Genomic DNA, 122,200 nt, shown 5'->3' with positions numbered 1-122,200 from the left:
CCTAGGAAAACGGTTGAAGGTGAAAAGGGAATTTTTGTATTAAAGATGACATTTATACGACACCAAAGGGATTTCCAGAAGGCAGAAATATTAGGGCATAGGAAAAGAATGTGCATTAAATCGGCAGTAGAGCATGAGCAAGACCAACATGAGGAGGAAAGATCCGGGGAAAAGGATGCTAATCTTGCAGGGGAGTATAATAGGTGGTGATAAATGAAATAAAGGGTTTGAGTGGTGTTAGCTGCTCTGGAGGTCTTATGAATTTTTATCCATAACTTGTCCCATAAGGATACCAACCAGGAGGAGGCCAAATCCCGTTCCCAAGGCGACTCAGTCTTTGTCTTGAGCCGTTCTGGAGGAGATAAAAGACATTTATAGATACTAGAAGCAGAAGGAGAAGTGTGTAGAAGAGGAAAAATTGTGGAGCATGAAATAGGAAGAACAGGAGAAGAAGGAAGTGATTGTAGGTAATCCTGAAGGGCTGAAGCAGAAGATCATATTGTTTCTTAAAGAATTAGGAAGATGGATAAGAGACTGAAGAGCAGAAAAAGATATAGGTACATTTGCTTGAAGAAGCTGCGAAATCCATATTAAACCTTTGGATCTCCAGGATTTCCAATAAAAGGTACGATTTTTAATGCAAAGTGGTTTGTTGTGCCAAATAGGTTGTTGAGGTAGTGAGTTCAGGGAAGGATAAGAGGAGGGCAGAAGGGGAGTTAAAAGTTGAAGAGTATGAGCAATAACTGAAGAGTGTAAAAAGGAAGAATTGGCTGTAAATGCAAGTGTTTCAAGTAAATTGAAAGGTGAGGTAAAGGATTTTTGAATGGACAGCCATACAGGAGGATGAGAGGGGAGTTCAGTAGACAACCATCTGGAAGCTTGTTTAAGAGAGAAAGCATAGTGGTAAGATTTAATGTCAGGGAACTGAAGACCTCCATAGATTTGATCTTTTTTAAGACTTGATAAGGCTATCCAAGGGGGTTTATTTTTCCAAAGAAATTTCAAAAAGATTGAGTCTATTCTCTTGAAATAATAACCTGGGATATGAACAGGAATCATAGAAAGAGAAAATTATTGGGGCTAACATCATTTTAATAGAGTCTAATCTGCCCCACCACGAAAGAAAAAGAGGATGCCATTTGGTAATTGAGTTGGTTAATTTATTGGTAATATATTCAAAATTGAATTTTAAAGTGTCGGAAATAGTAGAGGAAACCCATAATCCTAAATATTTCAATTTAACCGGCTGCCAGGAAAAACCCGTTTGGTCAAGTAGTGGCGAAGACAAAATGTTAAGGGGAAGAACCTCGCATTTGTCTCGGTTAAGGCGATAACCCGAGATTTGTGAGAAAGTATCAACTTGCTGAAGAAAAGAAGGGAGAGAAGTATCTGGGTTAGAACAGTATAAGATATCGTCAGCATAAACTGACAATTTAACGTGATCAGAGCCAAGTTGAAAACCAGCAATTTGTGTGTCTTGCCATATTTTCGTTAGAAAAGGTTCCATTGCCACTATAAACAACAAGGGGGACAAGGGACAACCTTGGCGAACACCTCTAGAAAGAGAGAAGTAGTCTGAGATTCTACCGTTGGCAAAGATAGAAGCTTTAGGGCCAGAATACAGCAGAGAAATTAATTAGATTATTTTTGAGGAAAAACCTATCCATTTGAGAGCATGAAAGATAAAATCCCAACCAATCCTATCAAAAGCTTTCTCAGCATCTAGGGTTATGGCAGCCAGTGGATAATTTATGGAGGAAGCTTTGCTGAGAACATTAAAGAAAACTCTTTATCTGAGGATAAGCGCCCTTTAACAAAACCAGATTGCTCTGGTCCAATAGGTTCGGGTAAAATCGGGTCAATACGAAGCGCGAGTATTTTTGCAAAGATCTTATAATCCGTATTTACAAGAGAAATAGGACGGTAATTTTTGCAAAAGGAGGGGGTTTTATTGTTTTTGGGGATTACAAATCATAGCTTCTTGAAATGTTCCTTGATAAGAACCGTTCGTAATGAAGAAATTAAAGAGTGAAAGAAGATGAGGAAGAAGAAGCTTTGAAAATTGAGCATAAAATTCTATAGTAAACCCATCTGGGCCAGGTGCTTTACCGCGTCGTAAGATTGAAACAGCATGGTAAATTTCTTTCAAGGTTATATCCACTTCAAGCGTGTCAAAATTAATATGAGAAGAAGAAGGAGAAGTAAGATTTTGAAAGTAAGAGGATATGTCATATTGAAGAGGCTGTGATTCAGGAGTGTAAAGATGTTGATAGAAGGTGACAAATTCATGTAGGATATCTTCATCTTTTAAAAGAGAGTCACCATTAGAATTTGTTATAGACGTTATTCTGGTTCTGTCCAGGCGGGTTTTTAAGTAGGTAGCCAAGAGCTTTCCCATTTTGTTCTGACCTCCATAGTATTGTGCTTTACTTTTCAAGAGATAAGAAGCTGCGGTGTCAGTGGATAATTCATTAAAAGTGACTTTGGCAGAGATGAGGTCTTTTAAGGAAGATTCAGTAAATGAACGGTAATAAGCGGATTCTAATTGCTTAATTTTTGTAAGAAGTTGGGCAGATTGTTTTTCAAAACTCTTTTTTTTCTGAGAAACATAGTTGAGTATGAACCCCCTTGCAGTCGCTTTAAAAGAATCCCAGATTATAGTAGGGGAAGAGTCGGAGACTGTATTTGTGTCAAAAAAGTCCACAGCAAAAGAACTGAATTGGCTGGAGAATTTAGGATCTACAAGAAGGGAAATATTAAAAGGCCACCTGCCAGTGGGCGGTGTAAAGGGGAGTATATCAAAGTCAACATACACCGGGGCATGGTCAGAGATTAAAATGTAACCAATGTCTGAATGAAGGACGTGTTGAATAAGGGACCTACTAAAAAAGAGATAGTCAATACGGGATTGTGTTTTCTTGAAGATCAGGATGACAAAGTCTCCAAACATCAATTAGGGATTTGCGACGAATGGCAGAGGTAAATTGGGAATGCATTTTAGAGTGTACATATTTAACTGAGGAGCGTCTATCTAGGATGGGATCAAGAATTTGATTACAATCACCGCCAAAGATAATATAATCATCATCAAATGTAAGTAATTTGCCTGAAACTAGTATCCAAAAATTGTTATCAACAGAAACTGGAGCATAAACATTAAATACAACTAATGAAACATTATCTATTAATAATTTGACAATGACCCAACGACCATTTGAATCAATCTCTTGATGAACAATAGAAACATTAAACTTTTTGTGACACAGAATACAACTCCATTCTTTTTACCTAAAGCTGGAGAAGAAAAAACATTGCCTACCCAAGATCTTTTCAGTTTAGAAGCTTCAGAATCAGACAAATGGGTTTCCTGTAACATGGCAATGTCTGTTTTTAATCTAGCTAAATGAGATAACACTCGTTGTCTTTTAATAGGGTTATTTAAACCTTTAACATTCCATGTAGTTACCCTGAATGTTTCTGCATTGAAATAATGCTAATAAGCAATAAGCATGCAGTGCATAAACAATTCGAAGAGATAAAGTATACATCTTATAAAGGAAAATACAATGAAGATTAGAAATACAATAGAGAAAGTTTAGGTGAAGAGAAATAGTGGGTGAAAGGAGGAAAGGGAAGAGAAAAGATGAAAGGGAGAGAAATTGTATAATAATGTATAAAAAGAAGATAGAAAGGAAGGAACTAGAAGGAGAGAAAGAAGGAGAAGAAAAGGTAAGAGAAGGAAAGTAAATGGGAAAGGTGAAGAAAATACGATAGAACATGAAGGAAAAAGAAAGAAATAATAAGGAAAACGTACATAAATTAAAGATCATACGAAGGGTGGAGGGGTGGGAGGCCACACGGGGAAATGACGTTACCCAAACTCACGAACGAAAACGGGGAGGAGACAGCATCAACGAACCGCTGGGAAACATGAGGAGAGGGAGGAGGACTGGACAAACAACCTGTTGGGAAGAAGAAAAAAGGTTAATTACGTAGGGTAAGAACAATCATCTGAAAAATAAAACATGTTCATATGAGGGTATGAACGAGACTAAAAAAGAAAAATTGAAAAGCATAAAACCAAGATATAAAGAACCATAACCATATTAATACCAGCCTATGGGAATCATAACAAAGAATGTGGTATCTACATCATGCCTTTTTTCCAGGCGCAAACAGACGATTATAGCGAATCGCACCGTTTGCGCTTAATAAAATGGATGATGCATGTGCCTGAATGTGACTTGCCCAAAATCACACAGTTCCCCAGATTCGAGGTAGATGACTCTAGCCATTAGGCCAACTCCTCTCCCATTTGACTTGACATTGATTTATTGATATTGTTGTGCGCTCTTTGAGTTATGAATCGTGTTCATTAATCTGTATCTACACTTCCCCGATTGAGAGTGCCTTTGACTGCTCGTCCACAGCTACCACTGAGAGTCAAGTGCAGAAAGGGGTACTTTGCCTAGTTGCTCAGGATCCAAAGTTAGTCGGGTCCTGGGACATAGATGTAAAAGCTCTCAACCAGTGGTGGCTCCTCGAGGGTGTGCTGTGGTGCGGTGGGGTGGTGCGGGGGAGGGACAGGGTGGGGGTAGTAAACTCCGGCATAAGGCCCAACGCAGTTAAGTAAATAAATAAATAAATACAATTTAAATTGCCTGCGCTGCAATGCCAAATCGGCGATGCAGCGCGCACAATGTAAATTGTTTTATTTATTTATTTACTTAACTCCCTTCGGCCGCATGCCGGAGTTTACTACCCTCCACCCTGCCCCTCCCCCACCCGCCCCGCCCCGCCCACATCCCCGCAGCACTCCCTCCAGGAGCCACCACTGCTCTCAATCACCACAGTTGGGCCCAGTAACCCCTGCGTGCCCCGTGGCCCTCTGAAAGGGATTCTGATGGGCATACAGTACAAAGATCTGTGTTTATTCAGCAGGTCACATCATTCAGTATTAGTGAAACTTCCCAGTTCCTTAGTGTGTCTGATGCAGTGCATTGTGCACAATATTTCAGTCACAAGCTTGAAGTTTAGGAGCCTGCTCAGTGTGTTTATGTGTTCACTGTAGTGATCTTTCTGTAGCCTGCAAGTTTCAGGTTTTATTCTTGGTAAATCGAATGTGTGGGTTATGCACACACTGCAAGGACCTGCATGTAATATGCAGGGCACGAGTATGAATACTTACAGGGTTAACTTAAGCTTTCATCCTTCTCTGGGTAAAATACCTCAAAGCTATACTGAGCATAGCTAAAGTGAATTAATTTCTTAAATTAATTTCCTCCCGATGCTCACATACTTCACAACTCACTCGTACCATTAACATTCTCTTCCACACATCTCTCACTTGAGCTTTGCCTCATACTTCTCCCCTAAAATTTCTACCATTAGAAATACCCTTACGTCACTAGTAACAAATAAGGTCCCTTCTTCTACTTCCATCCTCTAACCCATTTTAATATCACTAAACTCAACAGCCCACATTCCTTACAGATCTGCCCCTCATACTCAAATTTGCCAATTCCTTTAGTGAAGTGTCTGAACCTCTCAATGCAAAAAGCTGAATGCAGCAACTTCTCTGGGAACTTGTTAATGGCTTGACCAAGGAAAGGGAGATGCCTTCTAGTAGCCACTCTACCCTCACATGATATTTTTTTCATGTGTAAAAAGCAGTGGGCATATTTACAAGCCCCATCGCCACCACAGCGTTACACAACTAAACTCCACTCCACATAAATGCACTCTATCCACCATTCTACTCTGCACTACTCTAACACACTCTACATAAATTGACTTTACGCCACCACACTCTGCACCATTCTATTCTATTCCCTCTACTCTAAGCCAATTCACTCTATGGCAATGTACTCTATTCTACACCAATGCACTCTACTCTATGCCAATAAACTCTACTCTATGCCTATGAGCCTCTCCCCTCTGTGCCCCTCTCGCTCTGCACCACTCCACTCTGCACCATGCCACTCCGCACCATGCCACTCTGCACCAGGACACGCCAATGCACTCTACACCAATGCGCTCCGCTCTATGCCAATGCACTCTACACCAATGCACTCCTCTATGCCATGCTACTCTGTGCCATGACACTCTGCTCCACTCCACTCCGCGCCACACCACTCTACTCTGTCCCACTCCACACCAGTGCACTCTATGCCAACCCACTCTACATCACTCTAATCTACTCATCTTCACTTCTCTCTAGTTGAAACAATCTAATCTGCGCAACTCCATGCCACTCTGCAACCACTTTACACCACGCCACTCTGCGCCTGCCAAGTCACTCCACACCAAGCCATTGCACTTTACTTTAAACACTCCACACCACTACACTCCATGCAAAAGTACTCTGCCCCATGCCAGTCTACTCTGCAACACTACTCCAATGCACTTTATGCCACTCTATTCTACTCTGCACAGCTTTATTTCATACCACTGAATATGTGCACCACTCTACCCCGCCCCAGTCTTCATCACTGCACAACACTCTTCTCTGCAACAATTCACTCTGCGCCACTGTACTCTGCGCTACTCTATTCTATGCCATTGCACTCTATTCAACTATGCACCACTGTGCTCTACACCACTCCAGTCAGGCCACTCCACGTTACTGCACCATATTCTGCAACAATGTACTCTATGCCACTGCACTCTACTCTGTACCACCTCATTCCAGTGCTCTCTAAGCCACTACTCTATGCCACTGCACTCTACCCTGCACCACTCCACTCTGTCCTGCACCACTCCACGCCACTTCACCTCACTCTGAAACAGCCTACTCCATGGCATTGCACTCTATACCACTGCACTTTATGCCACTCCACTCTACTTTGCACCTTTCAACTATACACCACCGCGCTCTACACTGCTCTACTCTAAAACACTGCACTGTCTGCCACTGCACTCTACATCAACTACACTGCAGTCTACAACACTCTACTCTGCATGACAGCAATCTCTGCCACTGAACTCTTTGCCACTCTATTCTGCACCACTCTAGTCTACTCCACTGCACAGCACACTACGTCACTATAATCTCCTCTGCACCACTGCACTCCACTCTGTGCTACTCTACACTCGCCCTTGCACCACCCTCCGCAACAATTTACTGTGCGCCACAGCATTCTGCCATGGCCTGCACCAATCCACGTCATGACTGCACTATAGGTCACAGCACACTACACCAATCTACGCCACTTCACTCTATGACACTCTACTCCATTAAACTCTACTCCACCCTGACACTCTACTCCACTCTGGCATCCTAGGACAGTACTCCACGATGCTGTCTGCAACTTCCCCTATTCCATTCCATGCCACTTTACTCCCACTCTGTTGTACAACACTCTACGCCACTCTATTTCACTCTATGCCTTTCCACTCTACTACACTACTACACCCTATGTCGCTCCACAACAATCTACTCTGCTCTACGCCACTCTATTCTACAACACTATACTCTACCCAGCACCCTCTACGCCACTCTACTCTGCACTACACCACTCCATTTTACTCCACTCTACTTCCTCCATGACACTCCACAACACCCTACACTAATCCAGTCTATAGCACACCACTCTCCTTTACAACACTAACTTTTATCTATGTTGAACAGCAGCAGTGCTGGTGTACAATATGGCTAAAACAGATTTTCAAAGACAATAGCTCCCACATAGGCTAGACCTATTGGCTTTGCCCATGTTTGTTTAAAGGTTGTTGCTGTCCCTTTGTGAACCGTTTCTTTTGACCAGAGTGCAGCTCTCAGATGTTTCTGTCATGCATGTTTAGCATGCGCAGCAACTTATGCAGAAAAACCTTCCTTGTTCCACCAGTTATGAGAGTGCAGCCATTTTCTTTAAGACAATACATTTGTGCGAATTCAGAAAAAATGTATCTTGTGAATGAATTGCTGTTGGGCTTTATAACTTCATCCCAACAGTGGGTGTGACTATTACTTTGAGGCAATAAGCAGGAGTGAGAGGGCAATACTTGACAAGCTAAACCAGCGGATCTCATGCTCTGATTTAGTGTAGTAGCATTGTTAGTAAAAATCAGGGGAGACATTTCTGCAGAAGGACAAAGGTTGTGAGCTAACCAAGAGACAGGTGTGAAAGAAACAGGAACAGCTGTGAACATGGATATGTGGGAGTCTTCAAAGGTGGGTGGGGGAAGAATTAATAACTTACCTCAATAATCTTTGTATTCATGTATTTCCATTCATGGCCATAAGGCTCATCTGCAACATTATAAACTCTTTAAAAATATGCTGGTACAGCCGTAAACACAGGACGTTAATTCGCCAGTGTGCAAGGCGTGGTGGAAGTGACCACATACATTTTACTGATGACGTCACAGATTTGACTCCTTGCCCCACTGTTGACTCTCAACTGCCTCCTGTATGCTGATGAGGGTTAAGGACGTGTGTAAACTACAAAAAAATCAAGCACAGCTTCCAATACAGACGTAGCCAGGAAACGAAGCAGATAGGTGCAGTGTGTCCCTGTGGTAAGAAAACACCATGGGCAAACAACTGTGAAACTGTCCAAACATAAAAATCCTCCAACTATGTGAATATGCCCTGAAAATATACGACAGCTGTGTGCGTTAACATACATATCTGAGTGATTTTTATGTTTGTTAAGTTCCACACTCATGGTAGACACCCTGAGCAGGGTTGTTTTAGAGATTTAATCTTCTTGGTTTCTTGATGGAGTTTCAAACAGAAGGTTATCAGTGCTCCAAAGGCCAATGCCCAAGAAGGATAGTTTATGGACAAAATAACTAGTCAGGGTGCACAAAGAGTGCGTTATGTAGCGTTCTAGTGGTCTGAGGGTCTCGGCTGAGCCCCGGAACCACTTGCACACAATGTAGCACCTTCAGGCCAGGCGTGGCCTGAAGGCAATAAATAAACGGTAGGAAGTCGCTCGGGACTTCCTGTCCAACCGATCCACGATCTGTGCCAGTGTCCCTTTCATTCTTCCCCTCAGCGAGAGCAGGCCCCTACATTTTGGCGTATGAGGGTGGGATCGTACATATCCCTACCTGCAGGCGACGTCTGTGGCGAGTCCAGAACCGGAGCGACGCGTGGCCCACGAAGTTTTCCTTGAGGGCGTCGAAGCTGTCCCCACCTGAGGCTGTCTGGCGCTCCTCAGCCCACAAAGGAAGAAGGCACAGGAGAAGGACATCCCGGTAAGCAGCGTGAGCGGGAGCTGCGTCAGGCACAGGGTGGAGGAAGAAGGCGAGATCGAGGCCCAGAAACGCCTAAGAGCATGCGCATGCGCAGAAGCAGGGTCCGACGCCCGACTAGGCCTCACACACGCAGAAACTGACAGGAACGCGAGCGCAGAGCAGCGCTCTCACCGGGAAGCGGAAAAAAACATCGGCAAAGCCGATTTCAAGTGTGAAGAAGGCCCAGCTGCCCCAGGCACATAACAGGAAGAGAGGAAGAAAAAAAAAAAAAAAAACGAACACTCAATTAATAAAGCATTGGCAAAAGCAATAGCGAGAAACAGAACAGACAGTTAGATTTGGCAGCCACATCTTGACAGGAAAACATAACAGAGAGACATCACAGGGACCCATTAATGCCAACAAGCACTGCCAAAACCAACAAACAGGCCAACAAGCATTGGCAAAGCATCACCAAAGCTAAAAAGGACCGTCAGCACCCACAATGTCTGACCAACCAGGGGAAAATGCAGGAAGAGGCCATCCAAGTAATGCAAATGATGCTGCGCTTCCACCAAATGCAGCAGTGCAGCCTCCACCCCACCAACATGTGCCAGCGCAGATACCAACCCAACACTCATCACACGCGCATGCGCAAGCATTACCACCATTCAGTGGACTGGCAGACCCGTCGACGGCGGCACCTAGGTGGGCTATATGGCTAGGGAGACTAAATAACTATTTTATAGCCACCAGGGAAAAAGACAATGAAGTGAAGCGTTCACTACTACTTCACTTTGGTGGCGAAGAAATATACAAAGTATTTGCACACCTCCTGAACACAGGAGAATCGAACAACTACGATGCCGCAGTGCAAGCACTTAATGCACACTTTGATCCTCAACTTAACCCACATTATGAGAGATTCAAATTTCGGCAGTCCAGGCAAAGGGAAGGTGAAAGCATGGATGCATTCCACGCCCGCCTGCGTGAACTCGTCAGCACGTGCACAGAGGATGACTCGAATAAAGAAGTCACAGGCCAGCTCATACAAGGGTGCAGGAACAAACCCCTAAGGACGCTGATCCTCCGCCAACCAAACATCACCTTAGAGGAAATCCTCCTACTAGCAAGATCGTATGAGTTGTCAGATGTACGCTCATCAGCAATGGAAGCAGCCTTGAACACCAATGCAAACACCGGAGCGACAATCAAGGAAGAGAGAGTTGATGCGATCAGCAAGTCCAGCCGAGGTGGAAGAGGCAGATGGCCAACCAGACCACAGAGACAACCACAATGTGGCTACTGTGGACGGGAAGCACATGAGGCAGGGAGTTGCCCAGCACGCGGGAAGACCTGCTCAAACTGCGGGATCCCGAATCATTTCTCCAGCGTATGCCGAGGAAGAGGCCGAGGAAGGGGATCGTTCAGGAAGAAATCATTATCTGGAGCGATCCGCCAGCTAGAAATTGAAGAAGAACAATCACCACGAAGCGTGAAATCAACATATCAAAGACATGACAGGCCCAACGACTCCTCGGACGATGAAGATGGTGAGTGCTATTTCGTCTCGTTCACAAGTGAGCTGATAGTTGATACAAAGATGGTGGCCGCAACCCAAGTGCAACATACTCATAGATGGGTCCCCGGCAACCGGGGTGATTGACACAGGCGCCACAGTGAATGTCATGGGTATCCAGCACTATAAGGCTTTACAGGCACATGCATCAATCTCGGCATTTGCGATTCCTTAATTGCGATTTTTAAGGAATCGCAATTAAGGAATCGCAAATGCCTATGCATCAAGAAATCGCTAAATAAATTGCGATTCCTTAGAATTCCTTATTTGCGATTAGCATTTTGCGAATCGCAATTAAGGAATCCCTTCCCATTCATTCCTATGGGCCTAGAGGCCCATAGGAATGAATGGGAAGACAATCTCAATTTGCGATTCGCAATTAGCTAATCGCAAATTCAGATTGCGATTTCAAGGGTGCAGGGGTGTCCAAAGGACACCCTGTTGCACCCCTGAAATCAAACAATGCACATATGTTGTGTACACACATGCCCTAAGGGCATGTGTGTGCACAACATGAAAGTTAAAAATATGAACAAAATTGCATATTTCTAACTTTTCGCAAAATTACCATGAGGTCCAACCTCATGGTAATTTTTTCTCTCTAATTGCGAAATCGCAATTTTTTTAAGTTTCATGCATTGCTTTTAAGGAATCGCAAAATTGCGATTCCTTAAAAGCAATCGCACTTGAAAAAATCGCTAAAATAGCGATTTTTTCTCTTTTAGGTTGATGCATCCCAAATAGTGATTTGGGAATCGCAAACGGCCGAATTTTGCGATTCGCACCGTTTGCGAGTCCCAAATCGCTTGATGCATGTGCCTGTTAGATCCTAAACCGAAACTAGTTCCATCCAAGGTCCGAATATTCACATACGGCGGGAAAGAGCCACTCCTGTTGCGAGGCAAGATGGTGGTACAGGTAAAAGCGGAAGAACACGAAGTCACTGCAACGTTCCACGTGGTGGACAAAGAAGCCGACCTCCTTGTTGGAAGCCACACAGCCAAAGACCTGCACCTAATTGCATTCGCCAATGCCGTCAAAAGCATCCAAGTTGATGAGTTACTAAAGCAATTTCCATCGCTGTTCAAAGGATTAGGCATGATCAAAAGACCGCCAATAAAGTTACATATCGACAAAACGATACAACCCATCGCTCTCAGGCACAGACGGATACCCTTCCATCTCAGAACGGCAGTAGAAAAAGAGCTAGAAAACCTGGAAAAACAAGAAGTAATAGAAAAAGTCACTGGCCCAACCCCTTGGGTTTCACCAATGGTAATCGCCGAAAAACCCCGTCAGCCTGGGAAAATACGCATCTGCATAGACATGCGCATGCCAAACAAGGCAATCAAACGAGAGAGGCATATCACACCGACGGTCGATGACATTCTAGCTGACCTCAACAGAGCACAATGGTTTTCTAAGCTCGATCTCAATGCCGGATATCATCAACTCCGGTTAGCGGAGGAAAGCCGCTATTAGGCATGGGCGGAAAATCCGTTTCGCTCGCGGATTTTGCGGATTTTCGGTAAATTCGCAATCCGCGAGATTCGCGAATCTCCCGCAAAATCCGCAAATCCGCGAGCAGCGGATTTTATGGCTTGCTCGCACTGTTCGCGTGAGTTCGCGGCTTCCCAGTACAACTTCGCGCCCCGCGAATAAGCGCAAAATTGCAGAAATACGATCTTAGCAAAACTGAAACTACTTACCAGGTTCAAAAGTTCAGGCTCATCATTAGTAGCCATTTCCTGTAGTGCTTCCTGAGGGGCCCCTCCAGAGTTCAGTTGCCAGTTGCAACTATTATGTGACCCTGCTCTGAACCTCAGAATAGTTACACATATGCCACAAAGGTCCTGAATTACAGCTAAGGGAGACAAGCAGGAGCCAGGCTGGAAGTTCAAATCCATTAATCAGCCCCTAATTCATTATTGTCAGTTGGGGCAGGGCAGGTGATGTAACTAATTTTGCAACAATGAAAGCACTTAGCAAGTGCAAAAGATCACTAATCAGGAAGCCCTAAGGAAGCAGGTGCCAGCTAAAAAAATATTCTGTGACACATTAATCAGCCCCAAATTAATTCAGGTCACTTGAGGCAGGGAAGGTGTGCTTGCTTTGCCACAATAATTTACACTGACTGGACAACCAGAGGGTGCTGTGATGAAACAGAGGGTGGCATGGGTGGGCCAGAGGGTGGCATGAGTAGTCAGAGAGTGGCAGTGGTGACAGAGAGTGGCAGTGATGAAGAAGAGTGTCCCAAACAGGCTGGACACGTAGAAACAACAAGTTCGCGAAACTTGCGACCCGACAGGTAAGTTCGCGTTTGCGAAATTGTACAAAACCCTCGCGAACTGGCAGAAACCCGCGCGAACACACAAAAAAAAAGAACCTGCAAATTCGCGAGAATTCGCGGATTTTGCGAATTGCGAGTTCGCAAATCCGCAAAATTCGCGAACGCAAGATTCGCAAAATTCGCCCATGCTTAGCCGCTATATCACAACATTTTCCACGCACCTGGGCCTGCGGCGCTACAAACGCCTGAATTTTGGCATCTCGTCAGCTGCTGAGATCTTCCAAAACACTGTAAAAGAGATCTTATCAGGATTGCAAGGCGTACTGAACGTTAGCGATGATATCCTCATCCACTCAAAAACAAGTGAGGAACACCATCAGCGATTACGTGCAACACTCAAACGACTGTCGGAGCATGGAGTCACACTTCATCAGGAAAAGTGCAAATTCTTCCAGAAATCAGTGGAGTTCTTTGGATACATATTCGACAACAACGGAGTAAAGGTGGATCCCCGCAAGTCACACGCCATAAAACATGCGCCAGCCCCATCCACAGCATCAGAGGTGAGGAGTTTTCTAGGTATGGCACAGTATTGTGCGCGATTCATCCCCAGCCTGGCCACCATAGCAGAACCGCTTCGCAACTTGACGAAGAAGGATGCACCGTGGAAGTGGGGTTCAGAAGAAGAGAAAGCATTCACAAAAATCAAGACAGCTCTGCTAGACACCACAACGCTTGCGTATTTTGACACCACCAGAAAAACGGAGATCCTAGTCGACGCTAGCCCGGTGGGGCTCGGAGCATTACTGACTCAGGAAGCAGAGCCAGGTGTATGGACCCCACTGGCGTTTGCCAGCAAAGCACTAACAGCCACAGAGTCCCGGTACTCACAAATTGAAAGAGAAGCACTGGCAGTAAAATGGGCCTGCAACCACTTTCATTTATACGTAGCGGGATGCCCATTTCGATTGGTCACCGACCACCAGCCACTGATAACACTGTTCAGAGGATCCGCTCCACATCCACCCCCTAGGATAGAGAGGTGGGCAATTCAAATACAACAGTATCAAATGGACCTAATTTACAGACCTGGTGAAAAGAACCCAGCCGATTTTCTGCCCCGCCATCTGGCCGCAGATGGAATGGTACCTGAAGAACAAGAGATCCTGTTTGAAGAAGAAATCAATCTCCTGGCTCAGAGCGCATGCCCTCAGGCCATGTCCATTCCAGTAATAATCGAACATTACCTTCAAGACAAAGTGTTACAAAAGGTGGCAAACACCATCCGAACAGGAACATGGAGTGGATTCTTAAGGGACAACAATGACTGGTCAGAGAATGAGCGCTCCAGGTTAGGCCAAATATGGAAGTTCTCAACGAACTAAGCATGGCAAAAAACGGACTGATCCTCAGGGGACGCCGCATAGTATTACCCCTCAGCTTGCAAGAACATGCCACCAAGTTGGCGCATGCAGGACACCAAGGAACGCGGCGGATGAAGAGCCGAATGAGAGAGAAGGTGTGGTTCCCAGAGATGGAGAACAGCATCGACACCCTGATAAAGAATTGCAGACTGTGCCAACTCACCAGCACTCCTGAAACCCCAGCGCCTGTCATCACAGAGGAACATGCCCCTACACCCTGGTCATGGGTAAGCATGGACTTTGGGAGTTTCCCAGATGGGAGAACAACGGTTGTACTAATAGACTCATTCTCCAAATATCCCATCGTGGAGTTAGCTGAATCCACCAGCTTCAGAAATGTTCAGCCCATATTGAGCAAAATATTCGCCATGTTTGGTCGCCCTCAGATCCTCAAGACGGACAATGGTCCTCCTTTCCAGGGGAGTGAATTTCGCGACTTTATGAGTATGAGAGAGCGCAATTTGAATAAAACGTATATGCGAGCCATATTTACAAGCACATTGTATAACGTAGGAATGAAATGTATATCGTAATGGGAAGTTGACACTTATAGCATAAAGCTAACCGAGATAATCAAAAGTAATATAGGAAATGTAACTGTATTCACTTTAGAACATGTATTAGATTTAGAAGGCCCGTATACGTAGTGGGCTGATGTAGAAATGTGTAGAAATGCTTACGAAATGTAGAACGAGCAAAGTAGAATTCATGTACGTGAGTAACTTGAAATGGAGAAACGGCGTGAAATGTAACGTGAAGAAATGTGCAGAGAGCATACACGGCGATGTAACAAATGAGAATATGAAAGTTATACTCTACGTAGTTTATATTCTATGTACAATATATTCACTTATACGTAAAGGATTTGCTAAATGCGATTGTATATAAATGTATGTTAAAGGTTATACTGTGTAGAAGGCTTCTTGTAAGAATGTTAGAAGGGTTTAGGTCATTTGTGATTTTAACCTGACTGACCAAGGGTTCGCAGGAGGGTAGTCCGCTGTTTGTAATTTAGTGGGCTCACAGGAGTCGTGAATAGCCTTGCTGTGAACGTGAGAGCCAAGGAGTCTAGTTCTTGTTAGATTTAAGGTGACAATGCCGGACAAAGTTTATGGCCTAAACGTGAGAGGAGACGCTTGGAATTTGAGTCTTGTTTTGAAATGACCATTCACAGGACCAAGAAAGGTTATATACATAGCCATAAAGATTAAAGTTCTACTAAGGTTATAAACTTTTGATCTGAAATGTCAAATGAAGTCACCAACGAGAAGACGAAGATGGCGTCTAAAGAAGAAAGGTCAACTTAACGGACGACGCGAAAGAGACGAAGCAAGGAAAAAGCTAGAAGATGACCTCACGGGGAAAGTCCGTGGTGGGCGTCGAAGGGGCGTTCCACCCACACTGTGATTGTGTATTTTAGGGACAGCACCCCGGGGATAAGATAGCGAATTGCTCAGAGCGAGAACAGAGCAAAGAGAGAAGGGTAGATGACTTGAGCAGATGCGCTGAGAGAGATCAGAGCGCAAGAGAGCAGTAGGCCGAGGACCCTTAGAGAGCGGATGGGTAGGCAGAAAGGGTACTGCTTCTTAAACTTAAGTTACCTTTAGAGGCTAAGAGAGTTTGAACTTCTTTGGGAGTCAAACTGCTGACACCTTTTTAGGTTAGGAACTTGCGAAGTAGGGATGTCACTTAGTATAGAGTAGGGACAGATTTAACTTGATTATTTTTTCTCTTTCTGTAGATGACGCAAAGGAACCACTTCATACCGATGACTGATTCTTGAACTGACTTTAATTGTAATCTTTTGTATACTTATTGAATCTTATCCTGAGAGGATTGTATATGCATTTTAACTTTGATTTTATATAAAACTTTTAAACTTTATCAGTTGTAAGTGGTTCTTTAGGGCGGCGTCAGTTTATGGGGTTTATCTAACCTATGCGGGGTTTGTCTTTTACTCAATGACAGATAAAAATCGATCCAAAAATTACGAATGAGATAAGTTATTAAATTGATCATAAATTTATATTAAAATCTCATTCCCCGCAGTTGGTAGCAGAGAAAGATGGTTTTCTTCTTGAGGAAGACAACCTAGGTCAGGTTTAGTTTACCCCAAGGTCCCTAGTCATCGACAACCAGAAGAAGAATCCCTGCCGAAGACGGTGCTGACGGTGTGTCGAAAGAAAAGCAGCAGAGTCGGTCGAGAGTGAGTATAAGGGTCATGCGTTGTAAGATTGCGGTGTTTTATGTTGTTCCTGTGTTGTAATGTCAAGCGGAGTTGAATGCCTGTAGTGTGATTGAGGGAAGGTTGTGAGCGCGCGCAACCGGATGAAATCTTAAGCTCCAGGGAAGGACTTAAGTGGTTCGGGTGTATCGAACACCCAGAGTAATTTGTCTACCATTGAAAGGGGGTCATGAGGTACCATTGATCGCCCGACAGACCGATGATAGGGGGAGCGTAAGAGTGAGTGAATGAGTAACGGACGCTTGTCGTACGTTACTGTGTGTAAGTAACCTATCAGTTGAGGCGATTGTCTGACCGTAAGAGGGAAGACGTTTTGCCAGTTGAGGTGACAATTACAGTTAGACTGTGGCCGTACAGTCAGAGAAAAGTGATCGCTTGGACGGAAGTAGTCATTTTTCGGTGTATGAATGAAAACGCATGCGAGATCGTGAGACGAGTTGAGAACGGAGGAGAACTGCTGCAGAGGGAACGAGTGACGTCAGCATAGAACCGCGCTGAGATTGGTTAGTTTGTCATACGTCAGCGAAGAGCCGCGCTGGGATTGGTCGGTCAGCGTAGAGTCGCACTGGGATAGGCCGATTTAGCGAGAGCCGCGTAGGGATTGGTTGGTTTATCATTGGGACATAAACAAGGAAGAGAAAGAGGAAAATAGTAGAGTAGCGAAAATGAAGTGTTTTAAGAGTTTAAGAGCAATCTTTAGGAGGAATAGAAGAAACTTATATGCCGGAGAAGAAGCTCCACCAGAAGGCACGCCAGCTTATCATATGGCAGTAAATGTAGGCTTACACTCAATACTATGGATCTCCGAGTGGAATAAGCTAACTGAAGGGAATAAGGAACTGACGTTTCCGAGATTCGGAACGTTTAAGCTAGACGTGTTGAACGAACTGAAAGCGGTAATGCTTGCAACGAGACCTCTACCGAGGCCAACACAGTTTGAAGCCCTTAGTGCATGGTTTAGAGCAGCACACGAAAAGAGCGTAAAGAGGCGCCAAGAAAGAGTGAGACGATCAGTAAAGGCAGTGCAGGATGCTAAATGGGATGAGGAAGCCAAAAAGTGGAGGGTACAAAAGATAGAAGCAGACAAACTGTACCCGATGCTAGAAGTTACGGGAGAAAAGAAACCTCTAGAGGAAGATGAGGAAAGCGAGACGGAGGAGGATCTGATAGAGAGGCTATTAACGGATAGACCACCTCCGTACAGCGGAGGGGCCGCAAGTCCCATATTACAACAGGAAGACGGAGCTAGATGGGGGGAATATAAATCGATCCCAGTAACAGAGTGGGATACCAAGAAAGATGAGGAAGTACCTCAATCTAGTTCCGAACAGAGAGTAGTGGGAAGACTAGTGGTCCAGAAGGTGCCAGAAACGCAACATGCAAGGTCCTACCAAATGCCAGATGCTCTACAAGTACCTGTTACCATAGGCCCTATAGTGTCAATCTACAACCCAGAAGGGGTCCAGCAGGAGGAACAGGCACGATGGGACAGGGAAAGGGCAGAGATGGAGAATAGGAATACCATGATAAATCCTCAGAGGCAGATACTAGCACCGATGAGTCGGAGTACCCCATTAGATGCCGCAACAGGTCCCTGGGTAGAACAGGGGGGTCAAAGAGGGCCAATGGACTTAAGGGGACCAAAACCGAAATCCCATAAGGAATTAAGGGAATACCTGAAAGAATGGGATACTGCCGAAGAGATCCGGAATAAGAGTTTAGAAACAGGAGCAGAGTGGAGAGACCAGGATAACAGGATCCTCTCTCATTGTGGAGCTGGCGAAAGCAGCCCGGAGTGGGAGAGAGGGAGCCAGGAAAGCAGAGGAAATAATTGTCCTACTATCAGCGGCAATAGGCAAATGTGCGATGACAGGAGTGCAGGGTGTGGCGAAGTGCCTCGCGTCACCTTTAGTGAGGGGGAACGAAGGACGCAGGAGTACCGAAATACTTTCAGATGCACTCACCATACCCCGGGTGAAACAGTGCAACATTGGAATCACGGGAACATGGAGAGTCGTGAAGGGTCTCGCCATGTATCCGGTGATCGCGAGCGAAGTCATGAGAATATAGGGAGTCGCGAAACGTCTCGCCATACTTCTGGTGATCAGGATCGAGATCGCGGGAGCATGGAGGGCCATGAAGGACCTTATCGTTTATTGAGCGACACCAGACAGCAAGCGAGTTACAGTGGTTTTGAACAGAACGGTGGATCCTATCTCGTATCTGGAGAAACCGAGCCGAAAAGGCGCAATGTAGGGATGGGGGATGGAGTAATGTTCCACCACACCCCACGGGAAGATGGAAAGGCTTGCGATCTAGAGAGGTGGGAACAAAGAGATGGAAGGAAAACTCCTCATAACTCACCCGTGTTTAGGCGTAGGGCGCATAGTGGAGGTGAGAGGGGTATGAGCGAACCACCTAGGACTGACATACTGAGAGCTGAAATAAAAGCAAGACGGATTGATGTAATGAGCTTAAAATCAGACTTGGATGAAATAATTGACGGCACAGTGGCAATAGAGAGGTTGGAACTGTACGCACCAGATGAAATATTGTTCTTATCCAAAGATGTTACTCGGAAAGCAAGGGCAGCTCATGAAAAACTATCTGAATTAGCGGAGAAGTATATGATAGACATGTCACGAACTAAAGCTTTACAGCCCAATCATAGGCTAAATTGCACAGATCAAGATCTAGATGAACGTAGAACAATTGGACTAAGAGTACACATAAGGGAACTAGTCATGTGTATTAGAATATGGAGAGATCTGGATAGATGGGAGGAAAAGTGGTCTAAGAGGGGATCTGTCAGAAGAAGTACAATTGTGAAGTCCCAGGATACAGACCTAATGCGAATGGAAGCTTTCCCTTTGCGAGAAATCGCGAACGGAAACTACGTTCATGTACCTTGGAGTAGGGGGGATTTAGCTGCATTCACTAACTCTTTCCCCAAGTTAAGAGAAAACCCTGTAGAGTGGTACAAGCAGGTAGAGAGGTTCGTGAAGATCTCTAAGGTGCTGTGGATCGATTTGAACACATTGTTCGATATCGTAGTACCCGGAGATTTGTGGACGGCATGCAAACTTAGTATTGAATGGCCCACTTGTGAGCCTCCGAGAGATACCCAGACGAATGGTCCATCAGTTAGAGTCATGGAAAAATACGAAAGAGTAATAACATGGCTAAAAGAGAAAGTGCCAGTACAAGACATAGACTGGGTTAAGATAGATCGAACAACTCAGGAGCCTAAAGAAACGGTTCACGAGTTCTATGAGAGGTTACTGAAAGCATTTAAACAATACAGTGGGTTGGATGTAATGGATCCCAAGGACATAGGACAGTTTGTGTCGAAGTTCGTTCTAGGATTAAGACCAGACATAAGCCTGATGATACAACAGCATTTGATCTGTTGGCAGAACAAACCTTTAGATGAGATTCTGAGGTATGCAAGGTACTGTAGCGATGAAATAGATTCAAAGGCAAAGAAACTCAAGGAAATGCTAATGCTGGTACAAATGCAAGCAGCTGGAAAGGGTGGACAGCGGCAACAGGGAACAGGAACGCAAGCAAAGAAACAGAATAATCAGAGCAGAGATGAGGAGGAAAGACCGAGACCGAGAATGGATATTGCGACACTGAAAAAGACAACGAGGTGCCATCAGTGTAATGAGGTGGGACATTGGAGGCGCGAGTGTCCTTACAATGTTGAAACAGGGGAATTAGAACAAGAGGAGGAAGAGGTACAGAACAACGTGGTTAAGGGAGCCGCAGTCCCGAAGGGAAAGTTTATCAAAGGGGGGACTCAGACTCCTCGAGCCCCGTTTCCTCAACCCCCTCGCATCACAAACGGAGGGAAAACCTATAGACAAATGCCATTGTTTGTAGGAGGAGAAGAATGCTACTACGTTGATCCTCTTACAGGGCAACGAGTGAATAGGGAGGAAGACTGTACTCTAGGAGCAGCCCTGGAAGTAGATCAGAGAGGACCATACGTAGAGGCTGAAGTAGCTGGATGTCCTACAACCTTTTTGGTGGATACGGGGGCCACTCGATCCACGCTGAGATCAGCGGTAGTCCCAGGTCTGCCAATATCGGGAGAGACGATTCAGGTGGTAGGAGTCGCAAACAAGAGGATGACAAATCCTCTGACCGAACCAGTGTCAGTGAAGATAGGGAATTACAGTGACGAACATCAGTTTGTGATCTGTGATTCTAGCCCTGTGTGTTTGCTAGGAAGAGATCTGTTGTGTAAACTGAATTGCACAATACATTGCACACCTGAAGGAGTAGAAGTGCAGACCAATGATGAGGATGCCGATTTTGAGGTTGTAAACTCGCAGGAGTGCGTGGAACTATATCCTACCTTAACAGTGGAGGAGCTTCCACAGGATTTGAGGGAGAAAGTGTCAGCTGAGGTGTGGGATTTTACTGGAGAGGAAATAGGATTGATCAAAGGAGTAGAACCAGTAAAGATCTTGGTAAGACTCAATGCCGAATATCCAAGAACACCACAATACAAGTTGACACCAGAGACGATTGCAGGAATAAAGCCTGTGATCGAATCCATGATTAAACAGGGAATACTGAAAGAGATCGTGGGTAGTCCATGTAACTCCCCGATTATGGGTTTGCAGAAGCCTAGTGGAAAATACAGAATAGTGCAGGATCTTCGAAAGATTAATAATATTGTTGTCTCATGTTGTCCAGTGGTACCGAATCCATCAGTGATATTATTTCAGATACCGTTCCAAGCTGAATGGTTTACCGTGATAGATTTGTGCCAGGCTTTCTTTTCGATTCCTTTAGATGAAGAGAGTCAGTATCTTTTCGCTTTTAAGCTGGAAGATCGCGTTTTAACATGGTGTCGTATCCCTCAGGGGTATACAGAAAGCCCATCGATCTTTAACCAGCTATTAAAAAGAAATCTTGAAAGTCTAGTACTGCCCAAGAATTCGGTTCTAGTCCAGTACATAGACGACCTCCTAGTTGCGTCAGAAACTGAGGAAGCTTGCAGAGTAGACACCATAACCTTACTGAATCACTTGGCCGAGAACGGACACAAGGTGTCTCCAAGTAAATTGCAGTATTGTAAGACTGAAGTGCAATACTTGGGCCATAGGATTGAAAAGGGAAAGTGGAAGGTGTCTCCAGACAGAATAGAGGCGATCATGAAAATGAACGCGCCTACAACACAAAGAGAAGTCAGGATGTTTCTAGGCATGGTCGGTTATTGTCGGCAGTGGATAGCTAACTTCTCACTGAAGGCAAAACCTTTATTACAACTGACGCACAAAGGAGTAAGTGATCCGGTACCATGGGACAAAGATTGTTTGATGGCGTTTTTGCAGCTGAGGGAGGACTTATGTCGCGCCCCGGCTTTAGGAATGCCTGATTACACAAAACCATTTTTGCTTTACTGCTGCGAAAGAGAGGGATGCGCGTTAGCAGTTTTGGCCCAGATACATGGAGATGCGCGTAGGCCAGTTGCGTATTTTTCGGCTACATTAGATCCAGTAGCCGCAGCGTTGCCCGGATGTCTCAAATCCGTAGCTGCAACGGGTGTCAGCATTGAACGTTCTGAAAGCGTGGTAATGGGACATCAGTTAGTGGTGTACGTACCACATTCTGTAGAATTGTTAATGACCAGGACTAAGACTCAGCATCTGACAAATAGCAGGCTCACACGCTACGAGCAAGTCATACTGGCTGCCGAGAATGTGTCCCTAAAAAGATGCTCCGTCTTGAATCCTGCAACTTTGATGCCACTTCCAAATGAGATCGACGATGAAATTTGTACAGATCATGATTGCCTTGATGTGACTGAACTATGCACCAAACCGAGACCCGATATCGTAGATGAGCCATTGACTGACCCCGATGAAATTTTCTTTGTTGATGGTTCATGTGTAAGAGACGATATCGGTCAACTGAGAGCAGCTTATGCAGTTTGCACAATTACGAGAGTAATAGAAGCCGCTTGCCTGGAAGGAGTACACTCCGCTCAGGTAGCTGAAATTGTTGCTTTGACGCGTGCTTGTCTAGCAGGCGACAAACTTCGAGTCACCATATACACCGATAGCCAGTATGGTTTCGGGGTAGTTCATGATTACGGGCAGTTATGGTCTCAAAGAGGTTACATGACCTCCTCGGGTTCTCCCATTAGGAATGGAGAATTCGTGAGACTATTGTTAGAGGCATTGCAAGGTCCGACAGCCATCGCAGTTGTCAAATGTGCTGCACATACGAAAAATTTAGATTTTGTGTCACAAGGTAACCGCTATGCGGATGAAGTAGCGCGTTACTGCGCAGAACAGGGATATTCTCACACTGATGTAAAAGTGGGGGGAATCCAAGAAAGAACTGAATTGACAATGTTGTTGGATACTGTAGATACGTGGGATGAGCTAAAGAGTGTTCAGGAAAATGCACCAGATGATGAGAAAAAGAGTTGGGAAACAGCGGGTTGTACTAGAAGTGAGATGAACTTTTGGATCTCTGCCGATGGGAGGGCAGTTTTACCAAATGAACTTGTTAGTCCAATGGCAAGGAAATTGCATGGATCAGCACACATAGGTAGAGATGCTATGGTGAGAGTATTCAGACAAACATGGTTCAATCCAAAGTTTAGAGTAGCGGCAGAAGCAGTGTGTCAGCGATGTGCGATCTGTCAGCAACTAAACGTGGGAAAGAGAACACCAGTCACATTGAGTCACATTGGGAGGTCTGGGGGGCCTTTCAATAGAATGCAGCTTGACTTCATAGAAATGCCTAAATGCAATAGACTCAGATACGTTTTAGTGATTGTCTGCATATTTTCTAGATGGGTTGAAGCTTACCCTACACGTAGGTGCGATACACTTACAGTAGCGAAATTGTTACTTAGAGAGTTAATACCGAGGTTTGGGGTGCCATCCTCTTTGGAATCGGACAGAGGAACTCATTTTAACAGCGAAATAGTGAAGATGCTATGTTCAGCTTTGGGTATCGATCAGAAATTACATTGCAGCTATCGACCGGAAGCTTCAGGGATTGTAGAGCAAATCAACAGTACAATCAAGTCCAGACTTGCCAAAGTTTGTTCATCAACGTCCCTGAGTTGGCCAGACGCACTTCCAGTGGTTCTTATGAGCATACGTAGCACACCAGATAGGAAAACAGGTCTCTCTCCTCATGAAGTGCTAATGGGGAGAGCCATGAGATTGCCATCGGTTCCGACTGCAGCCCTAGTGAACATCACAGACGATTTGATCTTGGACTACTGTAAGGGACTATCTGATGCCGTTAATTCTGTGTCCCTCCAGGTCTAGGCTGCGGAGGTTCCATCAGCGCAAGATTTGTGCCATGACCTGAGTCCGGGGGACCGGGTTTTGGTGAAAAAACACGTCAGGAAGAACTGCTTAGACGTGCGCTGGAGAGGACCGTTTCAAGTCATACTTGTGACGAATACTGCAGTAAAGTGTGGAGGCCTGCCAAACTGGATACATGCCTCACACACCCGAAGAGTGCCAACACCTCTAGAAGAAACAGCTCCTCTCTCGGATGAGAATCCAGCGGAAAGCGGAGAGGCCATAGAGGGGGAAAGCCAAGCTGTGGAGGTGATCGAAGAGGCTGAGATTGAGACGGAACAGGTCGACGAAGGTCAGGACACCAGTGGGACCGAAGTCGCCTCAGGAGAAGAGAGTAATTGGGAGATCGAATCAGATACTGAACAAGCAGAGAGTGACCAAGAGACAAGTCCAAGAACAAGGAGCGGGAGGACAAGGAGTGATGAAGCTAATTGGCCGGAGAGAAGGAGAAGGCCAAGCTTAAAAGCAGATCAAGAAAGAGCTCTTGTCCCGATCGCTGAAGAATCGGATCAGGAAGAGGAAACTACAGACTCGGGAACTGAGAGTCCAAGAAGATCAAGAAGGGTACGTGTGCCCTGCAGAAGGTACGCCACCCCAGAGTGGACTTATCTAGCAGATGTCTTGGGGACAGAAATCTGGGAGAGTGAAGAAAGTGAAAGTAATCGATCACGATCCATTTGTGGCAGTGGAGATATGGATGTTGACGCCTGGACTCGAGACTGAGGGGTTACTGACTTTCACACTTCCCATACCCCCATATTTGAGTCAAATTCAAGATCTAGTGTTAAATAGATTACAGTTTCCGACTTTTGGTCATCAAATTCCAGAGGAAGAAGAAAAAGTCATTCGTTTTGAATTATTGGAAATTGTTGTGAAAGCTGCAGGTACGAGAATAATTGTTGATGCATAAAAGACTTTTGTATATAAGCTATAAAGAAGAAGATAACCTAGCGCCGAGTGGAAAGAAGAATAAAATTAGGGATTACATTTAGAGGACGGAGAAGGGTTAGGGTTGTCTGTTGCTAAAGAGAAAAAGACATTGGTTGCGAAAAAGAGACTTTTGTTGATAAAGAGCACTTTACAGGCTGAGAAAGCAAATAAAGCGAACAAAGACTGGAAAAGAAAAACTTTTTCGCAAAAGAAGGAGCTACGTTGTTTGATAACATGGAGAACGGCAACCCAAACCGAAAAGCTAGATGCATAGTAGGTACACTAATAGCAGTAGTAATTTTTCTCATAATTACAGTAGTGACAATATCCTACATAGTAGGACATGAAACTGATAAAGAAACAATAGATGTAAAGCCTGTAACGACTTTGAGACCTGCTCTTGTGGGGAAGAAGGAGGAGAGCAATGTCATCCGTGAAAAGACGTTACTGGCAGATGAAGCTCGTAGGTTACACATAGACGAGTCACAGGGAAACTTTAGGTCAAACGCATATGCTAAACTATTGTACGAGTATATCGATGCCATGGAGGCCAAAGATTGCTATGTTTGTATGCAATTGCCGGCTTCTGTAGATGAAGGCATTAGATATCATCATCTCCCACTGACTTATGGGATAACATGTAGTTTACTGCTTAGTATATTTTATGGTAGGGAAGGATTTGAGTACTACTTTTCAAATTATGATTCGGTACTGCCTGAAGTTCCGAATTATAAGCAAATTAATAAGTGGGACTATTACAAAAAGGAGGATAGAGTAGCCAAATTCTTTCTTCCTTGGGATACATTAGATACATCATACGCACGCAGAAATAATCTAACTTGCAAAGTGTCAGAGGTTGAGAAAAAGTTCATAGGACAAGTAGATGACCGATACAGAAGGCAGAAGATTCTAAAAATGTCAGGACAATGGAAAACAGATTGGACCGAAGAAGAGAAGGCACATAAAAAGAAAGGTAGCAAAGGTCCAATAGCTTTGGATAGAACGCAAAAAGGGAAGTTATGTTTAACTCGAAGCAAGACATATTATGAGAGTGTATTTGTAGGTGAAGTAAATTGCGAACATGCTTTTAGATTAGAGTACTATACGAAAGATTTCATGAAAGGGATGCAAGCTATTCCGAATGTGTATTTTGTATGTGGAAGAAATGCCTATGTAAAACTACCTGACAATTGGTATGGTTCGTGTTACTTGGCAATTGTCTTCCCCAAAATATATCATGCAAAGGATTTAGCGATAATAGAAGGAAAGGCTTCGACGAGAGCGAAAAGGGAAGTAGGAGATGCAGAAGTTGTTGGAGACATATTTGGAGCGATGTTTCCTATGTTAGGTTTGATACTTAACGATGTTAAAATCAGGAGACTAGCTACAGTAGTAGATAGATTATCTGCAAGTACTGCAAGGTCATTAATGCTAGTAGAAGGCGAGATGCAGTCGATTAGAGCAATGGTTCTTCAGAACCGACTTGCTTTAGATGTACTGTTAGCAAAAGAAGGCGGAGTTTGCAAGGCTTTGAAGGTTCAGGAATGTTGTACTTATATTCCTGATAATTCAAAACCACTTGAGAAAGTCATAAGCAACATTACACAGATTCATCAAGAGATCGAAGATTTATCAAAAATAAATGTTTGGGAAAAAGTAGGTCATGGAGTAGGAAAGGTTGGGAGTTGGTTTGCCAACCTTGCTAAAAGCATAGTATGGTATATATTAAAACCTGTATTAATAGTATTAATTTGTATAATAACATTATTAGGATTAGTAAAATTGTATAAATGGTATAGGTCGAACCGGTTACAAAGATCAATGAGAGAACAAGAAAGGAGATTGGCTGCGTTACAAGATCAACAGTACAAAAGCTTAAGAGCTCTCGAAACGATGAAAAGAGGGAATGTTGTAACTAGTTCTGTGTAAGGGACTTATTCAAATTGCATTTAGTGATGACTCCCAGAAGTCATCAAAGGGGGGAACTGAGAGAGCGCAATTTGAATAAAACGTATATGCGAGCCATATTTACAAGCACATTGTATAACGTAGGAATGAAATGTATATCGTAATGGGAAGTTGACACTTATAGCATAAAGCTAACCGAGATAATCAAAAGTAATATAGGAAATGTAACTGTATTCACTTTAGAACATGTATTAGATTTAGAAGGCCCGTATACGTAGTGGGCTGATGTAGAAATGTGTAGAAATGCTTACGAAATGTAGAACGAGCAAAGTAGTATTCATGTACGTGAGTAACTTGAAATGGAGAAACGGTGTGAAATGTAACGTGAAGAAATGTGCAGAGAGCATACACGGCGATGTAACAAATGAGAATATGAAAGTTATACTCTACGTAGTTTATATTCTATGTACAATATATTCACTTATACGTAAAGGATTTGCTAAATGCGATTGTATATAAATGTATGTTAAAGGTTATACTGTGTAGAAGGCTTCTTGTAAGAATGTTAGAAGGGTTTAGGTCATTTGTGATTTTAACCTGACTGACCAAGGGTTCGCAGGAGGGTAGTCCGCTGTTTGTAATTTAGTGGGCTCACAGGAGTCGTGAATAGCCTTGCTGTGAACGTGAGAGCCAAGGAGTCTAGTTCTTGTTAGATTTAAGGTGACAATGCCGGACAAAGTTTATGGCCTAAACGTGAGAGGAGACGCTTGGAATTTGAGTCTTGTTTTGAAATGACCATTCACAGGACCAAGAAAGGTTATATACATAGCCATAAAGATTAAAGTTCTACTAAGGTTATAAACTTTTGATCTGAAATGTCAAATGAAGTCACCAACGAGAAGACGAAGATGGCGTCTAAAGAAGAAAGGTCAACTTAACGGACGACGCGAAAGAGACGAAGCAAGGAAAAAGCTAGAAGATGACCTCACGGGGAAAGTCCGTGGTGGGCGTCGAAGGGGCGTTCCACCCACACTGTGATTGTGTATTTTAGGGACAGCACCCCGGGGATAAGATAGCGAATTGCTCTGAGCGAGAACAGAGCAAAGAGAGAAGGGTAGATGACTTGAGCAGATGCGCTGAGAGAGATCAGAGCGCAAGAGAGCAGTAGGCCGAGGACCCTTAGAGAGCGGATGGGTAGGCAGAAAGGGTACTGCTTCTTAAACTTAAGTTACCTTTAGAGGCTAAGAGAGTTTGAACTTCTTTGGGAGTCAAACTGCTGACACCTTTTTAGATTAGGAACTTGCGAAGTAGGGATGTCACTTAGTATAGAGTAGGGACAGATTTAACTTGATTATTTTTTCTCTTTCTGTAGATGACGCAAAGGAACCACTTCATACCGATGACTGATTCTTGAACTGACTTTAATTGTAATCTTTTGTATACTTATTGAATCTTATCCTGAGAGGATTGTATATGCATTTTAACTTTGATTTTATATAAAACTTTTAAACTTTATCAGTTGTAAGTGGTTCTTTAGGGCGGCGTCAGTTTATGGGGTTTATCTAACCTATGCGGGGTTTGTCTTTTACTCAATGACAGATAAAAATCGATCCAAAAATTACGAATGAGATAAGTTATTAAATTGATCATAAATTTATATTAAAATCTCATTCCCCGCAAGTACACTAAGGATCAAACATCACCGCATAACACCACAGTGGCTGCAAGCCAATGGTGAGGCCGAAAGATTCATGCGAACTATCAACAAGGCATTACGGATAGCAAGTATTGAGGAAAGCGACCCAGATTCAGCATTACAACAGTTCCTGGGAGAATATCGAAGCACGCCGCACAGTACAACACAGAGAACGCCGTGGTCGTTGATGTTCGCAGGGAATCGGCAAGACAGTCTCCCGACGACAGAAGGCTGGGCACCAGAACCGTATAAGTCCAGTGAGACCCAGCAGAGGAGAAGACTGAACAATGAACGGATCAACAAAAGGAGGAGAGCACAGAGTAGAGACCTAGCGCCGGGAGATACGGTGTTACTGCAGACACGAAGACCAGGGGGCAAGTTCAGGACAACCTATGAGCCCGAACCATGGGTCATCAAGGACACCAAGGGCACGGCTGTCACTGCACACAGGGATGGAGAGGAGGTGACCCGCAATGTATCCTGGTTTAAACGCATCCCAGTGGAATCAGCAGAAGCTGAAGAAGGCTTTGAAAACCACAATGATGACCGGCCAGCGGGTCGACGTGAAGAACAACCCAGGACAACACCACATGAAGGGGAACCGACTCTACCGGCACCAGTATCACCAGTGCAATCGCCTGTGCGAACAGCAACGCCAGCGAGAGGAAGACAGATGTACCATCTCCGGCCTAACCCTATGCCCAGTCAGAGACTAGCAGAATATATGTGCTACTCGTGAACAATGTGAAAACACAGCAAACAAGAACTAACTTGGGAAGGGATGTAGCGTTCTAGTGGTCCGAGGGTCTCGGCTGAGCCCCGGAACCACTTGCACACAATGTAGCACCTTCAGGCCAGGCGTGGCCTGAAGGCAATAAATAAACGGTAGAAAGTCGCTCGGGACTTCCTGTCCAACCGATCCACGATCTGTGTCAGTGTCCCTTTCATTCTTCCTCTCAGCGAGAGCAGGCCCCTACACGTTATACATGAAACATGCAAGTTTAAAAATGCTTCTGGCTCCTTTGAGGAATCTCTTTAGAGGTACGAGATTAGGTGAGCTGTGGGGAGTATGGCAGTCGCGTGGATCACTGATTTGAAGGGTGATAGATGCTGTCTCAGAAATGGAATCCCTAGGAGGGGTTTACCACAGTTCAATCTCAACAGTACAATGAACTGGATTATTATCTTGTAATCTGGATCCAGGATAACAGGTTTAAATCAGTGAAAAAGGCTTTAAATTCTGAACTCTTGGCGTGAAGGATGTAGCCGACTGGATGAAGATCTGCCATCTGAAGCTGAACTCGGACAAAACAGAGGTCCTCATCCTCGGCTCCAACCCGTCAGCCTGGGACGACTCCTGGTGGCAACGGCACTGGGGGCAGCCCCGACCCCCATCGACCACGCACGCAACCTGGGAATCATCCTCGATTCAACGCTCTCAATGACCAAGCAAGTCAACGCCGTCTGCTCCTCCTGCTTCAACACCCTCTGCAAGATCTACAGATGGATCCCGACAGATACAAGAAAGACAGTCACCCAGGCCCTCGTCAGCAGCAGACTCGACCACGGAAACGCCCTCTATGCGGGAGCCCCGACCAAGCTCATCAATCGACTACAACGCATCCAAAATACCTCGGCACGCCTGATCCTCGATGTACCACGACACTGCCACATCACCCCCCACCTGAGAAACCTGCACTGGCTCCCCGTCAAACAAGAGAATATACTTAAAGCTCCTGACACACGCACACAAGGCACTCCACAAGACCGGCTCAGCCTACTCCAACAGACGGCTCTCCTACACACCCAACCGCCAGCTAAGCTCCGCCGACCTCTCACTCGCCACCGTGCATCCCAAGAACAACCACCAGCAGGTGATCCCTCTCCCACCTCGCCGCCAAGACATGGAACATCCTCCCACTGAGCCTACAACAGACCCAAGACCTGCTGACCTTCAAGAGGATTCTAAAGACCTGGCTGTTCGATCAGTAGCGGCCCCCACCTCCCTCCCCCAGCGCCTTGAGACCCTCGCGGCTATGTAGTGCGCTTAACAAATGACTGATTGATTGATTGAACTCTTGGCAAATGTGTTGATGTGTGAATGAAGGTTAAAATGTTGGCCAAGTACACACTAAGGATTTGGCGCTCCCCACAATTGAAGATTTACAGTTCAGCGCTTTAGACAAGATAAAATTATTGAAACAGGTTGGTCAATTAGATAGATACTACCAGAATGCTCTCTACTTTAGCTCAGGAAGCGACACTAGAAATTGAAAGCCCTCAAGAACACTAATCAGAAATTCAATATCTTTAGGGGTGGATATTTCCAGATGGAGCTGCGTGTCATCAAGATAAAAGTAGTACAAGGTATTATAACATCTGAGAGTGGGAATCAGAGATTTCATGTAAAGATAAAAGAAGGTAGGAGAGAAAGAAGAACCACAGAGAACCCTTTTTTGGGGCATCTTTGCTATGATCCCAACTGACATCAGCTTGATGCAGGTGACTTATCATTTGGCTGATGCCTGTTGTACGGTTCTAAAATTGAAGTTGGATTAAGAGCATTCCAAGACCTGAAAACGATACAGTTCCTAGTTTTTCAAGTTTACCCTATTAGCTTATCTGTAATATTGATATTAAAATTGTTCATATGGAGCAGCTACCACTGTTTTGCAGTACTGAATAGAACAGCACTGCAAATCAACCAAAATGAATGACATTGGCGGCTGGTAGGGGGACAGTGGCAGGGGGTGGGAAAAGGTGGAGGGGATAGAAAATAAAGAAAAAAGAAAACTTACCTGCTGGTCACAGTCGCCAGCTGCTGCATCTCCTCTGCAGGAACCAGGAAAAAGGAAGCGCCCACGCTTCCAGACTCCTCTAGCCAATCACAACGCTGCTGATAGCAGTGTTGTGATTGGTCTGAGTGCTGTGGTTTGGTGCTCAGAGAGGGAGTGGGAGCCTGGGCATGTTCTCCACCCAGGCTATAATACAGCTAGTGTGGAGAACCTGCAAAGTATGCATGACTTTTTAGCTGGCTGGGCTGGCCAAACAGTCATGCGCACTTAGGTGCAGCAGCTACCACTCCTCCTCCCTCTGGGTCACAATTGCCTAGCCCTGCCCTGCCCCACCCCAGCCTAACCTGGCAGAAATTGCAATACTCAAAATAAAATGATAATAACGTTCTGTTGTTAACATTTTAATTTTTCCTTTGTACTGCTTTAAAGCAGTAGGGCAACGCTCCTCCGCCTTAGCGGGGGAGCTGCCACTGATTAATGATACTCCATTAATTGACCCGAGAAGTATGAAAAGATGAAAGGGCTGGTATCCAAACTGTGGACTGCAAGACCTACGAACGGCAGAAGCAGGCGCTTATCTTGGCGAGGCGTCTAAATTGCCCTTAAAAGTGTTGCCTGCAAAAAGTATAAAGCAAGTATCATATAGTGGAATCCATTTCTGAGCAACTCCAGTTCATACACATTATCTGGGTCGTTATAACAAGACCTTGCAATATATTTAGCAGTGAAGCATGATGTTAATTGGTAATATAAAGAGCCTAAGGACTACGTGTGCTTGAGTACATTAAGAAAATGTTCTCTATCTATTAGTTTGCCAGTTTCATTTCAAACTAAATAAGAGTAATTTGCAGCTCAGAGAATATAGGCATAAACCAGGTTTTAAACCACTGTTTTGGGATTCACCTTAAGGCTACATTTACAGGGCAAGAATCAATTCTTAAGAGGAGAGACAGGTAGATTTCTTAATGTGATTGCCAAACAAGAAACTGTAGCCAGCCGGAAGAGAATAATGGATGTTAAATTGCCCTTGTCACCTGTCCATAATCAATATAAAATCGAAGCGAATATCCTATCACGTTTCAGATTATTTTACATTGGTGGCATGACCGCCTATGGCCATGTCAAACAAAAATGGCTGTAACCAAGTACTTTTAAATGTCAACCTGGGCGACTGTCTTAATTAAGGAAGGAGAGAAAGACACACCCTTATCAAGTGTACCAATCAGGGAGCTGATTTCTTTTTACGAGGAGCCCAAGAGCAGACACTTAAATTAATATCTGGTATCTCATGCACTGCCAGCTTCCTGGTAGGTGGTGTTTTAAAGTGCAGCACTAGCTTCACTATGAGTTTGACTAACAGGTAGGGAGATACTTCAAAACAGCTTGGGAACTACTGGCAACGTGCAATTTACCAATTGGAGACTCGTGCACCAAGGCAACTGTAGGCAGTTGATTTAAAGGTTTACCACAGCCTGCCACAGGAGGGCACTACATTATAACAGGTTGCTTAAAATGGACTTGTAGCTGCAAAAATACATCACATATTTTTGGCAGGAGTCCAGAACGTACTTGCACCTGAGCGGAAGGGACTCCTTTTGCTAACTATGATTACTGTCCTGTTTTACCCTGGATAGGGGAATGTTATTTTGCTAAGTCAAATGTATCATGGGTTGGTGCGTAGGGGATAGTGAAGCATATAGAAGAAAGCAAAGAGATGAAGGTAGATGGCCAAACGTGTGAGAATAAAATAAGAAGTATATTGAAAAAAGCTAATGGTGCAAAGGGTAAAACGATGGCGGAAGTGAGATGTGCAGGAAAGAAGAGGTGCAGAGGAGAAGGACAGCAGGCGCGCAAAACCCATTGAACTCACCGGGCTTCAAATTTTTTCTTAGCCCTCCCCGAAATTTGGCTCTAGTTGCGCCTCTGAAGGACAGTGTTGTGGATAAGAAAGAGGGTCGGGTCATTTAGATGTGTGCATGGGCAGCACGGTCAGGGGTAAACTAAATAGAGTACCTTATTTCTATCTGTGCAAAATAGACCGGCGCCGGTCATGGCCGCAAGCACTGAGTGGGGGTATGCATGCACGGAGGAGTTAGGGTGGATGCACACGAAATGTATTAAAGGAAGTTGGCATGTTTCTACACAACCACTTAGTAAAATCTTTACAGTACAGAAATATACAAAAGCAGTAAGAGGATTTCGATACTATTCACAGTCACACAAACAGGTTTGGCTGTACTTTGCACTCTTCTCCCAGGCCCTCCCCCATGGCACAGCGACAAGTGGAAGGTCCGCCGCAGTTTCGTCACCAGTATCTGCCATTTCCTTTCTCTGTGAAAGCTCAGCTGACGAGGTCGCTGCACACTGCTGGCCGCGCGCCAGCTCACGCGGTAAACGGAAGTTCTGCGAGGGACCGAGGGAAACTCCAAAGCTGAAAAGGGAGCAGAAAAACAATTAGCAGCGCTAAGAAGGTATTTCCGAAAACGAGAGACAAAATAGACAAATTTAGACCAACAAAGTAACCAATCCGTTTGCATTTCTGCTAGGTGTGCGTCGTGATGACTAGTGTTGACAGACGAGCCCAAGTCGCTGGAGGACAGAGCATGCAGACTTTTATTTCCTTCGTGGCCTGTCCTGGTGGGGTGCATGATGTTATGTTAGCTCATGCTAAGTATTGTATTATAATTGCATTTATATAAAGTGCGTACCACCACTCCGAGGACATAGACTCGCTTTACGGCAGATTGCACGCTACCCCGAAACGCAAGGCTTGTGGTTAACCTATTGGCTACTGGTTATTAGCGTTATCATTTACTGTTGGTTTTCGGAATTAGTCTTGTGCACTCAACCATCCCATGCATTTACCCCTGATTTCCTAGAATAAATGAATAGAAGCTATTTCTAATTTAATTTCTAATTTCTAGGTTTGGTAGAGCGCAACAGCTACCCCAGCAATGGGGTGTCCCGGCGCTAAGAGACAAACTAACTCTTACAGAACGGGGAGGGGAGGATGAGGGCCCTAGAGAGCGGGGAAGAGGTGGGCCTTGATGGCTTTGCGAAAGGCCGGGAGACAATCTATGGAGCGAATACTTAGGGGGAGACCGTTCCATATCTTGGGCCCCAGGACGCTAAAGGAGCGGCCACCAGTGCGGCTGAGTCTGATTCTGGGGACTGTCAGGAGGAGTTGGTTAGAGGAGCGAAGGTCGCGGCCGGGGACGTATGGTCGGGCCAGATTTCGCAACAGGGGGGGGGTTTCCCTGCTTGACGATCTTAAAGATCGTGATAAGAGCTTTGAATTTCACTCTGTGCTCCACGGGCAGCCAGTGTAGTTTACGGATGGTAGCTCTGGCTGAGCATCTGCGTGGGAGACCGACCAGTGATCTGGCCGCCGTATTCTGGATACGCTGGAAGCTAGCTATTTCCGCGTTGTTTGCTCCCAGTAGAAGAACGTTGGCATAGTCCAGGCGGGACAAGATGGTTGCCTGGATAATAAGCTGGCGAGCTTTAGAGTCAAAGAGTCCAAGTATAGGCCGGAGGTTCCTTAGGAGCCCTATGCAGGTGGCTGCCACCTTTTTAGTATGTGACTGGAAGCTGAGATTGGCATCCATCCAGACTCCCAGATTTTTTACACAGTTTTTAGGGGATGGAGTGGTGCCAAGGGATGACGGCCACCAGTGCTCGTTCCATAGGCAGGTGTTACGGCCAAGGAGGAGCACCTCGGTTTTCCCGGCATTAAGTTGGAGGTAGTTGTCCGTCATCCATTGTGCCACTGTGTGCCATGTGTGATTGTTGTTGGCATTGTGAAGTTCCAGGGAAGAAAGAGAAGTGTTGATCTAAGAGATGAGTTCTGGGCAATTTGTAGAAAAGCCATAATACATAGTAAGTGTATTTCAACAAATGATGGACGGAATACTGAATGATTCAAACATTCTCCCCGGTCAAGAGATCTGGGATAAATCCATCACATTCTCCCGCAGTCAAGAGATCTGGGTTAAATCCATCGTTCTTTTGCCCACTACGCAACCCCAGTTTGGATCCAGCCATCTGCAAATCAGTCTTGACACTGTGCCTCATGGGAACAGTCCAGACCGAGCTGCCAAGCATGGTCCTTCCTGGACCGGAAATAAGCATCCTGGGACCGGTTTCAGGGTATGTCACCATTCATCAGCCAGGCTAGCTTGAATCCAGTGGCACAGTGAGCAAGGGCATACACATCCCACTTAAGGGTAAAAAGTGTAACAGCAACAAATGATGGACGGAATGCTGAATGATTAAAACATTCTCCCCCAGTCAAGAGATATGGGTTAAATCCATCGTTCTTTTGCCCACTACGCCACTCGCAGGGTCAAGACTGATTTGCATATGGCTGGGTCTAAACTGGAATGTAATGGTGAGCAAAAAAAGGATGGATTTAGGCCACATCTCTGTACTGGGGTGAATGTATGACATTTTTCTGCATTCTGTCCATCAATTGTTCTTTTTGCATAATACATACTAAGGCAGATGGGCATGCAGCTTAGAATAGGCTACACTTGGAGAGAACAGCATGCTGGATATGTAGAATATGAAGAGAAAAATTAAAAAGAAAAAAAAGAGAGAGCACTAGTTTGAATACAAAGTCAATTTTTCATGGAGCGGTTTTAGGAATGTGGCAGGACTGGGTGTTTTGAGATAGACTTCAAAATGAGGATAAAAAACAAGCTGTTACCTCATAGCCTTGGAGAGGTATCTCTAGATTGATGTACAACAGAGGTGAATCTAGTACCACTAGAGGAATATATCTCTTCGACCCAGAGCATGATGAACATTGGAGAGGATGGGTGGCTGAAGTACAAAATAGTTCTTCTCCATATGCAAAAAGGGGAGTAACCACATAAGTGGCAAGATCAACCAAATGAAAGTTACTAGTGGAGGTCACTGATCTGGATGTCATGTCAACTTATGTTTTACGCTATTCTATGTAATGTTATGTGTAGTTCTCAAGTCACCTGGGGCCGTATTATATATAGGGCACACTTTCCCTTTGTTGCCCGGCACACCGTAAAACAGGTGCACTGGGTGCAAACATGGAAAGTGTACCCTATTACATGGGCAGCCACAAACTCATGCTGCTGTGGGGCAGCACATTTAAGTGAAAAGTGGAGCAGCTTTGAAGCAGCTGCTCCGTGTTTCACTGTGCAGGAAGCAGCCCACCTGCACTTTAAAGGGAAATTAGAGATCCCCTTGCTGATGGGTGCAGTGAGTGACTGCACCTCCTGCAAAGAAGACATCTGGGGGTTCATAGGACCCCCTTTAATCCCTCCAGAAGGCTACTATGAAAGAGCGCACTGAGAGTGCGCCTCCTGACAGCTTCTTTGCCTATGCACCCACATCTTTAATATGATAGGGGCGCAGACACAAAGGAATTCGGTAATAATCTGGATGAGGCGGAAATAGTTGTAGGCTATATTTAAGTAATTACACTGTGAATCATCCCACAGACTCACCGAGAGTCGGTAGCCTTGACCATCCGATCCAACCGACCTAATCATCAGCTGACGAGGAGCTTGTGACCTGCTCCGTAATAAACCTCAGAAGACATGTCATAATGCATTGTCCACATGGAAGGTACTCATGCGAGGCAAATACTACATATCTCTTTTCCGTAAACAATACATACAGAACAAACATAACTGAAAGAATGCATACATCAAAATGAGTACCACTCTTACTGAGATGCAACAATACAAACAAAAAAACATACCTTATATTGAACACTGGTGTGAAATATCATACAATGCGTTATCATACAAGCAAATCTCATAATATATCTATATTTCTATAGCAACTAAAAAGCTGAGATTAAATAAAAAATGATACATATCACAACATATTCTAAATACTAGAGCACAATGGTTCTATAAATTCTTATGGATACAATCAACATTTATCTATATCTCAGAGGAAATCTTATATGCCTTTCACTTCTTCGTGTTGGTCCTTAAGATACAGTATCCCTATTTGTTGGATCATATTGTGAGGTGTACTTGTTCCCATTTACAATTCTATTTTCCTGGACACTTTTGGTTAACAAATTTAAATCAATTTTTACAACTTGACTCATGTTCCACCAATTGCATCCAGTGATTCATGCATCACTACCACAAATCTTATCAATTCTCATAGGCTCGGAGTATGTTTACCTTTCCTTACAAAATCTCCTTTCTTTGTCTGCACAACATCTCCCACTACATAATGTTTCATAGATACACTCTTCTTTTTGTCATAGAACAGTTTTTGCTTCATTTGTGCATTTACAACCTTACTTTTCACAACAATGACTACATCAGACAATGATGAGCTCTGCTTAAGACATTTAGACATCCAAGCTGGCTTAAATTCAGTCAAAGGCTTTCTACCCTACACATTTATGGACAATTGCTCATCATATACATTCACCTAAAACCCTGTTCAGGTGCTCAACCATGCCATTGGTTTGAGGATGGTAAAGCTATGTTTTTTTCCACTTTCTTTAAAAAAAATTCCACCTCTGTAGAGACAAATTGAACTCTATTGTTAGACCTGGCATCATTGGCATGAGTCTCTCCTCCATTTTTTTTGTCTGTTGCCTTCTCTGTTATGATGTTTTGCTGGAATATTGCTTTGGGCACTGTGCCACTGCTGATCAGTGCCACAGTGCAAGTGCTCCCTATGTTAAATTGATACATTAATTGGATTCCATGCTTGGCTTATTTTGTTTACTGTCAGTCCCTAGTATAGTGCACCGGGAGTGCCAGGGCTTGTAAATACAAATGCTGCTGGTGGGCTTGCAGCACTGGTTGTGCCACCCACAGAAGCGGCCTAGTAAAATATGTCTAAGGTCTGCCATTGCAGAACCTGCGTGCAGTCTGGTACTGTCATGCTGACTGAACAAGTACACCTACTGCCAGTCCCTAAAACCTTCCCTTAACTTCATGTTAGTCATCCCTATGGTAGGCCCACGGGCAGGGTGCATTGTAAGCATAAGGTAGGACAATCCCTGCTTTGTGTGGCATGTCCTAATAGTAAACCACAGCCATTTTCGTTTTTCACTACTGTAAGGCTACCTGCTCTGCTTAGGCCAGACTGGGCTGCTGGAATTATTCCACTATATTATCCTAACAGACTCAGAGAGCATGGTGGAAAGTCCAGTTTAGTATCCCTGAACTCAGAATTTAATAACACATCCTTTAGGATGGATGGTTTTTAGATTCTGAGTTTGAAACTAGCATTTTTAGAAAGTGACTAGTTTCTCGTCTAACTATTGCTCGACGCCGTGAATCATCGTGTGCTTCATTCTAAAAGGTACTGTGTTTGTGGGGTCTGTTTCGACTCAGGGCGCGACGTAGCGCTCCTCGCGGTCGACACCGAACCTTTGGAATAACTTTGCCTTGACATTGTGTGACTCCTGTGGGGGTTACATTGTTGCCAAGAACTGTGCTTTAGAAAAGAATAGTTACCTTCTTTTTTTTTATATAAATTTTTTATTGAACATAGCAATGGATAATCAATGGTACAACGCATCTTTTCAATTTTCTTTTTCAATAGTCATGTCAATAGTTAAACAGGCTTAAAAACAGCAATAAAAAAAGAATATATATATATATATATATATATATATATATATATATATATATATATATATATATATATATATATATATATATATATATATATATATATATATATATATATATATATATCTCAGACATGAGACACAAGAATTAGGAAAAGGAGAAGAAATTCCTCAAGCACCGAAAGGGAATACAAACAACAATTTTATCAAGAAGGGTCTGTGCAAAATCCGCAATCTATAAAGTGACACTGCAAAAAAGTGCAAAAACCTGCAATAAAGTGCTACTGCATGTGCAAAAAGCTATGATAAAGTGAAATCTAAAAAATGCTAGTGCAGTCAAATGTATAGACCCTTTCCTTATCTCCATCCTCCTTTTGCAGCTCATCCCTCCTTTAGTTGTTCCAAATCCCCAAAATATTTCCAGTTCCTTTCAAACCTCCTAATAGAACCTACTCTGCCCGCGTATGCTTTTTCAAAGAGACAGGTTCTCCTCATCTTATTGAACCATTTTATCAGTGATGGAATTTCCCTTGATTTCCAGTTTTGTAGTATTAAAGAGTGAGCGACCGCACATGATATAAATATAAATACCTCTTAGGATTTATTGAACCTGCTTCTATCCTTGCTTATGCCAAACAAGGCCACTTCTACCATAGGCGGAAATGATTTTCCAATGGCCAATTCAATTTCCGCAAATATCTCTTTCCAGAAAGACTCCAACATCGGGCAGGCAAAAAAGATATGATACCATCCTCCCTGACCGTGTGCTAAGCATCTAAAACACTTGTTTTCTGTTCCAGGAAATATTCTTTCCATAGCCTCAGGCGTATGATAAGCTAGCCAACGAGACAAGAAGGCCATCCTCTTATAGTTGGCAGCGCGCAAGGATTTGTTTCCCACTAAACAGAGAGCCTCGCAATCTTTCAAGGAGAAAAAGCACTGGGTCGAGAGACTTATTTTATTCAAATGTTTATCGATCAGTGGGGATTGACCAGAGCAATGGAGCAATTTATACCACTGCCCTATCCCGCTGCTCTTCCTTCCATAAATGGTATTTAGTAAGTTATTAGGGGTATTCAACAGACCACTTACTTCCTTTTTAATAAAATAAATAACCTGTAGATATTCAAAAAAGGACGGTCGCCTTAGAATGTTCGTTCTAGTTATCACCTCTTTTCAACTAATAACCTTATTTTGGACTAACAAGTCTCTCAATTCCCGAAACCCACACAAATCCCATTTTTTAATCTTCGACAAACTTAATGGAAGGCCTATTTTACTACATTCGGACAAACTTAAATACTGGGAACCATCAGAACCATGTTTTTTAAAAAGCAGCAACAAGCGCGTTGTATATTCTTTCAACGTCTTATACCTCGATTTTTTAGGAAGCTTTGCGGTCTTTAAAAAAATTGGGATTTGGGAACCTGCTTCTTGAACCATCTTCTCCCCAAAAAATTATCTCTTGTCTGATAAACCCTCAAAAGACCTGCCACTATATCAAAAAAAGCAGCTTCGTAATATGTCTTTAAGTGGGGTAACGCTAACCCTCCCTGATCTATTGAGAGTTGTACCGCCGGGAGCTTAATTCTAGGAGTTTTATTGCCCCAGATAAATCCTCTTAACATTGTTTCTAATTCTTTAAAAAAAGACAGATTAATTTTTATCGGTACATTAGTAAACAAAAATATAAGTAAAGGCAGAACTGACATTTTAACCATTGACACCCTACCAATCACTGACAATGGTAGCAAAAGCCATTTATCTAACATGTGCTTGATTTTATTTTTCATTCTGATGTAGTTTAGGTCTAAAAGCCTATCATACTCTGCAGTTACAAAAATACCCAGATATCTTATTGGGTCTCTTCTTGCAGCTTGGACTTGCAAGAAATTAGGGAGAAATCCTATATCTGTATTTAAAGCAAGGACTTCAGTTTTTTTAGCATTAATCTTATATCCCCCGATCTTTTCATAGGCTTTAAACTCTTTTAGTAAGTTCTCAACTACCTTCTTTTCAGGAGCAGGATAAAGGATAATGTCGTCGGCAAATAGTTTTAGTTTAGACATGCCGATGATGGGGGGCACGATAGCTGCATTATCCCTAATTCTTGCCACCAAGGGCTCAATAAAAAAGGTGAAAAGCAAGGGAGATAAGGGACAGCCCTGCCTGGTGCCCCTGGTTACGTTAATCCTCCCGGCCTGTTTTGCATTAATTATTACCTGAGCAGAAGCTCCAGAATATATATTATGTAGCATCTTAATTATTTGCGCGGGGAATCCAAATTGGCCGAGAGAATAAAATAGGGCTTCCCAGTTCACCAAGTCGAATGCCTTTTCGGCATCGACCATTAAAATGCAAGCTGGCACCGAATTGGTATTCAGATAGTCCAACGCCTGAATTAGATATTCCGTATTTGTGGCCATATTACGTCCTGCAATAAACCCAGTCTGATCATAATGGATTACTTCCTGGGCTGCCAGAACAAATCTTTCTGCCCATATCTTCATAAAAATTTTATAATCAGAGTTTAAAAGGCTGATTGGCCTATATGAATTTACATCATCCTTTTTTTAATCTTTTTTTATAAAGCATATAATTGTCGATTCTTTGAAAACCCCAGGAACGTGGCCCCCTAATTTAATATGGTTAAATAATTTTATTAGAGGTTGTTCTAATTCCGCAAGAAATACTTTATAAAATTCAATAGGGTACCCATCCTGGCCACAGGCCTTTGCAACAGCAGTTGCCTTGACACTTGTACGAATTTCTGAAACTGTTAATTCACTATCTATTTGAGTCTTCCGAAATTCTGAGATTTTAGGAATCTCTAAATTCGTGAAATACTCGTGTATCTTTTCTTCCTCTACCTGGTAGTTTGTGGAATAGATTCTCTTAAAGTGGTCTAGGAAAATCCCGGAGATCTTCTCACTTTCTACCACTTTGATTCCACTCAGAGGGTCCTGAATTTTCAGTATATGAGAAGATTCCTGTTTTTTTCTTACAGAGTTGGCTAGTAATTTCCCAACCAACTGACTGTCTTCGTAAATTTTCTGCTGAAAAGTTTTTGAGCTATTTATTTCTTCGAGAATAAAAAAATCCCTTACGCATGCTTTAGCTTGTTCCAATTGGTTTGGCTGAGACTGAAGCTGTAATAAATACTGCTCCTCGACAGTAGATTGTAATTTAGCTATTTTTAGTTTCCTTTCCTTCGCCTGGGCGCTTGTGAAAGCCATTATCTTGCCCCGTGCTGCTGCTTTAAACCCGCCCCAGACTGAGAAGGGTTCGGCTGAATCTTGATTTATTTCAAAATATTCCACAATCCATGATCTAAATTCTGATACCCAGGTTTGGTCTTGAAGCAAAGTACGATCTAGCTGCCATCTTGGGTGCTCCCTATCGGCCCCTCCCAAAACAAGATCCAATTCAATTCTGCCATGATCGGAGAAAGGATTGCATCCAATCAGATTATTTGAGATCTGCAGAGATCTTGATATCAAGAAAAAATCTATTCTGGATGCAGTCCGGAAACGATGAGAATAACAAGTGAACAGCCCCCTCTCTACATTCCTGGAGCGCCAGGGATCCTGTAGTTGGTATTCACCTACCAATGCTTCGAGAGAGCTTTTAGTTCTGGGCTTCAACTGTTTTTTATTTTTATTTGAAGTGTCCCTTTTCAGATCTTGGATAAAATTAAAATCCCCTCCACAAATAATTTGTCCTGGGACACCTCTTAACGCCTCATAAATTTCTTTCAGAGCAGAAACATCATCAAGAATAGGGCCGTAGTAGTTCACAAAATTTAGAGCCTTCCCATGAAGTTTAACTGAAACCCAAAGCCACCTTCCTTTGGAGTCCCTTTTGGTCTGGATAAACTCCCAGGGTAGATTCCTAGAGAAATAAATTGCTACCCCTCTCTGGGCAACCCCTGCAGATGAGAAAACACCTTGACTAAAATATCTCGGAATAAATAAATTAGGGTCGTTCGTTTTCAGATGTGTCTCTTGAAAGTAGACTACTTGAGGATTTAGTGAGATTGCCCACTTCAAGAGAGCCCCATACTTTTGTTTGTTCAACATACCATTAGCATTAATTGACAGTATCTTACATATATCATGATTCATCTTGAAAGAAATTTCTTGTCCTTGTTAAGTACCTAATGCTAAGAAAATAACTGTTACATCCATTGCTTATGTTCCTTTTTACTCCATACCTGCGCCCACCCACCCCAGGAATGTGGTAACACCCTGTACTTCCACGCTGACCAGATTCCTCCCTCCCTTCCTTCTCAACTGGGTGTCTTCTTCCTACACCCTTAGTGGCCCGTCTGACTGGACCCACCCTGTTTTTTACCAAATTTCTTATAGAACGCTAGTTCACCCTATGCCTCTTCTTTCCCCGCAAGATACCCACAAGATACCAAGAGAAGACAAAAAAAAATACATTGCGCTGGGAAGGGGAAGGGTAAAAAAAAAAAAGGTGAAAACACAAGGAGAAAAGTAGATTCCTCTCCCACCTTTTCGCTCCCTACCCCCTGAAATCTCCTTCAAAAGAGACTGCGCATCATCTAAATCCGAAAATAAGAAAAACTTCCCCCTGACCAAGACTTTCAGCTTTGATTGCTGAGCAATCGAGGCTTGAGCACCGTTTGCTTTGAATAACTGCAGAAGTTTTACGAATTCTTTCCTTCTTTTTGCAGCTGCCGCTGTCATATCGGAAAAGATCCTACATTTTGTAGTTTCAGTCACGACAAATTGGCGTTGCTGATAGGCCTTTGAAAGAATCCTTTCCTTGATCCTGTAATCTGCAAAGTTCAGTAAAATAGTTCTCTGGAATGTTGAATTTGCGAACCTCTGTGCTGGAACTCGATGGGCCCTAGTTATAGTCAGGTCTCCTTCAAATTCAGGTAGAACTGCTTTCTGGATGAAGGAATTGACCCACTGGACAGTATCAGAGCCTTCTGTTCCTTCCGGAACCCCCACAATCCTTAAATTCGATCTTTGTGAGTGATTTTCGAGCTCCTCCAGCTTGTTCTCCATGAAGATCCTCTTCTTTGCTGCTTCCTTGGCCTCCCCCGAAGCTAGATTCATACGATCCTCGAGGACGGAGATGCTCCCCTCTGCCTCTTGAATTCTGCTCGGGAGCGCCGTGTATAGCTCTTCCAATTTATCCATCCTAGCATGGAGAGCAGCTATCTCGGTTTGCTGGTTGTTCTTTATTTCCCGGATTTCGTCTAGGATCAGGTTTAACATCTCACGGATATCTAACTGATATCTTACTTCCGAGCTGGGTAGACTAGAATCTTCTGTCTCTTCTGCTCCTGATGCTTCATTCTGTCGAGTCTCCCCTTCCATGGCTGTCTCCTTTGTTGCCATGTGGGGGGTTTGTGGTGCAGATATCAATAAAGCCTCGGAACTTTGATCCTCACCCTCCATTAGAACAGAGTCTCTGAGGTCAACAATGTCAATGGAGACAATAGAAGATTGTGGAGGAGGTGGCGCTAGAGATTTCGGGGAGGTTTTTTTGGCAAATAGAGGGAAGTGCCTCAGTTCCTTTCCTCCATTATCACTCTTCCTTTTTTCCTCTGTTGCCTGGGATGGTGTTAAGACTGAGACCCGGGTAGGGGTAGGAGTGGGGTTCTGCGCTTGAACCCCTGCCTCAGGTTGATCCAGAGAATCCAAACTTTTATACCCCTCTATGGCTATTTTCCTGTGTCCTTCATCTTGCGGGGAGGGAGGGAGGGAGGGAGAGGGGGGAGAAAGTTCATCCTCCGAGGATGCGGGCGTAGTGTCTTCAGCTGAGTTCTCCTCTCTAATCTCGTCTTTACTTTTCTTTGGCTGCCTTACGTGCAGCTTTTTTGGCTTGAGCAAGTCGAGTCCTTGCCTTCGAACTAGCGGCCATTTCGACTTTACTTAATTTTACTACATCCTCTCCCTCCTTCATGGGCTTACCCATTGTGGTCTCTCCCTTTTTTTTGCTCTTTCACCTTCTTCTCTCCTTCATCCCCGGATTCCAAGGTTATTTCAGCTTTTTAAAAAAAAAAAAAAATAATAAAATCCGCACCGGGTTTTGACAGGATTCGGGTGGTGCACTCTGGTCCTGGTCCAGAGATCTATTGCTCTAGCTGGTTCGGGGGCAACTGATGTCCATAACAATCCACAGTCTGCAAATAGCTACCACCCCAAACAGCTGCTCACCTCAAAGACAGAAGGCAGACATAAGGCAGAAGGCAGAAAGTAGAATAAATATGCTCAAGTTCCCCAGCAGCGCGCCTGATAGCTGATAGCTAAAATTGCGAGGCACCTCCTGTAAAGCATACACACCGCTCCACGGTCCATCTAAATACACGCGGTGGCAGAAAACTGCAGCAGCAGCAACTTTGTCGACGTTTAATTTTAACCTCCGCCCAATATCCAAAGCTTTTTCCGAACGATTACTCTGTCTAACCTTCAAGCAGGGAGCTCTGGTCCAGATACGCGTGGTGTCAGAAACTGCAGTAGCAGCAACTTTCTCGGTGTTTCTCGGCGTTTATTCTTGTCCTCCGCCCATTATCCGATGCCTTTTTGCGAAGGATTACTCTACTTGGCTTTCAGGCAAGGAGCTCTGGTCAAGAGCAGCTAGCGTCCCGCTATCGCCATTGTGGGGGTGGAGTCCAGGTTCCGGGTCACGGGAGACTACGCAGAGGCGTGGTTCTCTGCAGCCACAACAGACATCTACCTTAGTTGCTAAAGAACTATTTACTGAGAAGAAACTTACCTGAACAATTATTTTTCCTTCCAAAGAGTTTTATTCCACTTTCTTTTAAAAATGTTTCCACCTCTGTAGAGACAAATTGAACTCTATTATCCGACAATTGTCTCTGGAAACCCCCTCACAATAAAAACCCATCAGGTTCACCAGTGAATTTCACCTCTGGCCATATGGAAAAATAATCAACCAGTACTAAAGCAAAACGTGAATGATGAGGTATGAATTGAAATGGTACCATGAGATCAATCCCCAATTTTACTCAAGGTTTTGAAGGTAACGGCATGGGATTTAAAGGGGGATTTGATGGCTGTAATACCTTGTCGCCCCTTATACAAATTACACGATCAAGTACCAGACTATCAATATCTCTATCCATCTATGGCCACCAAAAATATTCGCAAACTCTACGCTTCATAAGAGTGGCCCCCCAGATTCCCTTCATCAGCCTAACATAACAAAATGCTTCTCACATTTTCTAGTGGGAAAATCTTCTCTGATCTCATTATTAACCCCTTGCATGCAGATGACGAACCCCAGCCGTCATGCACTACGGTGCTCGTGTGCTGATGACGGCTGGGGTTCGTCATGGCCCGCCCCTGTTTATTTGTTTACAGCACAGGGGCGGAAACGGGCCAGCAGTGAAGGGGTTAAACCTTTTTCCACCGACAACTCATCACTAACTTTGACATAAGGTTGGACGGTCACATCCACTTTCCTTTCTTTTGGCCAACCATCAACAATAAATGTTGTATGGATTTCAAAACACTATCCTGTTCAATAGCTTCTTTCTATTCTTCTTCTGAAACCTTACAGGTGTTTTTTACCTCAACTGTTGCTATTATACAGTCATCTAAATCTTCATCATTACAGGAATCCGTATTGCTTTTACCATTCTCTGTATCCTCAATGCTTATTGGGAACTGTGAGAGAAAACCTGCACTAATGTTTCTCCCGAGAAATATGTTCACTATTAATCTGAAATTAAAGTAACCTGGTGGTCAATCTGGCTAAGTGGTGTTATAGTTTATGTTGTATGTATCTCCTAAAATGGATACTAAAGGTTTATTGTCTGTTTGTAGAGTAAACCTTCCACCACACAGGTAACATTTGCATTTTTCTATCGTCCACCAACATGCTAGAAGTTCCTTTCCAATTACTGAGAAGTGCAACTCCGCTTTACTAAGTACACTTGATGCAAAACCAGTTGTTCATTCTTCATTGTCAACTTTTTGTGTAAGCAAGCACTTAAACCTAGGTTACTTGCATCCTCTGTCAATCCACATGGTGCAGCAGGATTATATGGCTTCAAAGCTTTAACTTCACTCAATTTACTTTTTAACCATTGAAAAGCTGTTTCACACGCTTCATCCCATTTAAATTCAGTGTTCCTTTTTAATAAGTTTGAAATTGGTCTGTCTTTAGTCGAGTAATCAGGTATAAATTTTGAATAATATTCACTTCAGCCTAGAATTGATTTCACGCCAGTCTTATCCATTTGTGGAGGAGCTTGTAAAATTGCTTTCACTAATCCTGGTCTAGGTTGAACCCCCTTGTCAGAGGTTACATGTCCTAAGTATTCCACAGATTGTTTGCTCAACTCACATTTTTCACATTTAAACCTTGTGCAAAATATCATCATGGGTTTTGATGTTTGGAGCATAAATGAGAACGTCATCTTGAAAGATGGCTACATTCTTTACACCTTTACGAAGATTCTCCATAAGGTGCTGAAACACTGTCGCAGCTGAGACAAGGCAAATGGCATACAACAGTATTGAAATGTTCCTGATGGGGAAACAAAGGCAGTAAGATGTCTTGATTTGGGATCTAATTCTACTTGGTTGTACGAAGCCGACAAATAAAGTTTCGTAAAAAATGTTGGCCCAGCAAATATGACCAACATTTCTGGGATGTTGGGAAGCGGGTGAGAGTCAATCAGATTTTTTTGTTGATACTGCGATGGTCTATGTAGGAGAGTAGGGTCTGCAATCCTATGATCACCCAGATTTTTTTGCTTTTGTTTCACTGGTTTACGACTTTCTCTGGCTGTGGGCCTGCTGATCAGACCCACAGCCTGGCTGTTCTCTTTCTAAATTACGAGATGTACCCTAGGTGCATTTACCAATTGGTACTGGGCCACCTTGTCAGACCCCGTAACGCAGGGCATAGGTGTACCCAGGGCCGCCAGGGGCTGAAGCATGTATTATGCCACCCCTGGCTGGCCTCCTAAATTTGACACAACTGGCTGCACGACAGCTGGGGCGAAGCCGTGTAACCACCCTTCGCTTTAGGTATAGTAGCTCTATATCTAACCATACAATGGACACCCGAGTTCCTATCAGTCACTCCTATGGCAGGCCTTAACAATCCTGAAGGCAGAGTGCGTGGGCTCGTGTGAGCTAGGTTCAGGCCCGAGCCGAGCCCGGTTGCAGCTTGCGGAATCAAGACCCAATAGCTGTTCCATGATAACGCGTACCATATCGGTAACTCCGGTGTCGCGTTATCAAGGCATGTCGAGTAAGGTGTCATACGAATCGGGGTGCTGCCCTCTCACCAATGCTGGCGATGAGGTTAGCATCCCACCCTTCTAGAGGGACACGACATGTACGTAACTGTGAACCCCGGTTAAAGTTAACTGAAGCCTCAGCTCCACAAAATGGATGCTGCCACCACAGACACGAGTCTGACCTCCTGCTGCTGGGAGTCCTTCCAGCGAGGAGCACTTGGACAAAGGGTTTCCTGTCGAGGGCGCTGTTCGCACCGTCCCAGACAGGGTTTGTGTATTCTGGGTAGGTAGGGCTTTGGCGAGAAGGTGACTGCGGAGTGGCACCCCGGTGCTCACTACGCATCTGCCGGTTAGAACCAGTTCCAGGGGCGACAGCCCTGGCCTGGGGAAAGTCCGGCAGGGGAGAGGGGCGTAACTACCCCCCTTCCTGGTCCCACCCTTAGGGCAGGACCTAGTCATGTACCCACCCCTTTCTTTAGAATAAAGACCGGAGCGGGGACCCTTCCAAATTAGATCATCTTTGATTCAAGAACTACTTTCTACGAAAGGACATTCAAGACTCTTCTCAAGATTTCTCCCTTGTGACTAAGGAGTAGTCACCCTGCATCAGCGGGCACCAACTAAGAACTCTGCGGTTTGCTGTAAGTCCTTCCTCAAGGAATCCGACGGCCCAGCTCGACGAGAACCGGCTTCCCTGGCACCTCTGACCTCTACCCACGTCATCAGCTCAGCTGTGATCTGTGGGTGCGACGAGACCTCGAGGGACCGGCCATCATCAGAACCTGCACGCTCTTAAAAACCAGCACGACCATCGAGGTAACTCTCTGGTGAGTGCTCTGGGGTCCGAGAAGCCCCGACCCTGAGCCGCTCCAGCACCGAAGTACAGTCTCCCAGCATCTCCACGATCTGCGTGGGGCCCTTCTGCTCGCTGCTCAGCACGTTGTCTGGTCACTAGCCGCTGGCTTGTGTCCTTCTGTGACGACATCCGAGAATCCGTACTGCTGGTCTGGTTGCTCCAGACTGGCCCTTGCTTCCATCTTTGCGAGAAGCACCCCGGACCCTCCTGGTCCACTCAAGACGCCCTCTTAGGCCCACCACGTGGCCCTGAGAACTGCCAAGGCTTGTTGCCCCATCCTGGGCCCAGCGACGCCGACAGCATCATCCTTCGTGGGACAGCTCGCACCTCCGCCGTGGTCGCCGACAACGCCTCCTGGTCCGTGAGACTGCAGAGCCTAGCGTCGCCCACTCACCTGGTCGAGGTGACGGCCAACCGGTACCTTCCTGGTACCCTCCGACTACTGGCTAGTAGTACGAACTTGGTCCCCTCTGCTTTCAGGTTTCTTCAATCTCCGATCCAGGCTTGGATCTCTACGAACTATTCAGCACTGGTCGCCGGCCAGCAACTCCTTTTCTTCCGGCTCCTGGCTCGTCAGCGAAGACCCCGACGCCTGTAAGACTTGTGCAGCCGCAGCCCTCGTGGCTAGGTAACTCGGCATTTCGGTGCCTGCATAGCCTCCTTACTCTAGGGTCCCGAGTCCCCCGCTTCCGACTTGCCTTATCGGGTCCGCCCGAGACCTTAATCTTTCCGTGTCCTCGGACACTTGTTAATTGTGCACTTGAAGTATTTGCTAAAGAGATTTGGTTTGTGCTTAGTACCCTGTCCTCATAAAGAGTACAGGGCTGTTGTGATTCTTAATAAATATACTGTTTATTTTCATAACACTTGTGTGGTGTCCTTTCACTGGGTGTTCAAGGGGTACATGTGTGGCAAACAGCTGGCTTAACACGCCCTCTCTAGTCTTTAGCCTTAGACTGCTCGTATCCACGCTACTAGGATAGCTGGTCTATAGGTTGACTTACAACCAAACACCATAAGGGTCGTTGGAACGATACATAGCGGTCGCTAGAATAGCGAACGTTGCATATCGGGCCAACTTCTCACATTGGTGAGCAGCGGGTGGGATTTGAGCTTGCTGTTGTTTTACCACACGTATCCTAAGAATATCTTGTTGAAAGATCGCACAAAGTACTGTTAGTACATATAACCAAAAGCTTAGAATACTCTGAGTTCTACTGAACCAGCTGTTGTAGCTCCTCAAGGCTTAGCACACCTTGGCTACAACTCTTAGCAAGGGTACAGTAGGCAAACACGTAGTGTAGGTAGGTGCATCACTTACACCACACTAGAACCAGTATGTCGGACAAAGGAGGAAACTCTGGGTCTCCCCTTGTGTCAGTTGACCCTCCACAGGTCATCCCTTCAGGATATACTGTGCTGAGCTTCAAGGAGTTAAGACGACTGTGTCACTCCAGGAAGATTCAGCAGGGGTCTAACCCCACAACGTCCTTTCTGATTGGTCTCTTGGAGACTTATGATGCCAGGAGAGCTGAGAAACTTCGTAGCTCTTCTAATCCAGAAGGAGACATGCCTCCCCTCGAGGGAACCCGAGACGATCCTGACCTCATTCACCTCGCAACTGAGAACGAGGATGTGGAGGAGGATGAGGATGAGGATCTCTCTGGGGATGAGGCAGATAAGGGACAGGTAGAAGTCGTCAGACTAAGCAGGTCCAACTTAAGCAAACATGATAGCGGTACTGGGGGACCCCTGGGGCCACTATCAGGTCAGCTTAACATTGGGAATGGACGAGCCCGATCTCTGTCAAGAGACTCTGGCGGATCCCTTCGAACCAATGGCTCTCACAACTCTTCTCAAAGAGGGATGACATCCCCTCAGAGGAGAGTGTACGAAGCTAAGGAAAGGGCAGCCAATCTGAGGATCGAAAGGGAAGAACTTGCCCTGGCCAAAGAAAGGCTTGCCTTTGCTAGAGAGCAACAGTTAAGTGGGGCAGTCCCCACTGGTGGCAGCAATGTACCTAGTAATAGGGAAAAGAGTTTCGATACGAAACACCTTGGTAAGATAGTGCCCCCCTTTAAACAAGGGGACGACATCCACAAATGGATTACTGCTTTGGAGAGGGCCTGCACTGTGCAGGGTGTTCCCCAGAGTCAGTGGGCAGCTATCTTGTGGCTCTCCTTTGAAGGAAAAGGAAGAGACAAGCTCCTCACCACAAGGGTGGAGGATGCTAACAATTACCAAATCTTGAAAAATACACTCGTTGAAGGGTTCGGCCTAACCACTGAGCAGTACAGGGTGCTGTTCAGGGATACCCAGAAAACGCAGTCTCAAGATTGGTCTGATTTCGTCGATTGTGCCACTAAGGCTTTTGAGGGCTGGTTGCTGGGCAGTAAGGTTACTGATTATCAAGGATTGTATAATTTGATGATGAGAGAACAAATTTTAAACAATTGTCAGAACCAGTTGTTGCATCAGCATCTTGTCGACTCGGATCTGACCTCTCCCCAAGAATTGGGAAAGAAGGCAGACAGATGGGTTCGTACGAGAGTTAAGCAGAACCAGGGCCAGAATCAAGGTGGTCAGAAGAAAGCAGACCAGAAGGGTAAAGATTCTAAGGGGGAACAAAATGACCAGAAGTCTTCGACAGGTCCCCAACAACCCAAAGAGGGTGGGGGTCAGGCTCCCCAAAAGAAGAAAGAAGGCCAATCCAAAAGATGGTGCCAGTACTGTAAAAGTAAATCTCACTGGTTTAGTGAGTGCACCAAGAAAGGAGGAGGGCAGACTCCTGCCACTGCAGCCCCTAAGGCACCTGTGCCCCCTAGTACAGTCAGCAGTGGTAGTGCGCCTCCCAAGGGTTTAGTAGGGTTAACCCTGGGTTCTGAGGGGCGTGACAACTTAGTTGGCACACTCACTCAGGCTGTCCTTGTCAGTACAGGGGACGCAGACGTATCCCCTGACGTAAGCCCCAATACTTTGGGCAAATACCGACAGACGCCTTTCATAAATGGCAAGATGGCTCAGGCCTATAGGGACACTTGTGCCAGCGTCACCATGGTGACGCCTAACTTTGTGGACCCTGGACAGATCATGCCAGGTACAGAATTCCTGGTGACCAATGCAAGCAATGTCACTACCAATCACAGTATGGCAATTGTAGCTTTCTCCTGGGGAGGGGTAACTGGCCAAAAGAAGGTTGTAGTTAGTCCAGACCTCCCAGTGGATTGTTTGTTGGGCAATGATTTGGAGTCGTCACAATGGTCAGAAGTGGAGCACCGGACTCACATGGAAATGTTAGGTTTGCCAGCACATGTGTTCGCTGTGACTAGGTCACAGGTCAGGAAATGCCCCACTGAACAGGTGCTGGATCCTGGAACAACGGACCAGACACCTCCCAAGAAAAAGAGCAGTAGGGTTAAGGCTGCGCCTTCCCCCTTGCCCCAGGTCGAGGATCAAGTCTCAGAGGAGGCTGACCTACAGGAATTGAGGGAAACTGAGCCAAGGGAATTCGAACTTGATCAAGTTGAATTCTTGGGTTCAGGGGGACCCTCAAGGGAAGACCTGGGGAAGGACCAGTTAGACTGCCCTTCTCTTGAACCCCTCAGACAGCAGGCTGCTGCTGAGGCTGCTGGGAACGCCACAGGTACCCACAAGGTATACTGGGAAGATGGACTCCTGTACACTGAGTCAAGAGACCCCAAGCCTGGCATGACCAGGAGGCTGGTTGTACCCTTGTCTCAGCGTGGTTTCCTACTTACCTTGGCCCACGAGATTCCCTTAGCAGGTCACTTAGGCCAGACGAAAACGTGGGACAGGCTTGTCTCGCACTTTCACTGGCCTCACATGAACGAGGATACCCAGGAGTTTTGCCGCTCCTGTGTCACTTGCCAAGCCAGTGGTAAGTCAGGTGGCACGACAAAGGCCCCCCTTATACCAATGCCTGTGGTGGGGGTGCCCTTTGAACGGGTGGGGATCGACATCGTCGGTCCCATGGAACCACCTACAGCCTCAGGGCACAAGTTTATACTGGTGGTAGTGGATCATGCCACCAGGTATCCTGAAGCTATTCCCCTTAGGACCACTACAGCACCTGTTGTGGCAAGAGCCCTAGTTGGAGTGTTCTCCAGAGTGGGCTTCCCTAAGGAGGTCGTCTCCGACAGAGGTGCAAACTTCATGTCGAGCTACTTAACTGCTATGTGGAAGGAATGTGGTGTTAACTACAAGTTCACTACACCCTATCATCCACAATGCAATGGGCTTGTTGAGAGATTCAACAGGACCCTAAAAGGGATGATTCATGGACTACCGGAAAAGCTTCGGCGTAGATGGGACGTCCTGATCCCCTGCCTCTTGTTCGCCTACAGAGAAGTCCCACAGAAGGGGGTTGGCTACAGCCCTTTTGAACTTCTGTACGGGCATCCTGTAAGGGGACCCCTGTGTTTGGTGAAGGAAGGATGGGAGAGACCTCTCAAAAAGCCTGCAGCCAACATAGTGGACTATGTGCTTGGCCTCCGCTCGCGGATGGCTGAGTACATGGAAAAGGCATCTGAAAATCTTAAGGCCAGCCAAGAACTCCAAAAAACTTGGCATGACCAAAAGGCTGTCTTGACTGTTTACCAGCCCGGACAGAAGGTGTGGGTGTTGGAGCCAGTGGCCCCCGCAGCGCTCAAGGACAAATGGTCCGGGCCCTACACCATCCTGGAGAAAAAGGGAGAGGTCACCTACCTGGTCGACCTGGGAACTCCCCGGAGCCCCCACAGGGTGCTTCATGTCAACAGGCTAAAAGCATATGTCGACAGGAAGGACATGAGTTTGCTCATGGCCTTAGATGAGGGACAGGAAGAGGAGAGTGACCCTCTCCCCGACCTGCTCACTCAGAATCCTGACGATGGCTCGGTAGGTGGTGTTGTCTTTTGTGGCAGCCTCTCCGAACATCAACAGAGCGACTGTAAACAGGTTCTTCAGTCGTTCAGGCATATGTTTTCTCTAACACCCAGTCAGACCGATTGGTGTACCCATGAGGTTGACACTGGTGACAGCTTGCCCGTCAAGAGTAAAATCTACAGGCAGCCTGATCACGTTAGAGACTGCATCAAAAGTGAAGTGCAGAAAATGTTGGAGTTGGGAGTCATTGAACCCTCGGATAGCCCTTGGGCTAGTCCCGTAGTTCTAGTGCCGAAACCTCACACCCAGGGTGGTAAGAGAGAGATGAGGTTCTGCGTAGACTACAGGGGTCTCAATGCAGTCACTAAGACTGACGCCCATCCAATACCAAGGGCAGACGAGCTTATCGATAGATTGGCTTCGGCCAACTACCTAAGTACGTTTGACCTGACAGCTGGGTATTGGCAAATCAGGTTAGCTGAGGACGCCAAGCCTAAAACCGCATTTTCAACCCCTGGTGGGCATTACCAGTTCGTGGTGATGCCCTTTGGTCTGAAAAATGCACCTGCCACCTTCCAACGGTTGGTGAATCAAGTCCTTACTGGGCTGGATGACTTCTGTGCGGCGTATCTTGACGATATTGCTGTCTTTAGCTCCACCTGGGAGGATCACCTGGTCCACCTGCGGAAGACGTTAGAGGCACTGCAAGCAGCAGGTCTCACTATCAAGGCCACTAAGTGCCAGATAGGGCAGACACAGGTTGTATACCTGGGCCACCTTGTAGGTGGAGGTCAGGTTCAGCCACTGGAGAGCAAGATACAGTCAATCAGGGACTGGGCTCCTCCAACCACCCAGACTCAGGTTCGAGCTTTCTTGGGCCTGACTGGTTACTATAGGAAGTTTGTCAGGAACTATGGTTCAATTGTGACACCATTAAACGAACTGACAAGTAAGAAAATGCCAAAAAAGGTTCAGTGGACCGCGAGCTGTCAAAAAGCATTCGATGACCTAAAGCAGGCCATGTGCACGGCGCCTATCCTCAAGAGTCCGGACTACTCCAAACCATTCATTGTCCAAACAGATGCTTCTGAGTTGGGTGTGGGAGCTGTTCTTTCTCAACTGAATTTTGATGGTCAAGACCAGCCCATTGCTTTTATAAGCAGAAGGCTGACCCCTAGAGAGAAGAATTGGTCAGCTATTGAGAGGGAGGCCTTTGCTGTGGTTTGGGCCCTGAAGAAGCTGAGGCCATACTTGTTTGGTACTCACTTCAAGATTCAGACCGACCATAAGCCCCTCTTGTGGCTAAATCAGATGAAGGGTGAAAACCCCAAACTGCTTAGGTGGTCCATTTCCCTACAGGGGATGGTCTTTACAGTGGAACATAGACCTGGTACTGATCATGGCAATGCCGATGGGCTCTCCAGATATTTCCACTTAGAACAAGAAGACTCACCTGGTCAAGGTTAGCTTATTGTTCCGACGTTTGGGGGGGGGTCATGTAGGAGAGTAGGGTCTGCAATCCTATGATCACCCAGATTTTTTGCTTTTGTTTCACTGGTTTACGACTTTCTCTGGCTGTGGGCCTGCTGATCAGACCCACAGCCTGGCTGTTCTCTTTTTTAAATTACGAGATGTACCCTAGGTGCATTTACCAATTGGTACTGGGCCACCTTGTCAGACCCCGTAACGCAGGGCATAGGTGTACCCAGGGCCGCCAGGGGCTGAAGCATGTATTATGCCACCCCTGGCTGGCCTCCTAAATTTGACACAACTGGCTGCACGACAGCTGGGGCGAAGCCGTGTAACCACCCTTCGCTTTAGGTATAGTAGCTCTATATCTAACCATACAATGGACACCCGAGTTCCTATCAGTCACTCCTATGGCAGGCCTTAACAATCCTGAAGGCAGAGTGCGTGGGCTCGTGTGAGCTAGGTTCAGGCCCGAGCCGAGCCCGGTTGCAGCTTGCGGAATCAAGACCCAATAGCTGTTCCATGATAACGCGTACCATATCGGTAACTCCGGTGTCGCGTTATCAAGGCATGTCGAGTAAGGTGTCATACGAATCGGGGTGCTGCCCTCTCACCAATGCTGGCGATGAGGTTAGCATCCCACCCTTCTAGAGGGACACGACATGTACGTAACTGTGAACCCCGGTTAAAGTTAACTGAAGCCTCAGCTCCACAAAATGGATGCTGCCACCACAGACACGAGTCTGACCTCCTGCTGCTGGGAGTCCTTCCAGCGAGGAGCACTTGGACAAAGGGTTTCCTGTCGAGGGCGCTGTTCGCACCGTCCCAGACAGGGTTTGTGTATTCTGGGTAGGTAGGGCTTTGGCGAGAAGGTGACTGCGGAGTGGCACCCCGGTGCTCACTACGCATCTGCCGGTTAGAACCAGTTCCAGGGGCGACAGCCCTGGCCTGGGGAAAGTCCGGCAGGGGAGAGGGGCGTAACTACCCCCCTTCCTGGTCCCACCCTTAGGGCAGGACCTAGTCATGTACCCACCCCTTTCTTTAGAATAAAGACCGGAGCGGGGACCCTTCCAAATTAGATCATCTTTGATTCAAGAACTACTTTCTACGAAAGGACATTCAAGACTCTTCTCAAGATTTCTCCCTTGTGACTAAGGAGTAGTCACCCTGCATCAGCGGGCACCAACTAAGAACTCTGCGGTTTGCTGTAAGTCCTTCCTCAAGGAATCCGACGGCCCAGCTCGACGAGAACCGGCTTCCCTGGCACCTCTGACCTCTACCCACGTCATCAGCTCAGCTGTGATCTGTGGGTGCGACGAGACCTCGAGGGACCGGCCATCATCAGAACCTGCACGCTCTTAAAAACCAGCACGACCATCGAGGTAACTCTCTGGTGAGTGCTCTGGGGTCCGAGAAGCCCCGACCCTGAGCCGCTCCAGCACCGAAGTACAGTCTCCCAGCATCTCCACGATCTGCGTGGGGCCCTTCTGCTCGCTGCTCAGCACGTTGTCTGGTCACTAGCCGCTGGCTTGTGTCCTTCTGTGACGACATCCGAGAATCCGTACTGCTGGTCTGGTTGCTCCAGACTGGCCCTTGCTTCCATCTTTGCGAGAAGCACCCCGGACCCTCCTGGTCCACTCAAGACGCCCTCTTAGGCCCACCACGTGGCCCTGAGAACTGCCAAGGCTTGTTGCCCCATCCTGGGCCCAGCGACGCCGACAGCATCATCCTTCGTGGGACAGCTCGCACCTCCGCCGTGGTCGCCGACAACGCCTCCTGGTCCGTGAGACTGCAGAGCCTAGCGTCGCCCACTCACCTGGTCGAGGTGACGGCCAACCGGTACCTTCCTGGTACCCTCCGACTACTGGCTAGTAGTACGAACTTGGTCCCCTCTGCTTTCAGGTTTCTTCAATCTCCGATCCAGGCTTGGATCTCTACGAACTATTCAGCACTGGTCGCCGGCCAGCAACTCCTTTTCTTCCGGCTCCTGGCTCGTCAGCGAAGACCCCGACGCCTGTAAGACTTGTGCAGCCGCAGCCCTCGTGGCTAGGTAACTCGGCATTTCGGTGCCTGCATAGCCTCCTTACTCTAGGGTCCCGAGTCCCCCGCTTCCGACTTGCCTTATCGGGTCCGCCCGAGACCTTAATCTTTCCGTGTCCTCGGACACTTGTTAATTGTGCACTTGAAGTATTTGCTAAAGAGATTTGGTTTGTGCTTAGTACCCTGTCCTCATAAAGAGTACAGGGCTGTTGTGATTCTTAATAAATATACTGTTTATTTTCATAACACTTGTGTGGTGTCCTTTCACTGGGTGTTCAAGGGGTACATGTGTGGCAAACAGCTGGCTTAACACGCCCTCTCGAGTCTTTAGCCTTAGACTGCTCGTATCCACGCTACTAGGATAGCTGGTCTATAGGTTGACTTACAACCAAACACCATAAGGGTCGTTGGAACGATACATAGCGGTCGCTAGAATAGCGAACGTTGCATATCGGGCCAACTTCTCACAGTCTACACATACCCTACGGTCATTATTTGTCCAGCCAGCCATGACCAATGGAGAAAGTTAAAAAGAAGATTCTACAGGTTCAATTACCCCCCTATCACACAGCACTGTGAGCTCCTTTTCTAAGTCTTCCCTCGCGCTAAAAGGAACAATTCTCATTTTATGTTTGATAGGTATTGCACCATCCTTAATCCTTATACAATGCCTAAATCCTTTTATCTTGCTCACCAGAACACAACATAGGGTAGTTGTTCAAAAAATCCTCAACCAAACTATTAACTCTTATAGCTAAGACTTGTTCTTTAGCACCTGTACACAGCAGCATATCAAACAAACCTTGCTGGAACCATCCAACGATGTTGAAACCCTTGATTGCAACATATATTTGTCCCTGGATACGTCAACTTTGAATTTTAACACATATTCAAAGTAACCAAGTAACTCTATTTGCGACCTTTATATGAAACTGGCGCATGATCTAGTGGGAATTATTGTCTATTTTACCAATTGCTTATGAACAGAGCTTGTGTGATAATTGTAATGTGCACGCCAAAATCAACCATCAAGCATAATTCTTTGTCACCTACTAATATATTCACATAAGCATCAACACAATCCGAAGGATCACCCGTTCTCACCTTCTCATCACTTACAGCCAAGACCATGTTTCTCATATCTGAAATCATGTCTTCCATATCACTGTCACTGTTGTATTTGACAAATACTACCTTTGGTTCATTTTCTTTTGTCCCTGGCATACTTTTGCAAAAGGGCCAGTGTTACCACATGTTCTACAAACTACATTCTTAGCCGGACATGTTCTTCGACTCCTGTTATGACAAGCATTGCCACATCTGAAACATATATCTGTGCGTTTGAAGAAAAAAAATTCTGTGAAGATTCTTTCTTCCTTTTTGTGACATCAGCAGCGAAATGAACTGGAGTTACTGGCTCTATTTTATTTTCTTCTAACTCCTTTATGGATTTCTGAGCTGTTTCGATACTCATGGCTACCCTTACGTTCTAAAGAGGGATTTTCTAACAATAACAACTTTTGTTTAATGGCTCTGTCAGAACAGTCACTTATAAATTAATCATCACAAAAATTCTGAAAATCACATTCTGCAACTAACTTCCTTAATGGAATAATGTAAGTATCTACATCTTCCCTGTAGATTTTCCCCTGGTCTAGGAAAATCCCAGAGATCTTCTCACTTTCTACCACTTCGATTCCACTCAGAGGGTCCTGAATTTTCAGTATATGAGAAGATTCCTGTTTTTTTCTTACAGAGTTGGCTAGTAATTTCCCAACCAACTGACTGTCTTCGTAAATTTTCTGCTGAAAAGTTTTTGAGCTATTTATTTCTTCGAGAATAAAAAAATCCCTTACGCATGCTTTAGCTTGTTCCAATTGGTTTGGCTGAGACTGAAGCTGTAATAAATACTGCTCCTCGACAGTAGATTGTAATTTAGCTATTTTTAGTTTCCTTTCCTTCGCCTGGCGCTTGTGAAAGCCATTATCTTGCCCCGTGCTGCTGCTTTAAACCCGCCCCAGACTGAGAAGGGTTCGGCTGAATCTTGATTTATTTCAAAATATTCCACAATCCATGATCTAAATCCTGATACCCAGGTTTGGTCTTGAAGCAAAGTACGATCTAGCTGCCATCTTGGGTGCTCCCTATCGGCCCCTCCCAAAACAAGATCCAATTCAATTCTGCCATGATCGGAGAAAGGATTGCATCCAATCAGATTATTTGAGATCTGCAGAGATCTTGATATCAAGAAAAAATCTATTCTGGATGCAGTCCGGGAACGATGAGAATAACATGTGAACAGCCCCCTCTCTACATTCCTGGAGCGCCAGGGATCCTGTAGTTGGTATTCACCTACCAATGCTTCGAGAGAGCTTTTAGTTCTGGGCTTCAACTGTTTTTTATTTTTATTTGAAGTGTCCCTTTTCAGATCTTGGATAAAATTAAAATCCCCTCCACAAATAATTTGTCCTGGGACACCTCTTAACGCCTCATAAATTTCTTTCAGAGCAGAAACATCATCAAGAATAGGGCCGTAGTAGTTCACAAAATTTAGAGCCTTCCCATGAAGTTTAACTGAAACCCAAAGCCACCTTCCTTTGGAGTCCCTTTTGGTCTGGATAAACTCCCAGGGTAGATTCCTAGAGAAATAAATTGCTACCCCTCTCTGGGCAACCCCTGCAGATGAGAAAACACCTTGACTAAAATATCTCGGAATAAATAAATTAGGGTCGTTCGCTTTCAGATGTGTCTCTTGAAAGTAGACTACTTGAGGATTTAGTGAGATTGCCCACTTCAAGAGAGCCCCATACTTTTGTTTGTTCAACATACCATTAGCATTAATTGACAGTATCTTACATATATCATGATTCATCTTGAAAGAAATTTTTTGTCCTTGTTAAGTACCTAATGCTAAGAAAATAACTGTTACATCCATTGCTTATGTTCCTTTTTACTCCATACCTGCGCCCACCCACCCCAGGAATGTGGTAAAACCCTGTACTTCCACGCTGACCACATTCCTCCCTCCCTTCCTTCTCAACTGGGTGTCTTCTTCCTACACCCTTAGTGGCCCGTCTGACTGGACCCACCCTGTTTTTTACCAAATTTCTTATAGAACGCTAGTTCACCCTATGCCTCTTCTTTCCCCGCAAGATACCCACAAGATACCAAGAGAAGACAAAAAAAATACATTGCGCTGGGAAGGGGAAGGGTAAAAAAAAAAAAGGTGAAAACACAAGGAGAAAAGTAGATTCCTCTCCCACCTTTTCGCTCCCTACCCCCTGAAATCTCCTTCAAAAGAGACTGCGCATCATCTAAATCCGAAAATAAGAAAAACTTCCCCCTGACCAAGACTTTCAGCTTTGATTGCTGAGCAATCGAGGCTTGAGCACCGTTTGCTTTGAATAACTGCAGAAGTTTTACGAATTCTTTCCTTCTTTTTGCAGCTGCCGCTGTCATATCGGAAAAGATCCTAAATTTTGTAGTTTCAGTCACGACAAATTGGCGTTGCTGATAGGCCTTTGAAAGAATCCTTTCCTTGATCCTGTAATCTGCAAAGTTCAGTAAAATAGTTCTCTGGAATGTTGAATTTGCGAACCTCTGTGCTGGAACTCGATGGGCCCTAGTTATAGTCAGGTCTCCTTCAAATTCAGGTAGAACTGCTTTCTGGATGAAGGAATTGACCCACTGGACAGTATCAGAGCCTTCTGTTCCTTCCGGAACCCCCACAATCCTTAAATTCGATCTTCGTGAGTGATTTTCGAGCTCCTCCAGCTTGTTCTCCATAAAGATCCTCTTCTTTGCTGCTTTCTTGGCCTCCCCCGAAGCTAGATTCATACGATCCTCGAGGACGGAGATGCTCCCCTCTGCCTCTTGAATTCTGCTCGGGAGCGCCATGTATAGCTCTTCCAATTTATCCATCCTAGCATGGAGAGCAGCTATCTCGGTTTGCTGGTTGTTCTTTATTTCCCGGATTTCGTCTAGGATCTGGTTTAACATCTCACGGATATCTAACTGATATCTTACTTCCGAGCTGGGTAGACTAGAATATTCTGTCTCTTCTGCTCCTGATGCTTCATTCTGTCGAGTCTCCCCTTCCATGGCTGTCTCCTTTGTTGCCATGTGGGGGGTTTGTGGTGCAGATATCAATAAAGCCTCGGAACTTTGATCCTCACCCTCCATTAGAACAGAGTCTCTGAGGTCAACAATGTCAATGGAGACAATAGAAGATTGTGGAGGAGGTGGCGCTAGAGATTTCGGGGAGGTTTTTTTGGCAAATAGAGGGAAGTGCCTCAGTTCCTTTCCTCCATTATCACTCTTCCTTTTTTCCTCTGTTGCCTGGGATGGTGTTAAGACTGAGACCCGGGTAGGGGTAGGAGTGGGGTTCTGCGCTTGAACCCCTGCCTCAGGTTGATCCAGAGAATCCAAACTTTTATACCCCTCTATGGCTATTTTCCTGTGTCCTTCATCTTGCAGGGAGGGAGGGAGGGAGGGAGAGGGGGGAGAAAGTTCATCCTCCGAGGATGCCGGCGTAGTGTTTTCAGCTGAGTTCTCCTCTCTAATCTCGTCTTTACTTTTCTTTGGCTGCCTTACGTGCAGCTTTTTTGGCTTGAGCAAGTCGAGTCCTTGCCTTCGAACGAGCGGCCATTTCGACTTTACTTAATTTTACTACATCCTCTCCCTCCTTCATGGGCTTACCCATTGTGGTCTCTCCCTTTTTTTTGCACTTTCACCTTCTTCTCTCCTTCACCCCCAGATTCCAAGGTTATTTCAGCTTTTTAAAAAAAAAATAAAAAAAATCCGCACCGGGTTTTGACAGGATTCGGGTGGTGCACTCTGGTCCTGGTCCAGAGATCTATTGCTCTAGGTGGTTCGCGGGCAACGGATGTCCATAACAATCCACAGTCTGCAAGTAGCTACCACCCCAAACAGCTGCTCACCTCAAAGACAGAAGGCAGACATAAGGCAGAAGGCAGAAAGTAGAATAAATATGCTCAAGTTCCCCAGCAGCGCGCCTGATAGCTGATAGCTAAAATGGCGAGGCACCTCCTGTAAAGCATACACACCGCTCCACGGTCCATCTAAATACACGCGGTGGCAGAAAACTGCAGCAGCAACTTTGTCGACGTTTAATTTTAACCTCCGCCAAATATCCAAAGCTTTTTCCGAACGATTACTCTGTCTAACCTTCAAGCAGGGAGCTCTGGTCCAGATACGCGTGGTGTCAGAAACTGCAGTAGCAGCAACTTTCTCGGTGTTTCTCGGCGTTTATTCTTGTCCTCCGCCCATTATCCGATGCCTTTTTGCGAAGGATTACTCCACTTGGCTTTCATGCAAGGAGCTCTGGTCAAGAGCAGCTAGCGTCCCGCTATCGCCATTGTGGGGGTGGAGTCCAGGTTCCGGGTCACGGGAGACTACGCAGAGGCGTGGTTCTCTGCAGCCACAACAGACATCTACCTTAGTTGCTAAAGAACTATTTACTGAGAAGAAACTTACCTGAACAATTTTTTTTCCTTCCAAAGAGTTTTATTCCACTTTCTTTTAAAAATGTTTCCACCTCTGTAGAGACAAATTGAACTCTATTATCCGACAATTGTCTCTGGAAACCCCCTCACAATAAAAACCCATCAGGTTCACCAGTGTATTTCACCTCTGGCCATATGGAAAAATAATCAACCAGTACTAAAGCAAAACGTGAATGATGAGGTATGAATTGAAATGGTACCATGAGATCAATCCCCAATTTTACTCAAGGTTTTGAAGGTAACGGCATGGGATTTAAAGGGGGATTTGATGGCTGTAATACCTTGTCGCCCCTTATACAAATTACACGATCAAGTACCAGACTATCAATATCTCTATCCATCTATGGCCACCAAAAATATTCGCAAACTCTACGCTTCATAAGAGTGGCCCCCCAGATTCCCTTCATCAGCCTAACATAACAAAATGCTTCTCACATTTTCTAGTGGGAAAATCTTCTCTGATCTCATTATTAAACCTTTTTCCACCGACAACTCATCACTAACTTTGACATAAGGTTGGACGGTCACATCCACTTTCCTTTCTTTTGGCCAACCATCAGCAATAAATGTTGTATGGATTTCAAAACACTATCCTGTTCAATAGCTTCTTTCTATTCTTCTTCTGAAACTTTACAGGTGTTTTTTACCTCAACTGTTGCTATTATACAGTCATCTAAATCTTCATCATTACAGGAATCCGTATTGCTTTTACCATTCTCTGTATCCTCAATGCTTATTGGGAACTGTGAGAGAAAACCTGCACTAATGTTTTTCTCCCGAGAAATATGTTCACTATTAATCTGAAATTGAAGTAACCTGGTGGTCAATCTGGCTAAGTGGTGTTATAGTTTATGTTGTATGTATCTCCTAAAATGGATACTAAAGGTTTATTGTCTGTTTGTAGAGTAAACCTTCCACCACATAGGTAACATTTGTATTTTTCTATCGTCCACCAACATGCTAGAAGCTCCTTTCCAATTACTGAGAAATGCAACTCCGCATTACTAAGTACACTTGATGCAAAACCAGTTGTTCATTCTTCATTGTCAACTTTTTGTGTAAGCAAGCACTTAAACCTAGGTTACTTGCATCCTCTGTCAATCCACATGGTGCAGCAGGATTATATGGCTTCAAAGCTTTAACTTCACTCAATTTGCTTTTTAACCATTGAAAAGCTGTTTCACACGCTTCATCCCATTTAAATTCAGTGTTCCTTTTTAATAAGTTTGAAATTGGTCTGTCTTTAGTCGCGTAATCAGGTATAAATCTTGAATAAAATTCACTTCAGCCTAGAATTGATTTCACGCCAGTCTTATCCATTTGTGGAGGAGCTTGTAAAATTGCTTTCACTAATCCTGGTCTAGGTTGAACCCCCTTGTCAGAGGTTACATGTCCTAAGTATTCCACAGATTGTTTGCTCAACTCACATTTTTCACATTTAAACCTTGTGCAAAATATCATCATGGGTTTTGATGTTTGGAGCATAAATGAGAACGTCATCTTGAAAGATGGCTACATTCTTTACACCTTTACGAAGATTCTCCATAAGGTGCTGAAACACTGTCACAGCTGAGACAAGGCAAATGGCATACAACAGTATTGAAATGTTCCTGATGGGGAAACAAAGGCAGTAAGATGTCTTGATTTGGGATCTAATTCTACTTGGTTGTACGAAGCCGACAAATAAAGTTTCGTAAAAAATGTTGGCCCAGCAAATATGACCAACATTTCTGGGATGTTGGGAAGCGGGTGAGAGTCAATCAGATTTTTTTGTTGGTACTGCGATGGTCTACACATACCCTACAGTCATTATTTTTCCAGCCAGCCATGACCAATGGAGAAAGTTAAATAGAAGATTCTACAGGTTCAATTACCCCCCTATCACACAGCACTGTGAGCTCCTTTTCTAAGTCTTCCCTCGCGCTAAAAGGAACAATTCTCATTTTATGTTTGATAGGTATTGCACCATCCTTAATCCTTATACAATGCCTAAATCCTTTTATCTTGCTCACCAGAACACAACATAGGGTAGTTGTTCAAAAAATCCTCAACCAAACTATTAACTCTTATAGCTAAGACTTGTTCTTTAGCACCTGTGCACAGCAGCATATCAAACAAACCTTGCTGGAACCATCCAACGATGTTGAAACCCTTGATTGCAACATATATTTGTCCCTGGATACGTCAACTTTGAATTTTAACACATATTCAAAGTAACCAAGTAACTCTATTTGCGACCTTTATATGAAACTGGCGCATGATCTGGTGGGAATTATTGTCTAATTTAACAATTGCTATGAACAGAGCTTGTGTGATAATTGTAATGTGCACGCCAAAATCAACCATCAAGCATAATTCTTTGTCACCTACTAATATATTCACATAAGCATCAACACAATCCGAAGGATCACCCGTTCTCACCTTCTCATCACTTACAACCAAGACCATGTTTCTCATATCTGAAATCATGTCTTCCATATCACTGTCACTGTTGTATTTGACAAATACTACCTTTGGTTCATTTTCTTTTGTCCCTGGCATACTTTTGCAAAAGGGCCAGTGTTACCACATGTTCTACAAACTACATTCTTAGCCGGACATGTTCTTCGACTCCTGTTATGACAAGCATTGCCACATCTGAAACATATATCTGTGCGTTTGAAGAAAAAAAATTCTGTGAAGATTCTTTCTTCCTTTTTGTGACATCAGCAGCAAAATGAACTGGAGTTACTGGCTCTATTTTATTTTCTTCTAACTCCTTTATGGATTTCTGAGCTGTTTCGATACTCATGGCTACCCTTACGTTCTAAAGAGGGATTTTCTAACAATAACAACTTTTGTTTAATGGCTCTGTCAGAACAGTCACTTATAAATTAATCATCACAAAAATTCTGAAAATCACATTCTGCAACTAACTTCCTTAATGGAGTAATGTAAGTATCTACATCTTCCCCTGAATTCTGCTCACAATTGAAAAACTGATGACACAATATAACCAAACTTGTTGAACCTCAAACCTGTTAGCTAGTTTTGTAGTGATCTCCTAATATTCATCCAAATCTTCATCATCTCCCATAACCAGTTCTGAGAGATGTTTGAATGTTTCCCTCCCTTCAAAACCTAGAGAGTGCAGTAAGATAAACTTCTTTCTTTCTGGTCTAAATCTGTGAACACCAATTGCACAAAGACACTTTTCAAATGCATCTAGCCATTGGTGCCATTATATATGGGGAAAGCGCCCAATGATGAAGCATGATACCCCAACAAGTGTGTGAGGGTATTACAATCTGAATTACAGATCTCTCAGCAACACATACTCCAGCCAAATAGCACAAATATGTGCGTCTGTCTGGCAGAGGAACTACTTCTCATATCTGATAATCATAATATAGGGGGTTCACCTGGTTTATCCAGAAATGGTGGTGGTGGATTTACTGCCTGCCTTGTTTTAATACATACTGTGTGCTATATTATGCACACATTGGAATAATGGATCCATTATACCACAAAAAAAATAAAATCAAAAGAATACAACTCTCCTATTAAAAAGAAATGACGTAGTAAAAAGAAAACTGGAGACAGACGTAAAGTAAAGAGAGATGTAACCAACTGGTTTACCTTTAAAAACCAATAGTGCTGAATTAGCATAAAAAATAATTTATGTAAATGCATAATAAGAATGTAATGACTAGACAGTTGCCATTGGTCCAAACATTGGTTTGCGCATTTCCGTGCTGACGAGCATCAGGTGTGCACGTCACTGCTGAATTCCTGTTATATGTGTCGATCAGGTATGAGTGTCACAGCACAATTAGCGATGCAAGTCAAAACATTGACTTGAAAACAAATTTAAGTTCAAGTTCTTGATGTGGGCATCACCACCCTGATCAAAAGTAGATGCACATGTCACTGCTAATTTTCTGTAAAACCCCTAAGCGCACAGACCAAACTTCAATACTGTGTCTTGCCCAACGTTAAAATTTCAGTTTCTAAACAATAATGTCATGCGCATTGCCTGGATATGCTGCATGTCAGGAACTGGCAGAATAATCTGTTTTGTAGAAATGTTGACCACGTTGAAGTAGTGTACGGAAGTCCCCCGCAACTTAGCAACTTAATTTGCTGGAACCCAATTTTCTGTTATGGGCTGTGTACTGTGATGAAATCACAGAAATTGTAATTACAGGTTCACTGTTTAACAGCCGGGTAGTGTCGTGGACCAGATGAAGGCTGGGTAATTCCTTAAAATGAAAAACTGGTGCGTGAACATAAACATCAAAGATGGGCGGTCTCTTCAACTCCTTTGTCCACCCCAGTAGGCAGTCTCGATCAGCCATCCCAATATTTTTCAAACAAGTGAAGCTGGTGTTGGACACTGCCCTGGACATACCAACACTTCTTGGCTAATTTGACTGTGGTAAAATTCAGAACCGTCCATTCTTGCGGCAAAGCTGTCACTCTAAGATGACTGAGATCTTCATGGACCATGAGTTCTTTGAGGGATGATAACCAAATCACCACCACTCTTTTTGTGTATTAATACGAATGAGGTGGAAATACTTGTTGGCTTTTATTTAGTAATTACACTGTAAATCATCCCACAGACCCGCCGAGCTTCGGTAGCCTTAACTGTCTTGTCCAACCGACCTAACCATCACCTGACGAGGCACTCACGACACCCTTCGCAACAAATATCACAAGACATGTCATAATGCAATGTCCATGCGGATGGTACTCTCGCAAGACAAATACTATAGATTCCCTTATTTGCATGGGGAGGTATGAACACCCTCTGGTGACAGCCCTGGCACTATATGTGCACCAGCACTATCTGTATTACTGAAAGGCTGCCTAAGCATCTGCGGCCCTTTCTGTAACACCAAAGTGCCACAATACGGCTCCAGGTGTCTCTTACTCTTACCCTCGTCAGACTCTCATCTTCAGCCAACTTGCAGCTTTGTGCTACCGACTGTGGCTGCATTCCGTGGCTCTGCCACTGAGCAGAGTGTGCTGACTACCTGCTGTCAGGGAGTTTTACGCCAGGCGCTAGTTCTGCACTGGGAGGTCACGTATTAAAGCAATGCTACTTTAAAAAACATGCCCTAGAGTCGATTTTATTCCATGCTTCGAATGCCAAAAACAAAACTAGGCAATACAATCTTTAGCAAAGCCCAGTGGCTTTAAGCGTAGGGTTTTGAATATGTGCAGACAGGTAAAACGTAGTTTTGTGAGTTAAAAATTCAAGTGTGAAACCACATCCTAAAATCTCACCGACAAGCATCTGCAAACATTTGATAGGTATGTATTATGTGACAGATGTTTGTATAGCACTGTATTACTAATGGCGTTGGTTACCTTAATGCTGTGGCCTTGATAGCATCGCAGACCATATTCAACTTTCCTGTTTGAACACGATCATCCCTTTGGTAGCCAACAGCACTAAGGAGCATATCAACAACATGAAGCGATAAACATCGCTAAACGCGCTTAACACTGGCTATCGCTGTATTCCATCGCAGAGATGGTGCTCTATCAGCAACGCCTATCTCCAATGTGATAGGAAATCCAGCGACAGCGGCAAAAGTGTGCGTTTATCGCCGGAAACCCAGCGATAACATAATGGCAAAGTGCAGATTCATCCCTACAATCCACATCCCATTGGATGTAATGGGTAAATCACTTCAGTAGCAGGCGTAAATAACGATGCGATAAGCGCGGTTAGCTATATTATCGTCCCCACGTGTGTTTGCGCCCTGCTTGCTGATAGGAGTAGCTTGTGTTAGTGACATTCCTAAGGTTATTCTACTGCGGAACGCCTACTTTGCATCTCATTAGCAGTGAGATGCTGGACGTTGAGGAAACAGGCGCTGAGGCAAGGATTCACGCGATAGCATGACCTTGCTGATCAGGCGATAAAATCATCGCCGCTTTTCGCGGCGCCTTGTTGATATGCCCCTTAGCTTGCTGGGCCAGAGTTGTATATAGGGTTTCATGATGGTGGACTGCTTCAGGACAGTATATACAGTGTTGCAACAGCTTTCCTTAGGGAACTGGAGAGGCCGCGAGGGCTGACCTGTAGTGGTCAGGAAAACACAAAAGTTTTATTTTTTCTGAACACTGCTAGATCAAATAAATAGCAGTGCAGAGGGTGTCTCAGAGGGGGCAGGGCACCATTTAAATGCCTCCGTTGACAAGCCACCACTGCGATTCACCACCATTTTATTGAAGAAATATTTTTTAATGCTGCTCCCGAACTTCGCACACCTTTTTGAAATTCACACCTTCTGGTTTTTGTTTTGAAGAATAGACTAAACAGATTTCTTCCACGAAGCAGCAAGTGCACCTTTATTCTACTGGGAAGTCTTGTTACTTAAACCCTCTCCTTGGCACATTGTTATGTGTTCGATTCCAAGCGGATCACTGTGTTTCGAGGATCTTAGGATCAGAGGTCAGTTTTTAGGGACACTGGCATGTCCCGCAAAGGCTTCCGTGTCTGCTTTATGACCATTTTTTTCTATTCAAAGTAATGCAAAAGTAGAGAGGGTTACATTTTTTAGAAGAAATACATTTTAATAATTTAATAATAATAGCTCTCCGGATATGCCATTGTTAGATGCATCCGCTTTGGATCTATGTGAACTTGTTCAGCCTGGAGGTGAAACTGTTCAGTCTCTAATCCCTCTCCAAGTAATTTCTCCTTTGCTTTGCAGTCTGAGAGTAATGCCATCTGTATTTTCCCGGACATGCACTTGGATAGTTTTGTTTCACTGGAAAAGGTGTGGCACCCTGGAACAAAGTCTGAAGATCATGCTATGGAGTAGGCGTGCATACCGATGATGTAACTATGGCTGCTTTCCAGATGAACTGGGCATGCCTACTCCACTATGTACATATGTTGGTGACTTTGATGATGAAATTTACCTGGCACCAAGGTAAAGTATTCATAGCTAAGCTTTTGATTTCCAGTAACATTTTCTCTAATTTTATATAATATCGTGGGACACTTCCTCATATATTAAGACATGAGCTAAGAAGCTTTTTTTTGTGAGGATTTTAAGCCTTTATAGATTACAAGGCATGAGTTGAAGTGTTACACCTCCTCCTGTTTGCACTATTGGAACACAAAGGGTCTCCTATGGTGAGTCAGCTGATCCACTTTCAGCACTCGGGAGCACGAACGGTTGTGTGCCAGATTAGCGACTATAAAAATATTGTGCCATGAAAACATCATAGGAATTATGTTCACAATAAACATTTTGTGAAGGTAAGTATATATGGGTAACACATGATTTAATATTCTTACCTTCACACCTGGACTATAAATTACATATATAGTTATGGTTCAGTTGCGCTTTCCATTGAAAATGCATTTTTTTGATTTGTCTTTAACGTTGGAGCCTCCGCCCCAATCTGCACCAAATTGGTAATTGCATGATGTAGTCAGCCAAGTTCCACAATGCCACTTTTGGGGAAGATCCGTGTAAGGGAAGAAAGTTAAGAGGGGGTGAAAAAAGTTTGGTTTTCCATTTTATCACCTAGAGTAGATTTTGCTTGTGCTTAGAGCAAAAAGCGCTGAAGGGTTTCATGCCAAACTTGGAATGAAATTAGAACTTGGCACAAAGTGTGCCCTCAGAGGTTTGTGTAAATGTGTAAGTGGCTTTTGAGATATAAACTGGCTGGGCTTCAAAGGGTTAACACTTTTGTTTATCTCTGCTAAGGTGCACTGTGAATCATGAACACATGTGATGGAACACCCCCATAAAACAGGTTGAAGATGTGGAAATCACAATTTTAATAAAACATTGTGATTGAATGGCTGCTATTTGTGAACAGCAGAAAGGCATAATTATGTGCTGCTATTTACTACTAGTTCAATAAAACTGAATTTTCACAAAAAATAAAAACATTGAAAATATAGGAAAATGATTTTCCCATTAAAATACTGCTGTGCCTAGTCAATGCAGACTGTGAGCAGTGATGGTTGGTCTCCTGCAGGGGGTTGTGTGCAGAGCGGGGGATGGCTGCCCGTGGCTCGTTGCATGTAGGGCATTCACTAGTATGATTAGTAAAGGACATCAAATAGACCGTACCTTACACCTTCTGCCATGCTAAAAGAAATAATTTGCTGTTTGTGCAGAAACAACAACAAATAGCTAACCAGACAAATACATGGTGGATTGCTCCAGTTATGTGTGTGTTACAATCTATACTAATCAGTACTGATACATTACAGTGAACAGATTTGTAGTTAGAACTGAAATGTGTTGGTATCAACTGCATTGTAGTGAAGCCCTTTGCCATATGACTGTGCGTTTAAATACATAGGGCCTGAGATAGAGGTTGGCAGACAAGTTACTATTCTATCATATGGCACAATCTATCCTATCCTACTGTCCTATGGCACTTGTAATAAGTAGACCAGAATCTAAATGAAGCCCCAATTCTGTCATTGATATACCTTAAGTTAATTGTACTTAGGTGCAATTGTCTGACACTTAGATTAGGATCAAAAGCTGTGCAGCGTCACCGGAAAGCAGTAATGTTGATGACATGAAACCGCTGGCTTGAATCCGAAGTGATAGCATGGACTGAAATGAGGTTGTTAGGTTTAGGCTTTGAGGGAGAGCTTTGTACTGATCTCCAAATGCCAAATGGCTATCTGCTTTTGAAGGGGCAGCCTTCCCTTTTAGGGCAATATTTTCCTATTGAAAGTTTATGCAGAGGTTGTGTAGTGTCAGTAAATCCTGTTACAGCACATATGGTATTTTAATGTTCCTGTTAACTACTGGGTGCGGTACAACCCACATTCCCTTAATAAATGCCATCAGGCCAAATATGACAGCATAGGCGTATGTCTAGGTTGGATATGTTGCAGACTGGCCCAAGGGCCTTGAATACTTTCGCCAAACATGGAGTGGAATTCTGATATACGACTATGTAAACCGTCCTCTTACTCTTCTGCTTTGTATTTCATGCAGATTAAAATATAAACCTCCCCCAACAATGCATGATTGTTTTCTTCAGCAGTGGCGGTGTTGTGTCTGGGGACAGTGCCAAAATGACATTTGCTATTCTGGGTGTAACATCCTCATAATTAACCTTGTCTGTGAATTTTGTAAGAACATATTTAAAGTTTGCGGGTGGAAAAACTAGATAAAAGATAACTTGGTGCAGTTTAGAGTACTTTTTGAAGTGACTTTTAATTAGTGTCACAAAGAAAGATTAAATGCCTGGTTAGTCAGTGTAAACATTGAGACACTCCACATATTCCTACCTTTGGTTGACTAACTTCAAGTAAAAACACATCCTTGGTGCAATGCATTAGCATTTGGAGTCACAGAGCCCCCCCCCCCCCAAGCAGACATTAGTGACGCAGTGAATGAACATGGCACCAGCCACGGCCCTTACAGGTAAGAGTGGTGGGGCCGGGTTGGGTGAGTATTCGACAGACGACTAAGAGGCAAAATTAAATAATTATTTTTCCCTCAACGTCTGTCGAAATCCCCCCGACACCACTCTTACCTGCACCCTAAAGGATAATACAATGAAGAATTCTTCCATTTTCTTTTTAATTGTACACTAAAGGTGTCAAAACCCAGGCCCAGATTTACTAATACTTTGCACTGGGTTTGTGCCACTTTTGTGATGCACACCTGGGGCAAAGTGTCAAGGGGGGATATACTATCCGTTGCAAATCAGGATTTGAGTTGGGTAGTATCTCAAAGTAACACACAGTTGCGCTATGCTTTGCTTTACGTACCTTTGTGGCCAAAGGGCCGTTGCATTGCATTGGTGATGATGGGCATTCCCATGCAGCCATCCATGGGTTTTGACATAAGCACTTAACTGCATGCATTTGGAGAGAGGGATTTGGACCAAAATCTTAGTCTCCTTGAGGCAGGCGAAACAAGGAGATGTTTTTTCATTTCTACCCGTTTTTACAAATTGGCACGTGTACTGCATTGTAAAGCACACATGCAAATGAAGGAGGAGCCTTAACGCATAGTTTTTGTACTGGAAGGCACCACTTTCAGTAAGTAAAACTATACTTCAGAGAAAGCACACAACCTCGCACTATGACACAAGGGTGTTTGCAGGTTGCGCATGGCACCTGAAGGTGCGTCAGCGCCGGGGAAGATAAAAAAAGGCACCATATCTTATTAGATATGCTACATTTTATCTCTCTCGCTTTGACGCAAGACAGTGCAGCAACATTGATGCGGCGTTGCTGTGCATCAACGAATAGTAAATTGGGTCCTGGATTTTATTTGTGGCATACGTTTTCTCAGAAAAAGTTATGAATATGAACCACTAGACTAAATGAGTTGATTTGGGAAGCACTCACGTTTTCAAGATATACATACATCGATGCATATGATTTCTGGAGTAAATAAATTCCATGACAAAAATAAAATAAGTCCATAGCTAGGAGAGGTATGTAGCAACCATCCTGTTTTATTGCTTTTGAAAACAAAACGAAAGATAGAGCAGCCACTGGATTTTGAAAGCATCTCAAGCTCTATAGAGTGACTAGAGGAAGTGTCTGAGGATCCTGTTAAAAGGGAACAATAATTGCAAACCAGTTGAGGGTCTAATTCTGGAAATCAGACTTTAAAGCTTTTGCAGTCCAAGACTTCTTTGCTCACATTTGTAGATTTATTTGGATTTTTCCTGGACTTGAATATTTCCAAAACGGGCTTGACTCTCTCACTTGCTAAGATGTGTACCTTTTTTATGAGCCCATGTTTGGGACTAACTTCCCCTGCAATGAATTCTTTCATAAAGAAACTGTCAGGCCTAGTGCCCCTGGGGTGTAGGTGCCACTAGGATCTGTTAGAGTTAATGATCCCTATCAACCAGCTCTCATAACATAACTTCTGCCTTGCATAAGCCTGCTTGACTTTCTGATTGGATGCGGGCATGCAGCCAAGGCTGAACTCAAGGCATGTGAATAGGGTCAGATTAGGCACAGCATGCATTAGACAATAAAAGGCCAACCAAGCTTGTTTGTTTCACATCACGTTTACTAATACCCACTTTATTAAATATCTTTGCATACAAATCAATGGAGGGTTCCGAACACAGTATAAAGACCAATGCACCAGTGTAATTCAATACAATGAGCCGGTCTCACAGCTTCACAAGGCTAACAAACAGCAGGCCAACAGATGTTTAAACACTAAACAGTAAGTCATTGAGGGCCCTTAAATACAAAATACTAAATTTTGTTAAAGTTCTAATGCTCAGGAAGCTCTAATGTTTGGGAAGACTGCAGCACATCTGGAATGGAAAGGGAAAGGTACCAATTCAATGCAATATGGCATTGCGAACAAGCTTCGTAAACCGCTAATATTCGTAAAGCTTTAGGGAACTGTGCAGGGTACTTTATACTTTTCTTGTATATTTTTTTGTGTTGGTGAATATAGCCGTTCAACAACACTTAACCAGAACAAATCAAAGCAAACACAAATGATAACTACAACATCAGGTGTACTGTACCTGCAAGGAAAGTGGATCGTGTCTCAGAGTGCATCTGAGTTGACTTTGTAGACACTATCGAGGTGCACAACCCCCAGTTACCAACAGCCCAAAGCCAATTGGCCCAAGAGAATTAAGGTTGAAGACCTGGCCACCCAGACCACTGGGTCTACCCAAGGTCATTCTCTTGGGAAGTCACACTTCTGTTTCTGGCATGAGGTTCAAGGCGTTTGTTGAATACTTACCTATGCCCACTGTTGTCACATTGAACTTTCAGCATCCAGCCTTTGTTTCATGGCTCAATCTCTATTTGGCAATACAGGACTCCTTGGCCTGGTTAGGGGCTTCCACGTAGGATAAGATCAGCAGCTGTGCAGACAGGCCTAGCTTCACTAGAGCCTCAGGCTTAGCTCTAGCCACAATGAAGTGGGCAGCACACATGCTCTGAACTCTCAAATGCATCTTAAGAAACACATTCCACAGAGATCTTCAGTCCAAATCAGGCTTCTCCAACGAGAAGCTCTGAGCTACTGAAAGCTCACCAGCTACCTTTAAGTAGCTATTCTATGTGCAGCCCAGCTACTAAATTAGAAGCTTTTCCTTAGTTAAATTAATATGTGAATTAAAATTGGATGGTGTGTATTCCAGACGAAAATGTGTGTATTATTGGCAATGTTGCCTGAAGCACTGAGTTGATCACTGCTAGTAATCTTGCCTATGGTGGCTTCTAATGTAAGTTTCTCTGATGTGGTCACTATTATAACACTAATATTAGTACCTCTGGATGATTTTCATTCAACATAGTTTTTTTCCCCAGCATTTTATATAGCGCAAATTTGTCCCGAATCGGGTATCAGAGCGCTTTCCATAGCACCAGTTACATTACATGAGGACACACATTCATTTTGCTTAGGCGTGGGGAGATTAAGAGATTTGCCCAGAATCACAGGATGTTCAGCTTCATTCCTGAGACTCGAACCCAGTTCCCCAGATTCGAGGTTGACCGCCCTAGCCATTAGGCAAACTCCTCTCTCTTTGCTTTTATTACAGAAAAGTTTGGAGACCCCATGTCCAAATATTGTTCAATGAGCTGCAGGTCATCTTCAAGTTAAATAGACAAAGGCAGATTGTAAACACAGTCGGCAAGTCCTCACTGGTCAAACGTCCAACAACCTTGTTGAGGCAGAGTTTGCCTCCTCAGAGAGAATTTGCAATAGACCATTTTACTACAATGCAATGTGGTACCTAAGAAACAAAGGATCAAAGGATTAGGGAATGGGGCTACTCTCTGCACGCAGCATCCACCTTCCGTTTTGCTAACACCTTACATTAAAAGAAATGTTATTGAACAGTTACAGGTGCAACAGTAATCTTCACAAAGCATTTACCATACACATTTATGTTAACATGCATAAAGAGTTTTGGCAGCGTTGATTGAGCATAATATTCATGAATACTACATTTAATAAACAATATCAAAAGCTTTCCTCATACCTCGGCACTTAATTTTACAATTTAATATGGGAAAACCAATAGGCAACTTGCTTGGTTACATTATGATACTCAAAATATGATAATAGCTGCCACTAACGAGAACTTGCACAGAAGGACAATGGATGTCTTTACTTTTGAAAGATGTGTGGGGGGTGGAGACAATGGTGGTTCTTCACGTTCTCAGTGTACACCAAGGGTATGGTTGAGGAACATTAAATTGGCAGTTTGAGGAATTAAGGTTCTAAAAATAGTACAGAAAAGCAAACAAATAGGACAACAGCCAAGGATAAAGGAATAATTGTGGAGATGCTGTGCTTTTCATGGAGTTTTGTTCCAATGGCAGGCTTGACTCAGACGTTTCGACCTATACTGAGAAACTGCCTGACACAGCAATAGGCAAATTTAGCTAAATGGTTGACTCTAAATGAAAGCTCATCCATATTTCCAAGGGACGTTTCAATGTGATTTTTCAAATTAGGCCTAGGATCCGGACTCTAGGTGCAGTGAGTGGGAGTTTTGTGATGTTCCTGGCCAGGTCCTTCCAACACGCAAGTTCCCAAACCAAAGGGTGACCGGCAAAAGCAGAAGAGCCCTTTCCAATTATGTAAGGGGGTTTCTTGTCTCTAATCTCTGTCATCCAGAAATAGGCAGGTTCGGGAGGGTCAGGGTCTGGGATCTGTTATATAAATCTGATTTCAATTGTCTTGTGAACGACACAAAGGGAGTATGACACACTCAATCTTACCTAATGTTCCTGGCATGTGTTCCTCTGACTGAATTATGTTTAAGACTGCCACCCCTCCCTCCACCAGATTCCTAATCATTTCCTCTGCTGCCATTCAGAGAAAGTGACACTCAAGCAGGTACCCTGATAAGTTCTGTACCATCCACCTGAACCTTCCAGTTAAGCTCCAGCTACTGTTCAGTGGAGCCAAAACTGGCTTTGTGCTCCATGTAGACAAGTGTTATCTCCTAGTGTGTTTTCCTGGCAAGGTGTTAATTATGGGGAGCTGCTCGCCCTCTCCCTGGAGACTTATAGAGGCACTTCCTCCATCTAGGGGTTTAAGAGCCCAGCAATGGAGAATAACCACAAAAACCCAGAGAAGGGGGTGCTTTTGTGAGTAATTTTCCTCAATTCCAGGGAGAAAACCTCAGACGTTGCTCACCCCATATTCCTACAGGGGTGTGGCAGAGGTTTGGCTGGCCTGCTGACAATCACCCTTGCCCCTGTAGCTTGGAAAAGGATTCAGTGTTTCCGGGACCGAAATTATTGGGTCTAGAGTTTGTGGATTCGATAATTCCAGGCTCATAGATACTTGACATTGCAAGTGGTGAAATTTCACCCAGATTTCAATTCCACCTTCGTATACAGAGGGCCTTAAACAGGATAAGGTTCCTACAAGTGATGCAGGGCAGAATGGGTTACAGGGAAGTCTTAGGTTAAGTGAAGAGTAAGTTACATGTTAGGCATGTCACTCTGAGAGTCTGGTAGGGTTAGCAAGAGTCAGCCTCATGACTGATGTTAAAAATAAAATACTGTCCTGAGAGTGTGCTCAACACTACCTCTGACTAAAAGAGACAAAAGGGAAATTTTGATGATGCCAGCTGCATTTTTACAAAGGGTCATAGGCATGAAAACGTCCCTTTTTCTTTTTGGTGTCTGACAAGTGGCTTCCGGCATCGCATGAAAACAAAGGGACTGGTACTTTCAGTCATTTATTTAAGAATTAAGTTCTTAAGGCAGGAGCACGTACCCAAGCTGTGTGAAAGAAACACATAATTGTGATAGTATTTCACACAGCAGTGGAATTTTTGGCTTGTTTATTTTGCTTAAATAAAACATCAAGTTGAACTCTTGTGTGTTTTCTCATTTCCAGGCCACATCCCTGACAGGAAACTAATGGTAAAACGTTTTCATATGCTGAGCAAGTTTCAACTTTAGATGCCTGTTGCATAATCCTGTCTTAGAGCCGGTGCACAACCTGAGCCCTGAACATCTTGTTAAGCTTTAATATTAATAGTTCACATAATAGCACAGTACTGTGAAGTACTTATTAAAAGTGATTCACAAAGGTAATCTGAAGCAAAGGTCTAACTTTACATGGTCATTACGAGCAGTCGGGTGGAATCTCTGCACATTCAGGGCGGAATCTTCGCAATCGGGCCAGAATCTCCGCAGTTGGGGTGGAATCTCCGTCTCATGCTAGAGGGACATTGCCTTCAATCCTAAACACCTGTGTAAGTGCTTACTATCTCCCCCACCACTCCAGCTGAAACTTCTCAGCCCAACAGCCAATCCCAGCCCTACAGCAAACCTTTTAACATGTTGCTGAATGTGGTTCTTGCTCTGGCCCTTGCCATGCAACAGGAAGATTTGAGAAGGAGGAGGAGGAGGAGAAGGAGAGTAAAGAGGATTTTCAGACAAAGGATAAACCTATTGAGATGTCCAGTGAAGATGTCAGGATAGATACAGTTTCCCCCCAAATATCATCTAGGAGGTGGTTTGTGAGTGGAAGCAGGAACTTGACTCTGTGACCTGTCACTACCACACCATGCCAGCCTATGTCAAGTTCCTGCTACTCTCCATTTATTTGCTACAGGGTCATTCCAAAGGGCCTCCAATGACCATGTGTATATCTCAGAAGCAAGCCAGTGTGATGCTTGCATCAGGTACTGAGCTGCATTGATAGGAGGGCCCACCTCCACATATGAATGCCCCACGCACTGGACAGGAGGCAATGGGGTGCTAAGGGTTTCTATCTAATTTCTCACGTCCCACATGTGCTGGAGGCAATTGATTGTACCCATGTGGCTCTCCAGCCACCTCACCACATTGCACACATCTTCTGCAACAGACACCAATGGCATTCCATCAATGTGCAGGGTGTCTTTGATGCCAGTGGTAGCTTAATTGATGTGCATGCAGTGTTTCCAGTCAGTACCCATGATAGCTTTGTATTCTGCAGGTCACTTCCTGTCAAGCAGATGGCAACAGGAGAATTTGGCAACATGTGCCTACTGGGTAAGTAAAAAGCACAACTGTGCTATATATAAATGTCATGTATAAATGGTCTGTCACATAAACAACCATTTTAATATAATCAGCATGCCACATACACAACCTCTACAAACACTGCATGTACCATAGTAAATATCATGCACTGTATAGATACTAGAGGGACATGTAAACAAGTTTCTAAATTTCCCTCCTCGTGTATGCTGGCTATGCACTCTCCCCTCAACTCCTCACACCATACAGACATGCAGCCACTGTACCACATCATAGTTATAATAGGGTACACATACGTACTCGAGCCATCATAAAGCACACTTTTGGTTTCCTAAAGTCGCGATTCAGATGCCTTGACCATATGGGGGAGGTGCTGCTGAATACCCCTGAAGTTGTGTACAAGATCATAGCAGTCTGTTGTGTCTTGCACACAGGCTTAGGTCATGGTTTACACATACCTCTGGACCATCAGCTAGGTCTGAATCTGAGCAACCTGGGCACTGCACAGAACAGAGTGAAGAATATGCAAGTCTGTGATCAGCTGGATGGCAAGTTTTTCCCCTGAGCAACCTGTTCCGTTATGGACAATATGTGGTTTGCAGTCTGTTGTCAATTATGATAGTTGGACATTTAGCACTCTGTCGAGAAATTCCACCCTGAGACTTCTTTGCCACACTTAATGTATGTAAGCAACAGCTGTTGACAGGCATGACGAAATTGTCCATGTAATATGTCATATGCACATGTCAGCAATTAGTGTTGACAATAGTCTAAGGATTCCATTGCATGTTCTTGCTTGCGTGACCTTTGGACAATGGGGGACTGATTCACGTAGGGGCTATCCTCTGTATGAAGGGCCAGATAGTCTACTTCCTCCTCCAAATTGTCGGCTTCCTCCAGTACTTCCTCGTCCTCCTCCTCCTCATCTTGCACATTATTGGCAGCTGAAATGGATGCTTGTAAAAGAAGTGGGTTCTTCCCTTCAATTGCCCGTTGTCCACCACTGGTGGAAGGTCCAATGACCTAATTTTTCCTAAGCACGGATGATGCACACGTGACCTGGTTTGGGTACACCTACACTTGACAGCTCACAACATAGCACTGAGGTGTTGAATGGAGATGTGCAATGCAAAAGCATACACACCAACTCCAGCCACAGCTCTGTGTTGTTTTGTGATCCCCAAAGATGGCAGCTGCTGGCTCCTCGTAGCTTGAGAAGGAAGTGACACCATACTTAATGATCTGCTTGATTAATATGCAAACTGGCCCATGTGACAAACACATCACTGATTGATTATGTATGGAACTTCGTACACACCAATGACAGATGATATGCAGAAGGGGCTAAATCTGCTAAAGTTCTTCCCCAAAGATTTCGTCCTTCTGAATGATTTTCAAAACCATAATTGAAATATTATATGGCACGCTTACCTGATGGACAGATGCAAGTGTATTTGACTAGGATGTCTCACATACCCCAGGATGGTGTTGTCTGCAGCACTGAGGAAATCTTGGCAGGAACTGCTATGAGACATACATGTCCATATTCAGGTAAACAGGCTGATAGAAATGAAATAACATGCATATGTCATTGGTATAGACCAGTGATATACAATTTATTGCCAGTGTGCTGCATGTAGTCCTCCTAACCTTTACATGCAGGCCTCTCTTCACCAACAGCAGTTGGCAGCTGTTAACTCCACACAGTACTGACATCAACGAGATATCACGTTAACAATCAAAAATGTATTAAAAGGTTACTGATATTTGAAAGAAGGGTATAGTTACGGTGAACTGTACTGCATACCTTTGACTACACCTTCACTGTTAGGCCCATAATGCATCATAAGTAGGATGTGGTCTGTTGCCAAATCTAAAGGCGTGTACATCAACATGCAGACCTGTTTCCCCTTTGCACATTATACCGTATCACTGCATAGCAGAGTTAATATGTGACATGCCTAATAGTCAAGCACATTTTGGGTAATATTTGTGCTCTGCCCTCCCTCCCCCCCCTGGAGTAGAAATCCCCATTTAAGACTGAGAGGTCACACATTCATTCTGTGCAATCTTTGTGTTACCTGTTTTCCCAACATATATGTACGCCATTGTGGTAGATTTCAGCTGTTACTTGGTGAGGAAATGTACAGCACACATCCTGAACTCATGTATTTAACCTGTCACTCATATGTGAATATAGTAGAAGAGGAGGAAAGCTGACATTCAAGATTTGGCTAGGATCACACATTATAGTCAAGTGGAGAAGCTTGGAGAGTTGCCGCCTACACTGGATTTACGTTGTGCATTTCGGCCACCAGATGTATATGCTTCACTTTCTCCACATCCACCTTTCCAGCCCAAAAATCTCTCCCCAGACACAACGCAACAGGCATCAGTGCGAACCTCATCCACATCAATTTCCATAAATTTTGGGCCATAGGATTTTGCTTGAGAGTTTTCATGTCATTGACTTTCAAAACCGATGTGGCTACTGCACTTTATATGAAAAAATGTAGCCAAATATGTACATACTGCATTCACTTGCCATATATTTTGAGTCATCCTTTCACTAGCCAACATGGTGTGATGTGGTAAGTGCCATATGTGGGCATATTAAGATGAGTGAAAACAGTGATGTTAGACACACACAACATACTACAGACATTAAATCCACTTTTATGAGCATTAGCTTTTGTGTACATTATTCTTGGGTTTACTTACCAGGGTCCCCACATTGGCCCATTGGCTGCATTGGCCCTGACCGGATGTCACACGCAACCTTGTAGCGGATGTCGCTGTGAGGACTGGATTCCTGGACACTTTCACTGGGCCTACATATATATGTGTGTTGTCAGTTAACATTCCAGTTGGAATATTTGATGCACTAGATTTCTGAGTTCAGTTCATAGGTCTGGCACTGTTGGAGGAATATGTGTAATACATCTGTGTGTTGTCTGCTAACATTTTAGGGTTTTGGATCCTCTCCTGGCCAATTTTACCTACCAGTTTGTGATGGTGGTATGGATTTATGCCGCTCATGCCATTGCATCCAAGCAGATGAGGGGACCTCTGCTACAGTGGATGACTGTACTCTTGCTGCACGTGGCAATAGAGGAGAACAGAGAAAAGTCAGCAATCAATAATTGTACATATTCAACTTGTCACAAATGTTATCACTGCATCTACATGCTAACAGTAATGCTAAGTGGACAAGGCACATTTTCTATTGCAATTTACCAGTGATAGGTAAATACACCAGCAGGGCTGGGCCCCTGTTTGGGACTGAGGAAATGGGATTTGCCATTTCCATCCCAAAGGATTCTGGCACTTGCAGAACAATGTATGAAAGGAGACACACGAGGCTCTGGCTAACCATGCTTTTTGCACATACCTGGGACAACTTCTATAGTCACAATTGTAGAGCAACACAGACAGTCATTTCATATAATTGTTATTGTCATCACATTTACCTGGCACCACATTGCACACATCACTCACAGGCAGTCCATGAAGCATATGGGAGTGCATGGCATTGAGAACATCCTCCTCCAGGGGAATGAGAGGGAAGCAGGGTCCAGATTGAACACCAGGGAGAACTTTGACCACCTCTATCCTGGCATACTTTTCCTTCAGCCTCCTTTTCTCATCCTGCCACCTCTTCTTAATTTAAATTATAGTGCAGCCGTCCAACCCCAGTGCTGTGACTGCGGTGGCTAAATGCAGCCATAGGGATGCCTTCTGTGTGGAACTGGTGCTGTAGGGGGGAGACCATGGATTATTTTGGGATGCCTTACAATGTACACCAGGATTATGGTGGTCTCCTCCTCAGAACAGTTTTTCTTCCTGCTCTGGGGTAGCATTTTTGAGACAAGGTGCAGAGCAGGCACACAGGAATTCCGTGTGGCCAAACCTGGGCCTTGATTGTGTGCTGTTTTTATTGGTTTGTAGTGCAGGTCTTGCAGGTGGTGTCAATTAACTGCAGGTGTATGTGATCACACTTCATCCGGCCCATGGCGGAGTTTCCGCCCCAAATTCAGAGATTCTGCCCCAACTGCGGAGATTCTGACCCGAGTGTGGAGATTCCGCCCCGACTGCAGATGTAAAGTTACTACTCGTAAATGACCTTTGTGAATACCAAAAGTGGTAAAGTTAGACCTTTGTCTCAGATTACCTTTGTGAATCAGGCCAATAGTTTTTAGAAATGCACTGCTAGTGAATCAAAAGGCACAACAGTTGGCATATAAATCCTGTAAACGTCCCAGATTATTATACAGCAACATTAAAGTCTATTAAATGGTTATAAGGACTTACTATAGTGCAGCGACTGACACCCGAAGGTGTATCTCAGCTCTTTGCTACTCTAAGTCAGTACAGTGCAGAATGCAGCACACATAGAAAAAGCAAAAATGAGGAGAAATACAAGTAAGCCTGCTATTGTTTGCGCTGTCAGATTTGGACCTCCTTGAAAATGGGTCAGTGTCAAAAAGCAATTGGTGTTGCATTGGAATGCCTCAGCAATACCCATTGCATACCTCTTTCATGCAGATACGTGCATGAAAGGGTACCATATTTACAAAAGGGTGCTAATCCACAAAAAGAGGCTTAACACCACATTGTAATTATGGTGCACGGTACTGCGCCACAGGAACATTAGAAAAATGACATTCCAGTGGCGCTATCCCCTTGCAAATATGTCTCATAGTTTAAAGTAGGGCTGGGCTTAGTTTGCGAAGTAGTGCTACACGAAGCTACGCAAAGTGCACTACTGAAGAACCGAGTTTTTAGAACCCAGCGGCACCAGGGACACGCCCAAAGTCTTCGGGTTCTCCTGTCTTGTCAAACAGAGACACAGAATACTTCTAGGTGGCATCAGAGATCAAATTTATTAGCTGCAGCTAGTAGCAGTAATCCCAGCAACACAACACGGTGTACAACTCAAGAAACTGCTCAATTTTGTAGAGCAAGACATCACTATTTATACACAATATTCACATTACAAGTTGACACCCACTGCAGCAAATTCTGATCAATAGAAACACATTTCTATAAATTATCACATTCCAAAAAGGCTCACTTTACATTGTACCAACCCCACAAGTTAATTATTAGGATGTCCCAAATTCAATTTCCACAAGCCGGACAAACCCATAATTGAAAGCACAATGCATGTAACGAAGGAACATAAAAAGGAAACAATGATAGATAACGAGCAAGATAAGGCATGTGTAGAAAAGCTAAAAATTGACGATGTCCTGAACTTTGACTTGCAATCTCAGATAGCAATCAACCAAGGAAATTGGCCGTGCAAAGGGTCAGTTTCAGATAAAGAGGTCAGTTCCTTACAATGCACCTTAGAGTCAAGAAAAGGCGTAGTTAATAAGTGCATGAACAACTAAGCCCATGCAACTTCGTTCGTCTAGTTACCTCCATGGGCCTACGTGATGGCAACACCAAAATGGAGGCACGAACAAAATGGAACCCATATTCGAGACAAAGTCTCTGAATACGTAATGAACTCGCTAGTTAACATGACGAATTCACTCCATATTGGTCGTACTTGCTAAATACGGTACAACATCACCAAAATTGTGATGGAACCATAACATAACAGGACAAGGCAGATTTTACAGAACCTCAGACCCTCCTTTTGCCATTACGTAGGCAAGAACCTAAACTCAAGTCAATCTGAATCCAGGTCTATATCTATTCTCATCAGGTCATCAAGGTGTTGCTGTAACATCATCTTATTAGCCTTCACTTCTCTCGGGACGGGTCTTCTCACACAGATTGTAGCACAAAGACTACAAATGGCGGGACCACACTGGATGCATAGGCAACACGAGAAAAGGATAGCTAACGCCATACCAAGGAACATCAGAATCTTCCATCCCCATTTGGACAGCAATTCCCATAACCATTCCATCAACGACCAATTACCTTCGTCTACATGTATAGATTCAGCTGACTTACGTAACCTAAAGATGGCTTGGTACACTGTCGGGGCATTATCTGGTATGAAAATGCAGCAACTAGATCTAATCAATTTGCATACCCCACCTCTATCTGCAAGTATAATATCTAGAACAAAGCGGTTTTGTAATGTCATAAGGCGATCCGCTTGAAGCTCAGCTGTAATATTGCTAAGGGCACCTGCAGTTTCATTTATGGTGGCCTCAACCACTCTCGTAAGCTGACGAATATTCCTACTAATAGCCATGGGACCCCAAAAGGGTAAAAACCCCTAAAGAAGTCTCCAGCTTCTTGTGCGACAGTATCTTTCGCATCGATAACACCTCTACCATATCTTGCCTTATGGTAATCGAAAATAGCAGTGTATGTAGGGGGAAGCAGAAATTCCACATAACATGTGCCAGAAAAATCAGATGGCAACCATGTGTAGGCTCTGTCGTGATAAACAAAATACGTGCCTTAAGCTGGCACGAATGGAGAAGATTTCTGGGACGTATAAACGTATGTGTGAACACACACACTCTTACCAAGCTGAGCTCTCGGATTCTGACCATTACCTTGCAAACAAAGATGACCTCGGTGGGGTACAATCCAAATAGGAGGAGACCTTCGCTGTCTTTCTTTCTCCGTCAAGCTAACACTATATGTCGTCTTATTCCAACCGACATATGCTCGTACCTCATCTTTAGGGATAGCGTTATACGCATCAATATCTGTAATCATATCAACTATTCCCCGTATCAAGGCATTATTACTTGCATTGTCTTTGACAGAACATACCGAAGAGGCTTCATTCGCATAGATAAACATTGATTGGAGTGCCCAAACTGACCCATTTAGCGAAAAAGGCAAAACCAAATATGGCATTTCCTTATCTGTAGTATGTGGCAAAAGACCACACACCCAACAATTTGTGGTATTTATGACTAGCTGATACTGATGCAACATCTGTATAAACAAATTGTTAACAAATTCTGATCTTCGTGTCTGCTCATGTTCAGGTAACGTATGAGACTCATGTGGAGAAACAGTAGAAAAAGAAAGAGTAGGTTGGGAGGTATATGTAAGCGGCAATTGTGTGATATAGAAAATCCAACCCACACAAGCTAACGTAATATTCACAAGCATAAGAAAACACATTATTAAAAAAAATTTCTACGAATCAATATATACATTTTCATTTTGAAACCCTTTTCCTCAACACTGTTATCAGACCCAAAAGACTCCATCCTCTAACGTGCTGCTCACGGCTATTACCTTCTTCACTTAAGTGTGCGCCAAGATCGCACTGACGACCCTGAACCACAGACCTTGTGTCAATACGTGGCTCACCCCTTAACACTGTACCGCGACTCTGCAGCTGAGTCCGGAAGGCGACTCGAAAAAGTAAAAAGTAAAAAAGTCTCTTGATCTGACAAGGTGTAATTCACTATGTAAAAAAAATTGGTTTTGTTTGTCCATAGCAACAGGCTTTCTTGGCCTCAAATCGTAACGGTCTTTATCAGGAACAGTTGGATCCTTAAATAAAGGATCCGGATTGGTGGTGTCAATCTTTAGATGAGGAGGCACAGCAGCTTGCAGAACATCATCATCCTCGCGTTCTGACCGTGTCCATGTCAAATGAGCATCACTAAAAGGCACGAATGTGGGAACTCTCTCGCAATCTATCAGCTATACCATCCCTCACCCACTGATCATACGGCAAAGGCAAAGGAACTTTTTTACAGTGGGTGGCATGCACCCAGTTCTTTCTGCCGACTACTCTAACAGCGGTTCTTGTAACCAAAAGGACTAAGTAAGGACGAGTCCATCTGGGTTCCAAATTCTTGGTACGCTGGAAGTTCTTGATCCGTATCGTAGTGACCAGGTAGGATTGAATGTCCTGGATCTGTAGTAGCTGTCGGCAAACTGTCATAGACCTGTTGGTGGAGAACACGTAATTTAGCAGTCAAGTCATGTAAGTAATCCACCAACATAGGGTACTCAATACTGCTGTATTCTTTAGGATGAGGCACACCCCAAACATTGGCAGGACGACCAAACACAATTTCATATGGGCTAAGTCCCATACGAGAATGTACTGTCGTCCTCGTTGACAAAAAAGCCAATGGCAAGGCATCTGGCCATGTAAGACCAGTGCTCGCTTGTACCTTAGCTATTTTCAGCTTCAAGGTACCATTGTAGCATTCAACAAGTCCAGCAGACTGGGGGTGATTCGCTGCATGGAACTTCGGCCTTATTCCCAAACCAGAACACACTTTCTTCATGATGTGACCCACAAATTCCCTCCCATTGTCCGACCATACAATTCTGGGCAAACCATACCTAGGGAAATATTCTCTCAGCAAAACCTTGGCTGTAGACAAGGCAGTATTATCCTTTAGGGGGTAGGCCTCTATCCATCTGGAAAAGGCACAAACAACCACAAGGACATACTTCAAATGATTGCATCTCTCCATATATATATAATCTAGCTGTATCACCTCAAACAGATACGTCGGAGGAGCAAAATGCCCAGCTGGAGTTGGAGTTCCCTTACCAGGATTATACTTCAAACAAATCATACAATGTTTCACCACGTTCTCTGCACATTTCGGAATTCCAATATTCTGCCAAACTGGAGCCAACAACTTGCATATTCCCTTTGAACTGATGTGAGCCATTCCATGACCCATTGTAACCACTGAGAGCACATACGCGTCTGGCAACAACCATGGCTGGTGTTCTGACAACTCAACCCAACAACCTGTAGGATCGAGCATACCCGTAGTCTCTCTCCACTTACTTACTTCCTTCTCAGTCGCTTCAGCCTGAATCATTTTCACACTTTCTATTGTGTCTTCACACATTCCACCAGCCATAACCCAATTAGCTGGGCCTGCAACATACATACGGCTCATCATGTCTTTCGCCGTTTCCTTCGCAACTTCATCTGCAAACGCATTCCCTCGACCAACATCGTCCACAACTTTCTTATGTGCACTACACTTCACAATTGCAATCTGCTTTGGGAGAGTGAGAGATTCCAAAAGTTCATTCACCAACTGTCCATGCTGAATTTTCGTTCCATGCGAAGTAAGAAACCCACGCTCTCTCCACAAACGCCCAAAACTATGGGCAACACCAAATGCATACTGGCTATCAGTGCAAACATTCACTCGCTTTCCTTCTGACAACACGCACGCTCTAGTCAGTGCAATCAACTCTGCTGCTTGCGCAGAATTCTGTGGTATGCGTGCTGTCTCTACAACTGTATGTAAGGTTGTGATAGCATACGCTGCAGTCGTCTCACCATTCGGGAGCTTAAAACACGAACCATCTACCCACAGCGTACCATCAACATCCATAAGGGGAGTATCTCTTAGGTCAACTCTAGCTTTCGTTTCTTCCTCTGTATGAAGAAAACAATCATGCTGTTCCTGAGGATCCGTCTCTGTAGAGATCGGTAACAATGTAGCTGGATTCAACACATTACATCTTTTAATGTGAACATGACTAGCCAACAATGTCAACTCATAACCTGACAGACGTGCACTAGTAAGGTTCTGTGTCTTGGTCCTATTCAATAACGTATCCACTGCATGTGGGACCATCACAATCAATGTATTATCCAATACCAAACCAGCAGACTGTCGGATAGAAACAGCCGCTGCAGCTGTAGCTCTCAGACAACTCGGCAACGCCTTAGCAACTGGGTCTAACGTTGCTGAAAAATACGCTCATGGACGCTGCTTGTCCCCAAATGGTTGTGTCAACACTGACAACGCACAACCTTCTCTCTCATGCACGTACAACGTGAAAGGCTTACTATAGTCTGGAGTACCCAACACAGGAGCCAAACACAATGCATCGCGTAGTTCAGAAAAACTTTTCTGACATTCGTCAGACCAAGGAAGAGGATGCGGAGTATCTTTCAGAGTCAATGCTAACAAAGGTTTCGCCCAACAGTGAAAAATTGGGAATCCACTGTCTACAATACGATGTAACACCTAAAAAGGCGCGCACTTCTCTCTGTGTGGATGGCACACTCATTTGCGCAATTGCTTGAATTCGTTCTGGGGTCAATCTCCTTCCCTCCTTCGACAAGAGATGACCTAAGTAGGTCACTTCTTGGCGACAATATTGCAACTTTGAAGGTGACACTTTATGATGAAGGTCAGACAAATACCGCAACAAAGAAAGAGTAGCCTCTTTACAAATCTTTTCATTATCAGCAGTAATCAACAAATCATCGACGTACTGAATAAGAGTAGCACCTACAGGTAACACAGAACCGTCAAGTTGAGTTTTCAACGCTTGACTATAGATGGAGGGACTTTCACAATAACCTTGGGGAGCTCTCTTAAACCGGAAGCTTCGGCCTCCTAATGAGAAGCCAAAAATATCCCTGCTCTCCTCAGCAATAGGAATACTGAAGAAAGCATTCTTCAAATCGATGACAGAAAAACAAGCTGCCGAAGCAGGAATCAGAGTCAACAAAGCAGTGATATCAGGTACCACAGGAAACTGTGGCACGACAATCTTGTTGACCTCTCGAAGGTCAATCACAAACCGGTACTCAGGTGGCTGAGAAGCATCAGTACGTTTAAGGATAGGCAAAACAGGACTGTTACACACATTACCTCTCGTTTCCTCAACTACACCCTTCTCAACCAGATCATAGACAATCGCTAAAAGAGCTCTCTCACCATTGCTCGAAATCCTGTATTGTGGAATACGAGGCAGCCTAGCATTTGATTTAAGGGTAACAAAATACGGAGGAATCTGCAAAAGACCAACATCATTTGGACCTGTGGCCCAAAGTGTATCAGGAAGCGAACTCAATTCCAGTGGCAAACAATCCTTAGACAAATACATTGGAGAAATCACTTTCTTACCAAGGGTAAGTTGTACTCCTGAAGGAGAACAATGCAAGGTCGCATACAATCTTTTCAGCAAGTCCAAACCCAACAGATTCTCACCACAACCAGTTGTTAGAATAAGCGGAGCTTCCAATTCACAAGGGCCAATGGAAAGGGACAAAGGACTAGAAACCGGATTACGAACTGGGGCGCCTGAAAATCCTACTGAAACATTGGTCAATCCAGACAAAGGTGCGCCAGGAAGTTTAGAGTGCATAATAGGACTCTTCGTCGCACCAGTATCCAAAAGAAAAGGTTCTACCACACCTGATGTAATCACTTCAACATAAGATCCACTCTGATCTACTGGAACTGACCCTACTCCCTCACTTTGTCCTTGGCTGTCCTAGTTATCATTATAACCAGACCTCTCACCTTCGACATAGTAATCCTCAACATAATACTGGGTGGACTGAACACTCGGAACATTCTGTCTGTTAAAATAATTCGCAGAATTCTGTAGGGAAGAGGAACGCTCATTTTGGGGGATCACACCAGGTCCCCTAACCCTAGGAGCTTGCTGAAAACTACCACGACTTCTCTGACTAGGTACACCATTCGCACGCTGTAACAAAGCCGGGCAACTATTCTTGTAATGACCTTCCTCTCTGCAATAAGCACACTGATTAGGGCCAGGAAAGAATTGCGGAGCATAGGGCTCAGGCATCTGTAACAATCTCTGAAATTGTGGAGGTTGCTGAAACTGAGGCTGATTCTGACGAGGTGCATAAGCTTGCTGCAAAAGAACTTTCGTCTTTAGATCCTTAGTTTTCTTCTCTACTTTATCCTTCTCATCTTTATCCCTATTCTCGTAATATTGCGCAGTAGCCAATATCTGGGCCGACGAAGAAACAGTTCATGAACTCTCAGAGTCCTTTAACTTATTAGAAAGTTCGGGAAGCAAATTAAAGACAAATTTATCCACAAACAACCTTTGGCCACCTTCTGTACTCTTATCCTGACCACTATGTTCAATAAACGTCTCTTCAAACCTAGTGAAGAAATCAGATACACTCTCGTCTTTCTTCTGCTTACATGCTGCTAACTTATCCCAATTCACTCGTAAAGCGGGCATCATCGTTTTCACCAAATTAATAATTCTACCTGGTATTTCTGAAACTAAAGGTTCAGGTTTAGCACCTCCCTCCTGTCTACCATCTGCAGCAACAATATTCGCCCAGGTATCACCTAATTTAGCAGCATGATTCTCATGACGAATCTTCGCCCACAAAGGTTGAGGGACTACATTACCCATCAACATATCTTTGTCAGCTAAATTCATAATACACACTTCAACTGTCTGGGACAACTCCTTGTAATAACCAGCAGGATTCTTACGAGGGTCAGGTAAGGTCTGCTTAAGAGCCAAGACCTCTGCTCTCTTATAAGGGACATGTACCCATACTCGCTGAAAATGAGCTGGAGCGGCAACAATACCCTGATTTACATTAGCCTGAACTACTTCTTTCCATACAGGAGTAACTTCTCTCATAGGGTACTGTTTCACTTTCCTCCTAACAGAGGAATCAGGTTCATACAATGTCTGAGGCGAAAGCCTAGATCTGAAAGCAAGTATCGTCTCTACGGCATCTGTAACATCAGATTCCACTATCATCCCTTCAGCAAACTCTGACTGAACATCGAGCACATCCTGCGGAATCGGACCCAACTCATTATCTTCCCATTCCTGATGCAGAAAAGTACACATTACATCGAAAACATACCTTTGCTTAGGCGGTTCCCATTGAAAGAAAACACCCATAACCGCTGGCAAATCATACCTCGGAGCATTTAAAATCCACCTACGAGCCAACAAATCCAACACTGTCCGTTCCTCGGAACTAGGAAGCTGACTACGACTCTGCTAGCGTTCCGAAACAGGGGTCATATTCAGTGACCCAAACAATGGTGACAACAGATTAACAACAGTCTCGGTCATTTGTTTTCGAGCAGAAGGAGAAGAAGTAGACATAAGAACAGGAGAATTTGAATTTGAATTTAAAAACATTTGTACAGCGCTCGCATACCCAGCGGTTTCATGGCCCTAGTGGTGATCAGTGGGTGGCAGCAACAGGAGATTAAGGGTAGGCTTGTGTAAACAAAAAGGTTTTAAGGTTTTTTCGGAACAAAAGATAGGAAGGTGAAGTGCGTAGAGTAACCGGGAGGGAGTTCCAAAATGTTGGAGCCAGGACAGCGAATCTCGCTCCGCCCGCCCTCTGCTTTTTAAAGCGGGGGATGGTGAGGAGGGCCAAATGGGCCGAGCAAAGTTCTCTGCCTGGACAGTATGGCTTGATGAGAGAACGGATGAACTCGGGAGCGGTGCCCGATCTGGCCTGATACGTGAGGCAGCCGAGTTTAAACAGGGCGCGCTCTCTCACAGGGAGCCAGTGCAGTGTTTTGAGTAATGGAGTGGCCCGATGATATCTGGGTAGGCCATGGATCAGGCGGGCCGCCTGGTTCTGCACCAGTTGAAGTCGATGGATCATATATGCAGGGGCTCCATTATAGACTATGTTTCCATAGTCTATACGGGACAGTACCATGGCCAACATAATAATTTTTAGAGCTGAGGGGGAAAAGAAACGAGAGACTTTCCTAATTACTCTAAGGGAAAAGAAACATGAAGAAACCACGGAGCTGACTTGCGGGTGAACAGTGAGCTGAGGATTAAGAAAGATTCCCAAGGTTTTCACTTTGGACACAGGAAGTGGTGGGGCACCAAGGGAGGGGGGCCAGAAGGAAGGGGACCAAGGACTGCAGCCATCTCCGGTCAGGACCAGCTCGGTCTTGTCCGTATTAAGTTTGAGGTGGCTGCAGTTCATCCAATCTTGAATGAGAGTCATGGTTGTTTGGACGTTCAGGGCAGATGAAGATGAATGTGACAGATTGAAGATTAACTGGAGGTCATCCGCGTAATTAAACACGGTGACCTCCAGTTGCTGTAACATAAAAATGAGGGGAAAAATATGAAGGTTGAACAAAAGAGGGGAAAGTGATGAACCCTGAGGGACCCCGCATTCTACCTTGCGAGAGGCCGCCGCAAAGCCAGTCAAACGGACTCCCTGTGTTCTCCCAGCAAGAAAGGACTCCAGCCAAGAAAAGGCTAAGCCTTCTATGCCCGCCGCCCTGACACGGTTAAGGAGGATGGTATGGTCCACCGTGTCAAAAGCGGCGGATAGATCTAGGAGAATCAAGGCTTGCGGAAGGTTGATGTCGATACCTTCACGCAGCTTGTCCATGACTGAGATGACCACTTTTTCTGTAGAATGCAGGGGACGGAAACCCGCTTGGCAAGGGGAGAGGCAATGATTTGCCTCAATGTGAGTGCTCAGAGTAGAAGTGATGTGAGTTTCAAGGACTTTTGCAAGGTAGGGGAGGAGTGAGATGGGGCGGTAATTGGAGGGGGAGGAAGGATCGGCGTCCAACTTTTTAAAGATTGGGATGACAACCGCCGATTTGTGTGAACTGGGAACGTGACCATGAATAAGTGAGTCGTTGAGAAGGGTCAAAGGGGGAATAGGGCAGGCTGAGTAAACCTTCCTGAGGGTACAAGCAGGAGCAAAATCCAGGGGAGAGCCTGATTTGACCCGTTGGAGCAGAGGGAAGAGGTATAAGTATTCTGAGGCAAAGAAGGTGTGGGGACAAGAACAGTAGAAGTCAAAGATGCAGAAGCAGAAGGCAAAGGAGTTGGAGGCAAAGCTGGTAGCAAAGCTGGCGACCCTAGAATGGGTTGCGCAGTAGGAGGCTAAACCATCTGTGGAGCACCGGTTGGCTGAACAACAGCAGGAGGTTGAACAACAAAGGGTGGAACAACCGGGCGTAATGGAGGTGCAGTAGCACCCTGCACATAGTGGGGTGGCAATCTCAGTAAATGAGAGATCAAAGAATCTTTTTCAGGGTCTTCATTCAATTTTGGAAGGGAAGGCGGCAAGGCCAGATAACATTTATCGATAGCCATGCAACGCTGTCTATCTAAGACTTCACTCGCACGCTCTTCTCCATCTTCCCTAAACTGCCTAGCAGCTTGTAGCACTGACATATTCTTATCTTTCCTATCTCTCTTTGCTTGCTTAATTTCTCGCTGTTTGGCTTCCTTACGCCAAAGGTGGAAAGAGTCAAACATTGACGGCCGGGCTTTCTTCTTGAACAGCACAACTTCTAGGTTATCTAAAATATTTGATTCGAAACTACCATGTTGGGGCCATCGTAAGACACCATCTTTCCTAGTATAGTGGATCCATACCTCATTATAGGTGATAGGACCCACTCCGTGTTTTGAATACAGCTCATAAGTTGGAGTTCCAAACGGAGGTATCGGACACGGGTCCTCCAATCGGGAATCCTTGTTGCAACCACAACTAAACCATTTCCTAATTTTGCTAAGACCAGGCATCTTATAGCTCACTAATCTAGCTTCAAACTTCAAGGGGTTATCAACTATTGATACTCTCGCAAATATACGAGCCCCTCGGCTTCCATTACTGCAGTAGCTGAATCAAACCAAACCAAGAATCAAACCAAGAACCAAACAAAGAACCAAACAAAGTCGTGGGAGCGACCCACTTATACTTAACCAAAATATCTGTCACGCCACCAGAAGACCGTCTATCGTCTCGCTCTACAAAGCATCTATCGAGGGTCCAAGAAAGGGCGTCAGTCAGGACAGCGGTCCTTCGTAGCCGTCGGAAAACGGGAAGCCTCGCAGAAAATACCTTCGGTCCACGTCGACATGCAGGGGTCGATGAAGTGGCGGCCCTCCTCCAGAATTTCCTCACGTGGCTCCTCACGATCCTCGGGCTTGGACCGGTACCGCTGAAGTCGCCCCACTGCTGGGCGCCAACTGAAGAACCGGGTTTTTAGAACCCAGCGGCACCAGGGACACGCCCAAAGTCTTCGGGTTCTCCTTTCTTGGCAAACAGAGACACAGAATACTTCTAGGTGGCGTTAGAAATCAAATTTATTAGCTGCAGCTAGTAGCAGTAATCCCAGCAACACAACACGGTGTGCAACTCAAGAAACTGCTCAATTTTGTAGAGCAAGAAATTAGTATTTATACACAATATTCACATTACAAATGGACACCCACTGCAGCAAATTCTGACCAATAGAAACACATTTCTATACATTAGCACATTCCAAAAAGGCTCACTTTACATTGTACCAACCCCACAAGTTAATTATTAGGATGTCCCAAATTCAATTTCCACAAGCCGGACAAACCCATAATTGAAAGCACAATGCATGTAACAAAGGAACATAAAAAGGAAACAATGATAGATAACGAGCAAGATAAGGCATGTGTAGAAAAGCTAAAAATTGACGATGTCCTGAACTTTGACTTGCAATCTCAGATAGCAATAAACCAAGGAAATTGGCCTCGCAAAGGGTCAGTTTCAGATAAAGAGGTCAGTTCCTTACAATGCACCTTAGAGTCAAGAAAAGGCTTAGTTAATAAGTGCATGAACAACTAAGCCCATGCAACTTCGTTCATCTAGTTACCTCCATGGGCCTACGTGATGGCAACACCAAAATGGAGGCACAAACAAAATGGAACCCATATTCGAGACAAACATCCTGATACATCAGGCTGCATTGCGCTCGCAAAGGGCCAGAAGCTGAGAATCTGGCCCTTTGCGAGTGCGATTTTCATTCATCATCCCAAATGCAAAAATCGGTAATAGCGATTTAACTATTTTGCGAGGAATTACATTTAAGGAATCTCTATTTGAGATTCCTTAAATGCAATTCATCATCCATTTTTAACTTGCAAATTCGCAATTTCGGCCCGCTATTTACCGCAAGGTCAAACCTCGTGGTAAATAGCGAAAACTTAGAAAAATGCTTTTAAAAGCATTTTTCTAAGTTGCATGTTGCACACACACATGTCCTTTGGACATGTGTGTGCGACACACCTGTTTAAATTTGCATTTAAGGGGTGCTACAGGGTGTCCTTTGGACACCCTTGGCACCCTTTAAATCGCTATCTTATTTGCGATTAGCTAATTTCTAATCGCAAATAAGGAATACTCCCCATTCATTCCTATGGTCCTTTTGGCCCGTAGGAATGAATGGGGAGTTATTCCTTATTTGCGATTAGCATTTTGCTAATCGCAAATAAGGAATATGTAGGAATCGCATTTTTTTTTGCGATTCCTACATGAATCCCGTTTTGCGAGCCTGTAATAGCGATACCTTATGAATCGCTATTAAAGACTCGCAAAACGGTCTTTCATGAATCAGGCTGACAGTCTCTGAATACGTAATGAACTCGCTAGTTAACATGACGAATTCACTCCATATTGGTCGTACTTGCTAAATACGGTACAACATCACCAAAATCGTGACGGAACCATAACATAACAGGACAAGGCAGATTTTACAGAACCTCACTACGCGAGCTACGCGTAACACTACGTGAACTGCGTAGTACCCTTGATTGCACAGTGCAGACAAGCATTTGGCATTGTGCAATCATTGAAAACGGCATCTTGCACAATGCAAGCTGTAGTTACCTGCCGCTCGAGTAGATTTTTACTCGAGCAGCAGCTTTCTCAACACGGACTGGTAGTTTATCATCGCGAGCAGTCGCAAGCATACGCGACCACTCGCAATGAGAAACCCGACCTCCCCGCATTGAGAATCCCGCCGGGAGGTTTATTTTCCATGCTCGCGATCGGCAACTTGATGTTGCTGATCACGAACGAGGAAAAAGTCTTGCCGGGATGTCATTTTGCTTGCTCGGGGTCACCAACTTGACGTTGAGGACCGCGAGCAAGCAAAAAATGACCGCTGCACTACGCTAAGTGTGTTTGCACTATGCTACATGCAGTTCGCGTACTGCGAAGAAGCGTAAACTTCAGAAACTACGCGAGCGTAGTGTAGTGCTTTGCCCAGGGTTAGTTCGGAGATGGTGCATTTTCTGACCAGAAGGCAATTCAGAGCTTTCAAAATGGGAGTGGAGGAAGAACGTGAAGGGAGGTTGCAAGTCAACCGAGCCACCATATTCTGCACAACTTGAAGCTTAGACAGCAATGTATAATTTGCTGCCACTAGCAATGCATTCCCATAGTCCATGCAACTCGTGATCAATGATTGGACTAGAGTTTTTCTTGATGCGGAGCAGAGGAATGGAAAGACTTTTCTTAGTAGGCGCATTTTGGCAAAGCAAGTTCCACAGGTCACGCTAACCTGGCCTTTCATGGAGAAAGTCTGATCCAGTTTGATGTAAAGATTTTTTACCATTTATTTCGGAAATGGGGCTTGGCCTGATTCAGCAGGTCACCAGTCCACCGACCAGAGCTCCTGAGCCTTAACAAACAGCACCATCTCGTTTTTTTCACCGTTCAATTGGAGGCAGTTGATCGGCATCCACTCAGCAATTATTCTCGAACAGTTTGGGAACTAAGATTTAACCTTATTCAGATCCAGCACAAAGGAAAAGACAAGTTGGGTATCAGCTTATGATACAATCTCCAACCCCCGCAACCTGAAAATGTGCACAAGGAGGGCCGCATAGATATTAAATTATGCCAGGCTCGCAGGAGAACCCTTTGGGACTTCTTTGTTGACCAGCATTGTTTGAGACATAACGGAGTCTAGAGAGTGAGGTTGGGTCCAGTTGTCGATAAAGTCCATGAGCCAGTGTAGTACTCTGCCATGTGTGCCTGTGTCATGTTGTCTGTGGATTAAGATCGAATGAGAGACCGTATCGAAAGCCACTAATAAATCTAGTAGTAGCAGCATGACTGGTGTGCATGCATCTAGTGACAGTCTGATGATGTCAGTGACTACCACTAGTGCAGTATCAGTGCTATGCATCGCTCTAAAACCTGATTGCCAGGGGTCCAGGATCTAAGGAAGCGCTGAAATGATCTGCAGGCGAGGGTCAGAACTCTTGCCTCTGACACCTACTTAGAAGCCCAGCAGACTGGAGGTAATTCTCCCAGGCCTATGCACATCCTGCCATGGTAGGAAAAGGTGTATGCGATCCTGCACACTGAAATCTTTGCAGGAATCACAGTGGAGTGGAGACAGGTAAGTAAAAGCACACTACAGTAAACAACAACTAATTTGAAATTTGCAAATGCCTTTGAAATCAATGTCAATTGTGTCTTGTAGCTTCAGAATTCTTGAATTAAACACAACAAATGTAAAAAATCCTATGAACATGCTAATGACAGTACATTGTGAAGGCCACACTAGTCTAATATACTGTAAAGTTGCTATGAGAATTTATCTAACCTTTGAATATGTGACATGGAGTACATAGTGGTATGATAATGTACCTTATTTGTAATGTTTTAGACATTTATCTGAAAAGTTTTTAGCATGAACATACGTAAACTACTGTAAAGTTGATCCACTGCTTTGTGCATGCCACATTATAACTATCATGAAGGACAATATTACATTTATCTTTAAAAGTAGGGAAATCATTTGTCTCATAAATGTTGTAGTCAAATCTTTATCAATAGTCTCTCACACAGTTTCACCTTCTTCATCCAGTTCACAGAACCTGGTATGGATAGGAACATATAACCAAGTAAGTAAACCTTACCCTTGCTACTCACATCTGGAATGCTTGTATATTTGTCTATTAAGATGATGACAGTACCTTTGACACAATTGGAACAAAAAATATCAGTTTTGGACTCTAAAATAATATACTGAATTTACCAATGGCTCTCACACAGAAAGCTACTAGTGTGACAGCCACACTATATTTCAAACACTTTTTAGTGCCCCTCTAAAAATGTTGTGGCAAGCCCTAGCGGTCCGTAGGTGTACTCTCAGTTTACCAATTAGGTAATAGATACAAAAAATATGGAATCATCTATTGGTGGAGTAACCAACAACCGCTACACCCTTAGTGGTCAATTACTACAACTCCCAAAAAGCATTGTAAGACCTACCATAACTTTATGTCATGTCTCACTATGATCATACTGAAACTGTGACTCAGAATAAGTTCATATCTTGAAATAATGCATTTTCATACTCTGCAACACAAGGAACAATTCCGGGGGGTACTTTGTCTCTGTGGTGCCACTGAGAAATTTTGAGCTCTGAAAACGGTATGGCTACTAGGGGGCTATAGCAGATATAACTGTACAACCATGTATAAGTATTTTGTTTGCTGTGCAATTTGGTCTCATGCATTGTAAAAGGACAGTGACTTACCTATATGATGTACATCATAGTACAGAATATTTTAATTCTGGTTCTGAAAGAGTTCTCAAAATCTGAAAGCTCTCCATATCACAGATTTGGCAAGACAGATACTTGAGATGTTGTCAAAAAGGAAACATGTCACTACTTCATACTTGTTAATTTGTGAATCTATGGAAGAATTTAGAAAAGTACTGTGCTTTGTTAAACAAATTTGAAATGAAATCACATAACCCTAAATTTTGAACAAATTAACATATAAAGCAAAGTCTTGGTCAAGTGAGGAGGTTGTATGTAAGGCTACTGATTACAAACACCCACTCACAAAGTCTGATTTACAAACTATTTAACATAATTATCAATGTATTACACACAGAAATACTAAGAATGATCATGTACTTTCCTAGAATAGTACCAGTTTCAACATCAGAAGGTCCTGAATTCATTCCACTACCTACTACCACAGTAACAACTCCTGCACAAGCCTTCAGTGAGGATGTAGCTCCTGCTGGTCATGATCTGGATGAGGAGCAACCTCGTTCATCGGGTGTATATGGGGGCAGAGCTAGGGTAAGTCTCACTCTGCCCACTACACCATCTATAACCATTGCTGTGTCTCCGTCTCAGCATCATTTGGTAGTAGTCATTGCTCCCTGTGGCCCATGTACAATCTCAACATTGTAAGTGTGTACCCCAGTTCTAGCTCCTGTTTTGTCACTGACCACTGGTACAACTACATCTGCAGGTGAGCCAGCATATAGGGAAGTGTGGGTGGGAGGGCAACATCAACACAAAAGAATGAACCCGCTCATACCCATAGTTTCAGGGAAACTATGGGACAGAATATTATTGGAGCCACTTCCCGGAGAGAAGAGCAGATGGGCCAAGTTTTAGAGCTCCTCAAAGATATCAAGGATGTACTGAATGACATTAGGGAGCACAATGACCTTCCTGCAAGACATATATATGTAATGCGTTCCTTTTCTGGGGCGGTACAGGATAGATTCAGGGGCATATGTAGGGCTTTGTGTGACAAGAATACCCCTGTCTGTGGAGCCAGACCATTAGTGGGCCACACACCACCAACTTCCACAGAGAGGTAAGGTAGTCCCTTCACAGACATACATTCCTTGGAAACCCTGCAACTGCTGACCCCTCGGTCACTCAGAGTAGGGGATGTTAATCAGGACCAGCGGCAGATGATCACAATACAACTATTACCAAGAGGTGCAAGTAACATCCTCCTGTGCAACCACAACATTGACTCTTGGAACTGTTTAAATCTTACATTTCCCTTTTGAGGACAATATGTAAATTGGACACTCGACCCGAAACATTGTCGGCTAAACTTAAAAAGATCTTATACACCATGACAGTCAATTACGTGTCTGATACAATGTTGATGATATCTGGCTTTTCTAAGAAAATATCTATTTTGTTCTCCACTTTACTACTTCAAATAACTATAAATATAAATATATATACATATATATTTATATATATATATATTCACTGAAAAAAACATGGGTTATAGACCATATATAGTTAGGAATTAGCATTTACAAAACCTTATTTTACTCACACAAAACCATTGAAATTTCATATATAGTTAGTTGCAATAACTATATATCGCGCACCCGCAATCCACTGCTGATCATGTCACATATTACGTCATTCATGACACGATCAGTGACATCACTGATGACATCACTGATGACATCACTGATGACATCTCAAATGACATCACTGATGACAACATCCAGTGACTGTATGTTTCTGAAAAGTCAAAATATGTCTTACATATTGAAGAATGAGTGGATGTATAAGTGTCTGGATGAAGGATTTAGTAGGTGCATGACTGACTGTATGAGTGAGTGATTAAATGTGTCTCACTGAGTGCATGGGTTAGTGACTAAACTGTCTTAATTTGTGCATCATTATGTCTGTTGTTCTGTAAACTGCTGCATGTGTTGATCAGTAGCTTTATGATTAAGTATATGGGTTATTGATTGGTTGCCCAAGTATTTGTATGGGAGACTGAGTGTGTGTGTGGGTGGCTGGGAGGTGTATGACTCTGTGCATAGATGTGTGAGCAGTTGATTCACTAGATGTATAGGTTCAAAAGTGCATGTGGAAACAGCTGTATGGGCGGTTGACTGTGTGCATGAGTGTATTGGTGAGTGAATGGATATCTCAGTGCTACATGTCAAAGTAAGTACATATGTAAAACACAGAGTGAGAGTGTGAGAGTTGACATATATAAATAACTGTGCATAAGAGCCAGTGAATTTGTGAGTGGCTGTATGGATCATTGTGAACTTGTATCAGGGATTGTATAAGAGAGTAAATATGTGTTAGTATATGTTTGAATAAGTAAGGTGTGTATAACTGTATAGTTGAGGAAATGGAAGTGTGATTGATTCTTTGCATGACTGACTAGGTGTGTGAGTAACTCCATGGATGAGTGACAGTCTGTGAGTGTCTATTTACTCTGAGTGTATCTAAGATCATATTAGAGTCTGAAGAGGTTCACCGTATTATCACATGAATGATGTCATCAGTGATGTAATCAGTAATGTCAAATGAGATGTCATCAGTGATGTCATCAGTGATGTCATTTGAGATGTCATCAGTGATGTCATCAGTGATGTCATCAGTGATGTCACTGATCATGTCATGAATGATGTAATATGTGACATGATCAGCAGTGGATTGCGGGTGCGCGATATATAGTTAGTGCAACTAACTATATATGAAATTTCAATGGTTTTGTGTGAGTAAAATAAGGTTTTGTACATGCTAATTCCTAACTATATATGGTCTATAACCCATGGTTTTTTCAGTGAATTTTCAAGGTTTTGTAAATGCTAATTCCTAACTATATATGGTCTATAACCTATGTTTTTTTCAGTGAATTTCAATGGTTTTTTAATAGCAAATATCAAAAGCTTTAAAACGTCAAGTACGTGGTAGGTAAAAACATTTTCGTGTTTATGCACGCTGATGTGCTTTGAACGCTGCCCCCCCCTCCTCCTTTCTTTTAGGAGTATTCTCTCTTTGCAGATAGTGAAGGGTAGGTAACGCAGGCCTTTGCCCCCGTTGTAATCCGTCGTGCCTGCTTCCCTCTCCATTTGATTGATTGTTATCCTAGCATTTATTGTTTTGGAATTGGTTCTCTTTGGTTCATTCTCTATTTACAAACAAGCACAGAGTCGCAATACTCTGTTTAGTCTTTGCAGATAGTGAAAAATCGTTAAAAAAACAAAAGGAATCAAGCAAAATCAGTAGGCCACTAATGGGATCTCTTTTTGACCTCGCTAAAATAGAAACATTATGAACAACCCCTCATGAGAAATTCGAAACTAGTGAGAGGAACTGAGCTCGACACCATGATGGCTGCAAGACAGCTCGGCTCCGCCGCCCACCCCACCCAAAATAACGACAAATCCTATGCAAATATTATAAATATATACAACACACCAGCAAAGTAACAGGGTAAAACGTTTTATTAAATATCTATTTACATGGCAGCCTGCTGCAACATCGATCCAAACAAGCCTTTGTGTTTGTGGCTCAAAATCAACCATCAATAGTAAGATTTTCATAGGTGAGTGTAGGTTCATGGTTTTCCATCCACAGACTAAAAGCCTGGAGTGGGAGTGAAAGAACAATAACTAGGTAAGAAGGAAGGCAGAGGTTGTGGGAAGGACCCTGGATATGGTATGTTGCTTGGTCCCTGAGATGCTTCGATGTCACTGCCTTGCACAAATGGCATAAGTCCTGGATGTTGGGTGCCATAGTTGAGGGTTCCGAGCAGCGCTTGTAACACTGTCCGAAGCTTATTTGCACCTGCTGCAGCTTCACTATTCTCAAAGTAAGTGGGGGCTGTTTGTGGACCTGACTGCATTGGAAAACAATGTGATGCGGTGCCTCCCTGAACCGCTTGACGGAGGCCCTCGAGATAATTGCGCCTGCTCCACACCTTGTCCCACAATCCGTTTGACCTGAAGACACGTCCTGCGGTGCCCTGGTACGACCATCACATATACCTGCGCCAGGAGACGGCGTGGGGTGCACTAGAAGGGAGAGGCGACGCGAACGAGCCTCCCCCACCTCCCCGGGTGGAGGTATCTCAGCTACACCCCAGCGCTTCACTCGACCAGCTGACTTGCGCCCGCTCTTGCGACACAGTGCCTCGCTCGGCCAGCTGAATTGCGCCTGCTCTTGCTATTACAACGTCTCACCCGCCATCCAATGGAATTGCACCCAATCTTGCGGTACAGCGACAGGCGGCTGCTACGGAGCTCACGAAATGGCGGTCGGCTCCACAGACTTGGGCCTTGCCTGCAAAGATCGCTCTGGGCAACCGTGGAACTCGGACGCTTGACTGCTAGGGCATGGGTCCCATTCCCAAAAGAGTCCCCTCAGCCTTGAAGATTCTACAACAGTCACCGGGACCCCCGACTCCCGTAGACTTCCGGTGGGGAGCGACTGCCATGATTGCTCGCGGAATGGCCACGACGTAGCCACGAGATGGTGGTGCTCTCATGCTGATGCCAGCTTCAGTCTGAAACATCCAGAAACACTGTAGACTACCAATTCGATCAGTTCCGGTGGAGCCCCAATGTGACCCGGTAGAGAAGAACTTGCCCTCCCCTCTTTGACTGATGGTTCTTGTTGCCTGTCCCTTCTGTTGTCATTTAACAGAACTTTTTGGACTGCTGAAAGGGGTTGTGTTCCGACCGCTGGTTGGTGGAGACATTTTGACTATATTCTGGACCTGCGTTGTCGCGTAATGCGTCATATGACGCGCCGCGTTAGCGCACCCGGAAGTGCTCCGGTGCGCGAGGCGCAGCTTCCCGGAAGCGATCCAAGGCGCGGCACGCAGCGCGTAACGTAAGCATAACAGGTCATGTGACTTGCTAATAAAACTTTTCATTGGTTCATTTTACTTTTGTTTTTCTAATGATGGAAGGCTTGGTCATATGACCTAAAAATAACACTTTTCATTGCTTTCGAACATTTTTTTTCCCCAAATGATGAAAGCCCCACCTTTTTTTTTCTCACTCTGACTTGTAAAGCAAAGGACCCAGATGCATTTACAGTTTATCACTAACAATGTTCCAGGCTAATGTATTTTCCCGGGAAATTTACAACTGTCCTGCAAGTAAAATATTCCTATTTCGAGAAAAAGGGTGTTTCTTCGTCCCATAAGGGAGCCGTTGAACAAAAGAGGCTCGACCTGCTGTCTTAGTCGCTGATAGGCATGAATATCGGATTCTTATCGATCACTTTATGTTGCAGGAGTGGAAAACACAACAGCCCTTGACCATTTATCTTTACTGCTTTCCTGCGTATTATACCTTTTAACCGTCATGTAATCGGGCTGCTTTATTTCACTTGCCTTTTACTGATTCGAAAACAGTGGCTATTATTCAAAACTTTACCAATCTAGGTACTACTACCATGTTTTGTTTTAAAAACCTTTATTGTGAAAATGTCAGTATACAAATACGGGCCTATAACCACGTGGGCCGGCCACGGAGCAAACTGTAATCGTTTATGATGAGGGGACATTTACACTGTAGAAGAACGTAACGGGCGGGCCATTAGGTTGCAAGAACTAAGGTGTCTAACAGTTGCGGAATCGGTGGACGTACATTTTATAATTAAAGTACGATAGGGCCAGTTACAATAAAATTATCTAGATATACATTTGCGGGCAAGTACCATGGGTGACGTTAATTCGAACTTTCAATAGTACAGTAATCAATAACACATCAGAACTTAATATCAATAGGGATGTCCAAATGTTCAATCAGTACTCGTCTCCGCCCGCCATGTGCTTCAAAACTGCATACGTATCTCGTGATATCAAGGTTGGCAACCAGTACACAACAAGGAGTTGCGAGTCCCATTTATACCGGCGCCATTTTGGGCGAGGCCGGGCAGGTCCAGGATATAGTCAAAATGTCTCCACCAACCAGCGGTCGGACCAGAACCCCTTTTGGCAGTCCAAAAAGGTTCCGTTAAATGACAACAGAAGAGATAGGCAACAAGAACAATCAGTCAAAAGAGGGGACGCTTTCGGGAATGGGGCCCATGCCCTAGCAGGCAAGCATCCAAGTTCCAAGGTGTCCCAGGGCCATTTTAGTGGACCAGGCCCAAATCCAAAGAGCCGGCCGCCATTTTGAGAGTCCTGTTGCAGCCGCCTATCGCTGCACCGCAAGAGTGGGCGCAATTCAGCTGGATGGTGGGCGAGACGCTGTAGCCGCAAGAGCGGGCGGAACTCAGCTGGATGGCGGGTGAGGCACTGTGCCGCAAGAGCGGGCGGAACTCAGCTGGATGGCGGGTGAGGCACTGTGCCGCAAGAGCGGGCGGAACTCAGCTGGATAGCGAGTGAAACGCCAAGGGGCACCCCACTGCAGCTGAGGAGCCTCCACCTGGGGAGGCAGGAGAGGCCCGTTCGCGCCGCCTCCCCCCCCCGGGGCACCCCACGCCGTCTTTCGGCGCAGCATTGTAGGATGGCCACACCAGTGCGGCAACTTGCTGGACACCACCTCGGTGCCATCCGGATCTCGGTGCGTTGTGCTGCCTTCGGCCTACTGCAGCAGCAAGTGCAGGCCCAACTCAGCTGGACAGCGAGTGAAACGCTAAGGGGCGCCCCACTGCAGATGAGGTGCCTCCACCTGGGGAGGCGGGAGAGGCCCGTTCGCGCCGCCTCCCCCCCCCCGGGCACCCCACGCCGTCTTTCGGCACAGCATTGTAGGATGGCCACACCAGTGCGGCAACTTGCTGGACACCACCTCGGTGCCATCCGGATCTCGGCGCGTTGTGCTGCCTTCGGCCTACTGTAGCAGCAAGTGCGGGCGCAACTCAGCTGGACAGCGAGTGAAACGCTAAGGGGCGCCCCACTGCAGATGAGGTGCCTCCACCTGGGGAGGCGGGAGAGGCCCGTTCGCGCCGCCGCCCCCCCCCCCGGGCACCCCACGCCGTCCTTCGGCGTAGCATTGTAGGATGGCCACACCAGTGCGGCAACTTGCTGGACACCACCTCGGTGCCATCCAGATCTCGGTGCGTTGTGCTGCCTTCGGCCTATTCGCACATCGGTCCGCTACTGACGCCGCCTCACAGGCCAACGGATTTTGTAGGCTTTTTATAGCCCAAAACCGCATAACAGGTCATGTGACTTGTTTATAAAACTTTTCATTGGTTCATTTTACTTTTGGTTTCCTAATGATGGAAGGCTTGATCATATGACCTAAAAATAACACTTTTCATTGGATTGAAACATTTTTTTTTCCCAAATGATGAAAGCCCCGCCTTTTTTTTCTCACTCGGCAGTCCAAAAAGGTTCCGTTAGATGACAACAGAGGGGACAGGCAACAAGAACCATCAGTCAAAAGAGGGGAGGGCAAGTTCTTCCCTACCGGGTCACGTTGGGGCTCCACCGGAAGTCATCGAATTGGTAGTCTACAGTGTTTCTGGATGTTTCAGACTGAAGCTGGCGTCAGCATGAGAGCACCACCATCTCGTGGCTCCGTCGTGGCCATTCCGCAAGCAATCATGGCAGCCGCTCCCCACCGGAAGCCTGCGGGAGTCGGGGGCCCGATGACTTTTGTAGAATCTTCAAGGCTGAGGGGACGCTTTCGGGAATGGGGCCCAAGCCCTAGCAGGCAAATGTCCGAGGTAAAATGTGTCCCAGGGCCATTTTAGTGGACCAGGCCCAAATCCGAAGAGCCGGCCGCCATTTTAAGAGTCCTGTGGCAGCCACCTATCGCTGCACCGCAAGAGTGGGCGCAATTCAACTGGATGGTGGGCGAGACGCTGTAGCCGCAAGAGCAGGCGCAATTCAGCTGAATGGCGACTGAAATGCTAAGGGGCGCCCCACTGCAGCAGAGGAGCCTCCACCTGGGGAGGTGGGGGAGGCCTGTTTGTGCCGCTTATCCCCCCCCGGGGCGCCCCACGCCGTTTTTCGGCGCAGCATTGTAGGATGGCCAGACCAGTGCGGCAACTTACTGGACACCACCTGGGTGCCGTCCGGATCTCGGCGCGTTGTGCTGCCTTCGGCCTATTCGCACAACGGACCGCTACTGACGCCACCTCACAGGCCGACGGATTTTGCCGACTAAAAGACAGACCAAAGCAGCCCATTGTTGCTTTGAGATGGATGTTGCAGCAGGCTGCCATGTAAATAGTTGTTTAAAATGTTTTTTTTTAACGTGTTTATTTTGTTGGAGCGTTGTATATATTTATAAGTTATTAAAGTGTTATAATCCTACTACTTTGTTGGAGTGCTATATATTTTTAATGTGACACATAATTGTGAAGACTTTGATGTACAAAAAGGCATACCTGGAATCTTCCGCTTCAGGCTCGGTCCCACACACCCTTACAGTGAGAATCCCCTCCCCAATCACAATACAGGATCGTTATCAGATAGTAGGAACGCGTGTGGTGTGATGGATCTCATGGGGTGGGGGCCTTGATCTACTGTAACTCCTTTGAAGAGGGGTGATTCTTTACAGTTGGGGCCATAAACTACATCCGCAGGTCTAGGTGATAGCCTGGGACCGGCCTGCACAATCAGACACAGAGGAAGAGGAGTGTCAGAGGGTGCGGTAGTGAATAGGCTGAAAGGGAGGTGTCGGGCGGGCACAGGGTGTGATTCTCAGGGAAGAGCAGCGCAGATGGGGGGAGGTTTATGGCCCATGCATGAGAGAGAGAGCGGGGGTGACCAGTGCGTGGGGGAGACGCTTGCGAGGGTGGGGAGCCATGCTGAGGATCGGCGGCGTGCAGAGAGTGGGTCTGGTCAAGGCATCTAAAATGGCTGCCGTGCACGACAAAAGTGTGGCATTGGAAAAAAGGCAAGATGGCGCAGACAATGTTTATCAATACTGATTAATTTATAACAATTATTTTTAACAATATATTTACTCGCAGTGACAAAATGGCGGTCAACACTCCCTGATTTCCTTCGAATCGAACGTTAACAGACGTCACGCAGCAAAAAAAAAAATCCGCTCACGCGCAGCCGCTGGAAGACATGTATCAACATATATGAGCATCCTCAGCCACCCTCAGAAAACATAGGGGGTCAGGATACGTCTCCCATACCCCCTTATACCCATTTCTCACATTGTTTTTCCTCCATCTTGTAATTTAATTAAAACGAAACACAAAATGGCAAATTCCCGTTTTGCTACCGGTTCGCGACCCGGTTCGCAAACCGGGAAGCGATTCTACCGCGAAAAATGAAATTTTTTTTATTTGCCCCACGGGACCCTTTAATAACCCCAACATCATTCCTAGGGGGTCAAGAGGGTCTACCTTGCCCCCTTTCATTAAATTCCCCCTTTGTTTTTCTCCTCCTCTTGTCTCTCGATCCTACCGAGAGACAAGATGGCGGCCGTTCCGGACTGTTTAGAATGTTGACACCGGACAGCCAATCAGCTTCGCTTCGCAAAGTTCCGTTACGCGAAAAGTACGCGAACCGGAGCGCTACCCGGGACACTGTCACAGATATATCTGTTTTTTAAAACGTTAATTTCTCAAAATCCACTGGAGCACATATATTGAGACCTAGCAAAGGCACATCGGGCTAACAGTCTCTACAATTTTGCCAAGTTTCGTGCAAATCCATTCAGCCGTTCGAGCTAAAAGTGAGGCCAACCGCCCTATGGAAAAAGGAATGGGAAAAACGCGTTTTGGGACACCCCTTTTTTCTCGGCCCCCCCTTGACGAAACCCCCCCAAATTTTCAGGGGCTGCTCAGAAACAAAATGTGCCATTTTCCTGAAAAATTTCAGCTGATTCCGTCCACAAACGCCAAAGTTATTAGACATAGAATTTTCAAAAGTCCCATAGAGAAAAAATCCTAACTATATATACCTACTGGCGACCGTCAGTAGGTAATATATATATATATATATATATATATATATATATATATATATATATATATATATATATATATATATATATATATATATATATTTCTTTAAAAACAAAAATCACTACTATTTCTGCAGTGCATGTCATTTCTTGTGACTTAGTAGCTCCTTTGCGTGTTATGAAATTGTGTTGTGTAAGTAAACATCTTACCTTCTCTACTATATCTGAAGGACCATCATGCAATGTTTTATGCCTGTAATGCGTGTAATAACACTGACGTTTCAACTACTGCAACATGCACACAGACCATTTTACAAACAGTAGTACATTCATGATTAATTGATAGAGACTAACCATTTTTTAGGCTTCAATACTTCAATATGATTATTCCTACTAACAACCAATGGTACATTGCCACCTGTTACAACTGGGGCAGTACTTCTACACACAAAACTGAGGATTGCACCAGGAAAATAATCAGATGCATACAACATCTGTATGCACAAAAGTACGTATTTTCTTGGTCACCAATGATTTGCACTTCAGAAAATTAAAGTTTATGTTTATCTACTGGACATATGAGAATGTAAATAATAATATGTTCATATTATTCAAAGCAATTGGTACATGCAAAATGACATTTTGCCAGTAGCACTATGTGCTCCTGTGCTTATGTCAAGAGCAGTTTCTAACAGAACAATTCACTCATGTAATCAACACATTCATCTACATTACCATTATAACCTTGAACCTATGTCAAGTCAATTAAACTTTATTCAGCCACGTTCTGGCCATAAAAGTACAAATACACAGGACGAGAGCCATAGAAATAGAGTTTAAAAACAACTGTACATGTGCAAATATCAATACATTATTAGAGAGTTAATCATAAAATGTTAAACATTTCTTGTTCAGCCTAATAAAAGCTAAGTCATTACTATGGGCAGTTCATGTTTTTCCTTCTACGTACTGTTAGTGTGTACGAGAGCATTTGAAAATAGATCAGGGCTGGTCTCACTTGTGCAAATGGGCAATTTTTTTAAAAGAGGTAAAATGTGTTTAGATGGTAATTCATTATAAAAACCACAAAAAAATATAAAATGCACCAGATCTTTTTCTGAAAAATGATCACATAAACATGGCTTTAGGGTCCCTACCTTTGAGAAATCCTTGGGTACTGTAAGGAGCCAATGAATGAAATTAAATTTAAATCTAGATAAAAGGAAACAATGATGTAGATTATTGATGAAAGACCAAAATGGTTGATCTAAGATCCCGGGGCTTAAAATCACATAATGTCTACACATGGGTTTGCTAGGTTCTTTTGTTTCTCTTTCCATACTTCTGTTGGACAGCAACTGATTTTTTATGTCTCTCACTTGCAGCTGTCTGGGTTGATTAATAAGCTCGGGACAGTCTAGGGCAGAGAGCTGTTGAGTAACATAACCTAACCGTGGGATGTCTAAAATTCTATCTAGCTTCATACAGTCCTCTAAAATAATTTGGTTTAAGGTGGGCTTTGGTTTAGACCATGTTTTTAACCACTATATCAAGGGGCCACTGCAATACAACCTGAAATGTAACCCTGCCTTAGTTCTTCATGCACCATAAAGGCAGGGGTACTACGGGGGGGGGCAACTAAATGTTTCTGTAGATATTTATTTCCAGCCCCATGTAGGACATAAACCTCCTTGTAACCCCAAACCACACTGCCATATGTTGTCATAGAGACACATTTCTCATTGTAAATTTTCAAGTTCGACAATAAGGGTTTACACCCTAATCTTCTTGCAAAATCCAATGTTGTCCCTGCCGCCCTTGCTAGCGTATTTTTCTTAAGTGTCCGCTGTGCAACCCAAGTGCCAGTTTCGTCAAATAGCACACCCAAATATGGGTAGGTTGCTACATTAGACAACACCCAACCTTTACATATGAGTGAGTTCTTCTCATGCTTTGAATTGCCTGACAACATTATATGTGATTTAGTCAAATTAACAGAAATGTCTAAAGCAACCATAACATCGATAAAAGAGTTAACAAGACATTTCAGTGCTATAGGTGTCCGGGCAAGTAAAACTGCATCATCAGCATATAAAAGGGCAGGGACGGGCTTGAGACCAACTCTTGGGGTGTCCATACTTGCATCACATAGCACCATATGCAACACAATTTAATGAACTACCAAGTGAGATTTACAAATATATTGAGATATAACACTTACCAACAAGCCAGTCCCTCACATTTCTAAGTTGTGCAATTTGCTGCTGGGTGCTGCTATTGCGTAGTAAAAAAGAATCATGGGTTTTCAAGCGAATCATGCACATGCACTAAAGATGTATACATCAGGTAGATGCACCACTTTAAGATTTAAGGAATGAACGTTTTTTCCTGTTGGGTTACACCTGTTCTCTGCTGAGTGGTAGCACCAGGGTATAGTGGGTTCCTTCACTGGCACCTATGGTATGTGAAATGGCACCTAAATCATAAACATCACTCTTCACATTGGTTAATTCCTTGTCAGTCCTTGAAGACTGAATTAAACTTTTAGTGCTTCAGCATTGCTTCCAGGACTTGACTGACCACACCACTAAAAGTTGCATATGACATCCCATTGCAAAAACCTACAGGGGAATGAGGAATGAGATTGTTTTCACAATAGGTGGTATGGAAGTTGGAATTTCATTAAGTGGTAGAATTGTGGGTCAAGTGGATAGGTTAGATCCACTATTGTCTACCTGTATAGGAGGTATTATTGTATGCCTTCTCTTTCATGCATGGGGATGAGGTTTGGGAAAGGATGAAATATCCTTGCCTTCTATGCACCCTTTCAGGATGTCGAGCAGTAGGAGGGTGTCTCTGAAAGAGAAATTGCATATTAAGATCTATAAAGATACCTCTATTACAAGTTCTAAGACTTTACAAATCACATCAACTATGTTTCTATTCATAATGCTAAGCTACATGTATGAAGATAAAAGCAAACACATATATTAACCAATTAGTCATCCACATGTGTGTTAAGCTTACAATAACAGAACTCTTAATGGGCTATTGACATAGAATCTGTGTTCCCTGAGTGTATCAACTAACACTCATTCACATGCATATATTTATTTAAACCAACTTTTTACATCAGACAAATGAGTCTGTGACATTAGATCTAAAGGCTGGATGAGAAATTATTATTTTAGTATGTCTATTGTGAGATCCATGACAGGAGGACTAATTAATAGATACAGCATGAACCTCATTTACAAAGGTCCTCTGCACTCGAGGCGGAGGCCCAGCAGTAATGGGGGAGTTTCCGAACTTGGGGTGGAATCTCCACAGTGAGAATTCTCATTGCGGAAATTGCGACCCGAGTGTGGAGACTCCCCCATGACTGCTGGGCATCTGCCATGAGTGCGGAGGCCCTTTGTGAAACAGGAGCTATAGGTTTACAATCCACTGCCACCACTGCATTTATAATATATCTTTTTAATTTTTTTTGTATCCCTTATGATTCCTCAGTGTTTAAAATATTATTTTAAACATATATCAGCTGGTAGTTTTTTTTCAAATTACTTTTCACTTTTAAACTACAGCGCATGACCTCTGTGTCAGGACTGAACTTCCAGCAAGGCATCACACACCTATTGGTTAACATGGGCGATTGTTTAACAAATGTCTAATGGTTTTGGAATACATTTGTTGACGCAGGTACACGTATAAATAACATCCATGTTTTGCAAATGGATTCTTAGTTGCCTCCTAGCTTTGGTACAGGTCAGGCCTACTAACCACCTGAACTGTTGGCGACCATTGCAGAACGTACTGGTGATCGGGACCCTATCTTAACTCCTAATAAATTGGACTTTCTGATGGATGAGGTCCGCTCCCATTATAAACAGCTATATGTGACACCACAGCAATAAGTAATCAAATTATAGCTCTAACGTAATGAGTAATACAACTCCTTCTTAAATTTATAAATCTACCTATATTCAATTATTCATATAATGTCGATATGTGTGGCAGGTAAAAAATATTTATGCTGAAAATACGTTGGTTTGTGTTTTTTTCTTGCTGCCATTTGTCTGTTTCCTACACTTGGACCTTGGTAAATCCTTCCATTTGGGATTATGAAATGTGTTGTCAACCATGAGAATCAGATAAACATGTCACTGCCTCTGTTGAATGTGCCATTTACTTACACACAGGATCGTATTGTATTGATATAATAATTATAAACATTTTATTCTAGCGGTTGACATTTTTCACATGTTTACCTTTATAGGAATGTGTTATCATAAAGGATGGTGAAATGTATATAAATCATTCAGATATGCAGGTACTTACTGGGCCAACTATGTTTCCTAACATATTATGCACTTTTATAGGATGTCTGCATAGACATAACATATTTTGGAACATCGATCATGAATAATGCCATTAGTGCAAAAAGACGGTTGACTATGCTTTAAAACAAATAGGCTATATATAAATATGTGTATAGCACAACAACTGTGCACTAAACATCACGTTGCACAATATCTGCAATACATATAGTTGGTGATAATTGAAAAATGATTTTCATAAAAGTAAGCAGCATTACCTTATGAGTTTTTGATATTGGAAATTTCACACTGCTGTTATATGTACCCATTTGCTATCTTATTTTATATGTTCTATTTCTTAGGCCATCCCCTATATAAAGAAGGAAATGTGGAAGGACGTTGCTGCTAAAGGGTGAACATTAGGGGTTCATAGTCTGCACTGCAGTAAGCATTGGGAGGACCTTCGGCACTGGACCAAGATGGGGGCAGAGGTCCAGCTGGGCAATTCCTCCCAGCAGAAGTGAGTGCGGTGCAACCTGACCCCCTGATGGCCCACCTACTGCCGGTGGCCTATCCCCTCTTTGATAGGGAGCTGAAGGCCAGAGAGCAGCAACTAGGGGCTAAGTAGGCTGTTAAGTGTATGGCCTGTTGTCTGATGTGATTTTTTCCATAGTAGGGGAAATGCATATGTAGGCGCATTTGTTCTGGATTAGCAACACAGAGGTAACAAATATTTATGCAGCAGTAATGGTATCTTATGTGAGTATGTTGAGTATACGTAGCTATTTTTCTGAATTCACTCGTTTACAAAAGATGAACCACAGTCATCGGTTGTTTAGTTACAGGGATCAAAAACGTAAAAAAATAGAGAACAGAGTGTATATCAAACATTAGGATTTCTATCAACATCTACATGTGGTTCCTTTCGATGTTGTGCTATTCATCATCTCAGTAATTTGAAATGTTCAATAATTGCCTTCCCTTGGCATACATCAGTTGATGTACACATCAGTGCATGTTGTGCATCATAGTAAACCATTTCAAATGAGAGATTAAAAATAACATTTGTTGCTTAAAAGTTTTATACCTGAAAATAAAGTCATACTTTGATACATGTATAAGAATGCTATAGGGAATCATAAGAGGCAGTGGAATATCCTGGCAGCCTTTTACTTTGGTATGATTATGATTAATATTACTATATATCTTTCATGAGGGCATATTTAACAGAAACAGCATTTCACTATTTCACACATATAAGATTGATCATACTGCGAGCAAAAGCATTTGTGATGTCATAATACAGACTTTGGAGTTTACACAGTTGATTTTAAATACGGGTACAAATGCAATGTATGTCATCCCTACCTTCTTCATGTGTGCAGATATTTTATAAATATTGTGTGCAAGCCACATGCCATAAATAAAGTTTTCATTACAATTTGTTTGTCAATCGGTACAGAAATGTTCCAGCACTTTAAAGTGGGTACACTGTTGACATGGTGGTCCAAAATGTGTTTCCTTATTATATAAAAAAGTTTGACCTTTCAGCCTTAGGGTGGTCTTTCCCCAACCTTTTTCATACGTGCCTCCATTTTTGGTGCTGAAGTTCGATTTTGTTGGCCTTAGGACTCTGCACTTTACCACTGCCGACCAGAGGTAAAGTGCTTGTGCTCAGTCCCCTAAACATGGTTTGATTGACTTAGGCCTGATTGACATATTTAATGTACTAATAAATCACTTATAGAGAGGTATACCATATAACCTTGCCTGTAAATTAACTGCCACCAGTTAACCTGCAGCATATATTTTGCGACCCTCTCAAGTAGCACCTTAAAACTTGTTCTAAGCCTGCTACTGCAGCCTGAATGCAGTTTTAAACTGCTCTGCCAATTTGGCATTCAAACAGCCTTTGCCAAACCAAACCTAAAATCAAACCTAAAGTACTCTTATATATATATATATATATATATATATATATATATATATATATATATATATATATATATATACATACATACATACATACATACATACATACATATATATATATATATATATATATATATATATATATATATATATATATATATATATATATATATATATATATATATATATATATATATATATATATGTATGATGGGCTTTGTAGTCCATGAAAGAATGCAGTGAGTGCGGAACCCACTGTGGGTAAAAATGGACTGTTCTTAATGCTGGACTACAAAGCCCATCATGCATTTATTCTGACCTGAACTGCATGCTGCCCACTGAGGGTCATGAACCAATCACTGTGCAAACAAAATTCGAATAAATCAAGAGCCTTTTGAACTCACTTGTAAGCTGCCTCTGAAGATGGACCACAAATCTTGAAATGCGTCAGGCTGAATACTTACACCTTAAAGGGGATGCGAGTTGTCATGGAAGGCTATATAGTTTTAGGGACGTTATAGTTTGAAATTCGCATTTAAAAAACAGAAATTCACTGAAAAACCATAGGTTTGAGGGAAGTTATTGTTTGTTGGAAATTTTACTCATACAAAACCAGAGAAATTCGGCTGTTATAGTTCGTAGATCTAACTATAACTTGCGCCCCCGCAATGTACTGCTGATGACGTCACATATCACATCACTCATGACATGCTCAGTGACATCACTGATGACATCTCAAATGACATCACTGATCAGGTTTTTTAAATGCTAATTTCTAACTATAATGCCCCTAAAACCTATGGTTTTTTCAGTGAATTTCAAAGGTTTTATAAATGTCAATTTCTAATTATAACGTCCCTGAAACCTATGGTTTTTTCAGTGAATTTCTAAGGTTTGTTAAATGCTAATTTCTAACTATAATTTAGCAGTCACATTTGCAGAGTGGTGGAGAATGGTGAGCATGGCATCCGTACACCTCTTAGCAATCCCACTGTGTGGGATTTACTGGAGGTAACAGGAGGGGTAGTAAACCCCCAAGGTCAACCTTGGGGGCCAACTACGCCTCCTATTACCTCCAGTAAGTCCCACACAGCAGGATTGCTAACTTCTTATACCAGGCCACGCCCCTTTTTCCACCACTCTGCAGACGCACCTCCTGGCATGTTCTGGGTTGGGGGTTTATGTCCCCTTGAATCCTGAGGGTCCCTGGGGGCCAGCAAGCCCACCATGTACCTCCAGTAAGCGGCATCTACCTTGACCGACTCCACTAGGGGGGCCATGCTGCCCCCCTCCCAATGTTTGTAATGCCCCTGGGAGATGGTGGTCCCTGGGGCTGGGGGTTCCGCAACGGACCCCATATTTAAATATAGAGTGCCCCGGGGAGGCTCAAGCCCCCCCACACTAATTATGGGGTATTGGGAGGCCCGGGAGGCCCCCTGCCCTTATTTAAATGAAGCCCCGGAGAGGTGGCAGTCCCTGGGGCTTGGGGGGTCCACAAGGCCACCCACCCTTATTTAAATGATGCCCCGGGGAGGTGGCGGTCCCCGGGGCTTGGGGGGCCGTGTGCCCTCCCACAAATTATCAAGCCCCGGGAGGTGGTGGTGCCTGGGGCTACAGGGCGCCCCGCGTGCCCCTGCTACATAAATGAAATTGCCCCCATGACCTGGCCAACCCGGGGATTAAAAAAATTAATTTTCAGACGGATTCATGCAATGGCGTGACCCCTCCCGAAATTGAAAAAAAATTCTTATTTTGGGCCTGTGGGTCTCTGTTGGACGGTCTGAGCAGGCCTGGGGCGTCAGGGTATTTTTATTGTGCCCCTTTTTTAGGTCTCGCCTGTCGATGCGCATGCGCATCGAGCTTGCGAGACTATGGGGGCTTAACCACTCTTTAACTAACTTGCAAGGAATCGTGGCGATTCCTTGCAGTGCCCGTGACTTTTAAGCTCAATGCGCATGCGCATTGAGCCTAAAAGCGCGTGCACATGCCCCCAGCCGCCTGCCTTGCATGTCTTTCCCCTCAGGCGCATCCCTCCCACACCCCCGCTCCGCCCCCTCCCCTGCCTGCCGTGTCGCATTTCTTCTACAGCCTTCGACATCTGTTCCCCAACCCACAAACGCCAGCACCTCCCCTCTCTCTTCCCGGACACAGCTAGGCTCGCAATTCCACTCCCCGTCACGACGCCCTTCCCGATCCGCCCCCTCCCCACTCTCTCTCCTACCACTCTAGCACTGCTTGTCTTCCGTGAAACTGTCTGCCACACGAAAGTCTTACCAATAACAAGACCTATTGCCCAGCACAAATCATTTTCGTCTTAAAGTCTAACCTGCACAAATCTTTGAAAGTCTTACCAATAACAAGACCTATTGCCCAGCAAAAATCATTTTCGTCTTAAAGTCTAACCTGCACAAATCTTTTTTGGGACAATGAAACATACTTATTTGTTAACAAACTTTTCTACAGCCTTCGACATCTGTTCCCCAACCCACAAACGCCAGCACCTCCCCTCTCTCTTCCCGGACACAGCCAGGCTCGCAATTCCACTCCCCCTCACGACGCCCCTCCCGATCCGCCCCCCCCCACTCTCTCTCCCACCACTCTAGCACTGCTTGTCTTCCGTGAAACTGTCTGCCACACAAAAGTCTTACCAATAACAAGACCTATTGCCCAGCAGAAATCATTTTCGTCTTGAAGTCTAACCTGCACAAATCTTTTTTGGGACAATGAAACATACTTATTTGTTAACAAACTTTTCTACAGCCTTCGACATCTGTTCCCCAACCCACAAACGCCAGCACCTCCCCTCTCTCTTCCCGGACACAGCCACGCTCGCAATTCCACTCCCCCTCACGACGCCCCTCCCGATCCGCCCCCTCCCCACTCTCTCTCCCACCACTCTAGCACTGCTTGTCTTCCGTGAAACTGTCTGCCACACGAAAGTCTTACCAATAACAAGACCTATTGCCCAGCAGAAATCATTTTCGTCTTGAAGTCTAACCTGCACAAATCTTTTTTGGGACAATGAAACATACTTATTTGTTAACAAACTTTTCTACAGCCTTCGACATCTGTTCCCCAATCCACAAACGCCAGCACCTCCCCTCTCTCTTCCCGGACACAGCCAGGCTCGCAATTCCACTCCCCCTCCCCAGACGCCAGCACCTCCCCTCTCTGTCCCTGCACACAGCCAGGCTCTCACAACACAATAAACGAAAGACTTGAAACTGAAATCGTCGACAAAAACAAATAATCACAGACGAATTACAAGCTACATCGCTGTGTACATTCCCCAATCAGCAGGCCTACTATTCCCCCCCCCTCCCTCTACAGCGTGCTACGCAAAAATTAGCGATTGTATCTATAGCATTGCACCTAAAAAACATTTAATATTTTGACATGATTATAAACGAAATAAAAGACACAGACTCACTCCCATTCAGCGGGCCTACTTTTTCCCTCCCCCTCCCTCTACACAGCGTGACATCACAGAGCCTCTATCACATCCACGTGACTAAACAGTCCTCGCAACCCGCCCTAACCCCCAACAATACGTCGGACCTGCTCGGACCACTCTTCAATTCCATTTACATAAACACACAGGCCACAGACTCCAAGGCTTTCGTCAACAAAACTACAGGATGCTAGAGTACTTTAAGCGCCGTCGTCAAGATTGTAATCACTTGCCAAGTTGCTTTTGGGATATGCTAATTTTGAACAGCAGGATGCGAACCTGCTGTTAAAAAAAAAACCCCCAAAAAAAAACTCCCACTGAAAGAAAATACCAACACTGGAAACGTGATGCTTTTTTAACAAAACTCCTATCGTTTACATACCATGCCTACTATTTCACAGCCTCCCTCTAGAGCGTGGTATGTAAAATTGGGGGATTGTACGTCTACACTTGCACAGACTAAAGATTTCCTATGTTGCCTTCATTGAAAGATTTCCTATGTTGCCTTCATTGGGATAACCACCATCTTTCTCATTCTACAACACGTACACACACCAAGAACAACGATTACAGGATTTAAAAGTAGCCACACACACATTAAGGGACGCATCCGCAGCAAAGTTCGGTATTTTCCTAATAAACATAACGTCACAACTTTGAGCATGAATATTACAAGAGTTGTACTTTTAAAAGGCCAACTTTTTATACTTTGACAGCTTTATATATGCCATTTGTAAGGGTAACTTGGAGCACACAGTTCAAGTCGAATTACAGTAACACAGAGCCTGCTGGTTCACACACAGCATCACTACAACAAACAAACATAACACATGCAGTTTATGCACAATTTTACACACGACACACACAACTGCTGCTCTTACTGCATGCCTCAACAACGCACATACAAACAACTGTTAATGCATACTTACAACACGTGCACACACAGCAACAACAATTCCAGCATTTAAAACTACCCACAGACACATTCAAGGGCCGCATCCGCAGCAATGCTCACGATTTTCCTAATAAAAATAACCACACCACTTTAAGGGCAAATATTGCATCCAGCCTCTGTCCCATTCAGCACCATACATAAGCTCATACCATTTCGCCACATCTGTCTCTACATTTATGTATTGCCAGACAAATCAGCCACCATATTTATCATTCTACAACCTGTACACACACACCAAGAACAACGATTACAGGATTTCAAAGTAGCCACACACACATTAAGGGACGCATCCGCAGCAAAGTTCTGTATTTTCCTAATAAACATAACGTCACAAGTTTGAGCATGAATATTACAGGAGTTGTACTTTTAAAAGGCCAACTTTTTATACTTTGACAGCTTTATATATGCCATTTGTAAAGGTAACTTGGAGCACACAGTTCAAGTCAAATTACAGTAACACAGAGCCTGCTGGTTCACACACAGCATCACTACAACAAACAAACATAACACATGCAGTTTATGCACAATTTTACACACGACACACACAACTGCTGCTCTTACTGCATGCCTCAACAACGCACATACAAACAACTGTTAATGTATACTTACAACACGTACACACACAGCAACAACAATTCCAGCATTTAAAACTACCCACAGACACATTCAAGGGCCGCATCCGCAGCAATGCTCACGATTTTCCTAATAAAAATAACGACACCACTTTAAGGGCAAATATTGCATCCAGCCTCTGTCCCATTCAGCACCATACATAAGCTCATACCATTTCGCCACATCTGTCTCTACATTTATGTATTGCCAGACAAATCAGCCACCATATTTATCATTCTACAACCCGTACACAACAATTCCAGCATTTAAAACTACCCACAGACACATTCAAGGGCCGCATCCGCAGCAATGCTCACGATTTTCCTAATAAAAATAACGACACCACTTTAAGGGCAAATATTGCATCCAGCCTCTGTCCCATTCAGCACCATACATAAGCTCATACCATTTCGCCACATCTGTCTCTACATTTATGTATTGCCAGACAAATCAGCCACCATATTTATCATTCTACAACCCGTACACACACACCAAGAACAACGATTACAGGATTTCAAAGTAGCCACACACACATTAAGGGACGCATCCGCAGCAAAGTTCTGTATTTTCCTAATAAACATAACGTCACAAGTTTGAGCATGAATATTACAAGAGTTGTACTTTTAAAAGGCCAACTTTTTATACTTTGACAGCTTTATATATGCCATTTGTAAAGGTAACTTGGAGCACACAGTTCAAGTCGAATTACAGTAACACAGAGCCTGCTGGTTCACACACAGCATCACTACAACAAACAAACATAACACATGCAGTTTATGCACAATTTTACACACGACACACACAACTGCTGCTCTTACTGCATGCCTCAACAACGCACATACAAACAACTGTTAATGTATACTTACAACACGTACACACACAGCAACAACAATTGCAGCATTTAAAACTACCCACAGACACATTCAAGGGCCGCATCCGCAGCAATGCTCACAATTTTCCTAATAAAAATAAAGACACCACTTTAAGGGCAAATATTGCATCCAGCTTCTGTCCCATTCAGCACCATACATACATCAGAGTGCGAGCTCAGGCGAAACGAAACTACAGGAACTGCATACCAGGAAGACACTAGCAAACATTAGTCAATGCATGGCGAACAATCAACTTAAAGACGAGCCAGTAATAGCATAAATAACAAGAAAAATGCCAGACACAAGGCAAGTGCGACCGAAAAACACGTACGGCAAAACGGAACTCAATGCATGGCAAAAAAAAGAACTAAATAGCAGCCATTGATAACATAAAAAACACACTCTAAAGAAAGGAGCCGGACAGAAACCAAGTGCGAGCAAAGCCAGACCCCAAACAATAATTAGATTCACATCACAAAAAGCTAATTCATAGACAAAAGTGTAACAACTCACAAAGGCACTCTTTAATAATATGAAAATAAAATAGTAATTACCTGTCGATCGTAGCAGCTCATTCACTGAAATGTAGAGAATAAAAAAACAACACACAAAGAGAACATAAACAGTGCATACATAATACGTTTAACTAAAACAATAAAAAAACAAAAAGGCCAAAGCATAGCGGCGAAACAAGTCACATACGGGTCAAAACCACACAAAAACAAGCCAAGTCGGAGAAAAAATAAACATCAGAGTGCGAGCTCAGGCGAAACGAAACTACAGGAACTACATACCAGGAAGACACTAGCAAACATTAGTGAATGCATGGCGAACAATCAACTTAAAGACGAGCCAGTAATAGCATAAATAACAAGAAAAATGCCAGACACAAGGCAAGTGCGACCGAAATAATTGGAAAATCCAAAATTACATTACATTCACAGAAATAAAAACTTATACAATTTTAAGGACCAAATAACAAAGTCACTCTTTATATATATTTTTACTAAAAAGGGAATTAGCTGTCGCGCGTAGCACATCAGTGACTAAAGTATAGAAATCCGACAAACTACACACAAACAGCCACAGTGCATACATAATACGTTGAACACAAAACGTAGCACTGC

At 44.1% G+C, this 122,200-nt stretch overlaps 1 long non-coding RNA gene across 1 annotated transcript; it reads left to right on the top strand.

The window, feature by feature from the left end:
- Positions 1-33,720: 33,720 nt before the first annotated feature.
- LOC147747829 (uncharacterized) lies at positions 33,721-99,606 on the top strand. The gene is made up of 3 exons (XR_015299694.1): positions 33,721-33,867; positions 69,732-69,953; positions 99,450-99,606. It is a non-coding gene; the product is annotated as an uncharacterized LOC147747829 (long non-coding RNA).
- Positions 99,607-122,200: the final 22,594 nt, after the last annotated feature.

Source organism: Lissotriton vulgaris, chromosome 1_1 (genome assembly GCF_964263255.1).
Source record: "Lissotriton vulgaris chromosome 1_1, aLisVul1.2, whole genome shotgun sequence".
NCBI lineage: Eukaryota > Metazoa > Chordata > Amphibia > Caudata > Salamandridae > Lissotriton > Lissotriton vulgaris.
Note: the sequence above shows the minus strand (reverse complement) of the source record. Positions and strands in the feature narration are given on the sequence as shown.